At 38.1% G+C, this 144,179-nt stretch overlaps 4 protein-coding genes across 7 annotated transcripts; 3 read left to right on the top strand and 1 right to left on the bottom strand.

Moving 5' to 3' along the window:
- The first annotated feature begins 50,764 nt into the window (after positions 1-50,764).
- On the top strand, positions 50,765-57,735 carry CCNG1 (cyclin G1). Of its 2 annotated transcripts, XM_028106643.2 has the most exons (7): positions 50,765-50,985; positions 52,123-52,386; positions 53,964-54,217; positions 54,833-54,911; positions 54,991-55,089; positions 55,496-55,690; positions 56,486-57,735. In XM_028106643.2, exons 2-6 carry the CDS (start codon positions 52,123-52,125, stop codon positions 55,685-55,687), a joined length of 888 nt encoding a protein of 295 aa, XP_027962444.1. In that variant the 5' UTR covers positions 50,765-50,985; the 3' UTR covers positions 55,688-55,690; positions 56,486-57,735. The 2 variants fall into 2 exon arrangements, with proteins under 2 accessions (XP_027962444.1, XP_027962445.1); XM_028106644.2 differs by lacking the exon at positions 52,123-52,386.
- Positions 57,736-63,513: 5,778 nt separating this feature from the next.
- Positions 63,514-71,618, bottom strand: NUDCD2 (NudC domain containing 2). The gene is made up of 4 exons (XM_028106718.2): positions 71,128-71,618; positions 69,005-69,053; positions 68,628-68,779; positions 63,514-66,320 (listed from the first exon to the last, which is right to left on the bottom strand). The coding sequence occupies exons 1-4, from the start codon at positions 71,314-71,316 to the stop codon at positions 66,237-66,239; spliced, it is 474 nt and encodes a 157-aa protein (XP_027962519.1). The 5' UTR covers positions 71,317-71,618; the 3' UTR covers positions 63,514-66,236.
- Positions 71,619-71,933: 315 nt separating this feature from the next.
- HMMR (hyaluronan mediated motility receptor) lies at positions 71,934-109,997 on the top strand. Its single transcript, XM_028106719.2, has 18 exons — positions 71,934-72,031; positions 77,236-77,334; positions 77,800-77,879; positions 81,400-81,447; positions 83,745-83,933; positions 85,318-85,404; positions 85,512-85,612; positions 87,239-87,313; positions 87,446-87,621; positions 88,053-88,201; positions 92,128-92,342; positions 94,856-94,972; positions 101,760-101,906; positions 102,203-102,355; positions 102,443-102,542; positions 103,216-103,392; positions 108,797-108,959; positions 109,650-109,997. Exons 1-18 carry the CDS (start codon positions 71,986-71,988, stop codon positions 109,667-109,669), a joined length of 2,142 nt encoding a protein of 713 aa, XP_027962520.1. The 5' UTR covers positions 71,934-71,985; the 3' UTR covers positions 109,670-109,997.
- Positions 109,998-124,209: 14,212 nt separating this feature from the next.
- Positions 124,210-142,313, top strand: MAT2B (methionine adenosyltransferase 2 non-catalytic beta subunit). 3 transcript variants are annotated; one of them, XM_028106665.2, is made up of 7 exons: positions 124,210-124,269; positions 133,692-133,886; positions 135,917-136,031; positions 136,222-136,374; positions 139,753-139,946; positions 140,911-141,024; positions 141,391-142,313. In XM_028106665.2, the coding sequence occupies exons 1-7, from the start codon at positions 124,240-124,242 to the stop codon at positions 141,559-141,561; spliced, it is 972 nt and encodes a 323-aa protein (XP_027962466.1). In that variant the 5' UTR covers positions 124,210-124,239; the 3' UTR covers positions 141,562-142,313. The 3 variants fall into 3 exon arrangements, with proteins under 3 accessions (XP_027962466.1, XP_027962465.1, XP_027962464.1); XM_028106664.2 differs by lacking the exon at positions 124,210-124,269 and adding an exon at positions 126,536-126,704; XM_028106663.2 differs by lacking the exon at positions 124,210-124,269 and adding an exon at positions 126,711-126,943.
- Positions 142,314-144,179: the final 1,866 nt, after the last annotated feature.

Below are 144,179 nucleotides of genomic sequence, written 5' to 3'. Positions count from 1 at the left end.
CCTCTTGGGCCTCAACGCCCAGGCTGCACTTTCCCTCAGCCACTGTCTTCCCTAAGGAGGGGCTGTAGAAGACAGGTTACAGATCAGTGAGCCTGAAGGAGGCAAGGCTGTGGCCTGGTGTTCCAGTGCAATGGCATTTAGGAGAAGTAGCTGAGGGAAAGTATAGCATGATTTAACATGGAGCAGGCAATAGCCCTTTTTCTCCAAGATTCCTCTTTCCTAAGTTCCTACTGGCAACCCTTTAATTTAGAACTGTCTTTTGTCTTAGATCTCCCTGATTCTCTAGATTCCATCCCCTCAATCTCTGGGCCCAAACTTCTTTTTCCTAAGAACTTTCAGAAAACCCAGTTCTGTCTTCCCTCACCTGTTCTAGCAAACTCTTTCCTTCTATTTTCTCCTACATACTTCTCTCTTTATAGTTTTTAATATTTTAATATTATTTTCATCCCTCATATTTTAACCTGTTAAAAAGGAGTCTTTTTTAAAATGTTAGCTCAATAATAGCAAAGGTGTGATGGGATATGAAAAAAAATGAAGAAGGATATGCAGAAACTGAAGTTTGAGGAAAAATAAACTAACCCAAATCTTTCCCTTTGGAAATGAGAAACTGAAATCCAATGATGTTACATGAATTGCTCAAAGTCACACAGCTGACTAGTGCCAGAACCTGAGCAATCCTCAGCCCTTCCAGCAGCATGTCCCCCAAAGCAGATGTATGCAGATTAGCTATGGTTATTCAACACAAAGAGACATAGCATGCCTATTATAAAGAGGCCCAATGCCCCATTCATTTGGATGTAGTTAAATGTCCTTTTGTTTAGAGACTTTCCAGCCTCTTCTATTCCTCCATTTTCAATTACAAATTCAAATTGTAGAATAAATGTTTGTTAAGAGTTGAGGAGGGATGTCTGGCTGGCTCAGTCAGTAGGGCATGCAACTCTTGATCTCAGCGTCATGAGTTCAAGCCCCACACTGGGTGTAGAGAATAATTATAAATTAATTAATTAATTAATTAATTAAAATAAAACATACCAAAAAAATTTTTTAAAGAATTGGGGAAAGAGATTGTGGCTAGTGAAATATTATCACACAGTTAGCCTATTAGTGTCTTCTGAGGGAAGACGTACACACAAACACACATACACACACTCTCTAGACTCAGAGGACATTGGTGATTGATTTAAGTAAAAAATGAAAGCTGCATCTCTTTTCTTTTAGTAATGAAGAACTAAAATGAGAAAAAAGTTATACCAGGGATCTTTAAAAATGATGGGGCACCTGGGTGGCTCAGTCGGTTAAGCACCTGCCTTTGGGTCAGGTCATAATCCCAGGGTCCTGGGATCGAGCCCCGCATCGGGCTCCCTGCTCAGCAGAGAGCCTGCTTCTCCCTTTCCCTCAGCCTGCCGCTCTGCCTACTTGTGCTCTCTATCTCTCTGTCAAATAAATAAATAAATAATATCTTTAAAAAAATAAAAATGCTGAGTGACATTTTTATGAAGTTTTTATAGGGACCTCCAAATGCTGCAATCATTCCACTTCTAGAACTTAGTTGATTCTTTTTCTAAGAAAGAAAGTAAAGTTAATAAACATCTATTACCTAATTCTGGGCTGAGGCTGAGTCACTGTGTAAACAAACTTCAGTTACCAGCCTGCTTTCTCAAGAGTGAATCAATTGCCTTGAACAATGAGTATAGTGAGTCTTCCAGGCTTCGTCCTACAAAATAGAACCACCCTGCATTGTTCTGTGGAAGAATGAAGTACAAGTCAATGTCTTCTGGGTTTGCTTCCTCTCTTCTATTTTGAAATTTGAATTTGTTCAACAAGCCTGCAAAGATGAGCCACTGAGAGGAGAGTTGGTACAGTGCCATGAAGGCATGAGAGACAATGAACTTAGTGCCCTGGATTCTTTTCGTGGCCAAAATAAAATAAAATTCCCAAGTCCCTGAAGAAAGAAAACTTACCAATACATTTACAATAAGAATCAAAGGACTAATTAACAGACCTTCCTTCCTTCTTTTTTTCAGTACTCTGCTCTCAGGAAAAAGCTGGGGCACTACTATTCCACTGCCCCTTCTATCACTTACCAACTAGTGAGGCAAAACATTTAAGCTTTATGACCCTCAGCCCCCACCCCCACACCTCTAAAATAAGATGATACTAATATTACCTATTATATTAGTATGAGAATTAAGCGAGATAATACATCTAAAACATTTAGCAATATGCCTGACACACAGTAACTACCCAATAAAGAACAGCTATCATTTTTATTATGATGTATGGCAATGACAGTGAATGAACTCTGAACACCTCACCTCCAGAAATCAGATGAATCTAGATGGTGTACCTAGAGCAACCTTCCAAACTACCATGTAGGCCTGGAGGCTGATGAGGATATTTAAAGGAAATGAAAATGTGATATTTACCTTCACTGGCATGAGTGAGTTTCTTTTCCTTGCAACCAAAAAAGTTTCAATACCAAAACACTTATCTTGTCTGTTTTAGTGTTCTCACATTAAAAGGTGGAGGAATATACTCAAAAGCTTCATGTAAAGAGAAAATAGAGCTGAATCTGAAAGTACTTTGTAAAAATACTCTCCCTCTAGAAACTCTTATAAAGTAAGAGGAAGGGGATTTTTAAAGGCATGAAACCAAAAGAAAAAGGTGAACAGAACCCAAAAAGGCAGAGAAGAGACAACAGCAACCCTTCCAAGGTGCCAGATGAGTGAGTGACATTGTCTTGGACCTTCCAAACCAGACTAGCTAACAATATCAAGTGACCTCAGTCAACAACAGATGGAGAACAATCCCACAGCTAAGTCCCATTCAAATTCTTGACCAACAAAATGATGAGATATAATAAGACAGTAGGTGTTTGAAGCCATTAATTTGGGGTGATTTATTGCACAACACTGGAATACAGAAGGCAGAATGGGGCTGCTGTCACTGAGACATCGGGTAGAGATCCATTTCTAAATAAGCAAATCGGAGGAGTTCACAAGGATGGTAGCATTTCAGCTGGTCTTAAAGGATAAGTGGAAGACAAAGCACTTCACATTGTCTATAATATAAGCTTGAAGATGTTCTCTCTTTCAGAGGGCTTTTGAGAGCCCTGGATACCAGTCTAATATTCCCTCAAATTATGAGGAAACACAAGAGTAAACTACGAAGTAAAGTTCCAGGTGGTAATAAGAAGGAAAAGTAACTCCATTAAAAATATTAGCTTCTGGGATGCCTGGGTGGCTCAGCCAGTTAAGCATTGGCCTTTGGCCATGAGGGTCATGACCATGGTCCTGGGATCATGACCTGAGGGTCATGATCTCAAGGTCCGGGGATTAAGTCCCACATCAGGCTCCCTGCTCAATGGAGAGTTTGCTTCTCCCTCTCTCTCTCCCTCTGCTGCTCCCCCTGCTTCTGCTATCAAATAAATTAATTAAATATTTAAAAAAATATTAGTTTCAATTCTAAAAAATAAAATTATGAGAAATACATTATTTCCCAATACCTTTTGCTTTAAATTTTTTATTGTTATGTTAATCACATACATCATTAGTTTTTGATGTAGTGTTCCATGATTCATTGTTTGTGCATAACACCCAGTGCTCCACGCAGAACGTGCCCTCTTTAATACCCATTACCAGGCTAACCCATCCCCCCACCCCACTCCCCTCTAGAACCCTCAGTTTGTTTTTCAGAGTCCATCTTCTCTCATGGTTCATCTCCCCCTCCGATTTACTCCCCTTCATTCTTCCCCTCCTGCTATCTTCTTCTTCTTTTTTTTTCTTAACATATATTGCATTATTTGTTTCAGAAGTACAGATCTGTGATTCAACAGTCTTACACAATTCACAGTGCTCACCATAGCACATACCCTCCCCAATGTCTATCACCCAGCAACCCCGTCCCTCCCACACCCTCACCACTCCAGCAACCCTCAGTTTGTTTCCTGAGATTAAGAATGAGGTCATATGTCTTTCTCTGATTGACTTATTTCACTCAGCATAACACCCTCCAGTTCCATCCACGTTGTTGCAAATGGCAAGATCTCATTCCTTTTGATGGCTACATAATATTCCATTGTGTATATATAGCACTTCTTCTTTATCCATTCATCTGTCGATGGACATCTTGGCTCTTTCCACAGTTTGGCTATTGTGGACATTACTGCTGCTATAAACATTGGGGTGCAAGTACCCCTTCGGATCCCTACATTTGTATCTTTGTGGTAAATACCCAGTAGTGCAATTGCTGGATCGGATGGTAGCTCTATTTTCAACTGTTTGAGGAACCTCCATACTGTTTTCCAGACTGGCTGCACCAGCTTATATTCCCACCAACAGTGAAGGAGGGTTCCCCTTTCTCCACGTCCTGGCCAACATCTTTTTCCTGACTTGTTAATTTTAGCCATTCTGACTGGTGGGAGGTGGTATCTCATTGAGGTTTTGATTTGGATTTCCCTGATGCCAAGCGATGTTGAGCACTTTTTCATGTGTCTCTTGGCCATTTGGATGTCTTCTTTGGAAAAATGTCTCTTCATATCGTCTGCCCATTTCTTGATTGGATTATTTGTTCTTTGGGTGTTGAGTTTGATAAGTTCTTTATAGATTTTGGATACTAGTCCTTTATCTGATATGTCACTTGCAAATATTTTCTCCCATTCTGTCGGTTGTCTTTTGGTTTTGTGGACTGTTTCTTTTGCTGTGCAAAAGCTTTTTATCTTGATGAAATCCCAATAGTTTATTTTTGTCCTTGTTTCCCTTGCCTTTGGCGATGTTTCTAGGAAGAAATTGCTGTGGCTGAGGTTGAAGAGGTTGCTGCCTGTGTTCTCCTTTAGGATTTTGATGGACTCCCGTCTCACGTTTAGATCTTTCAACCATTTGGAGTCTATTTTTGTGTGTGGTGTAAGGAAATGGTCCAGTTTCATTCTTCCGCATGTGGCTGTCCAATTTTCCCAACACCATTTGTTGAAGAGACTGTCTTTTTTCCATTGGACATTCCTTCCTGCTTTGTCGAAGATGAGTTGACCATAGAGTTGAGGGTCTCTATTCTGTTCCATTGATCTATGTGTCTGTTTTTGTGCCAGTACCATACTGTCTTGCTGATGACAGCTTCGTAATAGAGCTGGAAGTCCAGAATGCTGATGCCACCAGCTTTGCTATTCTTTTTCAACATTCCTCTGGCTATTCGGGGTCTTTTCTGGTTCCATACAAATTTTAGGATTATTTGTTCCATTTCTTTGAAAAAAGTTAATGGTATTTTGATAGGGATTGCATTAAATGTGTAGATTGCTCTAGGTAGCATAGACATTTTCACGATATTTGTTCTTCCAATCCATGAGCATGGAACGTTTTTCCATTTCTTTGTGTCTTCCTCAATTTCTTTCATGAGTATTTTTTTTTTATTTATTTGTCGGAGAGAGAGAGCACAAGCAGAGGGAGCAGTAGAGGGAGAGGGAGAAGCAGGCTCCTCACTGAGCAAGGAGCCCAAAGTGGGACTCAATCCCAGGACCCTGCGATCATGACCTGAGCTAAAGACAGACGCTTAACGACTGAGCCACCCAGGTGCCCTTTTCATGAGTATTCTATATTTTTCTGAATACAGATTCTTTGCCTCTTTGGTTAGATTTATTCCTAGGGATCTTAAGGTTTTGGGTGCAATTGTAAATGGGATCGACTCCTTAATTTCTCTTTCTTCAGTCTTGTTGGTATATAGAAATGCAACTGATTTCTGTGCATTGATTTTATATCCTGCCACTTTACTGAATTCCTGTATGAGTTCCAGCAGTTTTGGGGTGGAGTCTATTGGGTTTTCCACATAAAGTATCATATCATCTGCAAAGAGTGAGAGTTTGACTTCTTCTTTGCCGATTCGGATGCCTTTGATTTCTTTTTGTTGTCTGACTGCTGTGCCTAGGGCTTCGAATACTATGTTGAGTAGCAGTGGTGATAGTGGACATCCCTGCCATGTTCCTGACTTTAGGGGAAAAGCTCTCAGTTTTTCCCCATTGAGTATGATATTCGCTGTGGGTTTTTCATAGATGTCATTTATGATACTGAGGTATGTACCCTCTATCCCTACACTCTGAAGAGTTTTAATCAAGAAAGGATACTGTACTTTGCCAAATGCTTTTTCTGCATCTTTTGAGAAGATCATAAGGTTCTTGTTCTTTCTTTTATTAATGTATTGTATCACATTGATTGATTTGCAGATGTTGAAGCAAACTTGCAGCCCAGGGATAAATCCCACTTGGTCGTGGTGAATAAACTTTTTAATGGACTGTTGGATCCTATTTCCTAGAATTTGGTGAGAATTTTTGCATCCATGTTGGTCAGGGATAGTGGTCTGTAATTCTCCTTTTTGATGGGGTCTTTGTCTGGTTTGGGGATCAAGGTAATGCTGGCCTCATAAAATGAGTTTGGAAGTTTTCCTTCCATTTCTATTTTTTTGAAACAGTTTCAGAAGAATAGGTATTAATTCTTTAAATGTTTGGTACAGTTCCCCCGGGGAAGCCATCTGGCCCTGGGCTCTTTTTTGTTGGGAGATTTTTGATGACTGCTTCAATTTCCTTAGTGGTTATGGGTCTGTTCAGGTTTTCTATTTCTTCCTGGTTCAGTTTTCATAGTTTATGCATCTGTAGGAATGCATCCATTTCTTCCAGATTATCTAATTTGCTGGCATACAGTTGCTCATAATATGTTATTATAATTTTTTTGTATTTCTTTGGTGTTGGTTGTGATCTCTACTCTTTCATTCATGATTTTATTTATTTGGGTAATTCCTCTTTTCTTTTTGAGAAGTCTGGCCAGGGGTTTATCAATCTTAATTCTTTCAAAGAACAAGCTCCTAATTTCATTGATATGTTCTACTATTCTTTTGGTTTCTATTTCATTGATTTCTGCTCTGATCTTTTTTATTTCTCTTCTCCTGCAGGTGTAGGCTTTATTTGCTGTTCTTCCTCCAGCTCCTTTAGGTGCAGGGTTAGGTTGTGTATTTGAGACCTTTCTTGTTTCTTGAGAAAGGCTTGTATTGCTATACACTTTCCTCTTAGGACCACCTTTGCTATATCCCAAAGATTCTGAACATTTGTGTTTTCATTTTCATTGGTTTCCATGAATTTTTTTAATTCTTCTTTAATTTCCTGGTTGACCCATTCATTCTTTAGTAGGGTATACTTTAGCCTGCATGTATTTGAGTTCTTTCTGACTTTCCTCTTGTGATTGAGTTCTAGTTTCAAAGCATTATGGTCTGAAAATATGCAGGGAATGATCCCAATCTTTTGGTACTGATTGAGACCTAATTTGTGACCCAGGATATGATCTATTCTGGAGAATGTTCCATGGGCACTAGAGAAGAATGTGTATTCTGTTGCTTTGGGATGGAATGTTCTGAATATATCTGTTAAGTTCATCTGGTCCAGTGTGACATTTAAAGTCTTTATTTCCTTGTTGATCTTTTGCTTAGATGATCTGTCCATTTCAGTGAGGGTGATGTTAAAGTCCCGTACTATTGTATTATTGTCAATGTGTTTCTTTGCTTTTGTTATTAATTGGCTTATATAATTGGCTGCTCCCATGTTAGGTGCATAGATATTTACAATTGTTAGATCTTCTTTTTTGATAGGATATAGTGTCCTTCCTCACCTCTTATTCTAGTCTTTGGTTTAAAATCTAATTTGTCTGATATAAGGATTGCCACCCCAGCTTTCTTTTAATGTCCATTAACATCGTAAATTGTTTTCCACTCCCTCACATCCAATCTGGACGTGTCTTTGGGTCTAAAATGAGTCTCTTGCAGACAGCATATTCATGAGTCGTCTTGTTTTTTTTTTTAATCCAATCTGATACCCTGTGTTTTTTGATAGGGGTATTTAGCCCATTTACATTCAGGGTAAGTATTGAAAGATATGAATTTATTGCCATTGTATTGCGTGTAAGGTGACTATTACTGTATATTGTGTCTGTTCCTTTCTGGTCTCTCTTACTTTTAGGTTCTCTCTTTGCTTAGAGGACCCCTTTCAAAATTTCTTGTAGGGCTGGTTTGGTGTTCACAAATTGTTTTAGTTTTTGTTTTCCTAGAACCTTTTTATCTCTCCTGCTATTTTCAGTGACAACCTAGCTGGTTGTAATATTCTTGGCTGCATATTTTTCTCATTTAGTCCTCTGAATATATATCATGCCAGTCCTTTCTGGCCTGCCAGGTCTCTGTGAATAGGTCTACTGCCAATCTAATGTTTCTACCATTGTAGGTTACAGACCTCTTGTCCCAAGCTGCTTTCAGGATTTTCTCTTTGTCTCTGAGACTTGTAAGTTTTACTATTAGATGTTGGGGTGTTGACCTATTTTTATGATTTTGAGGGGGGTTCTCTGTGGCTCCTGGATTTTGATGCCTGTTTCCTTCCCCAAATTAGGGAAGTTCTCTGCTACAATTTGCTCCAATATACCTTCTGCCGCTCTCTCTCTTTTTTTCTTCTTCTGGGATCCCAATTAGTGTAATGTTGTTTCGTCTTATGGTATCACTTATCTCTTGAATTCTCCCCTTGTGATCCAGTAGTTGTTTATCTCTCTTTTTCTCAGCTTCTTTATTCTCCATCATTTGGTCTTCTATATCACTAATTCTCTCTTCTGCTTCATTTATCCTAGTAGTTAGAGCCTCCATTTTTTATTGCACCTCATTAATAGACTTTTTGATTTCGACTTGGTTAGATTTTATTTCTTTTATTTCTCCAGAAAAGGATTCTCTAGTATCTTCTATGCTTTTTTCAAGCCCAGCTAGTATCTTTATAATCGTCATCTGAACTCTAGTTTCGACATCTTACTAATGTCTGTATTGGTTAGGTCCCTGGCAGTTGGTACTGACTCTTGTTCTTTTTCTTGAGGTGAGGTTTTCCATCTTGTCATTTTGTCCAGAGGAGAATAGATGAATGAGAAAACAAAATGCTCAAAGGGTAACAATGACCCCAGAAAAATATACACTAAACAAATCAGAAGAGTCCCAAAACTGGAGGAAAAAGGATGGGAAAAAAAAGAATATGATCAGGCTGGTGAATAGAACAGAGCCACACACTAGATTTTGGGTGTATTTTGGTCTGTTAGAAGAAACTGCCTCCCAAAATTTTAAAGAAAGAAAAACTTATACATATATATACAAAAATAAGGGTAAAAACGATGAAGGGATGGAATATGACTGTAAAGATGAAATTTAAAAAGATTTTTAAAAAGGAATTAATAAGAAGTTGGTTGAAAATAGAAAGAAAAAATTAAATTAAAAAAAAAGAGAGAGAGAATGTGATCAGGCAGGAGACTAGAACAAAGCCATACAGTAGATTTAGGGTATATTTTGGTCTGTTAGAAGAAACTGTATCCCACAATTTTAAAGAAAGAAAAACTTATATATATACAAAAAATAAGGTTAAATACAATGAAGGGATGGGCTATGACTGTAAAAATGAAAATTAAAAAATATTTTAAAAAAGGAATTGTTAAGATAAGATGTTGGTTGAAAAGGAAAGAAGAAAAATTTTTTAAAAATGGAAGAAAAAATAAAGAAAATTTTAAAAATTAACTTTGAAAGACTAAAGAATCATGGGAAAAAAGCCATGAATTCTGTGTGCTGTATTCCCCTACCGCTGGAGTTTTGCAGTTCTCATTGATCGGTAAACTTGGTCTTGGCTGGCTGTTCTTGCTGTAATCTTCTGGGGGAGGGGTCTGTTGCCATGATTCTCAAATGTCTTTGTCCAAGGCAGAATTGCACCGCCCTTGTCAGGGTCCAGGCTAGGTAATCTGTTCGGGTTTGCTGTATGTAGATTTTGTTCCCTGCAAGCTTTCCATACAGCTTTGGAGGATGAGAGTGAAAAAGGCAACCTCCCATTCTCTGGCCCCAAAGGAGCCAAGAGCTTGGGCCCCACTCCTCAGTAAGCCCTCAGAGAAAAGCAGTCAATCACTCCTGTCTCCCCAGTCTCTGGCCACACTCCATGCTCACCCAGCCTGTGAGTGAGCGTTTCTATCTCTGGTACACGACCCTGTTTGGAGTCTTCAAACCCAGAAGATTCCTGCAGTGGGTTCCCACGCCACTCCTCCTGGGGGAGGAAGGGGAGTCTCCCCGGATCTGTCACTTGTTCAGTCCCTGCTGGAAGATCAGTGGCCCAACTATGCGCGGGTCACGGTTTATGGCAACCCCAAGCTGAGAGCCCACTCCTTGGCTCCGTCTTTGGAGCCAGCTTCCCCGCTCCAATATCTGGGAGCTTTGCCACACTCAGGCACTCCTGGTCTTTCTGTGACCCCGAGAGTCCTGAGACCACAGTGTACTAGCGAGTGTTCCACCCCCCACCCCCTGCTTTGCCACTGGAGCTACATCCCTCAGCAGAGCAGACTTCTAAAAGTTTCAATTTTGTGCTCTGCTGCTCTATCACTTGCCAGTAGCCAGCTGAGGGAGGCTCCCTCCCCACCACAGTCTAGCTTCCCAAATATCCCTCGGATTCACTTCTCCTAACATCCTACCTTCCAAAAAGTGGTTGCTTTTCTGTTCATAGAATTGCTGCTATTCTTTTCTTTGATCTCCTGTTGAGTTTGTAGGTGTTCTGAATGGTTTGATAACTATCTAGCTGAATTCTTGGGACCAGACAAAATTTAGGTCTCCTAGTCCTCCACCATCTTGCTCCTCCCCCCTTGTTTTTTTTGTTTTTTGTTTTTGTTTTTGTTTTGGGTAGAATTGCAATTTGACCAATGAACCCTCACACTTTTAAGGGCAGCATTGCTCTCCATTCCTAATGCACTCTTTCCTCATCCCACCTCAATCTAGCCTGACTGACTCAAGACTTAAGAAATCATCACCCTTGAGGAGTTAAACAACTTGCACATCACAAAGAAGGTCAATGAATAGACCTAGGGCCATATCTCACCTTTTCTGAATCCCTGACATGTGCAGCAAAGGCAAAACACTCAAGCAAGGATACATACCTCTTGAGAATGCAAAATAAAAATACAGAGAACAAAAATAATGTGAAGAATGGATAAATTTTCCACTCCTGCACAGCAGATTTTATTTTCAAACATCTCATTCCCTCTCAAAAACTGCAGTGCAGATTTTGCAAACATGATGGGTTACATAAGTAGGATTATGTACTCTTCATGCAAACTCTAAAGCCAGCTGTCCATCCAGTTCTATTTCTCAGATAGGAAAAAGGATTACTACACAGTTCCAACACAATGCTGGAAAGACATTGACAAATTCTGACTCTCTCATTTCAAATTAAGAGGAGGAAAATATATTTGGAAAGCTTCTCTTAATGAAAGCAATGACATTTTGATTGTGATTATGGTTTAACAGTTACATATGCATGGGTATATCAGCAATCCACACAACATATTTGAGCATTATGGCTTTCACTGTGTCCTCCAAAAATTTGTATATTTAATTCCTAACCTCCCTTACCTCAGAATGTGACTTTATTTGTTGATGGGGTGTTTACAGAGATAATTAATTTATAACGAAGTAATTAGCATGGGCTCTAATCTGACTGGTATCCTTTTAAAAGGGGAAATTTGGAGACAAACACACACACAAATACACACACACACACACACACACACACACAGAATGCTATATGACAATAAAGGCAGTGAGCAGGGTGATGCTTCTATAAGCCCAGGAACACCAAAGATTGCTGGAAAACCACCAGAAGCTGGACAAGAGGCATGGAACAGATTCTCCCTCATGGCTTCAGAAGGAACCAACCAAGCTGACACATGATCTTGCCCTCCTAACCTCCAGAACTGTGAGACAATAAATTTCTATTGTTTAAGCCACCCAGTTGGAAGTACTTTGTTACGGCAGTTGCAAGAAACTAATACTTTAAGCAAGAAACTTCCCACCATCGAAGTGGAAATAAAAGAGGGAATGTATTACCTCTGAGAACTTTAATCTTTTATTATTGCATTCACCTTAATAAAGGAAGGGTTTAGTCTATTCTCCCCAGACCAAATAAAAGTCAGAAATTGAAGTTTAACTTCACAGCATAGGCCAAAGATTCTACTATGTTTTATTCAGTAAAATCAGATTAACTGAAGCAAAATTCAGTTCCTTCCTGGTATCTAAATTATCCAGATAATGGTCTCAACCCCTGACTTTGGTTGGTCATTGTGAAGTAAACCTGATTTCAAATAAAGGAGTTTAGATCCACTTTGACCAAAAAAAGCTTAATACCTCCATCAGTCTCTGTTCATTGTCCCATAGAAAAGAGACCACACAAAGGCAGCATTTTCCTCCCCTAACCTGGGACTACCCGCTAAACAATTTGGACCCAGTTTCAGTGTGTGATCTACTTTTCCCTTTTAGTTCCAGGTGGGTTCATGTTTCTTCTTATACAACTGGTGGGGGGGGGGGTAGAGATGATGTTTGAAAGACAAACGTGGCATGCCCAACCATCTGTGTCTATGTGCCTATGTGTCAGGTGAATGTCGAGACCAATAGCTGTCTAGGAGAGTACCCAGATTTCTCAACTTTTCTATTCCAGATGCATTGGAATTCCACTCAGACAAGAAAAGGAATCGGACCTTTACTAAAGAGATTATAAAACTGATATCCCTAACCCTGTAATTCCCAACAAGTTTCTTTTACTGGCCAATGTATAGTTTTGGCAGAACTATCTGGTCCCTAACTACCTATTCACTGGTCATTCTGAACATGAAAGTCAATGGTTTCCCCAATAGGCAATGAGAAGCAGAATGCAGTGAAAGTAGTTTCTCAGTTGGCCCTAAGGTAGGCCAGGGAGTTTGAGACTTATTGTCATTTTGACCTCATTTGGGGTTACTGTCAGGCACAGTAAGTTAAATGGGACTAAGATTACTGCATCATTCAGGAAACAAGGGTTCTAGGAGATGCATGTGGTCCTGTTCTTGTCTCTGTTGTCTTTTGATTAGAAAACATGGCTATTTACCCAACTGCAGAAACCCAGTTAGGAATGTAAAGAGCATGGTGGATGATGCTAACCTATGCATTCAAACTGGCAAATGCCAAGGTGCCTTATATAAGTAGATGGTGAACATTTTGAAAAGGCTTTGAGGTACATATGAACAGAAATAAAACTGCAAAGCTTTAAGGAATCTCTTCAATTTCAGCCCCATCCACCTTCCCAAACCTACCCAGTCCCCCCAGATGAGACTCCTGTCACTTCAGGCTTAGTATTGCCTCTCTGCATGCCCCTGCCCCCTGGGATTCCACCCTTCATGCTGCCTCTAAGTTTTGAAACTTGCTTCACTTAAATTGCTCTATTCATACTACATTGCCATCCGACCTTGACTTCACCCCTATACTTAAAAGATCATCTCTATCTCCTTACTACATCCCAGCAGCAGCTTACCATCCTGATGGCTCAAAGCCTTGGTTTATTACTGTTATTTTGAACTTGCTCTATATTAAGAAAGATATGTGATTTTATCCCAAATGCTAGTTCCTATTAATTGATATAGACTGCTTCAGGTGCTATGTTAGGAAGGATTCTGAGATCTCATCCTAACTTAGCTGGAAAGGATGCCTTGGAAGTTAGCGATATTTGCCATAGGCAATGGAGAGGAAAATGGAAAAACATTTGCTATATATTTGCCAACCATCCCTTATAGCACCAAATCCTATACTTCGTTTTAGTTATCCTCAAACACACACACACACACACACACACACACACACACACACACACACACATTTTGAAAGAGTGATTTTAGTTATATATTCTTGCATCTAGTAGTTCAAACAATGTAATCAAAACAGTTTTAACCACATGGTAGCAGCCTGGTGTTGCAAATCAAGAAATTTGAAAATGGGATTTGCAAATTTAACTTGTAAGAAGACAATGATAACTTAACAAATTATAAAACATTTGCATGGGAACCAGAAGAGACCCCGAATAGCCAGAGGGATGTTGAAAAAGAAAAGCAAAGCTGGCGGCATCACCATTCCGGACTTCCAGCTCTCTTACAAAGCTGTCATCATCAAGACAGTATGGTACCGGCACAAAAACAGACACTTAGATCAATGGAACAGAATACAGAGCCCAGAAATGGACCCTTAACTCTATGGTCAACTAATCTTTGACAAAGCAGGAAAGAATGTTCAATGGAAAAAAGACAGTCTCTTCAACAAATGGTGTTGGGAAAATTGGACAGCCACATGCGGAAGAATGAAACTGGACCATTTCCTTACACCACACACAAAAATAGACTCCAGATGGTTGAAAGACCTAAATGTGAGACAGGAGTCCTTTAAAATCCTAAAGGAGAACACAGGCAGCAACCTCTTTGACCTCAGCCGCAGCAATTTCTTCCTAGAAACATCGCCAAAGGCAAGGGAAGCAAGGGCAACAATGAACTATTAGGATTTCATCAAGATCAAAAGCTTTTGCACAGCAAAAGAAACAGTCCACAAAACCAAAAGACAACCGACAGAATGGGAGAAAATATTTGCAAATGACATATCAGATAAAGGGCTAGTATCCAAAATCTATAAAGAACTTATCAAACTCAACACCCAAAGAACAAATAATCCAATCAAGAAATGGGCAGACAACATGAACAGACATTTTTCCAAAGAAGACATCCAAATGGCCAAGCGACACATGAAAAAGTGCTCAACATCGCTCGGCATCAGGGAAATCCAAATCAAAACCTCAATGAGATACCACCTCACACCAGTCAGAATGGCTAAAATTAACAATTAACAATTGGCAGGGATGCAGAGAAAGGGGAACCCTCCTACACTGCTGGCGGGAATGCAAGCTGGTGCAACCACTCTGGAAAACAGTATGGAGGTTCCTCAAACAGTTGAAAATAGAGCTACCATCCGATCCAGCAATTGCTCTACTGGGTATTTACCACAAAGATACAAATGTAGGGATCTTAAGGGGTATGTGCACCCCAATGTTTATAGCAGCAATGTCCACAATAGCCAAACTGTGGAAAGAGCCAAGATGTCCATCGACAGATGAATGGATAAAGAAGAAGTGCTATATATACACAATGGAATATTATGTAGCCATCAAAAGGAATGAGATCTTGCCATTTGCAACAATGTGGATGGAACTGGAGGGTGTTATGCTGAGTGAAATAAGTCAATCAGAGAAAGACATGTATCATATGACCTCACTGATATGAGGAATTCTTAATCTCAGGAAAGAAACTGAGGGTTGCTGGAGTGGTGGGGGGTGGGAGGGATGGGGTGGCTGGGTGATAGACATTGGGGAGGGTATGTGCTATGATGAGCGCTGTGAATTGTGCAAGGCTGTTGAACCACAGATCTGTACCTCTGAAAAAATAATGCAATATATGTTAAGGAAAAAAAAGAAGAAGAAGAAGAAGATAGCTGGGGGGGAAGAATGAAGGGGAGGAAATCAGAGGGGGAGACGAACCATGAGAGACGATGGACTCTGAAAAACAAACTGAGGGTTCTAGAGGGGAGGGGGGTGGGGGGATGGGTTGGCCTGGTGATGGGTATTAAAGAGGGCACGTTCTGCATGGAGCACTGGGTTTTATGCACAAACAATGAATCATGGAACACTACATCCAAAACTAATGATGTAATGTATGGTGATTAACATAACAATAAAAAATTTTTTAAAAAACATTTGCATGTCCATTTATGTTTATTAACCATATTTCCTCAAAAGATCCTGAATAAAAATAGTATGAAACAAGTCATTTTGATGGACTAGCAGGGGAAAGACATGGTCTAAGAATGGGGTAGGGCCTGGGAGGTCAAGCCTAGGGAATGGAGGGTCTTTGGCACATCAGGTTTAGGGACATCCAAGGGGATCCTGTAAAAAAGGAAGGGACCTCTGAAAGAAACAGGCACCAAAATCAAGTCGCGTTGCTTCAGGACTTTCGAGGGTAGATACTAAGTATAGGAAACATCTTGTGAATGAGATGGTATTAGACTCTGTCCCAAAATGAATAACCTTGAAATTGAAATCCACAAAAAGAAAAAATCACATGAGTTAAAGCTTCCGTAGTCTATCTTTAAACAGAATTTGGGGGAAAAATCTATTTAAAACAAGCATTTAGAAAAGCATCATTTCCCTGGCATGATTATAATGTGCTTCATGTTGGCAGGAAGACTTCATTTCCAGTGATATTTTCCAATTGTTAAAATAAAAAAAAAAAAAATCCCTGCCACTTTCTTTGCAATCCATAATTTTGTATTTTTAATTTCAATAACTCAAGTGTCTCTAAGCAGAAATAAGCTGCATATTCATGAGCCCTGATTTGCTGTAATCATTATTTCTGAGGCTCTCTATCTGTGAAGACTCCAAGTACTTGAGTCCTTTTTCTCAGGCAATTATATCAGATTGGCTTGGAGCTGAGGGCGTTGGGAGACCCCACTTCTTCATTTTCTCTTTGAAGGGCTCTGTGGGTCTGTCTGAGGTCAATTTTCCTTGCTCCTACACAGGGCTGATAATTAGTTGCCTCAACATTGCCAGGAGGGATAAAAGTCTATTTAATATGTTAACTAGAGAATTGTTAACTTTTCATCAATCAGCCTTTGGTCATAGACAGCAAAGGAAAAACCAAAGGGAAAATAGGATATTTTAAATTGAGCTGAGCAAAAAGTAAAGGAAGGAAAATATATATCAACTGTGTTTTGTATATGTGAAAAATATGGATACAGAAATAAAAAATTAAAATAAAACATAGATGACCAAATGGCAAAAAAAAAAAAAAACATAAAATAACAAATTACTAGGAACTAAAGAAACATCTAGAAATCATCAATCTTCCTGTCTGAAACATGTTTTCTCTTAGTGGTAGCAGCCCAGAATGAAATGGGGGTTCAAAGAAATGGGGGCCACTGAATGTCAGTTCTGCTACTTACCAGCTAGCTGTCCAAGCACAAGTTCCTTAACCTCCAGGCTCTGTTTCTTTGTCAGAACTGATAGCCCCATCTACAAGGGAATGATCACAGTTCCTTCTAAAGGTTTGTTGGCAGACTTAAATGAGATGTATCGAAGGATATAACATGGAGCCTAACACAGAGTATACGTTCAATAAATGCTGTGCCTTGCTCTGCCTGATTTCTTTTTTCTCCCTTCTGGCTAAATAGCTATTCTGTTTTGAAAGGCCTCACAGCTCCCCTTAGCAACCATTCCAAATTATAACAAACATCCCATTTAGGTAGTTCTTCCTTAAAATACCAGAAGAGATCTCTAGAGGTCATTTATCCCTTTGCCTGCAATTGGATTCCTTGGATATAGGGAAAGAGCACAAACCTCAGGTTCGATATCTGGCTCTGCTATTGACTTGAATATGACCTTGGGTTCTCTAACCTCCCGTTTCCTCACCTATAAAATGGGGGTAAAATACCTACATCAAAGGGTACTTTTTAGAATTTTTTAACCATTGTATAAAAGGACTTAACCACAGTAGCTGGACAAAGCAGTAACTTAACAATTAACATTGCATGTTGGGATGTCTATTGTAGTCTTCCTGGTTCCCCAAGAAAATGCCAGCAAGAAGAAACAGCACATATGGGCACTGTGTCCTTCCTTCCTGCAATTATTTGGCAATAGTTATGTGGTCATGTCATTCAGATCCGGAATCAGTTTGAATCTGCAGCTACACTCCACACTCAAAACCTCTATTTTTCAGATGTTGCGGTTGAAGTTCAGAAAGTCTAAGTACCCTTGTGGGGTCACATAGCAGAGGAAATCTGAGATTTTTAAAGCTGTGAGATCAAAATAACTGTGTGTCTTACGGCAACTGCTCAGTTTCCTAGAGCAGCACAAATCTATGCCTTTAACAATCTGACCCCAGACGACTGTTTTCCAGCCTGTCAAATGTTTCTTTTTTTTTTTTAAGGATAAGTTTAATTTGACATATATATTAGCAGCATACAAATTTGTTCCTGATTTATAGAATGAATCTCTACCATGGAAATAATAACATTTTCTACATAAACTCCTTGAGGGCAAAAGGACTATATCTTATTCTTTGGGCCCCTAAAAGTACTTAGTAAAATGCCTCCTACTCAGTATTCATTAAATGAATCATGGAGAATTATCTAATTTGAGGGGCTCCCTTACTTTTCTCTGGTTCCTTCATTACTGTGCCATTCATGAAAGACAGAGTAGCTCTTTCCACCTTTGAACCTTTGCCCTCGCTGTTCTCCTTGCAGAACTCTTCCTCATCTATTCAATTAGGGGACTCATTCTCTTCCTTCAGTTCTTGGCTTAAGCACCACTTCTCCCCAGAGGACATTCCCGACTTTCCTTTGTAAATTCCAGTTACTTACTATCCTAACACCCCTGGTAGCTTCTTTAATTGTGCCCATCACAATCAGGATGACCAGATGGTGTTGTTTACATAAGCTATATGAGAACACATTATCTGACTTGTTCTCTGCTCCATGCCTAGGGCCTAGCATTGTTCCTAGCAGCCAGGAACAGCTCAAAAAATAGTCATTGCAAAAGTGAGCAAAAGAATGTAAAGCAAGGGCCCAGAGTGAATTTCTGATCTAGTACCAGGAATTCGTGAACCAACTCCCATTTGTCTTCTGTTATAGAGTTAGAAAATGTAAAATCAGTGCACTTGGATTTCTCTCTTCATTGTTTAAAAAATTGATCAACTAATTAAATCATTCTAGGGTACAAGTTTAGCTCACTGGTGGATTTTGAAGGCTTCACATCCCAGCCTGAGGCTTCAGCTTGATCTCAGGTGACCATGAAGGCTCCTAAAATCAAGACTGGTAAATGCACTGAAGAGTTTTGTATTTCTTTTGAAAATTGAGCCTCATCTGCTATTCAGGAGATCAGCGCTCACACTTTGTTCTTCTTTGGTTACAGAGAAAGAGCAGGTCAATTCCCAGTACAATGATTAAAAGGCATATCCCCCTCTTGTAATCTTTCTATATGAGTGAATCAGAGCTGACAGGCCATTACAGCAGTAGAGTACCCAGCTGACAATATTGACTGAAAAGCAACTACCTTGCTGATTTTCTGTTGACTTAATGATGGGACGGGCACAAATAGAGCTTGCTGTTTTTGCTTTTAGTCCTTAATCCTGCCATACTGCTTAACCACTACCATACTGGCTATGTAGAAAGAGAAAACAAGCTAAAAATAAAAGGCTTTTCAGGATATGTTGAGACTACCACAAGGCCATATCACTCTCACATTTAGAGTTTTCTCCCTCACATCACATTAATAAATCATATGAAAATAAACCCTACATGCCTCATTAAAAGTAATTTTTGCTACCTAAACATTCTTAAACATTTTATAAATGTTGTTAAACTATCTGACTTTATGCAGCACATTTAATTTATATCAGCAATCATCACAAATTCCTTTGAGGTGAGAAAATTAATCTAAAAAAGGTTTTTGGGGCGCCTGGGTGGCTCAGTCGTTCAGCGTCTGCCTTCGGCTCAGGTCATGATCCCAGGGTACTGGGATTGAGCCCCACATCGGGCTCCCTGCTCACTGGAGGCCTGCTTCTCCCTCTCCCACTCCCCCTGCTTGTGTTCCCTCTCCCACTATCTCTCTCTGTCAAATAAATAAAATCTTTAAAAAAATAAAATAAATAAAAAAGCTTTTCAAAATAAAGACTTGAAACGAAAAAATAAACATTAAAAAATAAAAAAAGGTTTTCAAATTGAATGAAATTTTATGGCATACATTTCAGAATTTTTTTAAGATTTTATTTGACAGAGAGAGAGCACAAGCAGGGGGAGTGGCAGGCAGAGGGAGAGAGAGAGCAGACTCCCCTCTGAGCAGAAAGCCTGATGTGGGGCTCGATCCCAGGACCCTGGGATCATGACCTGAGCTGAAGGCAGATGTTTAACCAACTGAGCTACCCAGATGCCCTCATTTTAGAATTATTTTAAAATGCATGAAGATGAAAAAATGTTTTGTGAATGTCTGATTCAACATTTACTCCATTATGAGTTTTTAGCTTTTTATTGCATTTTTGAGCCAATTAAAAGGATCTTTTCTTCAGGTCTCAAACATAGCCCTTTAAAAAGCCCATTTACCCTAATCTCTTAGTAGATAAATCAGCCCTACATCTGCCTGATACATGCAAAAGTTACATTTAGAACTGATAATTTTCCATAGATAATCATTCCTCTATAGTAAAACCAGTGGCGGATTATCCTGCAATTGTGCACAAAAGTAAAATAAATAACATTTGATCTATGGGGTAGAGAAATGAATAGGGTATTGACCCCATTCAGTGAAAGACTTAATGGAAATGAGATAATTTTGACAGACCTAAATATTGAACCTATCAAATAGTAAGTACTCACAATTATTTGTACTCAGGTTAGTTTATATTATATAGAGTGGCCATAAATATCTCTATTTCTTCCACCTAAACCAAGTACCCATGCATCTTCATTTGGTGGTGAAAAGTGACTATATTAAAATATTTTACCTTAAATTTATGTTTCTTTTGTGTTCAGCAATTTGGAAACTTCTAATAGCCCAGAAACTTTTGCGAAAGTTGACATAACCAGTGTCAAAGAAATAGTTTGCATGCTATACACTCTCTTTCATATACATACACTGAAAGGGCGTCTGGTCATCAATATTTTCTGAGAATGTGTATGTGGAGTATAAATGAGAATACAAAATAATCCAGGGCATGGGATATCCATATTCTCATTTCTAAACAGTTTTGTATTAGCCTTCAGTGTAATTCGAAGCAACCTTTTTAAATCACATTGGTGATTAGGTAATTCTCTTCAGCTCTCAAATTTTTCTGAAGCTCATCCCTTGAACTGAATGCATTAATATTAAAACTTGCAAAATAGTGACCTTGGAAGAAAAAAAGTGTGCTCTGACTTTTCCCCTTTCAGAAGTGACTTCATCAGTAGCTGCCGCCCTCTGATGCTCAACCAGCTGAATCACGATGACGAGAATTAATATTCACAGAGCACATGTAATATGCCAAGGCTGTGCTTTACATACATTACTTCGTTTAATTTCTACAGCAGCACTATGAGACAGATACTATCTCCATTCTACAGATGACAGAACTGAGACTCGAAGTTTAAGCAAGCTGGAAAATCTCACCACTGACAAACAGCGCCATCCGCATTGAAAGCCAAGCAGTCTGACCCGAGAGCTATCACTCTTACCCTCCAGACTACAGGTGCTCCTCTCTTAAGGGGATAATTTAATTCAACTGATTATTTAACAGGCCCAGGCTAAATTCTAAAAAAGAATGGAATTTTTCTTTTTTTACTAGACCAATATTCCTGACATGGTGATATAAAAACACTACAGCCTGAACTCCTGAAAACTAAACTGATTCTTTCTTGTCAATTATTCAGTAAGATTTAATTGATAGTGAATGCAGACAAAACCTTTCTGGATATGGGGGGGGGCGATGCAGTAAGGAGGGTCCAGGCATCCTCATATCGACAGCATCAGCTTAAAGGATGTACTCTAAAAAAGCTACAGCTTTTAATCTTCAAAGTAAATATTGATTGACCTCTTTTTTTTCCTCCAACTTTTGAAAAAGATGTGGAAAGAAAATAAAAGGGTGAGCTAAGCTGAGAACATGATCAAGAAGGAGAGGAAAAAAAAATACCCCCATTATTCGGTGCTCCCTGGCTTCACATTCTTCCAAAGAACTAATCTACCCTGATAGCTATTTGAGTAACTCCACTTGACTTGGGTGATTTGGCAACAAAACTGATAGCCATAGAACTGGGAATATCCTTTTCAACTTGCAAAGGTCTGCACTATCTTCTTGAGGCTTTCTTTTGTGGTCTTTATTAAACACAAGCAAGGGAAGCACAAAAAGGTTCACTGGGATTCAGTGGAGCTTCTCATTTGCCTGGGTGTTAGTCTGTGCAAACTGCTATCACAAATACCACAGACTGGTGCCTCAGCAACAACAGGTTTTAATTTCTAATGGTTCTTGAGGCTGGAGGTCCGAGATAGTGTGCCCACGTGGTCAGGTCCGGTGAAGGTCTTCTTCTGGTTAGGGACTGCCAACTTCTCACTGGGTCCATACAAGGTAGAAGAGGCGAGCCAGCTCTCCAGAGCCTCCTTTCTAGGGACATGAATCTCACTCCCGAGGGCAGAGCCCTTGTGACCTAATCCCAAAGCCCCCCCCATACCATCACATGGGGCACTAGGATTTCAACATGTGAATTTGGGGGGACACAAACATCAGACCATAGTTCTTTCCTAGATAGCTATAATCTCTTTCCCTCTTTCTCTCTGTCACACACACACAAACACACCCACACAAAATAACCTTTATTTACTTCACAATTTCAGGCAAGCCTCAGCTACTTAAGGGCTTTTATGATCCTAATACATATACATTTCTACATGCTTTCATCATTTACTGTGCACCTATTATGTCCTAGACACTATGAACAACACCAAGTATACAAGATGAATCATCTGTAGCTCCTACTGGATTTTGAAGAGTCTTCAGTTAAGGAGACAGACATTTGGTGGGGGGAGTTAAATTTCTTGAGCACTTACATGTCCAGTGGAGCGATTTCCATTTATTCTCTCACTTAGTCATCACAAGAGCCTCATGATGTAGATACTATTTTTTTCCATTTGCCAGTCGAGGTAACTAAAGCTTGCATAGGGAAAGTAATTCCAGAATCAAAGTGACAGAATTACTGCCACTATTGTTAGTAGAAGCTCATATATATATTAAGTACTTACTGTGTACCAAGAATTGTTCCAAACACCTTACATAGATTCGCTTATTTACTTTTTTTCTTTTAAAGATTATATTGATTTATTTGAGAGCATGAGAGAGAGAGAGAGAGAACAAGCAGGGGGAGCAGCGGGGAGGGGGGGAAGCAGGCTCCCCGCTGAGCAGGAAGCCCACCATGAGGCTCCATCCCAGGACCCTGGGATCATGACCCAAGCCGAAGGCAGACGCTTAACAACGGAGCCACCCAGGTGCCCCACTTATTTACTCTTATGACCTCCCTTCTACCAATAAGGAATCAGTAGCACAGAGATGTTCAATAAGCTCTCCAGAGTTACCCAACTAGCAGATGGTCTAGCTGGGAGGCAAACCCTCACCTTATGATACCAGTTGCTCTTAATAACTCCCAGACTCAAGTCTGATCATCCCCAAATCCATACTCAACACAGTACGAAACTGAAAAGCAATGTAGGATGTCCCCAGTTACAATAATGTGTCCATCTTCCTGGTTGGAATACTAATGAAAGAGGAGGACTGAAAGACAATGCTTTTTTGTAACAGATCATACGTCTTTTGGAATGTTTTCTGATCTCAATCTACAAATGGTACTTGGAAGTTATAAAATTCAGCAAAAACAAAACAAAACAAAAAAACCCAGGGCTCCATTAAAGTGCCATTACATGGTTCAGTTTGCCACCTAGTTTTCCTGTTTATAACAAAGGAGTGAGTGACTGATAGTCATTTACTATATAATAATGCTTTCCAACTATGAGTGGTGTATTCCATAAGCTCCATGAGAGCAAAAATTAGGTCCATTTTTACTCACCATTTGTTAGCAAACTGGGCATCATGATTAGCACATAGTAGTCACTCAGTAGTTTTTTTGGGGGGGATATATGTTGAGAAAACCTGTCTGAACAAGCACTTAAGAGTATTTCAAGGTCTGGAACTAGCATAGGGCAAGTAAGTCACCCATTTTGACTGCAAAATCTAAGAAGACACCAAAAAAAAACCCTTTTGCCTCAGGCTCCAAGATGACTTGGCACGGTATTTAACAGATCCGGTCTTTACAAAAAAGTTTGGTATTTTGTTCATGTGGATTATTTTACATTTATTTTTTCTCTGCCCTTACTACACACATTCTGTACACACACTCAATAAAGGCAATATAAGGCAAGAATACAAAGAAATGACTGAGACATGGATCCTATCTTCCTGGACTCACACGGAAGTAGATTATTTTATTTGTAAACACAAATAAAATAGAGAGTAGAAAGCGATGCATGCCATAAGAATTCTAACATCCAGTTGGGATCAAAACTTTTTATTTCGCAACCCTAATTAAACTGATTTCTCCTCTATAATAAATCTAGAAAAGACTCAAATGCCATCCTGCAAATAAAACCAGTGAAACTTTTTTCTTTCTTCTTTTCAATGAAACTTCTAATGTTGGAATATGGAGAACAGTTATTTTAAACTTTATGTGTGATTCTTATCTTAGAAAACTCAGGGCTGAATCTAGCTGTAATTTACTGAGATTGTAAAAACCCTACTAATTCTCAAGGGTTTAAGTGAGCATGATTTACCATCCAGTTAAACTAACCTGGGCTCTAAAAATCAGTTCTCCCTTTCAGCTGGGGGGTCTTGGGCTAATTGCTAAACCTCTCTGACCCTCAGTTTTCTCCAAAGTAAAATGAGAAGTAATAATATTTAGTTCATAGGCACATTATGAGAATAAAATGAAACAATTTATGTAGAGTGCCTGGCGCGTGGTCGTTACTGAGGCAGTGCCCCCACGGGTTTAATTAAAGCTTTGGCTCTCTGCCCCTCAGTGAACAAAAAACTTTGAGTGTCATAATTAATGGAAGAAGTCCAAAAGAATAGATAGAATGTCAAAACCACGCGCCAGATAGAAACGAATGAACTGGCATCCTTTCCAAAGTCTTGGCTTTTTTTTTTTTTCCCCCTCCCAAATTTAGACTTTTCTGATTGCTTGAAAGGTGGCACGAGGCTGCCATCTAGTGGTTGGACGAATGAAAACCAAACGCTTGAATTTAAGAATCAGAGCTATGAATCTTTCCAAAGGAGACTTTAATTTAAAAAAAAAAAAAAAAAACACTTCCTCAACACAAGATTTGATTGGCAGCAAAGTACCAACTGCCTTAAGCACAGCAGCAAAGCTACTGACACAAACACTTCCCTTGATATCTCTTCAAGTCTGCGCCCCATATTTCCAACCATCTTGGCCCCACCATCTTGTCAAAACCTGGGTCAGCCACCTATCACCACGAAAACACTGGTGTTTTCACCAGTGTTTTACACTGTTATTTCATTTCTAAAAATTCCTAACACAAGGTCATTCCATGAGAGATTTGCATTTTAATTTTGATTTAATTTGGATTTTTTTTTCTATTTTGTGTTTCATTTTATTTTACATTTAGTTAAGGACACAATTGCTTTAAGGCAGTGACTCTCAAACTGGCGGGCATCACAATCATCCTGAGGGCTTTTTAAAACACAGAATTTTGGACTCCATTGCTACACTTTTGGAAATGTGGATTTTTTTTTAAGATTTTATTTATTTATTTGAGAAAAAGAGAGCATGAGCTGAGGGGAGAGGCAGAGGGAGAGGGAGAAGCAGACTCCCCGCTGAGCAAGGAGCCCGATACGGGGCTCAATTCCAGGACCCTGTGATCACACCCTGAGCTGAAGGCAGACGGTCAACGACTGAACCACCCAGGCACCCCAGAAGTGTGGATTTCTAACGAATTCCTAGATGATACAATGTCATTGGTCTGGGGGGCCACAGTTTGGTCCCCAATTTCTTTTTTTTTTTTAAGATTTTATTTATTCATTTTACAGAGAGAGAGCACAAGCAGGGGGAGTGGGAGAGAGAGAAGCAGGCTCCCCGTGGAGCAGGGAGCCTGCAGTGGGGCTTGATCTCATGACCCTGGGATCATGACCCCAGCTGAAGGCAGACGCTTAACTGACTGAACCACCCAGGTGCATCTGGTCCCCAATTTCTAATGACAGAATTTCATAATGGATACATGGTGAGGGAGACAATTTGTAAAGGAGCACCTTTACAGACTTTTCTTATGCCATGTCCTGTATTTCTGAAATCCATCCCTTCTCTCCATCCCCCACCCCTGCCACCTTTGCACTTGTGACCATTGTCTCTCTCCTCCATTCCTGCAATAGTCTCCCTCAGTTTTGCCCCCTCCAGTAGATTCTTCATATGTAGACTGAAGTGACCAAAAGTATATCATCATCCAGCCCCATCAAAGGCTTCCAATAGACCTCAGGACCCAATTCAAACATATGTTTTAAGACCTTTTATAATCTAGCCCCTGCTACAGCAACTAATAATTATATTATTATATTATTTTATTAATCTAGCCCTTGCTAGATTAATTGCAATTAATTATAATCCAGCCCCCTCTAGCCAATCCTGCACCTTACTCATTGTGCTCCTTTTGGCACAGTGGTTCTCAAAGTGTGGTCCCCAAGACCAGCAGCATCAGCATCACCTGAGAACTTGTTAGAGATACAAATTCTTCAGCCCTCCCAGACCTGCTGATTCAGAAACTCTTGGGGTAAGTCCCAGCTATCTGTGTTTAACAAGCCTCCAGGAGATCACTGCCTCTGCAGCCCTCAACCATTTGTCAAGCATGTCATACCTTCTCTCTCACTGCCACAGTTTTGCACCTGCCTCTCTGGGAAGACTCCAGCCCTATCCCCCTCACCATGAGAATTCCTCACTGCTCCTCAGGTTTTTATGTCAGTCACTTCTTCCTAGATAATTTCCCCATCCAGCAGTCTAGATTATCCAGGCTCATGTTAGGAATTTCACAGCACACTGCACTTCCCTCAGCACCCAAGTCATTACCATAATAGAATGTAAGTTGTGTGTTCACAGGCCCCCATCCTTGTCCAGGTGCTGACTGCTTTTTATCATATGCACATTGTATCTCAATGCCTAGGGCAGGGCCTGGCTCAAGACAAGTGTTCAGTATTTGTCGAATGAGTAAGTATCACATGAACGGTTGCCCTCTCCACTCAGCACCATACATAAGACATAAAAAGGATGAGTAGCCATGGCCTGCATGGGAGCCCATTGATTTCATAGTGAACCATGAGCAGCTCTGGTCTGAATAACATTTTGCTGTTTTAAGTCAGCCTTAGAATAACAATGTGGCGTAAGCAATGCTTTGTTTAAGTTCAACAAACACGCTGAGGTCTTTGAGGTCTTATGATATGTCAGGCACTGAGCTAGGAACCAAGTCTAAGAAGCACCTAATCTCTTATGTGAGAAAGGCACACAAACAGTTAGAAAAGTGCCACAGAGGAGGTAGAGGAGGTAGAAACCATGTGGGCCAATCAGGAAAGCCTTCAGCAAGAAAAGTGAGTTAAGCCACTGTAGTGAGTTGAATAATAGCCCCCAAAAAGATATATTTAAGTCCTAAATTCCAGTATCGATGAATGTGATACTATTTGGAAGAGGGGTCTTTGCAGATATTAATTAAGGATCTTGAGATGAGATCATCCTGGACTTAGGGGGGGCCTAAATTCAGTGAGTAGTGGTGTCCTTAAAAGAGAAATTTGAGAAGAGGAAAAATCAGGAGAAGGCCATGTGAGGATGGAGGCAGAGATTAGAGCAACAGGGAAAGGAATGCCAAGCATTGTCAGCCACCATCAGAAGCTGGGAGAGGGACTCAGAGTCTCCAAAAAAAACCAATTCTGCCAACATCTTGGTTTTGGACTTCTGGCCTCCAGAAAGGTGAGAGCATAAATTTATGTTGTCTTAAGCCACCAAGTTTGTGGTAATTTGTTACAGCGGCCCTAGGAAACTATTACAGCCTTGAAGGATGCATTGAAAGTAAGCTGCTAGCCAATGAAAATGGAAAGCACAAAAGTAAATCTCATGAAATCATGTACTCCGGAGACAGCAAGAGATCTAATGACAGAACAACTCAAAAGGTAGGCTACCACCGAGTTGTGCAGGGCTGGGAATCTTGTACTGTGTTAGAAACTGGAATCATATTAAGAGGTATTTGGATATTATTATGGCCTGCAAACTCAGGAAGAAGGGAATTACCTTACCTATTATCATTGCTCTTACCCAGACATAGAAGAGGAAAGGAGCACTTTAATACCAGCCAGGCCCTGAATCCAATCTCAAGAGCAAAAATCTAATAATAAGTTGAACCAGGTAGAAGCTTGCTTTCTTCTAAGCCTCAAACCAAAACAGATCTGAGGCCCATTCTCCCTATGCATGCCCCCAACTTCCAATGTTCTTTACCACTATGTTGCAGTAAAAGCAAACTGTTAAAATCAAAACTGAGGCACATTAACATTTTCAAATTTTAGCTGAGTACACGTCAACTGGAATCAGGCAGCACCAAAGAGTTCGTGGCTGGGAGGGCTCCACTGATGGGCACAAGGGGAGAGGTTGTTAGAGAGAAAGCTTGGGAGGAAAGCAAGGAAATTATCTGAATGGTTATAGCTTAAGTGGTTGCCTTATTTGGGAAAGCCTGATAGGCTGTTTGTGATTGTTTTTCCAGTTGATTTTCTCGGATTCCAGGGCATTGGCCCTGGCTGAGGTTTTGGTTTGCTCAGTAGGCTACCAAGCATGAGAGCCTTCCCAGTCTAATGGCCTCCTTGCTTAATTACTTTAACAAAAGCAAGCCCACACCCTATGGCATCACCCAAAATGGAGCAGGAGAGTTCCAGGAGGATTGTATTTACTTGCCCACACTCAGTGCCTGGCACTGGGGCACCTGGGCCACTGTTCTGGGACGAGCTTCAATGTGGAAAAGAGATGGATAAGAACAGTTACACCCACTCCAGGACAGGTCACTCCCTCTCAAACTCACCACAGGCTGCCTATTGTAAATTATATATATATAAACACATATATATACTTAACGCCCACACTACGTACATACTCATAGATATATACATACACACATATACACATATATATAAAGCAAATACAATTTTCATTAAAGAATTTCTTGGGGTGTCTGGGTGGCTTAGTCGGTTATGTGTCTGCCTTCGGCTCAGGTCATGATCTAAGGGTCCTGGGATCAAGCCCCACATCAGGATGCTCAGTGGGGAGTCTGTCCCTACCCCACCCCCACTTGTGTGCTCTCTCGCTCTCTCTCTCACTCTTGCTCTCTCTCATAAATAAATAAAATCGTTTTTAAAAAAGAATTATTTTCTATTCACCAAAGGGTTTTCTTTTTTTCTTTTTACCTAAAATCACAGTTACTTCATCGTTAGCATGTAGTATGGTATCTAAGTGTTTGAATTCCAGGCTTTTGAACACATTCAGTTGTTAGTAAGATACTCTCTGTCTTCTTTGACAGATCCTGTAAAGTACTTAATTGTGAAATGTTGTTTGCTCATAGCATCTCTTCATAAATAACTCTGCAAAATAAGCTATTTCAAATGAAAAGAAGATAAACAGCTGTATTTTTAACCCAAAGAAAGAACTCTTCAGTCTACTTACTTTGAAACACATGATCTGCCTTAGCCAAGATTTAATTTTATTTTGAGGGTGGTCCTTCTCAGCCTCCAAGCCAAATGCCCCCCATCACCCTACCCTCAGAAACTTCACACATACTACACTCAAGGCCCCAGAACTCACCAGTCGGGATTTGATCCATTTTCCAGGCCAAGTCATGTGGAGTTCACACACCGCTGATCCTCCTTCCTCTGTGACACCTGCCAGCACAGCACGGAAGCACTTGAAAAACACAAGACCTCAGAGGCAAGGGAAGCGGGGCCCTCTCTGAGCCAGTTCCTATAATTACAATGTAGAGCCAAACTAAAATGGAGTCACTTGATAGGAGGAGCAAGATGGCGGAGGAGTAGGAGACCTAAATTTCGTCTGGTCCCAGGAATTCAGCTGGATAGGGATCAAACCATTCTGAACACCTACGAACTCAACAGGAGATCGAAGAAAAGAACAGCAGCAACTCTCTGAACAGAAAAGCGACCACTTTCTGGAAGGTAGGACGTGCAGAGAAGTGAATCCGAGGCAATATTTGGGAAGATAGACAGTGGGGGAGGGGGCCTCCGTCAGCCGCTTCTGGAAAGTGATAGAGCAGCGGAGCACAAAATCAGAACTTTTAGAAATCTGCTCCGCTGAGGGACGTCACTCCAGTGGCTAAGCGGGGGGTGGAACCCTTGCCGGGACACTGTGGTCTCAGGACCCTTGGGGGTCACAGAAAGACCGGGGGTGCCTGAGTGCGGCAGAGCTCCCAGGTATCGGAGTGAGGAAGCCGGCTGCAGAGACAGAGCCCAGGCGCGGGCTCTCAGCTCGGGGTTGCCATAAACCGTGATCCGCGGCACAGTCGGGCCACTGCTCCTCCAGCAGGAACCCAACAAGCGGCAGATCTGGGGAGACTCCCCTTCCTCCCCCGGGAGGAGTGGCGCGGGAGCGCACCGCAGGGATCTGCTGGGCTTGGAGACTCCAAACAGGGTCGTGTGCAAGAGATAGAAACGCTCGGTCACAGGCCGGGTGAGCATGGAGTGCAGCCGGAGACCGGGGAGACGGGAGTGACTGACTGCTTTTCTCTGGGGGCTCACTGAGGAGTGGGGCCCTGAGTTCTCAGTTCCTCCGGGGACGGGGATTGGGAGGCCGCCATTTTCACTCTCGTCCTCCAAAGCTGTACGGAAAGCTTGCAGGGAACAAAAGCTCCTGAGAGCAAACCTGAGCAGATTACTTAGCCCGGAAGGGCAAGGGCGGGGCAATTCCGCCTCCGACAAAGACATTTGGGAACCACGGCAACAGGCCCCTCCCCCAGAAGATCAGCACGAACAGCCAGCCAAGACCAAGTTTACCGATCAATGAGAATGGCAGAACTCCAGCTCTAGGGGAATACAGCACATATAATTCATGGCTTTTTTCCCATGATTCTTTAGATTTCAAAGTTAATTTTTTTTTAACTTTCTTTTTCTTTCTTTTTTTTAATTTTTCTTTTTCCTTTTATCAACCAGCATCTTACCAACCCCTTTTTTAAAAAATCTTTACTATTTTTCATTTTTACAATCCCTTCATAATACTTAACCATATTTTTGGTATATATATATGTGTATATATATATATATGTATACACATATATATATACATATATATATAAGTTGTTCTCTCTTTAAAATTTTGGGATACAGTTTCTTCTAACCGATCAAAATATACCCTAAATCTCTAGTGTATGGCTTTGTTCTAGTCTCCTGCCTTTATTTTTTTTAATAAATTCTCTTCTTTCTCTTTTCAACCAACTTCTTATCTTATCAATTCCTTTTTAAAATCTTTTATCATTTTCATCTTTACACTCATATTCCATCCCTTCATCGTATTAAACCTTATTTTTGTACATATATAAGTTTTTCTTTCTTTAAAATTTTGGGAGGCACTTTCTTCTAAGAGACCAAAATACACCCAAAATCTAGTGTGTGGCACTGATCTATGCACCAGCCTGATCATATGTGATCATATTCTGTTTTTTGTATTTTTTTGTTTGCTTTTATCTTTATCTTTTTCTTTTTTCTTTTTTTCTTTTTTCTTTCTTTCCCTTTCTTTTCCCCTGGTTTCAGGTCTCTTCTGATTTGTTTAGTGACTATTTTTCTGGGGACATTGTTCCCTGTTAACATTTTGTTCTCTCATTCATCTATTCTCCTCTGGACAAAAATGACAAGACAGAAAAAAATCAGCTCAAAAAAAAGAACAAGAGTCATTACCGACTGTCAGGGACCTAATTAATACGGATATTAGTAAGATGTTGGAACAAGAGTTCAGAATGATGAATTTAAAGATACTAGCTGGGCTTGAAAAAAACATGTAATATATGAGAGAAACCCTCTCTGGAGAAATAAAAGAACTAAAATCTAACCAAGTCGAAATCAAAAAGGCTATTAATGAGGTGCAATAAAAAATGGAGGCTCTAACTACTAGGATAAATGAAGCAGAAGAGAGAATTAGTGATATAGAAGACCAAATGATGGAAAATAAAGAAGCTGAGAAAAAGAGAGATAAACAACTACTGGATCACAAGGGGAGAATTCAAGAGATAAGTGATACCATAAGACGAAACAACATTACACTAATTGGGATCCCAGAAGAAGAAGAAAGAGAGCGGCAGAAGGTATATTGCAGCAAATTATAGCAGAGAACTTCCCTAATTTGGGGAAGGAAACAGGCATCAAAATCCAGTAGCCACAGAGAACCCCCTCAAAATCAATACAAATAAGTCAACACCCCGACATCTAATACTAAAACTTATGAGTCTCAGAGACAAAGAGAAAATACTGAAAGCACTCAGGACAAGAGATCTGTAACCTACAATGGAAGAAACATTAGATTGGCAACAGAGCTATCCACAGAAACCTGGCAGACCAGAAAGGACTGGCATGATATATTCAGAGCACTAAATGAGAAAAATATGCAGCCAAGAATACTATATCCAGCTAGGTTGTCATTGAAAATAGAAGGAGAGATAAAAAGCTTCCTGGACAAACAAAAAATAAGGAATTTGCAAACATGAAACGGGCCCTACAAGAAATATTGAAAGGGGTCCTCTAAGCAAAGAGAGAGCCTAAAAGTAACATAGACCAGAAAGGAACACAAAATATACAGTAACAGTCACCTTACAGGCAATACAGTGGCACTAAATTCATATCTTTCAATAGTTGTAAATGGGCTGAATGTAAATGGGCTAAATGCTCCAATCAAAAGACACAGAGTATCAGATTGGATAAAAAAACAAGACCCATCAATATGCTGTCTGCAAGAGACTCATTTTAGAAACAAAGACACCTCCAGATTAAAAGTGAGGGGGTGCAAAACCACTTACCATGATAATGGACACAAAAAGAAGGCTGGGGTGGCAATCCTTGTATCAGAAAAATTAGATATTAAACCAAAGACTAGAATAAGGACACTATATTGTACTTAAAGGGTCTATCCAACAAGATCTGACATTTGTAAATATCTATGCCCCTAACGTGGGAGCAGCCAATTATATAAGCCAATTAATAATAAAAGCAAAGAAACACATCGACAACAATATAATAATAGTGGGGGACTTTAACACCCCCTCACTGAAATGGACAGATCATCTAAGCAAAAGATCAACAAGGAAATAAAGACTTTAAGTGACACACTGGACCAAATGGACTTCAGAGATATATTCAAAACATTACATCCCAAAGCAACAGAATATACATTCTTCTCTAGTGCCCATTGAACATTCTCCAGAATAGATCACATCCTAGGTCACAAATCAGGTCTTAACCAGTACCAGAAGATTGGGAACATTCCCTGCATATTTTCAGACCATAATGCTTTGAAACTAGAACTCAATCACAAGAGGAAAGTCGGAAAGAACTCAAAGACATGGAGGCTAAAGTGCACCCTACTAAAGAAAGAAAGGGTCAACCAGGAAATTAAAGAAGAATTAAAAAAGTTCATGGAAACAAATGAAAATGAAAACATAACTGTTCAAAATCTTTGGGATGCAGCAAAAGCAGTCCTAAGAGGAAAGTATATAGCAATACAAGCCTTTCTCAAGAAACAAGAAAGGTCTCAAATACACAACCTAACCCTACACCTAAAGGAGCTGGAGAAAGAACAGAAAATAAAGCCTAAAGCCAGCAGGAGAAGAGAAATAATCAAGATCAGAGCAGAAATCAATGAAATAGAAACCAAAAGAACAGTAGAACAGATCAACGAAACTAGGAGCTGGTTCTTTGAAAGAATTAACAGAATTGATAAACCCCTGGCCAGACTTATCCAAAAGAAAAGAGAAAGGACCCAAATAAATAAAATCATGAATGAAAGAGGAGTGATCACAACCAACACCAAAGAAATACAATTATAAGAACATATTATGAGCAACTATATGCCAGCAAATTAGATAATCTGGAAGAAATGGATGCATTCCTAGAGATGTATAAACTACCAAAACTGACCCAGGTGAAATAGAAATCCTAACAGACCTATAACCACTAAGGAAATTGAAGCAGTAATCAAAAATCTCCCAACAAAAAAGAGCCCAGAGCCAGATGGCTCCCCGGGGGATTTCTACCAAACATTTAAAGAAGAATTAATACCTATTCTTCTGAAACTGTTTCAAAAAATAGAAATGAAAGGAAAACTTCCAAACTCGTTCTATGAGGCCACCATTATCTTGATCCCAAAACAAGACAAAGACCCCATCAAAAAGGAGAATTACAGACCAATATCCTTGATGAACATGGATGCAAAAATTCTCACCAAAATACTAGCCAATAGGATCCAACAGTCCATTAAAAGGGTTATTCACCACGACCAAGTGGGATTTATCCCTGGGCTGCAAGCTTGCTTCAACATCTGCAAAACAATCAATGTGATACAATACATTAATAAAAGAAATAACATGAACCATATGATCCTCTCAATAGATGCAGAAAGAGCATTTGACAAAGTACAGTACCCTTTCTTGACTAAAACTCTTCAGAGTGTAGGGGTAGAGGGTACATACCTCAATATCATAAAAGCCATCTATGAAAAACCCACAGTGAATATCATTCTCAATGGGGAAAAGCTGAGAGCTTTCCCCCTTAGGTCAGGAACACGGCAGGGATGTCCACTATCACCACTGCTATTCAACATAGTACTAGAAGTCCTAGCCACAGCAATCAGACAACAAAAAGAAATCAAAGGCATCCAAATCGGCAAAGAGGAAGTCAAACTCTCACTGTTTGCAGATGATATGATACTTTATGTGGAAAACCCAAAAGACTCCACCCCAAAACTGCTAGAACTCATACAGGAATTCAGTAAAGTGGCAGGATATGAAATCGATGCACAGAAATCGGTGGCATTCCTATACACCAACAACAAGACAGAAGAAAGAGAAATCAAGGAGTTGATCCCATTTACAATTGCACCCAAAACCATAAGATACCTAGGAATAAATCTAACCAAAGAGGCAAAGAATCTGTATTCGGAAAACTATAAAATACTCACGAAAGAAATTGAGGAAGTCACAAAGAAATGGAAAAACATTCCATGCTCATGGATTGGAAGAACAAACATTGTGAAGATGTCAGTGCTACCTAGAGCAATCTACACATTCAATGCAATCCCTATCAAAATACCATTAACTTTTTTCAAAGAAATGGAACAAATAATCCTTAAATTTGTATGGAACCAGAAAAGACCGCGAATAGCCAGAGGAATGTTGAAAAAGAAAAGCAAAGCTGGCGGCATCACAATTCTGGACTTCAAGCTCTATTACAAAGCTGTCATCATCAAAACAGTGTGGTACTGGCACAAAAACAGACACATAGATCAATGGAACAGAATAGAGAGCCCAGAAATGGACCCTCAACTCTATGGTCAACTCATCTTTGACAAAGCAGGAAAGAATGTCCAATGGAAAAAAGACAGTCTCTTCAACAAATGGTGTTGGGAAAATTGGACAGCCACATGCAGAAGAATGAAACTGGACCATTTCCTTACACCACACACAAAAATAGACTCAAAATGGATGAAAGACCTAAATGTGAGACAGGAGTCCATCAAAATCGTAAAGGAGAACACAGGCAGCAACCTCTTTAACCTCAGCTGCAGCAACTTCTTCCTAGAAACATTGCCAAAGGCAAGGGAAGCAAGGGCAAAAATGAACTATCGGGACTTCATCAAGATAAAAAGCTTTTCCACAGCAAAGGAAATAGTCAACAAAACCAAAAGACAACCGACAGAATGGGAGAAGATATTTGCAAATGACATATCAGATAAAAGGCTAGTATCCAAAATCTATAAAGAACTTATTAAACTCAACACCCAAAGAACAAATGATCCAATCAAGGAATGGGCAGAAGACACGAACAGACATTTTTCCAAAGAAGATATCCAAATGGCCAACAGACACATAAAAAGTGCTCAACATCGCTGGACATCAGGGAAATCCAAATCAAAACCTCAATGAGATACCACCTCACACCAGTCAGAATGGCTAAAATTAACAATTAACAGATGTTGGCCGGATGCGGAGAAAGGGGAACCCTCCTACACTGTTGGCGGGAATGCAAGCTGGTGCAACCACTCTGGAAAACAGTATGGAGGTTCCTCAAAAAGTTGAAAATAGAGCTACTGTATGACCCAGCAGTTGCACTACTGGGTATTTACCCCAAATATAGAAATGTAGAGATCCAAAAGGGTACGTGCACCCCAATGTTTATAGCAGCAATGTCCACAATAACCAAACTATGGAAAGAGCCAAGATGTCCATTGACAGATGAATGGATAAAGAAGAAGTGGTATATATACACAATGGAATATTATGCAGCCATCAAAAGGAATGAGATCTTGCCATTTGCAATGACGTGGATGGAACTGGAGGGTATTATGCTGAGCAAAATAAGTCAATCAGAGAAAGACATGTATCATATGACCTCACTGATATAAGGAATTCTTAATCTCAGGAAACAAAATGAGGGTTGCTGGAGTGGTGGGGGGTGGGAGGGATGGGGTGCCTGGGTGATAGACATTGGGGAGGTTATGTGCTATGGTGAGCACTGTGAATTGTGTAAGACTGTTGAATCACAGACCTGTACCTCTGAAACAATACATTATATGTTAAAAAGAGAAAAGAAAAAAGATGGCAGGAAGGGAAGAATGAAGGTGGGGGTAGTCAGAGGGGGAGACGAACCGTGAGAGACTATGGACTCTGAGAAACAAACTGAGGGTTCTAGAGAGGAGAGGGGTGGGGGGATGGGTTAGCCTGGTGATGGGTATTAAAGAGGGCACATACTGCATGGAGCACTGGGTGTTATACGCAAACAATGAATCATGGAACACTACATCAAAAACTAATGATGTATGGTGATTAACATAACATAATAAAAAAATAATGAATAAATAAATAAATAAATAAATAAAATGAAGTCACTTATGTCAGGAAAAAAGGAGATCATCAAGATAGGTGCATAAAGAACAAAATTTAACCTCGCCTAACAGGAATTTACAACTCTCCTCAGAGATTAGCAGAGGATGTCAACCAGTCCTCAAACACCAAGTCTGTTCACACCATCTCTGGACATCCTTGTTGCTCTGACTCAGGTACCCTGATCCAAATAAGAAGGCCACTAGGCAACCAATCAGATAAAAAAGCCAAATAGCTTTTGTGTTTACCCTATAAAAATCCCTTTCTTCGTGAGCAACTTGGAACTCCCTGCTCTGTAGCCTTGAGCTTCCTGGCTTGCGGGTCAAAACTATTGCAATAAACTCATCTTTCTGCTTTGTTTTACTCAGTATGCAGAGTTTGGTTTTGCACAATAACCTGGTCCCTGGAGAGAGCAGAGACCATCGGGAGAGAGCATGTACTCCATTAGTCTTTGCCTGCCCCATACTAGTCTACACCATCTAGATTCAACTTGCTCTTACCCCTTTTCCAATTATGCTGTTTAAACTTATTTCTACTTCTTTATCACTATAATGTCCCCCCCAAGTTCTAAATATCAAGGGGCCAACACACTAAAGTTTCATAGCAATAGTCTGCATCATCTTTGCAGTGAAAAAGATCAAGTTTATTTTAGTCCAACAAGCCTTGAAAACATCCTAGTTTCATGTTAATTTATGTCAGGCCATGGTGAGAGACAGAGACAACATTTCAAACATACATAGTACATGTGACACCTAATTCACCAATTCAAGTGTGTAAGAAATTGCACATTTACTTCCCTTTAACCCAATTCTGTCATTATTTCCCTCTCCAGAGTTACGTGGGAATCTGGGGATCTTACCAGCCCCTGAAAAATCAACAAAAGTCCATCTAATCTCCATTGTGATTGCTGCCAGTATCTTCACTGTCTGCTTTTCAGGGCCCCTTGAAGTGGGCAGTTCCACCATTGCCTTGTCAATGGGGCACAAGGGACTTTGCCTAGCTAAGTAGCCCCAGAATTCAGCTTCCTGGGCACACAGATAACAGTTCCTTCTGAGATTTTGCCATTCTCTACGTGGGCACTAGGGTTGCAACCAAGATTCAAGATTATATCACATCATATTGTTCTTGTACCTTGGCCTCTTACCACTCTAGGAGAGGGGCAAGTGCTTTCCTAATCATTTAGCTGGAAGTCTCTCTCATGCAGTCTGATGTCTGACTTTGCTAGATCTCTGTACTGCACTAGAATAAATGGACAAAACGTACCCACCTGCCTGCTGCTTCTGTCTCTATGAATTTTCTCCAATGAACACTGCTATCTCAGATCTGATGTGTGTGCTCTCTGGTTATCTGCCTTTACTTGCACATCACACACCCTATGCCAGAAAAAGAAAAAAAATGAATCTCTAGATTCATTCTTTTTTTTAATTTTTTTTTAGAAAGAGAAAAAACGAGCAGGGGTGCGGTGGGGGATGGAGGGAGAGGGAGAGAGAGACTCTGACCTGAGAGAGAGAAATGACCCTGAGATCATGACCTGAGCTGAAATTAAGAGTCGGACATTTAATGGACTGAACCACCCAGGCACCCCTAAACTTTTTTTTTTAATTCTGCAAACAGAATATTAGAGAATCCCTTGGTCAAGAAAATGAATGCCCACTAAAAAGCTCTATAAATAATACTTTTTGAAAAAGATTTGTGGATATCTCCCTATTTGTCTTATCACTAACAGCAGAGGTCATTATGCCGAATTACCTTGGTATAATTGACATTTTGGACCATATGATTCTTTGTTGTGGGGTCTGTCCTGTGCATTATAGGATGTTTGCCAACATCCCTGGACTCTACCACTCAAAGACTTAGCTCTTCCCTAGTGGTGACAATCAAACATGTCTCCAGACATTTGTCCCCTGGGGGGTAAAATCACCTTCGTATGCATGAGTCCATTTAGAAATAAGAAGGTAAATACAAGAAGCAGCAGCTACAATGTTAAGTGCTTCATCTCTAATGAACATAAGTAAGGGATGAGAAGTGGAGAATAGGGGATTTGAGTCATAGCGGTAGATATGGAATTAGCTGTTCCTATTAGTGCTAAGACAAAAGGGGTTAACTGCCAAATGTATAAGACAAATAATGTAAAAACTTAGTAAAAAAGTTTTTCTTTGGGAACTGGGGAGTTCTTCATTGAAGAAGCTGTGTTTGAAAACTATCTTCAAGGGCTGTAATGATTGAGAAGAGTGGATAAAAGAGGGGGAAGACATTTCAGACAGAGGAAACTATGTTTAGGTGAGATTAAACATGCAAGTCAGGGAAAACCCCAGAGCACAGAGGACTGCAGAGTGCAGTATCACCCAACAGTGACCTGCTAGTCATGGTAGACCCTAGCGTTCTAGGAATCTGCTGTAACTCTAAAATATTTGAGAGGAGGATGTCAACCCAGTATTTGGGAATTGGAAGTGCCTACAGGGTTCTAGTCTTAGAGAGAGAGAATTAATGTGTTAATGTCCAGGTTTCAGAAAACTACCAAGATGAAGAGTATTGATTTAGGATGTCCTCATTAACTGAGGATAATTAATAACAGGAAAATTAAATCTATTGAAAAAGGGGCTATCAGTTCATATTAAATAATGAGAAAAAATTTTATAGGGACATTTATAATGAGAAGAGAAACCAAAGGTTATAAAATAACTTTTTGTTATATTTAAAAGTTAGTTTATAATTACAAATATGTCCTATTACAACAAACAAAAAATGGATTAAGGGTTGATTTTGTTTTTGTTTTGGTATGATTCTTTTGATAAAGTTGATTAGAGTCATAAGTCAGTATTTCCTTCATATTCAATTTTCAGATTTTTGCAAAATATTCTAGAGCTTCATCAGTTTTCCCAAGGGACTCTCCTCATCCTTTGATGTTCAAGTCATTCCCTTCTGAATTATCTATCCTGCCATCATCCTTTTTACAAGGTTTGCAACTTTATTTTGTAATCCATTTGTGTCCTAGTTACATTATAGATTCTGCCTGACAAAGACATTGACCTGATGGGTGGGCTAGACACAAGTGCTAATGTAGGAAAGAATCTCTGAGATCAGACTAATTTTGTAAGTGTTTGGTTCATTAGTGAGTATGTTCATCTTATGTCTACTATTGTAACTATGGGGCAACTTGTGTCAGCATTTATGTAACAAGAACTCCCAGTACCTACCACAATAGTCTTGAGCTTACATGTAAAATAAAGGCTCTGTTGTCCGGGAAAATGACAAAGGAGACTTAGTCAAACATTCTGGTTAACTGATAGTACTAGGGTTTACTTAACCTTTAACCTAAAACTCATGGGAGTAAACAGGGAGACAACATCTTACTGCAACAGCCCGCTACTAAAAGAACAAAGCAACAGACTCCTTCTCCAATCAGAATAACAAACTGTCACAACCCAATATTCACTTAATGCCCTATTCCAGTGACTGTCAGCATTTGGTACCAATAATTAGACTAGAGTTTGCAAAAATATCAAATGTATCCATTCGTAAAACTTTGTGATTGGCAAAGTGACAAACAATACAATTTGGGGGTAGCTCTTTTTCTCCCAGTTATGAGTAACTTTCTCAACAGGCACATACTAACCGTGGAAATCACAAGACCTAGTTACCAAATGCAAATCACTTAGACTTTTAGTTCAAAAACAGCATGAATAAGGCACTGCTGATATTCTCAGCACTAACTGCATCAAAATCACTCTTTCTCCATAGAATGTTAGATGACCTTCAAATCCATGTCCTTTTCTGACTTTCCTTGACATAATACTCTTTTCAGCATTCATCTTTCAAACGGTCTAATCTTTACAATTTTATAATTAGGTGGTTTCAGAGTTTAAAAAAAGAATCCAAACTGATAACATCCTGACCATTCTGGATGACAATATTTCAATACAAGTTTAAGCAGCAACGATAAGGAAACGTATTAGGACATTCCCTTAAATCCTGGGATTAGTGAGTTTTCAAAAATAAATTCTACTTTGCAAGACTTTGCATGGACAGCTTGACTCACTTAATCCTTGGAAAATTTGCTCATTGTTCCCTTTTAGAACTGGCCCGTGCATTGTAGAATGTGTGGTTGCCTGGTGTTACTGAAAGGGATGGCTGACTGTCTCTGCCAGCATTGTGTTTTATTGCCCAAAATGCCCACTTTGGCAATCATTTCTTTAGACTTTGATATTGCCTTTTCAAAATTTGTATATTGCTGTTGGTAGGTATGAAGATTATACTTCCAAAAATAGCCACAGCAATATTTTTTGGTCTTCAGTGATCTTCCAGAACCTTGGAGCTGTCTATCAGGAAGTGGAGCCTATTTTCCCTGCCCCTGAACTGGACTAGGCTACCTGGCCAATAGAGAACAACAGAAGGAATGTGGCATGACTTCTGAAACGAGTTCATATGGACCAAATGGTTTCTGCCTGCTCACTTTCTCTATCTCTCTTTCTCTGTCTGCCTACGTGCTTGCCCTTGGAACCCAGCCACCATGCTATAAGAAAGCCCAGCAGCCACAGGGAAAGGTCACATGCAAGTATTCTGGCCAGAGCCAAAGCTGAAGTCCCAGACAGCATTAAGGCCACACAGGTGAGTGAGTGAGTGAGTGAGTGAGTGAGTGAGTGAGTGACCCTTGGGAGAATTCCAGCTACCAGTCTTCAAGCTACTCTAATCTACTCTGAGTATGGATTTGTAGTAAGTAAATGACATCACAGTTTTAAGTCACTTGGCTTTGAGGTAGTTGTTGTTGTTGTTTTTGTTTAATGTAGCCATACATAACCAACAGGAATAACACATTAATATTGGTACAAGTTAATTTTTCAGATTAGCTAGCCACTATAAGGACCATGATATATTACAACATGAAAAGAAAAAGGAAGAAGAGAGATAATGTATCTAAAGCAAAACTTTTTCTGCTTATGTTGGGAAGCTAAACTTTAAAACTCTGAAAAGAAAACACAGGGGGAAAAACTTCGTAACATTGGATTTGGCAATGATTTCTTGGATATGACACCAAAAGCTAGGCAACAAAAGAAAAGAAAATAGAAAATTGGATTGCATCAAAATGAAAAAATTTTATGCATCAAAGGACACTATGAACAGAGTGAAAATGCAACCTATGGAATGGGAGAAAATGTGTCAGCCATATATATGATAAGGAGTTAATATCCAAAATATATAAAGAATACCTACAACTCAACAACAACCTGCTTAAAAAATGGGCATAGGATTTGAATAGATATTTTTTCCAAAGAACATACACAAATGGACAATAAGAATGTGAAAATACACATCTCCACTCAGAACACAACATTCTGAAAAGAATGGATGGTGGCAATGGTTGCACAACAATGTGAATATACTTGATGCCACTGAACTATACACTTAAAAATGGTTGCAATGGTAAATTTTACCTAATAAATATTTTCCGCAATAAAAAAAATGGGCAAAAGATTTTCCAAATAAGATATTAAAATGACCAATAAGGACATGAAAAGATGCTTGACATTATTAGTCATTACTCAAATGCAAAACAAAACCATGAGATAACACATCATAGGCACTAGGATGGTAATCATCAAAACAACAGATAATTACAAGTGTTGACAAGATGAGGAGCAATTGGAACCCTCATAACATTGTTGGTGGGAAGGTACATGGAGCAGCTACTTTGGAAAACAGCTTGGCAATTACTCAAAATGTTAAATATAGAGCTGCCATATGACTTATCAATTCCACTGCTAAGTAAATACCCCACAGAAATAAAAATATATATCCACACAAGAACATGTGCATGAACATAGCATTATTCATAACAACCAAAAAGTAGAAACAGCCCCATTATGGAGTGAACATGCCCCCCAAATTCAAATGTTGAAGCCCTAAACCCCAATGTGATGGGATTTGGAGGTTGGGGGGGTGGTATGTGGGAGATAATTAGATTTGGATGAGGGTGGAACCCACTTGATGGGATTAGAGAGCTCTCCTTTCCATCCCCCCAACCCGTGGGACCCCCTTCCCCCCTGCTATGTGAAGATAGAGCCAAAAGGTGGCTATAGGCACACAGAAAGAGGGCTCTCACCAGGAACCAAATCTGCCCAGCACCTTAATCTTGGATTCCCCAGTCTCTGGAACTGTGCAGAGGACAGACTTTTTTCCACAGTGGATGTGTCATTTGTTTTGATACTCATAAGATGTCCCTATTAATTCCACTGTTTAAAAAAAAGTGAAATTCTGAAACAGCAATAATTAATTCATAGCCCAAAAGGGGTTCTTAACATCATATCCATTGCTAGCAATTTCCTAATAGGTTCTTACCCTTTTTTAAGCACTTTTTGTTAAAGGGTTTGTGAGTTAGAGAGTATTACAATAAGCTAGCCCTTAATTTCTCAAGCTAACCCAAAAGCTATTGTGAAATGACCATCTAAAAATTAAAAATAGTGATGTCTAAGACAGTGAGTTCAGTTGAACAGACCAAAGTATAATTGAACAATGAAATTCTGAACTTGGATTTCAGGTGTGGATAAAACACCATTCTTTTGTCCATGAACTTCAAATAATTTCATAAGTACCTGCCATCAAGAAAGCATTTCTGGAGGGTCACCTGGGTGGCTCAGTCAGTTAAGCATCTGACTCTTGATCTCAGCTCAGGTCTTGATCTCAGGGTCATGAGTTCAAGCCCCATGTGGGGCTCATGCCCACCATGGAGCCTACTTAAAAAAAAAAAAAAAAGGAAAGGAAAGAAAGCATTTCTGGAGACATAATTCAGCAGGGAATGTAAGATGTGCGATGGGGGAAATAGAAGAATGAAAAGTTAACCACAAGCCAGGTGACCCTGAAAAATCTCTGACCTCACTGCCCCCTCCAAGAAAATATGGATCACAACCCATTCTGAACCAAACTGTGTCCCCCTTAAAATTCATATGTTGAAGCCCTAATCCCACTGTCACTATATTTAGAAATAGGGCCCTTAAAGAGAGAAAGTTAAATGAGGTCCTAAGGATATGGGCCCTAAACTAATATGATTGTTGTCATTGTAAGAAAAGGACGAGGGGTGCCTATCTGGCTCAGACGGTAGAGCATGTGACTCTTGATCTCAGTGTTGTGAGTTCAAGCCACACACTGGGTGTGGGGCCTATTTAATTAAAAGAAGAAGAAGAAGAGGAGGAAGAGAAACCAGCAGGATGGGAGCACACAGAAAAGTCCATGTGAGGACACAGCAAGGTGGCCATCCGTAGACCAAGGAGAGGGCTTAGGAGAGTCCAAACCTGCTAACACCTTCATCTTGAATTTTAGTCTCCAGAATATGAGAAAATAAGTTTCTGCCATTCAAGCTATTCAGTCTGTGATATTTTATTATGGCAACCTAGAAAACCAAAACAATTTTTTGTCCTGAAAATCTGGCAAGGATTCTAGGAAGTTTGGATTAGAAAATACATGCGAAATTCCTTTGTCAACGATGAAGTGTACTAAAAACAGAGGATGCCATTACCCCCTTTTTTTTTTTAAGATTTTTTGTTTATTTACTTGAAAGACAGAGAAATAACAAGAGAGAGAGAACGAGAAGGGAGGAGAGGGAGAAGCAAGGTTCCCTGCTGAGCAGGGAGCCCGATGCAGGGCTTGATCCCAGGACCCTGGGATCATGACCTGATCTGAAGGCAAACGCTTAACTGACTGAGCCACCCAGGTGCCCCTGCCATTACCTCTTGATTGGAATCATCACACACTTTCATATTAAGGGAATGTTCACTTAAGGAAAATGTTTAACAGAAGGAAGTCTAAAGAAAAACCTAACATATTGGTTTATGTTTATTCGATTTATATGAAGCCAAATCCTCCCAGTTTTTGAGCTCTTTTATCTGGCATATTAGGAGATAAATTCCTAGTTCAAGGTTAAAAAAATTGGAAGACTAACTTATTATTGTAAGTAATGAAGGGCAAAGTCTTGATAACATTGCTCAGTTTAAATATACTTAGTCACTGATGTCAGCAGTGCTTTGGGTAATAATTTCTCTCTCAGATTACTTATATTGACAGATAATAATATCTAACACTTATGGAATTCTTACATGTTCTCTTTCCATGTATTAGTTCAATTAATCCTCACAATTTTTGACATGCTATTAAAAAAGTACTGAGGCTGTGAACTAGTAAGGAGGGAAACTGAGACCCAGACTGTAGTCTGACCCTTGGTGTCTTAAACCACAGTTTTTAATTATTGGAAGTTCTTCTACAAGGCAAGGATTGGCAGGAAATGTCTTTTTTTTTTTTTCAGAGTTACTCATTTATTTTAGAGATGAGGGGAGGGGCAGAGGGAAAGAGATCTCAAGCAGACTCTGCATGGAGCGCAGAGCCTGACACAGGGCTCAATCTCATGACCCTGAGATCATGACCTGAGCCGAAATCAAGAATCGGATGCTCAACTGACTGAGCCACCCAGGTGCCCTGGCAGGAAATGTGTTATAGAAAGATTTGTATCAATGTTATTTGGCAGTATTATTTACCACATCCAAGTATTTTCATGCTCAGATACACTGTATTTATGGTTACATGATGTAAATATATGCATATTTCCATTAAAAATAGAAACACCCATAATATGTCTGAAGTTGTTATTCTATTTGAGCTAGATCTATGCATGGGTGGCTTCCAACAAAAAGCTAGATATTTTAGAAGGCATAAGCAAATTGAAGCCTTGTTCTATCATATTTTAACTACACATGGGCACATGAAATGCATGTTTTTATTTATTACTCTTACTTCAACACTGGTATAAAGCTCCTAAACTTGACAAGCCAAAATATTTTAAATCAAGAAGAGAGTCCTGTAAATAATTTCAAAGTGGAAATTATGAACATAAAATAGCTATAGAAAACAAACATGCATAAAGCATTTAGTGATGTTTCTTCACATCTAGTTAGAGAATTTCAAGCATGCTAAGTACATAGAATCTCTGCTCCTTTGTGTTGTTTGCTTCCATTGTAATCTGTGAGTATTTGACTAGAAGCTTCTATAACAATACAGCTGACCAAATGTAAATTGACTAGTGTCATAGGAGGTTTCAGATTGTTCCAGTAGTCAGATGCTTCTTTTTCACTACTGGCTCTTTCCTGTCATTATTTAAACATGTGCAGATCTAGCTCATCTTTGAAAAGCAAAATATCTCTCTCAATATCATATGCACCCTGTGACCACTGCCTCCACCCCTCACAATCAAGCTCCCTGCAAGAGTGTTTTATATATCCATTGATTTCATTTTCTCTCTTTCTTGTTCATACATCATTTTATCCTCTTTACAGCATCAAGTAGTGGTGCTCCCTCTGTCCTTGAAAAACTTTCTCTTGATTCCTATAACACATCCTCCTGTATCTCTTGTCTCTAACTGATTTACTTCCACAACTCAAATCATCCCCCTATATTCTGATGAGTCCCAAAGCGATCTGCAGCACCAAAAGTTTCTCTGGGTGCTTTTTGGACATCACCACCTGGAAGTCCCTCAGGCATCACTAGCTCAAAGACTTCCCCCACAAACCTGGTCTTTTTCCTGTATTCCATGATCTGAGCATATAAACAGAACCTCCATTCAACCTACTGCTTAAACCAGAAATCTGAACATCATTACTGACTCTTCCTTCTTCCTGATCCCCTAACCAGTCAAATCTCATCAGTCTCTACAATCCATCAGCTGTACCCCAAAAGGTCCCTTGAATCCATCTCCTTCTTTCCATTCCCACTCTTACTCCCTCGGTTCAATCTCATCACTTCTGTCCTAGGTTAAGGCAATGGTCTCTCAACTACTCTTCCCAACTCCACTGTTGACCCCTCTTCACAGTCTTCATGCCGATGCTCAGTAGTCATTCTAAATTACAATCCAATTGTGGCAATCCTTTAAATTCCATGGTTAGTTTTATAAAAACTGTAGAATAAAGTCCAAAATTCCAAGAATAGTATACATGGTCTACATGGCCCTTTAGGATGAACAACTGCCTCTCTCCCCATCTCATTGTTAGACACCACCCCCCACAACACCCTCCACGTTTTAGCCAGAGTAATCTATATTCCATTTATAGAAATCAGTTCACTCTCTCTTTCCTCTGTGCCTTTCCACATACTATTACTTTTGTCTGGAATGTCCTTTGCACCAGCCTCTTCAGTTGGCTAAATCTTTCAAAACTCAGATCAGGAGTTAGAGTGAAGAGGATAAAGAAACAAGGAACATGGTGACATAAAGCAAGGAAGACCCTGACCAATTTAAGGCTAACGTAGAGAACAAAAGTTCTGACCTATGACATAACCTTATTCTAGTACAGTGCAACAGAAAAAAAAGCAAGGTTAGAAATTGCAATAATTCTTCATTTTCCAAATCTCAACTCTGACAAAACCTTTTGTGTAGAGGTGTACATGTGTACGCATGCGCTTTTGGGAAGAAAGTGTAGCAGCCTAGGGAGAAACCTGAATAAGGGTGGGAACTGTTGTCCATCCCCATTCCCACCCTCTCCTACCAAAGCAGCAGACCACACAGAAACCCCCCACCCCGCCCAGTGTGGCCTTTAGACTAAAGACATACACCTGGATGATAATGACCCAGCCTATCCTTCCAACCCCTATCATCACAGAAAATAATAACCAACACATCCTGTGGCCCAAAGTTATAATATTTTTAATCTGGGACTACAAAATACAAAATATTTTTAGTCTGGCACTTCCGATGTCCTCAATAAATATTTGTTGAATGGTCAAACAAAGTAAATAGGCAACATTGTCAAAATGTTGATAGCTATTGAAGCTGGGTAAGGAGTTTGAAATGTTCCAAAATAAAAACTTTTTTTAAATGCAGTATAATCCAAATTCAAATTATGTTTAAAGTATATTTAGTTAACAGTAAATAGTAGCTACCAAGCAGGAAATATACAGAATATCCCTCAGTTCTGAATAATATATAACAATAACATCAGAGTTCTTAGAAAACTAAGTAAGATCATTCTGGGTTTAAGTTCAGCACACACTCTGCCATGTGGGAAGTATGTAACAAATCAAACTCTTTTTATTATTGGCTGATCTTGGCTTTGAGCTCCGCACTCAACAGAGTCTATGTCGATTGGACTAAATGCTAGCAGATCTTCCCCTGATGTCTCCCAGTGCCTTTATGTGGCAGTGGTTACGTGACAAAGTATAGTTTTGCATTGAATGTAGTGAAACCTCAGTTAGTTGGAAAGGGTTACCTTATCTAAGGTAGTAGTTAGAATCTCTGAATGGCAAGATATACCTGACATTACTCATCTATTTTCTACATATCCTTCTCCCTGCCTCCCCCCCACCCAGACTATACACAATTTCTCTGATACCCCAGAGGCTAATAAAGAGTCAAAAAAGCCACTGCCAAGCAAGCTCTCTTCATATGAACAAGACTGAGCAGAGGTTCTAGCGAACCGTTGGAGAGGTGGAAGGGGTTGTAATAACTAGTTCCAGGAAGGATCAGAAAGCAGAGTGGAAGGTACCCAGCTGAAATCCTTTTGATCCTTGATTCTTAGTCCCTCATCACAATTGGAAAAATCAACATACAAAAGTTATGGACATTTATCAGGGAGCATAAACAGAGGGTGAGGTGCAAAACCTCCTCCAATCTCCAGGATAGAGACAGAACCAATTAGGAATTTCCCTGTGAGTCAGGGCAGCATTTGACATAGGACCACCATTATACCTGCTTCTTATAATTTTTGTTGCTCAAAGGCACTTTTACAGTCTACAATGTAGAGAATATGAGTAAGTCTTCCTCTGACTGACTGGGATTCTTGCCCAGCTTCAAGGCCATTATTCTGAGCTTTGGTTCTTGCTGCACTTAACTGTTGACAGAGAAGAAAGTATGAAGATGGCAGCTGCATATATCATTAAGCCTCAAAAATACCTGAGAAGCCAGTCATTTGAAATATTACTGAAACTCATTACTAAATCTATACATCTTTACAAATAATTTCATAGCCAATGAATGGCTCATTTTCTTTCTTTTACCAGAGTACATCGTTGAGTTTTACATTCGCACATTTTTCTAATTAGGTCTTTTCAGTTATTTAAATGATAGTCTCTATTCTAATTTTACGAAATAAAAATGACAGTGGGGGTGAGGGGAAGGAGAAGAGGTAAGGAATGTCCATTTGACTTGATTTATATTTAATCAATGTTTCTTTAGAGCTATTGAAACAATTACTTTCATGTAGGGAATTTCAGATTTTAAAAAATAATAACAAGATCCTAATGTGAGAGAAACATTTTTATCATGTAAACACTAATATACTACCTAAAGCCTCGTGTGAAAATTTCAAGTATAAAAGATGTAGAAATTAATACAGGCAATTTAGATAATTTTATTAGTTTTAACTAAACAATTCTAATACTCTAATTCTAGGCTGAGAAGACTAAATCTGACAATTGAGAAAACCCAATCAAATGTATGTTTAAGCAAGACATTTCAAAAGAAATGTTAGTAATTTAATGATAAAGGCTACCATTTAGCAAGTATTTACTGTGTTCTGGGCATAGTGCCTACCTCTTTATGTACTTTGCTTTATTTCTCTCAATAACCCTATGAATAGGGTACTTTGACTTGCCAATTTTGAGAAAAGAATGGAAACCAATGTGATTTAATAACTTGCTAAAAGTCACATAGCTAGTTATTAACCTATGATTTGAAAATAAGTTTTATTCCAAAGTCTATGTGTTTATAGTGTTCATAAGACTACACGTTTTATGAGGACAGGGACTAATACATTTTGTTCTCCATGGCACATATTATGTGTTCAATAGATATTAGTAAATGAGTGTATATATATACATACATATGTAGGAATATATATATATATATTCCTAATTCTATAACTAAAAGTCAAAAGAGAAACATGTACATTTATAAACTCACACATTATTGTAGTGAGTACTTTTTAAATGTTTTAAACTGTCCACTTATACTCATTATGTTAGTTTGTTTTCAAGGACCAAGGCCCCTTCCCCATTTGAAAAGCTGAATTTTGTCAGCTAACCTGATTTTGTAGCTGAGGTATTATTTTGAGGTATTAACTTTTCTCCAGTTTTCCCTCCCCTTTCCTCTCCACAACTCTGCCCCCATTTCGGGGCTTGGTTCCGTGACATTGCCTAAAGAAAATACACCTCAGAGAAAAGAGTAGAGATACCAGCAAATCTTTCAGATTTTCACTGTTCATAGCTCAGACAGCCACTAACCAGGAAGAGGTCATGATAACAGAGACATCCAAGTACAGTTCATGAGAACTGATAACTGACTCTGCTCACCAGTCCTCAGAGGGAGGGAGTCCAAGAAGGCTTCAGGCTAATTATTTTCCCACCAACATGGCATGGGCTCACTTCACACATGAGTCTGTGGACTTAGATTCATAGTTACTACAAATATTTTCCCATGTACTTTCCTCTTAAGAGTCAACCACACACCTTCCATTTTAAGCCATTAAAAAACTACCAACGTTCTCTTTCAATTTGCTCAAAAATAAAATTCAGAAAGTTGGTAAAGACCAAGAATTTACCTAGCCCAACTCCATTCTTGGTATATTATACCAAAAGTAAAATAACGCAAGAATCAATAGATTTCCAAAGCTCACAAGGAGAAACCTATGGAATTTAATACACCGCCGCATAGAAAAATTCATCACCTCTCCATGTGTAATGAAAAATGAAGGCTTTACTTTGTGTTTTGTAACTAGCCACTGTATTTTTATAAAGAGAGGCCGAACAACTCTACTAAACCGCAGGGAAGAAAAACTCCCAGTACATTCTGGAATGACATTCTGGACAATCCGGCTGCCAGAAGAGACCTCAGCCAGGACAGGGTGCGTGCAGCATCTAGTTCGACCTTCTCTTCATTGAAGACACTTTAGGAAATTCTCCAATGAGAGACGCTTAGAGGTAAAGGGGCATGGTTTCAAGGGGCGGAGAATTTGTCTCCGGCATAATGGGAAGTGTGTGCTAATTGGCTGAACTTCCTCCCTCCCAGACCAGCCCTCTTTGGACCGCTGGAGCCATCCATCAAAAGAACTACACCAATCAGAGGCTACAATTCTCCCCTTCCCTTCCCACCAGGCGAAAGCCCCGCCCTCCAATATATTACTCAGCCGCTCAGGCGCGGCCCCTTCGGCTCCAAGCTGATCCTGTGGTGGGCAGTGTCGTCAGGGCGGCGCTGCAGAGACCTCCACCCAGGACGGCTCTCCCTCCCCGGGCCTCTCCCCTCTTACCCGCGAGTCCCCTCGCCTCGTGGGCCTGTCGGATCTGATATCGTGGGGTGAGGTGAGAGCAGGCCCGGGGAGGGTGATTACCGCTGAAGAGCCGCAGTCGCGGTCAAGGTGAGCTGGGACTTCGGGGTTGACTTCGTGGTGCGGCTAGGGAGCAGGGTGGGGGGCGTGAGGTGAGGGATAGGTCCGGCCCGCGCTCTTTTCCTCGATTAACTCTCCCGTTGCTGGAAGCAACAAGTCCAGGCTAGTCCGAGGTTGGAGGGGCGGGGCCAGATCCGACCTCCTGAGAGTCTTACTGTCAGGTCGGCCAGCTCCCAGGGACCAGCCCAGGGCAAGAAGAGTTGGACCCACAAAGTTAGAGGTTCCTCATTTGCCCACCCCTTCCGTCGCGAAACTTTAAAGATCCCCTGCTTACCTGTCTTTCACTTGGTGTGAGAGGTATCCTTGTATCTGGGGCTTAGCTTGTGGCCGGGACATAGTAGCTGTGGAATACTGACTCTTAAAATTAATGAAACTCCCAGGTTCATTTTACAACTTAGTCTCCCGCCCGCCCTCACTACGTGTTCCTGTAGCACCCTTTAAGTTTCCTTTCCTGACACCAATAAAAGTTAACAATTATTGAGCGCCGTGTGTCAAGCACTGTGCAAAACTCTACGTGAATCATGTTACTTAATTTTAACAGCCATTCAGAGAGAGAAATATTGTTACCTCGTTTTATAGAGGTAGAAATAAATTCATTATTATTGTCCAACGTTTCTTAGGTACCTATGTGCTAAGCAGTATACCTAGGTGATCTCATTTTTCCACACAAGCCTCTGAGGTAGATAGTAACCTCATACCCACTCTACAGATGAGGAAATAGGGATGAAGTAAAATTAACTAACATTAACAGTTCATACTGTTAATATATGGCAGAATTACATACTACCATCTAATTTCAAAGTTTTGGCACCCATCTTACAGCATCTATATTGTTATCTCTTGACAATGAATGACTTGAACCAAGTATTTCTTGAAGATTTGCCATTTTTTTTAAGGTATGGCTCCTGCCCTCTAGGAACTCACAATTTAGGATGTGACCAACTGGTGGGATGGGGGTGGGGGGGAGTGTAACAGATGGCACTTTGCAACGACTTAGATTCACTAGTGGCATTGGGGAAGGGAGACTTGTGTTATAAAGCACTTGGCATGATACAAGGTAGGAAGGGCTTTTCTTACACTCCTTTCTGGGCCTTGTTCTATATATAGATGATAGAGGTACTGACAACAACTGACTGTCAGAAACTGCTACACCAGCTGAATGCCCTGTTGGAACAGGAGTCGAGATGTCAGCCAAAGGTCTGTGGCTTGAGACTAATTGAATCTGCGCACGATAATGGCCTCAGAATGACTGCAAGGCTAAGGGACTTTGAAGTAAAAGATCTTCTTAGTCTAACTCAGTTCTTTGGCTTCAACACGGAGACATTTTCTCTTGCTGTGAATTTACTGGACAGATTCCTGTCCAAAATGAAGGTATGTTTAAAGCTACATTACACTGAGTATTTCTTAGTTTTGCTCAGTGTGTTTTGGAAATGGAATTGCTCTAGCTTTGGGATGGCATTCATGAACTTGACCTTTTTCATTTTCTTGAAGTAGCCAAAACATTGTGATAGTTCTGTGTACGAATGCTATCGTACACAGAACGATATGATGAATGCTTCCTTATAATCAAGAATAATGCATCATTAAATTTAACTTCTGACATTGAAAGATAGTCTAATAGCAAATAATTGCAGACTCTCCCAGTATGAGAGTTGGCTGTTGTTTTTAAATTGAAGGAAATGTGTTAGAGGTAGAATGCTAGATTGTAGTTAAGAATTAGAGGTTTGTTTTTTGGTGGTTTTTTTTTTTTTTCTTTTTTTGGATGCTGTGAACCACTTGGTCAGTAGAGTATATTTCTTAATCTCCAGTCATATATAAGGTTCTAATTGTTTTAGCCTTAGACCTATTCAGATCTTGCTTATGCTTGCCATTTTTAACATCAGTTGGCATACAGTTGAGAAGAGAATATCTTCTGAAGGAGAAGCGTTTATATAATTATTTCCCTATGCTGGATAAGCAGGACATCCATGTAGCTTTCAGAGCTTGCTTAACTGTTAAAAATACATCTGCCTTCTCTGTGCCAGTGGTCATTCATGGATGAGATGATGTGACAACTAGAATGGAACTCATCTTTTAGTCCTCAGTACCTAACACAACACGTCATATACAGAAGAAACTCCATATTTGTTGAACTGGATGGTTCAAGAAACTTGCTCGACAGATTAAACTATTCTTCAGACACCTTGTGCAAGCACTACCTTTGAATCTATAAATGTTGCACAGATTAATAATATACATCTGTCCCTTAAGGATATTAGTCTTATATGAAAATAATATTTGTACCAGTAACAAACAATGCAAGGCATAATAAGAAAGATAATTAAACCAAGTATGTTGCTGAAGGGGTTCCAAGAAAAGGAGGGTACAAACACTGGTAAAAGCTTAAAGTTTCATTTAACTTGGAACTTAGGATGGATAGAAGTTTGACCCTGTCACATTGTAGACATTCAGGAAACGATAAATAAGAGAATGGTAGTGGATAGAGCTTTACTGGCAGAGTAAAACAGCGTGTGCTAAAGTATTTAAAAATGATTTTATGTGTTAACTACAAAGAAAACAGCCTGGAAAAAAACAACATCCTAGAAAGAAATTTTATGTACCTTCCGTAAGGAGTTTTAGTCCTTCTATAAGCCTTTGACCAGTTAATTTATTTGGTCCAACTAGAACTTAGTGCTTACAGTTCTATAATGATTTAAGAAGAAAAAAAAAGAATTTCTTATGGGCTGAAGTCAAACATTATACTGAAACTCAGTCCAGTTTCTCCAAAATTGGTTGCAAGTGGTTATATGGCCTCGACAGGCTACAGTTGAGGTATGATTAGATCTTGTTAAGTCCTCCACAGTTGAGAAATATACCTCAAAGATACATTTTCATAATGATGGATCTGATTATCCTTTATGTTTTTTTAATTGAAATAAGCTAAAAACATGGCTTATTGTCTTATTTAGGTACAGCCCAAGCACCTGGGGTGTGTTGGGCTGAGCTGCTTCTATTTGGCTGTTAAATCAGTAGAAGAGGAAAGGAATGTCCCATTGGCAACTGACTTGATCCGAATAAGCCAGTATAGATTCACGGTTTCAGACTTGATGAGAATGGAAAAGATTGTATTGGAGAAGGTGTGTTGGAAAGTCAAAGCTACTACTGCCTTTCAGTTTCTGCAACTCTACTATTCACTCATTCAAGAAAACTTACCAATTGAAAGGTATGTAATCTTTGTTTTGACCAAAGGAGATTTGGAAATCAGAATGGTATTCTGGATGTTGCATAAAATCAGTATCTTGGGGTAATTCCAATCAAAATAAGTAAAATGAGAAAAAAAAAGTAGAATGACAGCTGCAGCTTCTTGGATTTCACTTCAGTGTCCAGCAGAAGTGAGACTTTCAGTTGTCAACAGCTTTTTGAAGTCTGTGAAGGCTAATTCTTGGGATTAAAGGACATTCCAACATTTTTTTATTACATTTTCCACTTATAGACTACTTAACTCATAGGACCTAGTAAGCAAGCATCTAACAGATTTATGGAAAAAGAACTTCAGTAGCTGCGGAAATAGATTAAAATGAAAAGAAAAATAACTTGATGGTTGTGATATGATACTTTTTTGGCGGGGGGGAGCAAATTATTTAAAATTCATGTATGATATCTTTAAGAAGTTAATGCCCCTGAAAGAAGGGGAATTCTTCAAGTAATTTATTTTCTGTGATAAGTGTGCATAAACTTCATTTTAAAATGACTTTTATGTCATTCTAAACATCTGTCTTTTGACTACATGTAAAATTATCTACATAAAATTAATCTCATTTTCATTTTCTTTTTAAAGGAGGAATAGCCTTAATTTTGAAAGACTAGAAGCTCAACTTAAGGCATGCCACTGCAGGATCATATTTTCTAAAGCAAAGGTAAATATTTTATAAAGATTAAACCTATTTATAGACCTATTTTCTATTCAACACTTACTTTAAAATTTATCTCTTTTAGCCTTCTGTGTTGGCATTATCTATCATTGCACTGGAGATCCAAGCACAGAAGTGTGTAGAGTTAACAGAAAGAATAGAATGTCTTCAGACACATTCCAAGGTACGTCAAGGTCATAGCCTAAATGTTAACAGCTGTGAAAGAAAGTAAACCACTTGTACTATCTCCTGAAGTAAAATGAGTTGTCATGTGTCTATTTGAAACTTGAGTAGCTAACTTATCCTCAAATTTATTTAACAAGGAAAGACACATGCTAGTAATAGGACTTTTGATTTTAGAGAGAGCGAGCAGGGATGGGGGGGTGGAGAGGAGTGAGAGGAGAGAGAGAGAATCTCAAGCCGACTCCCCACTGAGTGTGGAACCTGGCACGGGGCTCAATTCCATGACCGTGAGATCATGACCTGAGCTGAAATAAAGAGTCAGATCTTTAACCACCTGAGCCACCCAGGCCCCCCATGTAGGACTTTTATTTTTATTGACTAATAATTTTCTTTTACTTTATGTACAGATAAATGGCAGAGATTTGACCTTCTGGCAAGAACTTGTATCCAAGTGTTTAACTGAATACTCATCAAACAAGTGTTCCAAACCAAATGTTCAGAAGTTGAAATGGATTGTTTCTGGACGTACTGCACGGCAATTGAAGCATAGTTACTACAGAATAACCCACCTTCCAACAATTCCTGAAATGGTCCCTTAATTGGTAAATGTGGTTCATAGTTACTCTCCATACAAAGAAAATCTTCTAATGCTATAGTTTTATTCTATAATTCAAGAATTAAAATCTGAATTATTTTCAAAATAAATAAGATGGAGTAAGAATAGTAATGGGGAAAATGACTTCACTGATCTAGTCAGTTAATATTTTGAGGGCATTTACTACCTTCAAGATACAATACTCTAAGAGTAAGGAATTATCCAACCTTTGATATATACATTAGCCATTTCATTAAATTATCAGCTTAGAAAATCATATCGTCCTTAATAACCTAAATTTTAAAAGAAACACTAAGACACTATTTTTCACACCATTTTGCTATATGTAGACTTTAAAGTTAACACAAGCCTGAGCAGGACAACAGAACCAAAATTTTGAACTGTAAATTAACTAATTTGAGACTGTTAGCTTATAAGCAAAATCAGTATGAACTTGGATGTTACACTTAAAGTAAGTTATGGCAGACTGTCTCCATACTGGGTATCTGCAAACTGCCAGGGTATCTCAACACTATTCTTGTATACCATTGCTATAGCAGTTGGAACACTGGAAAGTAGTTATATGCATAAAAAAATGAAGATCTCATCACTAATATAGGATATACATTCTTGCCATCTGAATTTGAGTGGTGATTTAACTTTTTCCTACTCAAAACTAAATGTTAACACATCTACATGTGACAGGATTATAAATCTTCGATTAAAAGTTCATTTTTAACATTTAATAATATCTATGTTTGGCAGAATTCTAATAACTTGACTTTTTTGTTTGTTTAAATAGGATTGTTACAGCAACAAAAAGCTCTTCTCTGAAGCCATTCTCCACAATCCTGAGCTATGGATTCCATAATGTTATAATGGATTTAAGCTGTGAAGCCTCAGAACATCACAACTAGATTAGCATTGATGTTCTCAGATTTGGGAAAACTACCTAATTAACAAGCTGTAGTGGAATTCAGTTAAATTTGAATTCATCTGTGAGGCATACAAATTAAAGCTAAGAGCATAAATGTGAAATGTTAATAACAAGCCTGGGAAGGTAAACTGTGAATCTTCATTTCTAACACTGACCCAACCTTCTATATTGGGTCAGTATATTGTATTTAGGTGTTATTAAAAGTGGTTACCTAATTAAATTCTAAATTATGAGGTATACATCAAAACCAACATTTCACAAATGCACTTTTAAGGCATAACAAGGGTCACTATTCTAGGCAGTGAAAATGGTTTCTTGGTATCTATAGTGAAAGTAATAGATAATCCAGAGATTGGACTTTATTGATACTTGGGGATTACACTTAAATTTGAAGGCATTTTATAAAAGCAAAACTACACTCCTAGTCATTTTGGCATATTAAGTTATCTTTAATATTTTTTCTAAAAAACAGGTGATGTTTATATCCATGATAAAATCTACACAATTATCTACTGTCTCCATCTAATCCCATCAAGAAAATTTGTTTTTATTGTGGTAGTAATTCAAAATAACTTCGCTCCAAAAACTTGCTGATTTAACACTCCAGAAGTTTTTACTAAGGGCTGTTTTTATAAAAACTGCTATTGCTTCTAATTTAGAATTCTTGAAGAGAATATACTTTCACTAATTGCCCCTCCTGTGCCAAAAGAAAGTCTAAAAAAGTAAGTAGGCATCTTCATAATTATAAAGTTGTTAAGGTAATATTCGAGATTTTCTATTAAGTCAGGGACTATAAGGAGATCTACGGCATTAAAAATGTTGTGAACTATTACTCAGTGCAGGAAGTAGCCTGAGTCCATCCATAATGGCTGTACCCAATTTTGACATCATGTTATAGGTAAATGTGCACTGGAAAATAAACCAAAGAACCACAATATATCTTATACTTTTGTGAACTGTGTTCTGTGGATAACTTCAGTTTTCCCAAAAGGCTGATATATTTCAATAATTTGACTACATCAGTGTTAATTCTGAGTTGGCAGAGGTAGCCTAACCAACTACCATTATGTTTTGGTACTAAGGGATATATCTTTCAATAAAGTTATTGAAATGCATTCCTTTGCTGGGTAGTTTCTCTTTGTTTCTGTTCTGATTTAACTGTGATACCAGAACCACAATAAAAAGCTATCTCCACTCAGTATATTTAAATTTAGCTGGAAGATGCACAATAGCAGAAACAAAATCTCTGTTAATAGTATAGCTATTACCTAATTGATGCTTTACTTTCTAATGGCTTTTCAGAAGACACAAGATTAGGACAAATATGTTTAATGTGCATTAAAAAGTTGTGTTGATGTAGTATTGGTAATTTGTCATTTAGATTCATCACTACTATGGATATTCTCAGTACAAATTCACCCTTATATTCTGCCCAACTGAAGTTCTGTGCAAACTGCCTTACCTTAAAAGGCATCCCAGCAAGGTGGTTGTTAATGACAAGTAATTATGTTAGTCTGCTTAGATCGGTAATTGGAACTGAAACAGGATTTTGAAGTGTTCACGTTTAATTAAACTAAGAAGGCAAAGTGAACACTGCAGAGTTATTGAAACAAAAACTTACAAAGGAAAATTCCTTTTGCACTTGACTAAGATTAGATATATTTAATAATCCCTCTTTTCAGTGTAATTTTTAAAAAGGGCACCTGAACCTTATTTATTTCTAATTGTAAGGCATACTATCTAAAACAGACGGGTGCCTGGGTGGGCAGTCAGTTGAGCATCCGACTCGGTTTTGGCCCAGCTCGTGACCTCCGGGTTGTGGGATCAAGCCCCGCATCTGGCTCTGGGCTCAGCATGGAGTTGGCTCTCTCCCCCCTCCCTCTGCCCCTCCTGCTCATGCCCTCTCTCTCTTTCTCAAATAAGTAAATCTTAAAAAACAACAACAAAACACATTTCTGGGGTGCCTACCTGGCTCAGTCCAAAGAACATGCAACTCTTGATCTTGGGGGTCTTAAGTTCAAGCCCCATGTTGGGCATAGAGCTTACTTAAAAAAATAACACATTTCTCATCTAACATTTGTGATTAGCAATAATGATTTTTTACTGTCAGGTACTACTGTCATGTTCTATATGAATCCTCTCATCTAATCCTCCAAACGGAATCAGGATACCCAAATTTACAAATGAACTGGAGTCACACAGAAGGTGACTGATTAGCCCAAGGTCACATACCTGGTAATTGGAGTTAGAACTCAAATTCAAGCAAAGGTTTTGTTCTTAGCCACTCTGCACATTACCTCGCAAAAGAGAAAATTAAATGGACCTATGAAATTGAATAATTTTCAAACAAAACTGTTCTGGCCACGTTCATTTCAGTGCTGCCATCATGATCATCAGAGAAGAATAACACCTTGGAATTTATTTTCCCTATCTTGTAATAGTAGATTTTTATAAAATGTATTATTGCTTACTAAGTATAACCTGTAAATTTTCATAAACCAAAACCAGTAAACATAAGTCAAATAAGATGGATTAAGATAAGCCAATTTTGGGGGGGCACCTGGCTGGCTCAGCCAGTAGAACATGCAATTCATGATCTCAGCGTCGCTTGAGTCCCACAATGGGGGTAGAGAATCTGTAAAAAAAAATAAAATCCTAAAGAAAAAGAAGCCAATGTTTTACATTAATCTGACAAAGTAGATTTTGGAGCAAGTAAAATGATAAGGATTAAAAAGGGATCATTAAATAATGATAAAAGAATCAATTTACCAAGACCTGACAATCCTAAATTTGTAGGCACCTAACATCAGAACTTCAAATACAAAAAGCAGAAATTAACAGCATTGGAAAGAAAAATGGACAAAGCTTCAACTACAGTTGGAGATTTAAACACTCTTCTCAGTAATCTATAGAACTACTAGGAAATCAGCAAGAACACAGAAAAATTGAGTAATACCCATAACCAAGTGGATCTACTTGACATAAAAAATTTCATCCTAAAACAACAGAATAAGCATTCTTTTAAAATACACATGGAATATTCACCAAGACAGACTATATCCTGGGTCACAAACAACCCTGAAGAAATTTAAAAAAACTTTTAAAATTATAAAGTATGTTCTCTGATCATAAACAAGAAATTAATACCAGGTAACAGGAAAATCTACAAACACTTGGAAATAAAACAACAGACTTCTGAATAATTCAGGGCTCTAAGGGAAATTCTAAAGAGTAAAATAATTTGAACTGAATGAAAATACCAAAATGTATGAAATGTAGCTAAACCAGTGCTTAGAGTAATTCACATTATTAATTGGCTTTTATTAAGGAAAAAAACTCAAAGCTTCCACATAAACTAGAAAAAGAGCAGAATAAACCCACAATGCAAGCAGATGGGAAAAGGTCATTAAAAAAAGGGGGTTTAACATATATTGTATTATTTGTTTCAGAGGTACAGATCTGTGATTCAACAGTCTTGCACAATTCACACACAAAAAAAGATAGCAGGAGGGAAAGAATGAAGGGGGGGAAATCGGACGATGGACTCTGAAAAACAAACAGGGTTCGGGGGGGTGGGAGGATGGGTTAGCCTGGTGATGAGTATTAAATAGGGCACAAGAGGGCACGTTCTGCATGGAGCACTGGGTGTTGTACGCAGACTATGAATCATGGAACACTACATCAAAAACTAATGATGTAATGTATAGTGATTAACATAACAATAAAACATTTTTTAAAGGGGGTTTAAAAATCAGTGAAACAAAATAAGGAAAATCAACAAAATCAAAAATTAATTCTTTGAAAAAAGCAATAAAATTGATGAATCTCTAGCAAGAATGAAAAAAAAAGAAATTACCAGTATCAGGACTGAAAGAGGTAACACTATGTTAAAAGGACACTAAAGAAACAACACATATAACTATGCACATCAAGTTAAATGATTCAATCCCTTGAAAGAAAAGAACTACCAAAACTTAAAATAAACCAAACTAAAATAAAATAAACTAGAAAACCTAAGTTCTATTTTTAAAAACTGGATTTGTTGTTTAAAATCTTACTGGCAAATCCCATAAAATGCTGAAAGAAAACAAATTCTACACATCTCTTCTAGAAAGTAGAAGAATCACTTTCCAATTCATTTTAAAAGGCTAGCATTACCCTGGTACCAAACCAAAATAAAGATAACACAAAATCTCAATGATAAGACCAATATCTCAAATGAACAGACACAAAAATCTTCAACAAATCCAGATACGTAAACGGCAGTAACACGCCATGACCAAGTCTGGCATGTGTGAAAATATAAGCAGGTTCAAAATTTGAGAATCAATCAAATCAAAATTTGAAAACCAGACAAGACAGGGACAGCCACTCCCACCACTTCTAGTTTTCTAGCAAATGCAATGAAGCAAGAAAAAAATAAAGATCTATGGAGTAGTACAGACTAAATAAAACCCCGTTTGTGGTTTCTGAAGAAAATCCCAGGAATTCATAACAAAAAACTCCTAGAATAAGTGAGTTTAGGAAGGTCACAGGATACAAGGTCAACAAACAAAAATCAAAGATTTCTATGTACTAGCTATGTACAACTGGAAAGAAATTTCAAAAAATATATCATTTACAACAGCTCCAGAAAATGAACACTTAGGACTAAATCTAAGGAAAGATGTAAATATTCTATAAGCTGAAAATCACAAAATGCTCATGACTGAAATCAGAGAGATACTAAATGGAGAGATGCCCCATGTTCAAGGACTGGAAGATTTACACTATTCCAGTGAAAATCCTAGCAGGACTTTTTGTAGATACAGACTGAATATAGCTGATTCTAAGCTTTACACAGAAAGGCAAAGGAAGTTAAACAGCTAAGACAATTTTGAAGAAGAATTAAGTTGAAGAAATCATGCTGCCCAATTTTAAGACTTACCATAAAGCTACAATTATCAAGGCATTGTGGTATTTGTGAAGGGGTCAATGAAATAGAACAGAAAGATCAGAAACAGACCCATATAAACAGCAATTGATTTTTGACAAAAGTGCAAAAGCGATTTAATGAAGAACGGACAGTCTTTTCAACAAAATATTTTGAAACAAATAGACATCCACATGCAAAAAAATGAAGTTCCACCTATATTACACAGCTTACACAAAAAATTACTTAAAATGGGTCATAGGTCTAAAACATACAATAGTAAAACTTTTGGAAGAAAACATTGGAAAAAATTCTCATAACCTGGGGTTACACAGAGTTCTTAGATATGATACCGAAAGCATGGTCCACCAAAAGCATGATGAACTAGAATACATCAAAATTTAAAACATTCATGTTTTAAAAGACACCATCAAGAAAATGAAAAAAACCTACACAATAGAAGAAAATATATGCAACTAATATATATGAGATTTGTGTACAGAATAAAGAACTCTTACAACTCAATAGACAGATAACCCAATAAAAAATGGGCAAAGGATTTGAATAAACATTTCTCCAAGGAAGATACATAAATGGTCAATAAGCACAAGAAAAGATGCTCAACATAATTAGTCATCAGGGAAACACACAATGTGATACCACTTCATATCCACTAGAATGGCTAAAATTTTAAAAATCATGTAACAAGTGTTGGCAAAGATGTGGAGATATTAGAAATTTCATACACTACTGGTGGAAATGTAAAATGGTGTAGCCACTTTGGAAAACAATCTAGAAATTTCTCAAATGATCAGACATAGTTCCCATATAACTCGAAATTCAATCCCAAGTAAGAAATAAAAATATACATACACCTAAAAACTTGCACTTGAATGTTTAAGATTTTATTTATTTGAGAGACAGAGCACGCACACAGGTGCATGGGGGGGAGGGGAGAGAGATGGAGAAGCAGGCTCCCTGCTGAGCAGAGAGATCAACTTGAGGCTCCATCCAGGGACTTAAAGATCATGACCTGAGCCGAAGGCAGACGCTTAACCAAATAAGCCACCCAGGTGTCCCTACTTGAATGTTTATAGCAGCATTATTCATAATAGCCAAAAGGTAGAAACCTCCCAAACATCAACTGACAAATAGATAAATGTGCGGCAAATATACAATGGAATATTATCCAGTCATACAGAAAGAATGAAATACTAACATACTAGAACATGGATGAACCACTAAAACATGTGCTAAGTGAAAGCCAGTAACAAAAGACTGCATTCAATGTATATGAAATGTCCAGAAGAGAGAAATTTATGAGATAGAAAACAAATTAGTGGTCACTTGGTTGAGGGTAGAGGGAGAGGGGAGTTGATAGCTAAAAGGTACAGGGTTTTTTGAGGTGATGAAAATGAAAACTGACTGTGGTGATGGTTTAATAGATGACTATATTAAAAATCACTGAATTATGTATTTTAAATTGGTAAAATATATGGTACATGAATTATATCTCAATAAATCTGTTTTTTAAAAAACATTATAGGGTGCCTGGGTGGCTCAGTCAGTTGGGCAGCTGACTCTTGGTTTCCGTTCAGGTAGCGTCTCATGGGTCAAGGGATCGAGCCCCACATCGGGCTCCGTGCTTGACGGGGAGTCCGCTTGGGGATTCTCTCCCTCTGGCCCTCCGCCCCAGCTCCCCACCCTCTCTCTCTCCAGAGTAGATAAACCTTTAAGAAAAAAAGATGACATATGATTCCACTGATGAACATTCTTGAAAAGACAAAACTATAAAGACAGTCTTAATCAGTGGTTTCCAGGGTTTGAGGCTATGACTACAAAGAGAGAGTATTTTAAGTTTTTGTAGTGATTAAACTATTAAATCTCTTGGGGCGCCTGGCTGGCTCAGCTGGTAAGAGCATGCAACGCTTGATCTCAGGGTCATGAGTTTGAGCCCAATGTGGGGTACAGAGTTCACTTTAAAAAAAAAAAAAACTTAACTGTTCAATCTCCTGATTTTGAAGGTGCTTACAGATACCTCTACATGTTAAAAGTCACAAAACTATGAACAGAATCTACATGCTAAAAATTCACAAAACTATGAACAGAAGAGTTAATTTTACTGTGCTTATTTCAAAATATTAATTTCTTTGAAAGTTGAGAGGCCAATTGAAAGAAAAAAGCCTCTTCCCCAACAATTTATTCCTAAAGTTATTGGTTAAAGTGAACAAGATAGTCTCTTTGCCAAAGAGTATGGCAGGGATTCAGTGGCCCACAATGGGGTGTGTTCAGGTCCAAGCAGGTGAGGATATCCCTGTATGCTGCAGGGTGCTGGAGCCTGAGCAGAGTAAGGAAGCCATTCATGTGAGATGACCTAGAATAGGGAATCAAATACACTGATAATATAAATCAGACTTTTCACTGTTGTTATAAATATAGAAAGGGAGAAAAGAAAAATGAACCCCATGGGATTAGACATGAAAGTTTAAGTGTGAACTCATGGTTTTCAATATATAGAAATAAACATAGCTGTACATATAAGCACTATACACACCCAACAGCAATTGCTCACTAGCACACAAATCTTGGTTTCTAAATACCATTCTCCATTTAAGAGAAGCCAGGAGACCTTAAAAACATGGCTTATTTTTGAGCTAGGGCAGGGAAAGCATAAGCCTGGTATAACTTGTGCCAGAAAATAAGAAATTACTCAAATAATGATGGGACAGGTCAACAGGACATGGAAGCCACCTAAAATGGTACTCCCCTAGCCAAATCAAGAAAAATTGTTAAGCATCACAGTAATGCAAGTAATAGATTTTAACCCACTGAATAAAGTAGAAAATCATGAATCAATAAAGATATAAATAAGTTGGAAATTTGGTGAGAAACAGAGTAGTACTCTGAAGCTACCGTCCCACAAAAGAATTATAAACCTACAAAGAATAGCTTTACTGTGGAGAAGACTGACAGACGCCACTTATTCAGTGATCTAAGTAAACACCAACAGAAAAAGGACAAATCAAAATTACTAACTCACGATTGGATGCAATAAGAACACAGCATCATGGGGCACCTGGGTGGCTCAGTCGTTAAGCATCTGCCTTCTGCTAACATCATGATCCCAGGGTCCTGGGACCGAGCCCTGCATCGGGCTCCCTGCTCAGCAGGGAGCCTGCTTCTCCTCTCCCACTCCCCCTGCTTGTGTTCCCTCTCTAGCTGTCTGTCAAATAAATAAATAAAATCTTTAAAAAAAAAAAGAAAAAGAACACAGCATCACTTCTGTAACATCCCTGCCAAAGATGTATAACCTGAATCTAATCATGAAGAAGTATCAGACAAAACTCAAAATGAGGGATGTTGTACAAAACTAGCCTGTAATATTCAAAAGTGCCAAGGTTGTAAAAGTCAAGAAAAAATGAAGACTTGCTCCAGACTGCAGCAGACCAGACACCTGACATTTCATCTAAAGGGAAGGCATGATTGTGACTGGATCCTTTTGCTCTACAGAACATTACTGGGACAACCAGTTAAACTTCAATGCAATGAAGATCTGAGGATTAGATGGTCATAACGTATCAATGCTAATTTCCTGTTTATAATGGTTGTATTGTAGTTATCACTACATAAGAGCAAGTCCTTTGAAGGAAATACACACTAAGGTACTTAGAGATGATGCAGCGTCATATCATAAACTTACAAACAGTTCAGGAAGTAAACAGTTCTTTGTACTTTACACGTAACTTTGCTATACATTTGGGATTGTTAAAAATAATTTTTAGGGGCACCTGGCTGGCTCAGTGTGGTAGTGTGTGCAACTCCTGATCTCAGAGTTGCAGGTTCAAGTCCCAGATTGGGTGTAAAGATTACTTAAAAACTAAATTTTTAAAAAATGTAGAGAGATATTTGAAAATTCCAAAGGACATAAAAAGAATGAAATAAAATTTTAAGACAATCCTTCCTTATATGTCTAGATCACTGAAGAGCAAAATTATGTCCCTGCCTTATAAACATTAACCATTATTTGCTTTTTGTCACTGACAAAGGACTCACCCAATGATCACATTCATGTCACTGCTTGTTTTGTATTAATACATTCCTACTGTTAAGTCTCTATTTTTCAATTTCTTGACAAAGTCATCTCCCAAGGAATAATATACTACTTCAGAAATTTTCATTAACTCTTAAAATGAACTTACTCAGATTATATTTGTGGACTTTTTCCTTTCTTAGAACTTTTTTCAGTAATATAATTCCTTGTGTGTACTGGCATACTTACAGAAAGGGGTACACGACTCCTATTTAGAAATGTTTATTGAACATTATTCCTGCATTACACTTATTGAAAGAAAAATTTAATTATCCCTGAAGGCACCGGTCATTTCACATGATCTATACCCCAATGTTTTTGTATTAAAAATACAGGTTAAATCTGAAATTAGTAAAATGCAGCATATAAAACTTCATGCTGAGCAAAAAAAGTGTCCAAAAAAAAGTTACTCTATATCAGTAGAATAGTTTCCACAGTATTTAAGATGTTTCCTATGTAAATATTTGAATGCAATTTTTAGAACCATAGTTAAATATATTTTGCAATTTGTTAACTGCAGGTATCCACATTTTTCTTCCACCACATAATCTGTTCCTCTAAGTTGGCAACATCTGCTGGGATCCACAGAATGTAGCAAAAAAAAAAAGTAGTAGTTATTTCTCAAGATTTGAGAAGTCTGGTCCACCTTTAGTGTAGTTTCCTGAGATTTCTGCTCCACTGAAGTCAAAACCAGGATTCTAAAAGACATGAAAAAAATTATGATAAAATAAATCTTATAAGGAAAAATATTAAGATATAACTCAAAGGGAAATGGTAAAGATATAAACTAGCAAGTGACAAAACAGGAAATCCAAATGGCCAATAAACATGTCAAAAGATGTAATCACCAAAACAGAACTTAAAACTAGGAGGTATATTTCAATTTTCAGATCTACAAATATTTAGAAGATCGATATGTATATTACAAGTTGACCAGTGTATGGGCAAACATATACTTCAGTATGAGTGTGAAAACAGATTTTAATAACTATCTTCATTTGAGAGTTTACTACATGCCAGGCAGGGTTCTAAGAGCATATTCAACTTTATCAACATATTCAATCTTTGTAACAATCCTAGGAAGTACTATCTCATGCTCTAGTCTTTTTGGAGAGCATTTCATTTATTCAACAAACATTTATTGAGTTCCTACTGTTTGGAAGACACTACTAGATGCATGTGGAATTCAAGAGTGAACAAAACAAAGATCCCTGCACTGGTGGACCTGACATTCTTAGAGGAGGACACAAATAATAAACCGTAAGTTATCTAATGTAGAGGTTGGCAAAGTTTTCTGTAAAGAGCCAAGTAGTTAGATATTTTAGGCTTTGAAGGCCATACAGTCTCATAACTCCTTAAGTATGGAGTTGGTATAAGAAAGACAATATACAAATGAACGAGCATAGGTGTATTCCAGTATAACTTTACTTCAAAAACAGGCAGCGGGCCAGATTTCATCTGTGGGCCATAGTTTGTGAGCCCCTGATCCAGAGTGTTAAAAGTTGGTGCAAGTGCTACAGAAAAAGAAGAAAAGCAGGGCAGAGTAAGGGAAATGAGAAGATTATAGTATTTAAATAGGATGACCAAAGATAAAGTATACTTTATTGAGCAATGACTTGAAAACAGTGAAGAAGTTAGCCAAGCTTTGGGAGAAGAACCCTGTAGTCAAAAGGACAGAAAAGGAATGGCGTGGAATGTTCAAAAATAACAAAAAGTATGGCTAGAGCAGAATGACTGAAGGGGAGATTAGTAGAAGCAGTCAGGGAGATCACTGAGGACAAGATCGGAGAGAATGAAAGAGTTCTGAGAAGAGAAGCGATGTGTTCTGACCTGCATTTTAAAAGGACTACTATGCTATTTTGAGAACACTGTAGCTTGGCAAGGGTAAAAGAGAACAATTAGAAGGTTATTGGGGTAATCTAGGCAAGACACTACAGATGGTCCAGATCAAAGTGGTGGTAGAGTTGGTGGTGAGAAGTGGACAAATTCTGAATATATTTGGAAGGTAGTACCAGTAAGGTTTCCTAACAAATTGGACAGGGTATGTGAGAGAGTGACAGGAGTGGAGGATGATAACCCATTTTTGTTCTTTGGTCTGATCAAATAGTTTCCATCAACCAAGATGAGAAGACTAGAGGTAGAACACATGTGGGAGGAAGTTAGGGAGTTCATGTTGAATATGTTGAGGCTGATATGTCTGTCAGACTGTCAAGTGGAGATACTGAATTGAAATTGTGACTCCAAAATTTGGGAAAAGTCTAAACTAGAGATACATATTTGGAAACCATCAACATATAGAAAGAAATTATCCATCAAAACTTTAACAGTGCTTTAATCCAGTAATTCTTCTCCTAGATAAATTAACAACATTGGAATAGTTTTAGAGATGAAAGCACAAATTTTATTTGAAATAGACACAAATCAAAAAATCCAAATCTTATCAAAAGGGAATAGCTAAAGAAATAATGTTGATATATTCAAACTAGAAAACCCTCTGGAGCAGTTAAAAGGAACAAGTTTTATCTATACGTACTGGTAGGAAGAGACCCAAGATGTATTATTAAATGAAAAAAACATGAACAATACACATAGTATGATCCTGAATTTATGTTAAAAACAAAGTAGCAAACCAATACATCAATGAGATAAGAATGAGACAGATGCACAGAATGGAGAGATGTTGATGAAAGGAACTTTTCACCTTTTTACACTATGCAAGTCTATATTGATTGAATTTTTATGAGTTCATTTATGCATTACTGGTGTACACTAAACAAATTTAAACTTAGAAATCATGACAGTACAAATAAATTCCTCTATTTGAAAATTTGAAAAAATAAAATCCATACAAAGAAAGACCATTTTTCTAACGATTTAACTTAAAAAAAAATCCTCTAAAGAACTTTTGTAATTTTTGGTAACCACATTTGAGTTTTAATTTCAAATAATAATCATTCTATGATTTTAAGATGTTTAATACATATTCATACATTCATCTGACTTACTTCTTTCTGGAATCTCTCTAATGTAAGTTTTCTCTGCATTTGGTCTTGCACCCAAGGATCAGCTGCATATTCAGATTCTAGAAGAGAAGTCCAACAATTTGCTGCATCTCTCTTTGTCTTTGTAAGAACAATACGGACCATTTTTCTGTCCTCTAAATAAACAAAAATAACAAATAAGTTAGAGTTCATCATTAAATTTTATATTTTCAAAAATCATTAGGTAATCTTGACATACAATTATTTTCAATGCATTTCTATCACTATTCTCTTCCAAAGCTGCAAAGACAAAGGACCTAATATAACACAGGGAAACATACTAAGTTCCAAGACAAAATTAATTTTTAAAAAAAATTCCAAGAATTATAGATTACCCTTACCCAAAGTCCATGTTCCCTCATCAGCTATTGTAGAATCAAAGAGCTTGCCCTGAAAAATAAACATAAGTTACTAAAAACATATTTCATTAATTTTTATAAGGCTTTCATGATTTAAGACTTTCCTAACTTCCTATCTAATCCACATGTAATTGTCTAGTTTGGTTATAGTAAGTAGATAAAATTTTATACCATTTCAACATATTGTTAGGTGCTCAACCCTATCTTTCCTCCTAGAAAGTGAAATGGAACCTAGTTTACATTGCTTGAAATATTTACTATGACAAAGAACACAGGGCTCTCTAAAAAAATATCAGTGCTCCTTAATTTTCAGATGAATAAATATTACTGATCACTGAGCCAAATGTGAAATTATCTGAAATGCTTTAACTTTACCAATTGAAATGAACTACAAGAAGACCTTTCCTGCTGAAATTAAGAAATGATATCTCTTAAACTTTAAAAAACTGGTTCAGGGGCACCTGGGTGGCTCAGTCGTTAAGCGTCTGCCTTTGGATCATGTCATGATCTCAGGGTCCTAGGATCGAGTCCCGCATCGGGCTCCCTGCTCCGCGGGAAGCCTGCTTCTCTCTCTCCCACCCCCCTTGCTTGTGTTCCCTCTCTCGCTTTCTGTCAAGTAAATAAATAAAATCTTTAAATAAATAAAAAAAAAAACTGGTTCAATCTCTTTGTTGGGCAATGTAGCATCCAAAAAACACGTACTATAGTTCTGATACAGATTAGCTGTGACTGATTTTTCAGAAACTGTTCTTTTAAGAAAGATATCAGCAGACATAAGTTTAAACGAGAATGCATCTGCTCAAATTCATTTTGATTTGTTGCTACTTGCCAAATTTAAGTTTTAGGAAATGAAATTAAAAGGTCACATAAAAAGAGAAAACACATTTTTTCAATATGTCAATACTAGGGAGAAAAAAACCGTACGGGTCTAAATGTATACTTAAAATCCTAAAGTTAAAGTTACTGTTAAATTCCCAAAGTTACTGGAATTACTCAAAGAAATATGAATTGTAATCTTTAACCACTGTTCAGGAAACTGTGAATTATACAATTATACAATTACACAATTATCCAGAAAACTCAGTAAGATCCAAGATGACATAAATCAATGTCTTTCACGTGAATCTTTCTTTTCTCTGAGGCACTTAGAACATTTCCATATAAATAACAGCTAACATATAGTGTATACTCGTTACATACTAGACAAGTCCAAGCTCTTAATTCCCTTGGATACCACGTTATGCTCAAAACAATCCTATCAGAAAGTTACTATAATTACCATACTTTGTGGGTGAAGGTATAGACACTGAATAATCTCTTGCCCAAGGTTACAAAATGATAAAAATGGCATAGCCAGGTATTCCACAACAAGGAATCTCCCTGCACCACTTCATTACACTGACATCAAACATCTTGAGCATCTAATCTGAGAAAGAAATCTAACTTCAAAGTAACTGAATTTAATTATAAAGCTTATCAAGGAAAAAGCAGCTCCCAAATCCAACGGCCATGATGAGAATAAAGGGGTATTATTTTCTTCAAACAACTCTCGACTACCTGCTTAACCACGCCACAAACATGCAGAATTTTTGTTTGATGAAAAAATAAATCACCTGACATCATCTCTGAATCCTCATCCCGATATCCTTATCCTTTATTTTCTTTACTGTTCTGTAACTGCCTGAGTATTTATTAGTCTAGCTTTATTATGCCTCCCTGCAAGAACGTAACCTATCTGAGTGCAGGAAACTTCTGTCTTGTTCACCACTGAGCTCTCAACACCTCATCAGTGCCTGGAAGAAATATATGTACAATAAATATTTTTTCCTTTAAAGATCTAAGTGAAGGCCGGCAGAGGAACAAAAGCATTAGCTTCATTTGGTTTAGAAATAAAGCCAGAAAACCGGGCTCCTCAAATCTCTACGTCAACTCAGGACCAGCCTTGAGAGTGGGGGGCTCCGACCAAACCAGGACAATGATAGCGCTCTTTCGGCCAAAGGAGCCATTCGGCCTTCCAACAGTCTTTTCACGGAAACCATGAACCTTAGGACTCTGGGACTTAGAGGCCGGGAAGAAACTGAGCCCAAGACCAGACCTGCCGCTACCTTGAGGATCTCGCGGCCACCCACGGCCAGCGCCACATGCCGGCTCTGCAGGCCGCACTGGATATCCTGGGCGCGAGTGCCAGGCGGCACCTGAACTTCAATGAACACCTCCTCCAAGGTCTGGTACCACTGGCCCCACGGCGTCCCGCACGGAACCACCCCACTGCGCTCCTCAAACGGGGCCGACATACTCCAGTAGCCTCCCTGCTGCAGCCGCACGGAGCGAGACGAGCGCACCCGCGAAATCTTCACGCTCAGGCCACGCCCGGGACTCTCCGCTCAGGTCACTGCACATGCGCAGGGACGTAGGCTGATGTCTCAGCATGTTCCTTTTTCCTTTTCAATGGCCATTTAGGACCCTGGCAGTACCCAGTTTGAAAGAACTGAAATCCAGGGACGTTTACACCCAAGGAACGGTCGGAGGTTGGAACTAGGGAAACTAGAACTCACTGCACGGCCACCTATATGACGCCAAAAGCCGACTTTCCCAAAACTTCTCAGTTATGAAATGCGCTTGCGCAAACGTTGCTCGTATGTAAGTTACAACTGAGTAACGCCAGGAATGATTGGACACGGGGTGGGAGGGGAGGAGGAAGGAGGCAATAATAGTTTCCTATTGGCTGGTAACCTAAACGCACAGAAGCCCTAATTGGACGGGTCGAGGTTAGGTGCGCATGCTCTTTAGATGTTCCCGTCCTGGATTGGTGTGCCCAGGATTTTGATTTCAAATCTGCTGACGTTAGAGGTGGGCGGGGAATAAGCCGGGAGGTTTGAATTTGCAGTGAGTAGGCTGTAATAAGCGGCAGGAAGTTGCGGAGGAGACTTAGTGACCTTCAGTTCGTGGAGCTGGTCGTCAACATGTCTTTTCCTAAGGCGCCCCTGAAACGATTCAATGACCCTTCCGGTGCGTACGGGGAAAGGAGCTGGGGGTCGGGATATGTTGTCACGCACCTTGCCCCTTTTGGTTCCCTTCATCGGAGGCTAATAGGCAATTTTAGGGCTGCGATGGGTCTCATTCAATTGATTAGTTTTTCTAAAACCTATACTAAACATTTGCTACATTCCTAGTACTATTCAGAGTGATAAGGTTACAGCAGTGAATGAAGCAAAGCCCCTGCCTTATGGAGTTTACATTCAACTGGAGAATGCAGCCAATAAACAGTACTGTGGAGAAACTAAAGCAGAGGGAAGGGGATCAGGATAAAGAAACTCTTGGTAGCTATTTGATGGTCGAGTGCCGAAGGCCTCACTGATAAAAAAAACATTTGACCTGTGGCTTTTCGTATGAACTTGTGGTTTTCTTTTGGATATTCCATTCAGGAATAAAAGAAGGATGATTGGTAAAGGCAGTTTATGGATAAAAATATGGTGGCAGCACTTACTGCAAACATTATTAATGAAGTAATAACACGACAGTACCCCAGTCACCATACTGTAAACCAACCATTTACATTGATTATTAGTTCTTCTTTAACTGCCCAACATCCCTGAGAGGTAATCCTATTATTCATTATTTTATTGATAAAAAGATTGAGATGTAGATTTGCTCAGTGTTACACAACCAAACTAGCAGAACTGGGACTTGAAATCAGGCCTCCATCAATCCATCCCGTGCTTTAAACCACTGTGGTGCATAAGCACACTAACCAGGAAGACTCGGATGTGGTTACTGAGGCACTCATTGAATACGTGCAAACTCTATGATACAGTGTTCCCTCTTCTAACTGGTTCCCTATTCTATCTGTTCCAACAGCCAGGTGAGGAAGGTATTGATACTGTCCTCATTTTACATATGAAGAAACAGGGCTTTTGTCACTGTTCTGAGCAGCCAGTAAGTGGTAGGGCTGAACATCAAAGCCCATGATTTACACATTATAATACACTCTTTTTAGCAGTCATTTGTTGTATCTTTAGCTTGTTAGCCAACATGCAAATGAAAATAAGAGTCACACTGCTCACAAAGGTAGGCCAAGTGAGCAAATGGATCAGCACGAGCTTACTTTATTTTTTTTTTACAAGCTTATTTTCTTAATTGAAAGATCAAGGAATATATTGTTTCCTGGATATTCAAAGAACATTCTCTAAGTTTTCTCAGCACTGTGTCTTTTAAGGAGAATTTTATTTTCTTTATAATAGATTAAACTGTCTTTACCAATGCCACAATATTTCAGGTTCACTGTTTCAGGAGTAATAATTATCATGTATTTGATGTTTGTGCGTATGTAAGGCACTGTAGTGATTTCTCCAGTTACTCCAGTAATCCCAACAACTATGAGGTGGATGCTCTTTTATTCCTCTTTCATAAGTGGAGAATCATAACCTCAAATAAAAATAACTTTCCAGGGGTCTTAAAGTTAGATTAGAAAAGGAGACAGTATAATGTTCTTATTCACCATCTTCTCCCTCTTACTAAAAAGTACTTGGCACATGGTAATGTTTATTAATTGGCATATAAAGCTGGGTTTGAATCCTGATTGGGGTAATTACAAAACTCTATTTCCATTCCCACATCCCCAGTGACTTATGTTTTCTTCACCACACTGCCAAACTCAACCATGAGCTAAATACTGGGGGTACAGGCATGTTCGAGAGAGTCCCTAACTTCAGTTTTGTCTAACATGGAAGATGGAGAAGTACATTATCTGAGGTGGATAAGTGTATTAAAAGCCATTACAAAACTGACAAGTTCTTTCTTTTTTTTTAAGATTTTATTTATTTATTTGAGAGAGAGAATGAGATAGAGAGAGCATGAGAGGGGGGAGGGTCCGAGGGAGAAGCAGACTCCCTGCTGAGCAGGGAGCCCGATGCGGGACTCGATCCTGGGGCTCCAGGATCATGACCTGAGCCGAAGGCAGTCGCTTAACCAACTGAGCCACCCAGGCGCCCTGACAAGTTCTTTGATAAGAACACAACTCACAGGCTGCTATGGAGGGAGGTTTCCAACCTAATTTGGGGATTTAGAGAAAACTGGAAAAGGCTGAGATCTGAAGGATAAGTGAGAGTTAGCCAGGCAATATGGAAGATGGGCAGTCCATTGTAGGTAGAAGAAATAGAACATAAAGAGATCTGAAAGTTTGAAGCATTTATTGAATGTAATGCATAAAATGTTTTGTTTACAAGTATCTACGGCCTGTGTTAGCTTCCAGTCGTTGTTGATCAAGAAAGAAGTTGTTGCAGAAATCTTGTGGTATCTCCCAGGACATCCCATTCCATTTGTCTGATGTTCTCTCTCCCCAGATTTCTAACAAGTCATATGTATCTGTGATGTAGTACATTTAAGTGTTAGTAAGGAAAAGACCTGGAGCATGAAAATAACATACACTACAGTCTCACAAAGGTCTAGTAGGTATACAGGCTGGATTTCAGCCTAGTTCTTCAATCAAAATCCTAAATCTAACAACCAAATTTGATTCTTTAGTCTTTAAGGAAGTTTTTGTTAAGTATGGTTTTAATTGTTCTCAACTTTCATGATGCTGCTTTGTCACTGTCCACCATCCCATCGTTTGCTGGCCCATATCCCCTTTTGGGAGAGCGTAAACCTAATGATGAACTAGAATATAAGATTTCAACATCATTTTATTTTCTGGCTGCTCTGACAAGTCTAGACTGGCACTTCTCATGCTTTCCCACAGAAGCATCCCTAAAAGAAGAGAGCTGGGCGCCTGGCTGGCTCAGTAGGTAGAACATGTGAGTCTTGATCTCAGGATTGTGAGTTCAAGCCCCATGTTGGGCCTAGAGCTTAACTTTATAAATAAATAAATAAATAAATAAATAAATAATAATAATAATAATAAATAGATAATAAATAATAAATAAATAAATAATAAAATAAAATAAAAGGAGAGAGCACACAATAACCATAGGCTCTGCATACCGTCATCTCCTCTTCCCCCAAAAGACATAGCTAACAGTAATGGTGAAAATCTCTTGTTTGCTTTGAAACATAGTATGTTCCCCACTGCCTGCCTCAGCCCCTATCCTAAATGAGTAAAATAGGTGCTCTAAGATGTGCCACTGTTAAACTGATTTTAGGGAAACCTCGCCAGCCTTCTATTCACCCCAGGTTATAAACAGTTTGTAAAGTGAGAGATTTGAGCTAGCCAAGATTAATGTTTTTTGCTAAGTCTGCCTTTACCTTAGATACCCCACTGAATTCTGTACTTCAATTTGAAACTCTCTTCTGATTAGAAATCTACTGTCTCAATTCCTTATTGACCACATTTAGGTCAAAAAGCTCCAGGATTGGAATTTTTGTGTCATTATTTTTGTTATCATTATTCCAGGTAGAGGAATGGAAACTTCATTCCCTCCTTGATGTTTTCATCAAATTGATGAATTTCATCAATTCTAAGAGGCTAAGATTTGATGAAAGGAGTGACTTTAATACTTTTAAATTGTGTCCCAGAATGAGAAATAAATTGTGTATCTCTATCCAGAATATTTTTTTTTATATTTCTACAGCTGTCACTGAAACAAAAAGTCCCACAAAACAGTGCTTAACTTTACTGCATTTGAGTCACACTGATATTTTCTATTGTGTTTCACTTTTTTTTTTAAAGATTTTATTTGACAAAGACACAGCGAGAGAGGGAACACCAGCAGGGGGAGTGGGAGAGGGAGGCTGAGAAGCAGGGCTCCCGCCGAGCTGGGAGCCAGACGTGGGGCTCAATCCCAGGACCCTGGGATCATGACCCGAGCCAAAGGCATAAGCCCAACGACTGAGCCACCCAGGCGCCCCTATTGTGTTTCACTTTTTTTAATGTTAGTCAAGATGGACCAACAAGTTCTTATCTATCATCCCATTTAAAAAACACTTGGGCGCCTGGGTGGCTCAGTTGGTTAAGCGACTGTCTTCGGCTCAGGTCATGATCCTGGAGTCCCGAGATCGAGTCCTGCATCAGGCTCCTCGTTCAGCAGGGAGTCTGCTTCTCCCTCCAACCCTTTTCCCTCTCGTGCTCTCTATCTCTCATTCTCAAATAAATAAATAAAATCTTTAAAAAAAAAAAAAACACTTAAGGGACAGCCGGAGTTGCCTTGAAATGGTCAAACTCCTTGTAGTTCCTCTTTATTTGCATGAAACTCTTGTGCTGAAGTAAATAGCTTTTCAGAGAATAGTATGAATCTATTGATTCTCAGTTGGTTAAAGCTTTATGCTAATGATATTTTTACCCTTTTGTTTAAGTAGGCTTTATGCCCAGTGTGGGGCTTGAACTCATACCCTGAGATCGAGAGTCACAGGCTGTACCAACTGAGCCAGCCAGGCTCCCCTTATGCAAATGATTGTCCTGAGAATGAGATCTCAAGTCGACTATGCATAAACACTCTGAAGTGCCTTCAGTTTGAGACTCTAGTTAAGTGAGGTTATACTGTATAAATTTCTGGGTCATAGAAATATTGTCTAGTACAGGGGTGCCTGGATGGCTCAGTCAGTTAAGTGGCTGCCTTCTGCTCAGGTCATGATCCCAGGGTCCTGGGGTCAAGCCCCTTGTCAGGGTCCCTGCTCAGCCTGGAGCCTGCTTCTTCTCCCTCTGCCTGCTGCTTCCCCTGCTTTTGTGTTCTCTCTCTCTCTGTCAAATAACTAAAATTAAAAAAATATATATTGTCTAGTACAGTTTGTACTATGTATAATATGACTTTATAAATTTCCTGATATGTCATTATTAGCCAGAGATGAATTATCACTATAAATTTTTGTTCCAGACTAAACCTTGAGGGCTAGACTTTTAGTTGCTTCATTTCTAGAATCTGATGGTAGTTACCTCAGTGACTCTCTTTGAGTAGAGTTGATTCCAAATATTTTTTTCTTATATTCAATCCTTAATACAAAACCATATTGCTTTTTTAATGATGTTTATCCTAAGACAATCTTTGCTGTTTTGATCAGTTGCCTGTTTCTTTGACTCATTGAAATAAAGAGCATTTGGGGAAGATAATGATGTTTTTCATAGAGAGGCCTGTTTTGTACTATCAAATGGATGCTATTTTTTACATTTGAAAAAATAATTTATTAATGGTATTATGCATTTGTATTACTTTATTATGACATGTTTTTAACTTAAGATCATAAATTACATTAGATGAGACATTAATGTGCTATGTTTCCCTTAGGTTGTGCACCGTCTCCAGGTGCTTATGATGTTAAAACGTCAGAAGTATTGAAAGGACCAGTATCCTTTCAGAAATCACAAAGATTTAAAAAACAAAAAGGTAATGGATTCCAAAATAAAATATTGGTTATATGATTTCATAAGTTTTAAAGTTATGACCAACAGTATTTAAATTAGAAGATTCTATACTATTTCTAAAAAGGCGAAGCTACAGTTATATTTAAATTTTCTTATTTGATGAATTTACAAATGAGTCAACTACAGAATAATGCTTTAATCATTTCACTATTGTGTAACCAGAAAAATTAAGCAAGATACTCATGTAAATATATAGTTTCCCTTTTGGTAATCACCTTAACCTTCTGTCAGGGAATATTAGGAAAATCAGATAAGTGTTGGATATGAAAATACTGTTGTGCAACTAATTATTTGGACATGTACAGTCAAGAAATGAACTTTATATTACTTCACTGATAATTATAATAAGAAATTTGGAAATTGGATTTTGTCTCTGTTTCAAACATGTAAGCACCAACCAAGATCTCTACAATTTATTTTATTGTAGAATCTCAACAAAATCTTAATGTTGACAAAGATACTACCCTGCCTGCTTCAGCAAGAAAAGTTAAGACTTTGGGATTAAAGGTGAGGAACTCTGATATTCTAGCTGGTTTATCGCCGGAATTCATGAAAACATTTCTGAAAAGTATTTTATTTGATTAGAATGGATTAAGTGTATAAAGTAAGGTTATAAGTAAACCTATAAATTAATAAAAAATATTATCATTAGGACTCTACCAAGATTTATATTTCTGCCTGTGTCATTACTAAAAATATTGTTTAAACGTGCCCATAGTTCAGAATTACAAAATAGTCTCCACTTCTCAGTCATTTCTCAATCTAAATTGTCCAATACAATCTAAATTGTCTAAGCCTTTAAAAAGTATGCAATGCTTTGATTTGGTAGTTAATATCATTTGAGTTGTTTTGGTTTTGTTTGTGCAGAAAGGTAAGTATTGGTGAAGAAAAAGGAAAAAAAAAACATTCTAAGGCTTAAAAGAGATGTGCTGCTCAAAAACTATCAAGGAGTGGTGGGAGATTAAATTCTTAACTTCATGTTATGGCTTGTGCAACAGCCTAAGTGTTACTAGTGTTTCCATTAGTTCATAAAGCAAGTTGTAGTTTCTTAAGAAATTGCAAAAAGAGATTTGTTAATATGGAAAAGATTCAGAGTTAGGAAACCAAGGCTGTAGGTTAAGCTTAGACTTGTTCATTTGTTCAGCAATTACCTAAGTCTCTTGTTTTATAATGTAGGGCTTCATTATCCAATATGGAAGTGATTAGCCACATGTGGCTATTGAGCACTGGAAGGTGAAGAGCTAAATTTTTATTATTATTTAATTTTAATTAATATGTATTTAAAAACTGATACTTGATTCTGTTGTTGGAAAACGCAAATGTTTTTTTGGAACATATTGGGTATGTGAATCTACTTCTTGATCTGTACATTTTATGACATCTAAATATAGCTCTCTCTCTTTTTTTTTGTAAGTAGGCTCTACATCCAGCATTACAGTGTGGAGCCCACTGGGGGCTTGAACTCACAACCCTGAGATCAAGACCTAGCTGAGATCATGAATCGGATGCTTAAAGAACTGAGCCACCGAGGTGCCCCATAGATAGCTATTTCTGGTAAAAATCTAGCATCTGAATGAGATGTGCCGTAACTGTAAAATACACAGCAAAGTTTGAAGACCTAGTACGAAACACATAAAATATCTCACTGATAATTTTATACATTATAATATAATGACATATTAAAATAATACTTTTTACATTAGGGTAAAATAAAATATATTATTAAAATTTTACTTTTTAAATATGACTACCAGAGGGGTGCCTTGCTGGCTCAGTCAGAAGAGCATGCGACTCTTGATCTTGGGGTCATGAGTTTAAGCCCCACATCAGGCGTAGAGATTGCTTAAACAAATAAATAAACTTTAGGGACACCTGGCTGGCTCAGTTGGTTAAGTGTCTGCCTTTGGCTCAGGTCATGATCTCAGGGTCCTGGGATCAAGCCCCGCATTGGGCTCCCTGCTCAGCAGGAAGCCTGCTTCTCCCTCTCCCTCTCCCTCTCCCACTCCCCCTGCTAGTGTTCCCTCTCTCGCTGTCTCTCTCTCTCTCTGTCAAATAAATAAATAAAATATTTAAAAAAATAATAAATAAATAAATAAACTTTAAAACATATATATGACTACTAAAAAATTTGAAAATACATATGTGGGGGGCGCCTGGGTGGCTCAGTCTGTTTAGCGTCTGCCTTCGGCTCCCTACTCAGCGGGGAATCTGCTTTTCTCTCTCCCTCTCCTTCCACCCCTCCCCTTCTCGTGCTCTCTCTCAACTTGCTCTCTCTGTCTCTCTCAAATAAATAAAGCCTTTTAAAAAAAAGAAGTATGTATGTGGTTTTTGATGAATTATTATTGGGCAGCACTGATATAGACAGTCTTTTCTTACACATTGATTTAAACAAATATACAATGGGATATTCTTCAGCCATAAAAAGGAATGAAATCCTGCTGTTTGCAATAACATGTATGGACCTAGAGAGGATAATGCTAAGCGAAATAAGACAGTTAGAGAAGGACAAATATCATATGATTTCACTCATACATGGAGTTTAAGAAACAAACGAGTAAAGGTGGAAAAAGAGACAAACCAAGAAACAGTCTCTCTTTTTTTTTTTCTTCAAGAAACAGCCTCTTAACTCTAAAGAACAAACACGGTTACCAGAGGGGAGGAGGAGAGGAGGATGGGTGAAATAGGTGATGGGGATTAAGGAGTGCTCTTGTCTCGATGAGCACCTGGTGATATATGGAAGTGTTGAATCGCTATATTGTACACCTGAAACTAATATTACACGTATATTAACTATACTGGAATTAAAATTTAAAAAAATAAAATAATTTTTAAAAAGAAGTTGCTTTAAATTTCTTGATTTGAATTTCTTGAAGAAACAGTTCTGAGATTTTGAATTAATTACAGAAAACTTACATACAGACTTGTTTAAAACCCTAATTAATAGACCTTCCTTGATAGAAAATGCCATCATATGGAAAATTAATAAATATGAAACTGATATAGCCCCCCCAACTTAGAAGCACATAAAGCAGGTTGTGTTCAATATGTTTATCCATTTTCTTCCATTTTAGATGGAAAAGATAGATATTCTGTTTAGGACCATTGTGTCAGAAAAGCTGTTGGATATAAAAATACATCAAACAAAAATTATATGTCTTATTTAGAGTAAAGGCAAAAGTAGGTTAGAACCAGCTTACATGGGACACCTGGGTGGCTGGCTCAGTTGGTTAAACATCCACCTTCAGCTCAGATCTAGGTTCCGGATCCACCCCCACATCTGGCTCAGTGGGTCCTGCTTCTCCCTCTGACCTCCCCCCTCTTGTGCATTCTCTCTCTCTGAAATAAATAAAATCTTAAAAAAAAAAAGAAGAATCAGCTTACCCCGTTTTAATTTTTATGTCTTTGCATGTGTAGTTTTTTTTTTTCCTCTTTGGATATCAAGGTCTAAGTTTATTACTCTTTGTACGATTCTTTTCTTTCTGGGATAGCATAATTAAGTATTCAAAATGTATTGATGTTTAAAATTAGAAAGAAGGCATTCAGTAGCTTTATTCATGAAGCTCCACCTGTTCTTTTCCCTGGACTTATTAGGAAAATCCTAATAATCTATTAGGGTGAAAACTTAAACCTGAAATATTTTAAGATTTAAAGAACCTTTTCCTTCTTTTACCAGACAAGTCTACAAAATGTTTAATAGGCTCAGTGAAATGTTTAAAATAGAAATTAACTGATGAGGAGCTCCCCTCTACTTTCTAGATAGGATGCTGCCTGATTCATGAATTGCTTAATGAAGCCAATTAGATCTTTAAGAAAAAAAAAAGAAAGGGGTGCCTGGCTGACCCAGTCAGTAGAGCCTGTGAATCTTGAGCTTGGGGTTGTGAGTTCAAGCTGCACATTGGGGGATAGAGTTTACTTAAAAAAAAAAAAGAAAAAGAAAGTGTTTAATCTTTTTTTATAACTGAAAATCAAATCTGTGATATTTGTGGCACTTAAATTTGCTTATCTCTGTTCTTTGACTTTTAAATAGAAGGAATCTCAAAAGAATGATAAAGATTTGAAGATATTAGAAAAAGAGGTAAGCAATGCTTTCAACTTAATTGAAAAACAAATGTGCTATAAAATGGAAAGAGTTGGGACGCCTGGTGGTTCAGTCGGATAAGCATCTGCATTCCACTCAGGTCATGATCCCAGAGTCGTTGGATCGAGTCCCGCATTGGGCTCCTTGCTCGGCGGGGCACCTGCTTCTCCCCCTGCCTGCTGCTCCCCCTGCTTGTGCACTCTCTCTCTCTCTCTCTCTCTGACAAATAAATAAATAAAAATCTTTAAAAATAATAATAAAATAAAATGGAAAGAGTTACTTAGAGTCAAGAGATAGGGATTCTGTTGTGCAGTTTGGCGAGGTTTTTTTTTTTTTTAAGATTCTATTTATTTATTTGACAGAGAGAGACACAGTGAGAGAGGGAACACAGCAGGGGGAGTGGGAGAGGGAGAAGCAGGCTTCCCGCGGAGTGGGGAGCCCGATGCGGGGCTCGATCCCAGGACCCTGGGATCAGGACCTGAGCCGAAGGCCGACTGAGCCACCCAGGTGCCCGAGTTTGGCGAGTTCTGTTGCAGATGGGCAAGGCCTACCATCAGGACCAGTGCCTGCCAGGTAACTGTTGTTCCTTAGCTTCCTTAGATACCATGTTTCAGAGCCTGGTTGTCCGTGTGGTATGCTGGCAACGTCAAGTTTGTTGGGGCGTCTGGGTGGCTCAGTCGTTAAGCGTCTGCCTTCCGCTCAGGTTATGATCCCAGAGTCCTGGGATCGAGCCCCGCATCAGGTTCCCCGCTCAGCGGGAAGCCTGCTTCTCCCTCTCCCACTCCCTCTGCTTGTGTTCCCTCTCTCACTGTGTCTCTCTCTGTCAAATAAATAAAATCTTTAAAAAAAAAAATCAAGTTTGTTAGCATACTAAAGGACAGATTTAAGATAACCCACTTAAATGAAAAATTGATAACTAAAAATTACTGCACTGATTGATCACAGTTATGCATGGGTCAGATATTTATATTTATTCAGCACACACTCTTCCTGTATGCTAATCTACATGTTAAGACATTGACTAGCTAGAGAATTTCTTAATGAGCATGAAATCCTAGCAGGTTAGTTGAACTATGAAAAAGTTGTACTAACCTGACACATCCTCAGCACTATAGGTATATATATGTCTTATTCAAGGATAAAATGGAGCTGGAGGGTGAACCTGGAACTGTCCTGTCCAATATGGTAGCCACTCACCACTTGAGACTTCTTAAATTAAGTAAAGTAAGAACTCAATTTTTTGATTGCACTAGTCACATTTTTAAAGGCGCAGTAGGCACTGCAGTGATTGGTTCCCATACTAGACAGTACATTTCCACCATGGCAGAAGTCTCTACCGAGCAGAGGTGACCTGAAGAATCCACTTATTGGGGAGCCTGGGTGGCTCAGTTAGTTGAGCATCTGACTCTTGATTTTGGCTCAGGTCATGATCTAGGGGTCATGGGATTGAGCCCCGCGTTGGGTTCTGTGCTCGGTGTGGAGTCTGCTTGGGATTCTCTCCTTCTGCCCTTCCCCCCGCTCTCTCACTCTCTCTATATAAAATAAAATCAATAAAATCTTAAAAAAAAAAACAACACACTTCCCTAAGCAGGGGTAAGATAGTCACTGCCAGCTTTGCTTTTCTGGCAGTCTGTTTTTTTTATGTTTCCATTGCTCACCAACTCTTTTTAGTGCATATATTCTTTTGACATATTACAACTTTCCATTGATTATAGTTAAATGTTGGCTTAGGACCAAGAATATGTCAGGTTAACTTTGCAAATCTCTGCCCTGGTTGCTCTGATTCTTTTAGTATTTAATTATATTGGCCATCATTTTATTGAGGACACATGCCTACAATATAGGGGTTGATACTTAGATGTGATAGCTGAGTCTCAGAGAGATAGCTGGTGAGTGAGTGGCAGTGCCAAGATTAGAACTGGTAATTTGTGTCAGTTTCTTAATCTTTTAGAATAGAGATTTTAGACAAATATAGCTCTATTTTATTTAAACCGCACAGTATTTGTAGTTTGTTTAATTTGAATTAAATATCAACATGTAAAAGTAGAATTTCATGCAAAACAAATTCAGATTTCTCGCCTATGTAGTGAAATCAGAAGATCTGACAACACCCTTACAGATTTTTAAGACCTATCATAAATATGACTGTTGAAACAGCTAGTAAAATCGGAATATCTAAGAGCATCATGTCACAGAGGTTTTTCTAGAACTTTAATGTTTTCATTATCAATAGCATATAGTTACATTGGCACTGTATTGGTGATTCATTCATTTATCACCTTGTTTCTGTCCAGATTCGTGTTCTTCTGCAGGAACGTGGTGCTCAGGACAAGCGGATCCAGGATCTGGAAGCCGAACTGGAGAAAATGGAGGCCAAGCTAAATGCTACAGTCAGAGAGAAAACATCTCTCTCTGCAAGTAACGCTTCACTAGAAAAACAGCTTATTGAGTTAACCAGGACTAATGAGCTACTAAAATCAAAGGTATTTGAACCTGATAATAATACTTACAATTGAATAAATTAAAAACATGTTTTTTTTCCTATATAGTTGTTTGGCTCTAGTTTAGTCTTTTTCCTTCACCAAATGTACCTTAAATGTTAAGCTGCTTCCAAGAAGAATTATTATCTTTTTTATTATGGTACCTGACATATAAGAGGGGATAAACAAACAAGTTACTTTTGTTTTTGTTTTTGTTTTTATTGTTATGTTAATCACCATACATTACATCATTAGTTTTTGATGTAGCATTCCATGATTCATTGTTTGTGCATAACACCCAGTGCTCCACGCAGAATGTGCCCTCTTTAATACCCATCACCAGGCTAACCTATCCCCCTACCCCCCTCCCCTCTAGAACCCTCAGTTTGTTTTTCAGAGTCCATAGTCTCTCATGGTTCATCTCCCCCTCCGACTTTTGTTTTAATGTCTGATATTTTCTCACCCTTCTTCAGAATTATCCCCAATAAATAAGGCCATTAATAAAACTTGCAAAATTTATACCTAGAGGTCACTTTAAAGATTTTTCTCTGAAATAAATAATAGCATAACAGCAGGCTTCCATCTCAAATCCTTTTGGAAATGAAGTGGGAAATGAATAAATTTGTGGACTAAATATGTTTAATAGATAAATCTTGTTTATTAATATTAATATACTAAGATCTTAAAGGACATAACATGCACATCTGCTTTTGTCTGAAGTAGGAGGAGGCTGTAAATCACTGTTCAGTTTAATAACAGTCACTTATTCAGGGCCTATAATGTGCTGAGCTCTTTGATTACAAAGGGAGCGAGGGTGCATAAGAATTAAGCTTGGGGCAGGGAGCTCCTGGGTCCCACTGAGAGAGATTCTGATTTGGTAGGCCTGGGTTGGACCCTGTAGCCTACATATTTCCAAAGAGATCAGGCAATTCAGATGCATTTTGCTAAGCAAGCACACTTGATAGAATACTCTCCAAGAAGCTTGTTATAGAGGCTTGCAGTGGACTCTTCAGCATGCAGAAGTAGGTGACCACCCAAGCTGCTCTCAAAAATAGACCAGAAAAGGACGCCTGGCTGGCTGAATCTGTAGAGCATGCAACTCCAGATCTCGGGGTTGTGAGTTCAAGACCCACGTTGGGTGGAGATTACTTAAAAATAAAACCTTCCCCCAAAATTAAATAAACCAGAAAGTCACATTAATCAAGAAGAGGGACAAGAACAGTAATAGCATAAAATCAGTAATTCTGGTGTGGTCAAAGCCTATTTTCTCTACCAGAGTATAATGTAAGTAAATAATAGTTCCAGTAAAAGAATAATCAATATTTCTGTGATTTTTATATAGGACCTAGTAGAAAATATTTCTGAATTTTTTGTTTCATGTACTTAGTTTTCTGAAGATAGTAACCAGAAGACTATGAGAATTCTAAGCCTCGAGTTAATGAAACTTAGAAACAAAAGAGAAACAAAGATGAGGGTGAGTGAGTTTTTCACCAAAAACTCATTTTTGGTGCGTTTGCTGTGCCTGGATCTGGGGGTCTGAACAATCTCTCATTTCCTAAAACAGATATTTCTGTTGTGTAGAGTATGATGGCTAAACAGGAAGGCATGGAGGTGAAGCTGCAGGTCACTCAGAAGAATCTTGAGGAGTCTCAGGGGAAAATAGCACAACTTGAGGGGAAACTGTGAGTGACTAAAAAAGAAATTATTAAGTGTAACTAATTCTTGATTTACCTCTCACCTTGCTCTTGTTTACTGAGACTGAACCTTCCTTCACTTATCTTATTGCTCCCTGCTTGCCCTATTTCTCTTCTTCAATGGAGCCCTGATGATTCCCAAACATTTTACGCTGAAAAGATGTATGAATGTTTTAATTTTGTCCATCTTCTGTATAAATGATGAGGAAAGGCCTCATAATCTTTGTAGTAGCACCATCTTATGGAGATGGTAGACCAAAATAGAGGAATATTGGTATAGGAAGCTGTGATTAATGCAAATCCTAGCCTTCTTTTTATTACTGAGCTGTAACTTACCTACAAAAAAATATACTGAGCGTTAAGTATTCAGTTTGATGACTTTTGACAATTGTAATCACCTCTGTAATCACCACCCAAACAAGATAGAGAACATTGCCATCCTTCCAGAAAATTCCTTCCTGCTCCCCTGCCCTTCCCCATTGTGATGTCCCCCAACCCCTGAAGCTACTTTCTGACTTCCATCATCATAATTAGTTTGGCCTTTTGGGGAAATGGTTATCACAGTATGTGCATGTATGTCTTCTTCTGTTTAACATAATGTTTTGAGATTCATCTAAGCTGTTGTACTATAATTTGTTCCTCTATTTCTGAGTAGCATTCCACTACCTGAATTTAGCTCCATTTGTTTACTATTTCTCTGTTGATCATCATTTGGGCTGTCAGTTTCTGACTTGTGAATAAGACTGCTATGCATGTCTTTTTGTGGACATAAGTTTTTATTTCTCTTGAATTAACATCTAGGATTAGAATTCCTGGATCATAGGGTAATATAGTATATGTATAATGTGTTAAAAAACTCAAAAGTGGTTGTCGCATTTTACAGTCGCACTTAGCAGCGTATGATAGTTCCAGTTATTCCACTTCCTCTCCAAGGTTTGATATTGTCCGTCTATTTGATTTTGGCCCTTCTAGTAGGTAGAAAGTAGTGTCTGATGTGTCATTTTGTTAGTGTAAGGGTCGAGCTTCTCTTTCTGTGCTCGCTGACCATTCATATAAGTCCTTTTATAAGGTGTCTATTTAAGTTTTTGCTCATTGTTTGAATTGTTTGGAGGAGGTAAACATGTGAGTAATTAGAAGAAAGGCAACCTAAAACAAAGGCTTTATAGCAACAAAATGCTATTTTGTATGTGAGGTGGGTAGGGAAGCCAGGAAAACAACAAGAAAGATCATTTCTAACACTCAGGATTGTATAGGTGATAATTCTCATCATCATAACCCTTTTATCAGAATTTATTTGGAAAGCTTAAAAACAAAACAAAACTTCAGTTTCCTATTTGTATATTTTAAATTGTCAATTTGAGAGGTCACATAAAATGATGGTTAAGAATTTGGATGCTACAGTAGAGCATGCGACTCTTGATCTCAAGGTTGTAAGTTCGAGCCCCACATTGGGTGTAGAGATTATTTAAAAATAAAATCTTTAAAACACACACACACACTAAAAAAAAGAAGAATTTGGACTCTAGAGACAGCCTATCTGATACGGCATTATTTGGTACAGATTAAGCATTATGTGTGACTATTTTACGTATTCATATATGCCATTTTTTTCAGTGTTTCGATAGAGAAGGAAAAGATTGATGAAAAATCCGAAACAGAAAAACTTTTAGAATACATCGAAGAAATTAGGTAATATGAATAGTAGTTTTTAATTGGACCTTATTTTGTTGAATAGTGATGAATACATCATTTCATCCTTTTTCATTTAATTTTCTCTGCGCCTAAATTATGTGCTCCTCAAAATAATTTGTTTTAATGCAGTTGTGCATCAGATCAAATGGAAAAATACAAGCTAGATATTGCCCAGTTAGAAGAAAATTTGAAAGAAAAGAACCATGAAGTTGTAAGCCTTAAGCAGTCTCTGGAGGAAAATGTTTTACGTTCTAAACAAGTAGAAGACCTGAATGCTAAGTGTCAGCTGCTCGAAAAAGAAAAAGGTATTTAGATAAGTAATATGTACAATATTTAAGGAAAGTACTGCCATATGAAAACACATTTTTTAATAATTATGTAAACAACATAAAAATCCTGTTCTCTATATGGGAATTTTTATCTTTTATAATGTTTGTTCTCTGTTTATTTCAATATATTGCTTGTCTTCATTGAAATATACACAGTGGTACAGTTCTTGACTTCCCCATTGGGTGGCCATTTAAAATGAGAAGATATAGAACCAGGGTTCGAGGTTTTATTATATACAATAGAACATATACTATATTATATATATTAAATGATACGAACCTCAGAGTTATGTTTTGGCTTTATTTCTTTCAAAATACTTGATCTGTGTAACATGCTAATAACAAAAAATATGGAAATCCAGTTTCTCAAAGTTAGTATCTAATTTCAGCATTTTTCACTTTTATAGAAGACCTTGTCAACAGGGGTAGAGTACGGGATGAAACTCTAAATTCTGAAATGCAAAACTTAAAGGAGAAACTTACTCTTGAAAAACAGGAACATGAAAAACTACAACAAAAAGAATTACAGACTGATTCACTTCTGCAACAAGAGAAGGTAGTTTACTACAATATAAAAAAAGAAAACTTGTGCTTATTGTATGTCATAACATTTCCATGTATATCAGAAAACCTTTCAATTGTATATATCCTTCACTCGGACAGTTCAATTTTTAGAATCTTATCCTGCGTAAATAGTCCTGTCTATGCTACAGATTTATCTGCAGAGATGTTCATGACAGGGTTATTGATAATGTGAAAAAATTATAAGCAACTGATGAACCAAAATAAGAAAACTGTTTAAAAATATTTTCTTGTGGGATGCCTGGTTGGCTTAGTTGGTATAGCATATGACTCTTGATCTCAGGGTTGTGAGTTCCAGCCACACGTTGAGTGTAGAGATTACTTAAAAATAAAATCTTAAAAAAATATATATTTTTCTTGTACATCCTTGTGTTAGATTACTATTTGGGCATTTACAGTTATGTTATAAAATAGTGTCTAAATGCGTGTGAAACAAAAGTGACAGTTTTTAAAAATCTGGATTACATAAAGAATAATGTACATATTGGTGAGAAAAACAGTTCACTAAAAAAAAAAAATGGGCATAGGATGGAAATTCATCATTCTCAGAAGTAGAAATTCAGATAATCTATAAAGTGAAAAGATGCTCTACCTTAGTAATAAAGAAATTGAAATAATTGTTTTTCCCTTACAAGATTAGTACAAATTGAAACATTTGATAATATATAACATGTTAATGAGAGTGGAGCAAATAGGTACTCAAATGCCCAGATATGAAATATTATATTGTTGGGCAACCTGAAACACTGAAGGAATTAAGTAGATCTATATATACTGACTTAAAGATCTCAACAATTATTTTTAGGATTTTTTTAAATGACCTTTACATATGTAGCTTATATTATTTATGTGTGTGTGTGTGTGTATTTTTTTTTTAAGTACATAAGTGTATAGAAAAAGACCAGAAGGCATATATACCAAACTAGTGGTTATCTCTATGGTGAGAAAACTAAGATTGGGGTGGGGTATAATCAGAGGCAATTTTCACTTTACTTGGGTTCTTTTTGTTTTTTGTTAATTTTTTTGCCATCCAGTCCCACAACTACAGTTATTGTTGGCAGACCTCCAAATGTTTTTTTGTATCTTAATATCTAACAGATGGGTCACCTAAATGCATTGTTAGGAGTGTGAAGATAAAAAGAATGCTTATTTACAGTGAACATTCTTTTTAAAGGCAAAGGGCCCTGTTTTCTTTCATTAAGTGCTCTGGGCATATCTATACCAGGTTTTTCTTTTTGTTTTCGGTTGAAGTATAAATTGACATGCAACAGTATATAAGTTTCCGGTATTCAACACAACAATTCAATATCTGTGTGTATTGCAAAATTATCACCACAATAAGTCGAGTTAGCATCTATCACCATAGATAAGCTAAAGAATTTTTTTTCCTTCTGAGGAGAACTTTTAAGATCTACTCTCTTAGCAACTTTCAAATATGCAATACAGTCTTGTTAACCAGTCACCCCACTGTACATTACATCCCCACAACTGAAGTATTTTATAACTGGAAGTTTATACTTTTTGCCTTCACCCATTTTGTCCACCCCCACCTCTGCAACCACCAATCTGTTCTCTGTAGCTGGGTTTTTTATTTGTTTTTAGTTTCCACATATAAATAAGATCATATAGTATTTTTCTTTGACTTATTTATTACAGTACCCTCAAAGTCCATCCATAGCATCACATATAGCAAGATTTCCTTCTTTTTTATAGCTAAATAATATTCAATTGTGTATATACCACATTTTCTTTATCCATTCATCCATCAATACATACTTTTTTCCGTATCTTAGCTATTGTAAATAATGCTGATGTGTACATTGGGTGCATATATCTTTTCAAGTTTGTATTTTCATTTTCTTCAGATACTTAGAAGTGGAATTGCTAGATTGTATGGCAGTTCTATATTTAATTTTTTGAGAAACATTCATACTGTTTTCCATAGTGGCTACACCAATTGATATTCCCACCAACAGTGCACAATGGTTCCCTTTTCTCCACGTCCTTGCCAACACTTGCTATTTCTTGTTCTTTTTTTTTTTTTTTTTTGGAATCTCTCTGCCCAACGTGGGGTTTGAGCTCATGACCCCAAGATCAAGAGCCACATTCTCTACCAACTGAGCCAGCCAGGCACCCCTGTTTCTTTTCCTTTTGATAATAACCATTCTGACAGATGTGAGGTGAATCTCATTGTGGTTTTGATTTGCATTTCCCTGATGATGAGTGATGTTGAGCATCTTTTCATGTACCTGTTGGCTATCTGTATGTCTTTGGAGAAATGTCTATTCACATCTGCTGCCCAGTTTTTAATCAGATTGTTTGGGGCTTTTTTGCTTTTGAACTGTAAGAGTTCTTTATATGTTTTGGATATTGACCCCTTATCAAGACAATTATTTGCAAATATTTTCTCCCATTTAGTAGGTTACATTTTCAATTTCTGGTGGTTTCCTTTCCTGAACAGAAGCTTTTTAGTTTGATACAGTCCCACTTGTTTATTTTTGCTTTTGTTGCCTTTGCTTTTGGTGTCCTATCCAAAAGATCATCACCAAGATCAATGTCAGGTTGCTTACTCTGTTTTCGTCTAGGAGTTTTATGGTTTCAGGTCTTACATTAAAGTCTTTAATCTATTTTGAGTTAATTTTTGTTTATGGTATAAGATAGTAGGTCCACCTTCCTTCTTTTGCTTGTGGCTTTCCAGTTTCCCAATACCATTCACTGAAGAAACTGTTCTTTTCCCATTGTATATTTTTAGCTCTTTTATCATAAATTAATTGACTATATGTGTGGGTTTGTTTCTGGGCTCTATTCTATTCTATTGATCGATTGTTCATTTTTTTTTAAGATTTTATTTATTTGAGAGAGAGGGAGGGAGAGGAAGAAGCAGGCTCCCTGCTGAGCAGAGAGCCCTATGTGGGGCTTCATCCCAGGACCCTGGGATCATGACCTGAGCTGAAGGCAGATGCTTAACCAACTGACCTACCCAGGCACCCCTCGATGTGTTCTTTTTTATGCCAGTACTGTTTTGAGTGCTATAGATTTGTAAGATAGTTTGAAATCAGGAAGCATGATGCCTCCAACTTTGTTCTTCTTTGTCAAGATCCCTTTGGTTATTCAGGGTCTTTTGTGTTTCCATACGAATTTTAGCATTTTTCTATTTCTATGAAAATTCCCATTTTGATAGAGATTGCATAGAATCTATAGATTGCTATGGTTGTATGGATATTTTAACAATATTAACTTTTCCAATCCATGAGGACAGACTATCTCTCCATTTGTGTCTTCTTCACTTTATTTTAATGTTAGAATTTTTTCACAGTGGTGATTTATTTGTATATTATATAACTTTAAAATACATTTATATACTATCAAAATCATAGTATACTTTTTTTTAAAGAGTTTATTTATTTATTTGACAGATAGAGACATAGCGAGAGAGGGAACACAAGCAGGGGGAGTGGGAGATGGAGAAGCAGGCTTCCCGCCAAGCAGGGAGCCCAATGTGGGGCTCGATTCCAGGACCCCGGGACTATGACCTGAGCCAAGGGCAGATGCTTAACGACTGAGCCACCCAGGCACCCCATAGTATACTTTTTATATAGTATCATCTGAGAAAAATATATGCTGAAAGTCAGTTGTAAATTATAATTTTAGTTTTACAAGGAATGTGTTGTGGGTGTGCAATGCATAGAAAAAAGACTGAAATAATATTTACCACAGTGTTAACACGGTGCCAGGATATAATCCATGACAACATGCAGGTGATATCTATATTTTTCAAGTTTCTTTGAAGCTCATGAATTTTGTATTCATACTTTATTATCTGTACTTCTTTTTTGCGCTTAAGTAGAAGCCTCATGATGCCATTTCATACTATTTCAGTGGTTTTCTGTTTGGATGTAGGATTTGTCCTCCAGTCTTCAACAGAAGCTATGTTCTTTTCAAGAGGAAATGATGAAAGAGAGGACTCTCTTTAAGGAAGAATTAAAGCAAATACTGGATGAGCTAGATAAATTACAGCAAAAGGAGGAACAAGCTGAAAGGCTAGTTAGGCAGTTGGAAGAGGAAACAAAATCTCGAGCTGAAGAACTAAAACTCCTAGAAGAGAAGCTGAGAGGGTTTGTATTAATAATATTAGACCTCGTGTTTAATATGGCTTCAGATGTTAAAAGGTATTTTCCAGTATATTCTCTCGGGATTCTCAGGTCAATCATGCGAGTAAGTGAGGTTGGAATTATTTTACAAGTGAGGAATAGAGAGGTAAAGTATACGCATAGAATGTGTGTGCAAACAAGTATGACAGCCAGAGTTAGAAGCATAGCTTCTTTCTTTTTCTTAAGGCCAGAAGTTTAAAAGGATGTTAATAAACAAATGACCAAAATTTGGGATTCCCTTACTGCTCATATGTTATCTAAAAATATTGGATGTCAGCATTATAGCAATAACAGATTTAGAAGAAGAAAAAAAAAGGTGAGAATCCCACCCTTTATTAAGAAACATTTCCATTTTTTGCCTACGTGTACATTAGATTACATAGCATAAGTCATACCTTTAATTACCTTTTCTGAGGGAGCACAAGTAATCAGAAGTAGCAATCAAAAAAGCAAAATGAGAAAAAAATAACCAAACCTGGGAAATATTCAAAAATAAGAAATTTAAGAGATATCAAACTTTTCTTTTTTTTTTTCTTTTAAAGTAGGCTCCATGCCCACTGTGGGGCTTGAACTCACAACCTCAAGTTCTAGAGTCACATACTCCACTGACTGAGCCAGCCAGGCCACTTGGACCTTTTTTTAATTCTAATTCCGTATTATTTGTATTATATTATGCATCCTTCTCCACTACATTTATTTAAAATATCCAGGTTGATTCTTGAGTTCAAGTTGTAACTAAAAATAATTATGTTATTTGAATCCTTGGGATTTCCTCACTAAAAATATTTCTAACAAAGAACCAAGAACTATACATGAGTCTACAGAATTATAATGTATCTCACAGCTATGTATCCATCTCCTGTTGGATATTTTTACTAAAATCCTTTTTCTGGGCACCTGGGTGGCTCAGTCGGTTAAGCGACTGCCTTCGGCTCAGGTCATGATCCTGGAGTCCCGGGATCGAGTCCCGCATCGGGCTCCCTGCTCAGCAGGGAGTTTGCTTCTCCCTCTGACCCAACCCCCTCTCATGCTCTCTCTCTCTCTCATTCTCTCTTTCAAAATAAATAAAATCTTTAAAAAAATAAATAAAAAATAAAAAATAAAATCCTTTTTCTATTTTCTTGTGGTGATCAGTGATAAAAAGGACACAAAGGTTTTATGCCTGCTTTGGAGGATAGCATTACCAAAGTGTTATTAGGGGGAATTGTTTTTGTTTGTTTGTTTTTATTTTTTTTTAAGATTTTATTTATGTGCAAGAGAGAGAATGAGAGAGAGAGAGAGAGCATGAGAGGGGGGAGGGTCAGAGGGAGAAGCAGACTCCCCGCTGAGCAGGGAGCCTGACCTGGGACTCGATCCCGGGACTCCAGGATCATGACCTGAGCCAAAGGCATTTGCTTAACCAACTGAGCCACCCAGGGACCCGGGGGGAATTGTTCTATACTGGAGCCAGTCTCAGGGAAGAGGCACTTTAAGAAACTGAATAGATGATGTCAGTTTCAGGGAGGAAAGAAGGTTGAGACAATCATTTATTCTAACTCAAGGAATTGGGTGCAGAGTTCAGGAGATAAGGATTTTATTGATGGATCTTCTAAATAGCTCTGTGATTCTAAGCAAGACAATTCTAATTTCTTTAATTTTCTATTTTATTAGATACAAAATAAAGGGGTTTTAATGACATGATCTCTAAGGTTCCATCCAGCCTGGAAATTTTAGGCATTAAGAGAAAAACTAAGAAAATTGAAAGTGATTTCTCTATGGGGCAGGGAAGAGAATATTTTTGTCATAAATCTTTTACTATATGTGATTGTGACTGCTTCCAGCTGTTGGCATGTATATTTTTTAAATCCCATACTCATTATAGAAGGAATTTGATTGGTTGTTTATTTTCTTTGTCTGACTTAGCCTATAAGTGAATAATAATGTACCAAATAAGTTATTGAATCTTTGAATAGTAACAATTTATTATGTGGATTACTGAAATAAAATAAATCTACATAGTCCTATAAACTCTTTTTTCAAAGAAATACCAAGTGTAGTTAAAGATAAAAATGTTTAAATGCAGAGACTTTATTCAATCCGAGTGCTTTTTAACTGCTAATTTTTCACATTCTTTAGTTTTTGTTTGCTGCAGTTGAGATTGTTTTTAGAGTCTTTTTACCCTACCTTCTTCCAAAAAAAAAGTTTTAACTACCTACATAAGTACATATAATATTGAAAGAAAAATTTTAAAATGAGTAAATTAGGATAAAAAAAAGTAAAATAAGGGCAGGAAAGATAAGATGAAGCCAGAAAAGAAGTTAGTGCATGAATAAACATGCTATTAGAAGCAGATCATAAAGTTAAATCTAAGCTATCTAGTAGCATACACAAAGATGCAGACATTGGACTCATGATTCACAGTGTCAAAAGGTAAATACTAATCCCTTTCTTAGAATAATGATTTGTAATTAGTGTTTTATCTTTTAATTGTTCCTTAGGAAAGAAGCTGAACTGGAAAAAACTAATGCTGCTCACTGTCAGGCCACCCTGCTCTTACAGGAGAAGTATGATAGTACAGTACAAAACCTTGGAGATGTTACTGCTCAATTTGAAAGGTATTTTTATTGGGAGCCTGCACTCTGAAATGTAATATGAGTGGGGAGGAGTGTTTAGTGAAATCTGGAAAAATAATCACACAAATAGAATGGTTGGTATTACTCTAACTTCCATAATGACCAACCATAAATAGGCATTTAGGGTTCCCTGGTAATCTTACTATGTATACAAATTTCCTTTCCTGCCATCCCCTTCAAATTTCACGTGCTCGCAAACCTTTGGCACTTCTGTCTTACTCTCCTGACACCATCTTTTTCCTCCTGAAGAATTCTAAAGCTTTTATCTCCTCATTCCCAAACCTGTAAACACACCTGCATTTATGCTCATCCTGTCTTCCCACCTATTACAGGAGAAGTGGTCCAGTCTTTTAGCCTTCAGTGACATTATTCCACTTGTCCTTTTCAACCTTTCAGGCGGATTCGTTTCAATCAATATTAAAACATGTTAATGCATTTATCTTTAAAATACATAAATTTTAGGGGCCCTTGGGTGGCTCAGTCATTTAAGTGTCTAACTCTTGATTTCGGCTCAGGTCATGATCTGAGTCATGAGATCAAGCCCTGCACTCAGCAGGAAGTCTGCTTCTCTTGCTCTCTCTCTCTCTCTCCCTCTGCCCCTCCCCCTGCTGGCATACTCTCTCAAATAAATAAATCAATCTTAAAAATATATATATAAAATACTTAAATTTTAGTGGTGTCTGGGTGGCTCAGTCAGTTAAACATCTGACTCTTGGTTTCAGCTCATGTCATGATCTCAGGGTCATGAGATCAAACCCCGCTTCGGGCTCCATGCTCAAGGTGGAGTCTGCTTGGGATTCTTTCTCTCTTCCTCTCCTTCCTTTTCTGTCCCTTCCTCCCCTCCCCCACCCCGCCCACTCATGCATGCTCTCTCTGTCTCAAACAAATAAATAAAATCTTCAAAATATATACATTTTATTAACTCCTTTGACCACCCCCCACTTCCTTCTGCAGCTATCCAGCAACACCTCTCAATCCCAACACCCTTCATCCAAAATTCTACTCATCTTTGTAGCTTGTCTTTATAGAAGCTTCTCTGTAATTACTGTATCCGTTTCCTCACTTCCTATTCCATCTACTTATTATTTTCCCTTTAAAAAAAGAAGTTTATTTTGGGGGAACTACAAATTGCAGGGGATAATTAAAGAAATTTGTGTGCATCTCACACCAAGAGCATATTGATATAAACATTTTTATTATATTTAGAGCATTTGGGGATGAGGTCTCTGTCTTATATCTATTTTAGTATATTTAATAAATATAAAAGGTATACAACACATAAATTATAAAACATAAAGATAAAATCAACGTGCATGAGCCAGTAAGACAACCAAAGCAGTAAGCCAAAAGATTTCAACAACTTGGTATTATATAGGAGTTCCTCTACTGTCCCATCTGCCTGCTTTCCACCAATAGATAACACCATTTAAAGCCTACATTAATAATTTCCTCACTCTTTTCCTGTGTATAATTTTATAGCATGTGTAGCCATACAAATATATTATGTAATTTTGCCTTTTTCCTGAACCTTGCCAAAAAATGTCATTATGCTGTATGCCATTTCCTGAGACTTGTCTTTGTATTCTGCATTATGTATGTTTCAAGAATTGAATCACATTGTTGACTGAGGTTATAGTTTGTTCATACTAATTGCTGTAGAATATTTGATTTTATTAAAATTACCACAATTTACCCATTCTCATTTTGGGCTTTTGGGTGGCTTTTCATTTCTTTTGTTATTTATTTTATTTATTTTTTTTCATCATGATAAGTGTACTCTTTAATCCCCATCCCCCATCTGCTACCCCCCCACCACCCCACCTCCCCTCTGATAACGATCAGTTTATTCTCTGTGGTTAAGAGTCTATTTCTTGGTTTATCTCTCTCTGTGTCTCTCTTTTTTATTTATGTATTTTTGCTTGCTTGTTTCTTAAATTCCACATGAGTGAAATCATATGGTATTTTTCTTTTTCTGACTTTGTGTACTTAGCATTGTATTCTCTGGCTCTATCCACGCTTTTGCAAATAGCAAGATTTCATTTCTTTTTTATGGCTGAATAATATTCCATTGTGTATATCTACCACATCTTCTGTATCCATTCATCTATCAGTGGACACTTGGACCGCTTTCATAGTTTGGCTATTGTTGATAATACTGCTATAAACATAGGGGTGCATGTATCCCTTTGAATTAGTGCTTTTATATTTAGGGGGAAAATACCCAGTAGTGTGATTACTGGGTCATAGGGTAGTTCTATTTTTAATTTTTTGAGGAAACTCCATACTGTTTTCCACGGTGGCTGCACCAGTTTGCATTCCCACCAATAGTGCAAGAGGGTGCCTTTTTCTCCACATCCTCATAAACACTTGTTGTTTCTTGTGTTTTTGATTTTAGCCATTCTGATTAAGTGTGAGGTGACATCTCATTGTAGTTTTGATTTGTGTTTCCCTGATGATGAGTGATATTGAGCATCTTTTCATGTGTCTGTTGGCCATCTGGATCTCTTCTTTGGAGAAATGTCTGTTCATGTCTTCTGCTCATTTTTTAATTGCACTATATGTTTTTTAGATATTGAGTTGTATCAGTTCTTTATATATTTTAGATACTAACCCATCATCGGATATGTCATTTGCAAATACCTTCTCCCACCTTTTAGTTTTGTTGATTGTTTCCTTCGCTGTGCCAAAACCTTGTATTCTGATGTAGTCCACATAGTTTGTTTTTGGTTTTATTTCCCTTGCCTCAGGAGACATATCTAGAAAAATATTACTACAACCAATGTGAGATTAATGCCTATGCTCTCTTCAAGGATTTTTATGATTTCAGGGCGCCTGGGTGACTCAGATGGTTAAGCGTCAGCCTTCGGCTCGGGTCATGATCCCAGGGTCCTGGGATCGGGTCCCACGTCGGGCTCCCTGCTCCTTGGGAGCCTGCTTCTCCCTCTGCCTCTCTCTCTCTCTCTCTCTGTCTCTCATGAATAAATAAATAAAATCTTAAAAAAAATAAAGAATGAGGCTTAAAAAAAAAAGGATTTTTATGGTTTCAGGTCTCACATCAAGGTTTTTAATGCATTTTGAGTTTATTTTTGTGTATAGTGAAAGAAAGTGGTCCAGTTTCATTCTTTTGCAATGTAGCTCTCCAGTTTTCCCAACACCATTTGTTGAAGAAATTGTCTTCCTCCTGTTGTATATTCCTTCCTCCTATGTCCAAGATTAATTGACCCTATAATTGTGGGTTTATTTCCCGACTTTCTGTTCTGTTTTATTGATCTATGTGTCTGTTTTTATGCCTGTACCATACTGTTTTAATTACTACCACTTGGTAATATAACTTGAAATCTGAAATTGTGGTACCTCAAGTTTTGTTTTTCTTTTTCAAGATTGTTTTGGCTATTCGAGGTCTTTGTGGTTCCATACACATTTTGGGATTGTTTGTTCTACTTCTGTGAAAAGTGCTATTGGTATTTTGATAAGGATGGCATTACATCTGTAGATTGCTTTGGGCAGTATAGACGTTTTAACAATATTTGTTCTTTCAACTTATGAGCATAGAATGTCTTTACATTTCTTTGTGTTGTCTTGAATTTTTTCCATCAATGTTTTATAGTTTTCAGAGTATAGGCCTTTGACTTCTTTGGTTAAGTTTATTCCCAGATATTGTTTTTGGCAGTTATAAATGGTATTTTATTAATTTTTCTTTCTGCTGCTTCATTATTAGTGTATAGGAATACAACACATTTCTGTACATTGGTTTTGAATCCTGTGAATTTACTGAATTCATTTATCGGTTCTAGCAGTTTTTTGGTGGAGTCTTTAGGGTTTTCTACACATAATGTCAAGTCATTTCTAAATAGGGAGAGTTTCACTTCCTTTCCAGTTTGGATGCCTTTTATTTCTTTTTTGTTGTCTAACTGCTGTGGCTAGGATTTCCCGTCCTATGTTGAGTAAAGGTGGTGGAGTGGACATCCTTGTCTTGTTCCTGACCTTAGGGGAAAAGCTCTCAATTTTTCACTATTGAGTATGATGTTGGCTGTAGGTTTTTCATATCAGGCCTTTATTATGTTGAGGTATGTTTCCTCTAGACCTACTTTGCAGAAGGTTTTTATCATGAATGGATGTTGTACTTTGTCAAATGATTTCTCTGCTCCAATTGAAATGATCATATGGTTTTCATCCTTTCTCTTACTGATGTGATGTTGATTGTTTTGTGACTGTTGAACCACTCTTGCATCCCAGGAATAAATCCCACCTGATCGTGGTGTTTGATTTTTTTTAATGTGTTGTTGGATTCAGTTTGCTAAAATTTTGTTGAGGATTTTTGCACCTATATTTATGAGAAGTAATGGCCTGTAGTTCTCTTTTTTGTGTGGTGTCTTTATCTGGTTTTGGTACTCGGGTGATACTGGCCTCACAGAATGAATTTGTAAGTTTTCCTTCCTCTTATGTTTTTTGGAATAGTTTGAGAAGAATAGATATTAACTCTTTAAAAGTTTCATAGAATCTTTTGCTACTATTAATAGTATTCTCAGGAATATTCTTGTAGTCTTCTAGTATACATGTATAAGAATTACCCTGAAGTCCTACAAATGTAAATGTTCAACTTTAAAATTAATGCCAGATTGCTTTACAAAGTGGCAGGGAGAATCTACACTTTCACTAGGGTTGTATGGGCAACCATTGATCTACTTCGTCTCCAAAGCTTGTTAGATTTCTTAGATTTTACCAGTGTACTTAGTGTAAAATGACTTTTTCCTAGGGATAATCCACCTCCGCTTTTCCATAAAAGGCTTATATATGACTTTTATTCATTTCTCTATAGAATTAGTATCTTTTCCTGATTGTAAAGTTTTTATCAGCAATATGGGTTGTAAATATCTTCCACCAAAGTGTGGCTTATCCTTTCATTTTCTTTATGGTTTCTTCTGATGAATGGAAATTCTTGATTTTAATATTTTTTTTAAGATTTATTTATTTGAGAAAGAGAGTACACACAAGTGAGACGGGGAGAGGCAGAAGAAGAGGTAGAGAAGCAGACTCCCCACTGAGCCCACGCAGGGCTCGATCCCACAACCCTGAGATCATGACCCAAGACATAATCGAGAGTTGGACACTTAACCAACTGAGCCACCCTGGCGCCCTGATTTTAATGTTTGAATTTATGATTTTTATATGAACATGTTTGCTTGTAGTTTAAGAACTTCTTTCTATCATCCCAAGAACATAAAGGTATTTACCTTTTATTTTTAAGTTTCTTTTTTCCATCCAGATTTGTGTATGCAGTGATATAGGGAACAAATTTATTTTTGTTTTTCCATATGGATAATCTACTGCGTATAATGTATATGTGTACTATAATGTATATGTGTACATATACTTCTATTTATATATGTCCAAGCATAAATAAAAATTATATTTTAGTACTGTTTTCAACCCTGTGAAGGGATTTCCTTTCCTGCTACTTTGAAAAATTGTGCCTTGGGAAGTTTTTAGCCATTCTATGACTTCACTCACCATCAGTATGCTAATAGCATTAAAATTTATTTCTTCAAACCTGATCTTTTCTTTCAGCTTTATACCCATATATCCAGCTGCCCACTTGACATCTCCAAGTAGGTATCTCCCTACCATGTAACATTAACCTGTCCGAAACAACTCTTGATTTTCTTTGTCTTTTTCTACCTTTCCCTCATTCCTTTTTATTCCAGTCAGTGACATCTCCCTCTTCCCAGCTTCTCATTCCATAATTCTGAGAGTCATCTTTAATCATTTTCTCTCCCTTTCTCCCAACATCCAACCTATTCCATGAAATTTGCAATTCTGCCTTCAAAAGAGATTTCACATCTTTCCATTGCCAACTCCTTGTCTAACCGTCCTTTACCACTCACCTAGGCTGATGTACTCCACACTGGCCTCATGCCTCTAGCATCTGCTCCTGCATCCCTGCTTCATTACATTCCAGTTTCATCTCTCAGCACTGTGTTCTACCTGCCTCAGAGCACATATGCATCTTTTCCCTCTGAACCACTTTCACCTGAACCCTAGCTAACTTTTCTTTACCTATCACATATCAGCCTAACTATAAATTCCTCAGAAAGGCCTTTTCTGAATCGCCAAAAACAGTATGTTCCCGTTTGTCAGCTTTCTGCTCTTTAGTTTTCTTTTTCTTTGCTTTTCATTTTTTTTAAGATTTATTATTTATGAGCGAGAGAGTGCGTGGACACGCACAAGTGTAGGGGAGGTGTGAAGGAGAGAGTGAAGCAGACTCCTTGCTGGGCAGGGAGCCCTTTGCAGGGTTCCATCCCAGGACTCGGATCCTGACCTGAGTCGAAGGCAGATGTTTAACCAACTAAGCCACACAGGCGCCCCTCTAGTTTTCTTCATAACACAAATCTTATTATACATATATTTTCACATTTTTTTGTGAAGACCTGGAGAGGCATTTCCCTATCTTCCCACAAGACCATAAACTTTGTGACAATAGGTGCAGGGATCATATATTTATTTGTTTTGGAGTAATTTTCATGTTTGGTATACTTCATACACATAGTAGGCACTCGATTTGTTTTTTCTTTAAATGAACAGCATATGCCATATAAGCTCATTAGTACTGACCTCAGAATACTGAATTCTTACCTGTGTAAATGCATGGTTTCTAAGGTTTTGTTTGTGTTACCTTAAACTGTATAAAATATAAACTAATGAGCTATATATTTATCATGCATACAGTAGTTAGAAAAATCCTTCAACTTTTTATTTTCCTTTTAATAAGTTATAAAGCATTAACAGCTAGTGAGATAGAAGATCTTAAGCTGGAGAACTCATCACTTCAGGAAAAAGTGGCCAAGGCCGAGAAAAATGCAGAGGACATTCATTATCAGATATTGGCAGTTGAGACCTCAAATCAAGAATACGCAAGGTATGTGGGAGAACTAAAACCTGCCCACACTTGTAGCGTTAGAACCATTAAGATAATTTAATGTTGTTGAAAACCAGCTATTAAATGATGCAAGGAATTGTAATTTCATGACTCGCTTTGGGTGATCTTCAATTGCAAATTAAGAGTTTACACAGTTAAAGAAGTACAATTTTTGGAGAGTTCCTTGAGTCGTTTTGTTTCTTTTGTTTTTGTTTTTGTTTTTTTAAGTAAAAAAGGGGAAAAGTTACTAAAATGGCTATAAAATGTTTAGTGGACTCTTCTCTCTCAAACTCAAGGATGCTTCTAGATCTGCAGACCAAGTCAGCACTTAAAGAAGCAGAAATTAAAGAAATCACAGTCTCTTCTCTTAAAACAATAACTGACTTGCAGAACCAACTCAAGCAACAAGGTGAAGAGTTCAAGAAACAACTGGAAGAGGAAGAAGCAAGGTAATCTAGGTTTAGAACCTGACTGCCATATAACCTCAGTAATTTTTTCTAATACACTATGTTTTTAAATTTCATTTCCCCTTACAGAAAAGCTGGAAAACAAAACACAGTGGCAGAGTTAACTGAGGAAATGAATAAGTGGCGTCTCCTTTATGAAGAACTATATAATAAAACGAAACCTTTTCAGGTTTGTCAGTAGGGTCTATACTCACTTGTGTTTGTTTTAGGCATTCACTTTGTTCCCTGTCATAGTCACCCCAGTGACTTGATTTTTCTGAAAGATCATTTTGCTGTATATTTACAGTGCCAATTTAACTCATTATTAGAGGAGACTTATAAATTTTTTAAATTATTCATACTTTTTTTGTGTAGTCTTTATAGGCTAAAAATTACCTTCTAATAAGAGACTTGATAGCTTAGAAGGCTCTCCTGATAGAAATTTTCAATAATTTATGTAAATTTGTGATCCTTAATTTTGTTATGATCTTTCTGTGTTTCTCAAATTAATATACTGATCTTAAAATAAAAAAGGATAAATGCTAAGCTCAGCACGTAAAAATGTGGGAGGACAGTATTGGTTATGATATGATGATCCAGCTGATACACAGATTAGGCTGGCTAGCTGGCCTTCTTTCCCTGATTCTTTCCCTCTGTTTTAGTGATCTTAAAAATGAAATACACCAAAGTTTTTTTAAAGAGTCTCACAGAATTTATGGAGAGCCCTGAGGATATGTCAGCATGATCTGTTTTTGTCCATCATTTTTTTTTTTTTTTTTTTTTTGGTACTTGAGTTTCCCTTGTCGTTTATATGAGACAAGTAAATTTAACATTTCTAAGTCTATTAAAAAAATCTTTTTCAGCTACAACTGGATGCATTTGAAGCAGAGAAACAGGCTTTGTTGAATGAACATGGTGCAGCTCAGGAACAACTAAATAAACTAAGAGATTCGTATGCTAAATTACTGGGTCATCAAAATCTAAAGCAAAAAATCAAGCATGTTGTGAAACTGAAAGATGAAAATAGCCAACTCAAATCGGTTTGTAAAATAACACTTAGTTCTATTGAAGGTATTAGGGTGGGGCATTTGTTATTCTAACTATAAAATTTGAGTTTAAGGAAGGACTTCGGTATCAGAAAAAACTAAGTTTATAGAGGAACATCCATCTGAGAATTATGGATTTATTTTAGAGTGTTGACCAGATGGCTATTAATGTTCCCAGGTTTTCCAACTACCTCATTAGTATATTGAAAATCACTAGTGTAATTGGAAGAGTTCATAAAGCTTTACACATCCATTTCTATTTGCAAAATAGCAAAGTCCTTGGTATAAATAAATATCATAAAGATAAGCCGTATTCAAAAATAGTTTAAGCATTTGCGGCACCTGGCTGGCTCAGTTGGTAGAACATGTGACTCTTGATCTCAGAGTCATGAGTTCAAGCCCATATTGGGTGTAGAGATTACTTAAGAAGAAGATAGCTAAGCATTTAAGCTTTTTTTTAACACCTCTATTAAGATATAATTCACATACCATACAATTCACCCATTTAGAGTATTCAACTCTGGTGTTTAGTACATTCACAGATATGCAACCATCTCCATAGTCAATTTTAGAACATTTGTATCACCTCAAAATGAAACCCCTTGCCTTTTAACTGTCATCTCCCTGACTCCTCATTCACCCCTCCCACCACTAATCTACTTTCTGTCTCTATAAATTTCCCTATTCTGGATATTTCCTATTTGTGCACTCAAATAATATGTGGTCTTTTGTGACTAGCTTCTTTTGCTTAACAGTGTTTTCAAAGTTCATCCATGTCATAGCACATATAAGTACTTCATTCCTCTTTATGACCTAATAATATTTCATTATATGGATATGTCACATTTTATTTATCCATTTGTCAGTTGATAGACATTTGACTTGTTTCCACCTTTGGGCTATTATGAATAATGCTCCTATAAGCATTCATGTACAGGTTTTTGTGTGGACGTATGTTTTGGTTTCTCTTGGGTTATACTTAAGAGTGAAATTGCTTGGTAACTTGGTAACTTTATGTTTAATCATTTGAAGAACTCTTTTCCAAAGCAGCTGTATCTTTCTATATTCTACCTGCAATATATGAGGGTTCCAGTTTTTCCACATCCTCACCAACATTTCTTATTACCTGATTTCTTCGTTCTGACCATACTAGTGGATGTGAAGAGATACCTAATTGTGGTTTTGACTTGCATTTCCCTGATGATTAATGATGTTGACCATCTTTTCTTGTGCTTATCGGCCATTTGTATGTCTTTCCTGGAAGAACTATTTATATCCTTTGCCCATTTTTAATTGGATTACTGTTTGTTTGTTTGTTTTTAAATAAATTATGAGAGTTCTTTATATGTTTATGTTCTTTATCAGATGTATTACTTGAAAATATTTTCTCCCATTCTGTACATTGTCATTTTACTTTCTTAATGATGTTCACTGAAGCACAAAATTTTGACTAAGTCCAGTATATCTATTTTTTCCTTTGTTTCTTGTTCTTTGACATTTAACAATCCTTTGCCAAATCCTAGGGCATGAAGATTTATCCCTGTTTTCTTCTAAGAGTTTTACAGACAGTTTTAACTTTTATATTTAGGTCATTGATCCATTTGAGGGTTTTATATACAGTGTGAAGTAAGGGCTCAGCTGTATTCTTTAGCATGTGGATATCTAGTTGTTCTCATGCCATTTGTTAAAGAGACTATTCTTTCCCCAGTGAGTGGTCTTGACACCCTTGTTGAAAATCAGTTGATCGTTTACTTATGGTTTATTTCTAGACTCTCAAATGTATTCCACTGATATATCCTTGTACTTCTACACTGTCTTGATTACTGTTGGTTTGTAGTAAGTTTTAAAACCATGAAACATGAATCATCCTACTTTCTCCTTTTTCAAGATTGTTTTGACTATTCTGGGTTCCTTGCAATTCCATATGAATTCCCAAACCAGCTATTCAACTTTTACAAAGAACTCATTTAAAATTCATATGGGAATTATGTTGAGTGTGTAGATAGGCTTGGGGTATTGCCATCTTAACTGTGTTACATCTTTTTTTTTTAACGTTTTATTTATTTATTTATTTGACAGAGAGAGACACAGGGAGAGAGGGAACACAAGCAGGGAGAGTGGGAGAGGGAGAACAGGCTTCCTGCTGAGCAGGGAGCCCGATGCGGGGCTCAATCCCAGGACCCTGGGATCATGACCTGAGCCGAAGGCAGACGTTTAACGCCTGACCCACCCAGGCACCCCTTAACTGTGTTACATCTTCTGATCCAAGAACATGAGATGTTTTTCCAATTACTTAGATCTTTCATTTCTTTCAATAATGTTTTGGCCATTTCAAAATGTAAGTTTTGCACTTCTTTTGTTAAATTTATTCCTAAGTATTGTATCCTTTGTAATGTTGTATGTGAAGTTGTTTTCTTAATTTCATTTTTGGGTAGTTCATTGCAAGTGTATAGAAATAAAATTGATTTTTGTATACTGGTCTAGTATTCTCCAATCTTGCTGAACTCATTTATTTGTTGTAATAGTTTTTTAGTGGCTTCCTTAGGATTTTCTGTATAGAAGATCATTTGTAAATAGAGATAGTTCTACTTCTCTTCAATGCATTTGATTACTTTTTCTTGCCTAAATTCCCTGGGTAGAACCTCCAGACAATGTTGAATAGAAGTGATATGAGTGAACATCCTTGTTTTGATCCTGATTTGGGGGAAAGCATTCACACTTTCACCATTAAGTATGCTATTAGCTGTGGGTCTGTCATAGATATTCTTTATCAAATTGAGAAAGTGTCCTTCCATTACTAGTTTTTTTAGGGTTTTTATCATGAAAGTGTGTTAAATTTTGTCAAATGCCTTCTCTGTGTCTATAACATAATCACATGACTTTCTATTGCTATGATTTCTTAAATTGATTTTTGGATATTAAATTAACCTTGCATTTCTGATAAATTTCACTTGGTCATGGTGTATAATTCCCTTTTTATAAAGTTGCTGGATTCACTTTGCTAATTTTTGCTAAGGATTTTTTTCATCCATATTCCCAACAGATACTGGTCTATAGGGTTTATGTACTATCTTTGTCTGGTTTTGGTATCCAGATAATGCTGACCTCATAAAATTAGTTGGGAAAGATTTTGTCTTTTTTGCTTTTTGAAATAGTTTGTGAATACTTGGTTTAATTCTTCACTGAATGTGCAATAGAATTCAGTAGTGAAGCTATCCAGACCTCAGCTTTTCTTTGTGGGTAGATTTTGATGACTATTCAATCTTTTCATGTCTTATGAGTCTATTCATATTGACTTTCTTTTTGAGACAGTTTCAGTAGTTTGTGTCTTTCTAGGAATTTGTCCATTTCATTTATGTTATCTGATTTATGGATATATAACTGTTCATAGTACTTTTTTTATAATCCTTATAATTTCGGTAAGGTCAGTCATCGTATCCCTTCTTTCATTTCTGATTCTAGTAATTTGAGTATTCTCGCTTTTTTGGGGGGGTTCCTTTGGTTCAATGAATATATATATATATATTTTAAAGATTTTATTTATTTATTTGACAGAGAGAGAGACAGGGAGAGAGGGAACACAGGCAGGGGGAGCAGCAGAGGGAGAAGCAGGCTTCCCGCGAACCAGGGAGCCCAGTGCGGGACTCGATCCCAGGACCCTGTGATCATGACCTGAGCCAAAGGCAGACGTTAACGACTGAGCCACTCAGGCGCCACCCTATGAATATATTTATAATGGCTACTTTAAAATATTTTTTGGATAAGTCCAATATCTGGTTACTCTTGCAGGCAGTTTTTGTTCCCTGCTTTTTTCCAATGTATAGGTTATGCTTTCCTGTGTCTTTGTACATTTTTGTCAGATAGTGGATATTTTAGATTACATATTATAGCACTTCTACAGCCCTCTCCTTCCAGGTCCATTGTTATTTTCTTGTCCATTTGTTTAGTAATTGGCTGGATTGTGCTAGTGAATTCTATTCCTTCTCTCCACTCCCAGTAGTGTTGTGCCTCTGATGTTGCTACTCAGGGAGGTTCAGTTTAGAATATGCCCACAGTCACCCTGGCATGACGCTGATTTTGGTAAGGCTGTCTTCCTCTATTTCCCTGATGACTTGTTAAACTGCTAGTTGCTAGATAACTAGTTGCTTATTGCTCTTTTATTTTCAACAGTGCCCTGGAGTATAATTGCTCTACAAACTAACCCAAGTAAATTCTGGCTCTTCCACTGGAATTGTGTCTGAGTTCAATAATTATGTTCTGACTCCAGAAGGGCTCCTCCCAGCCGTCTTATTCACCAGTTTTAAACCTACCATTTAGCCTATATTTTGAATCACCTCCCAGTTCCCTTACACCACCAGCTCTACTGTTCTTCCAGCTTGAACTTCTCTCAGTTCTGTTCCAAGTGAAATCAGCATTCTGTTCCAAGTGAAATCAGCCCCTCTGGCAAGAAATTAGGAGCTATGTGTTTTAAAGCCCACTTCTCCCCTCCAGATAAAATCTCTGAGACAGGGCTCTGGAGCTGAAGTTGGAGAAGATGACCAGCTTTTCTCTGAGCGACACATCTGGCCTAGGAACTGAGTGCTTGGTGGACTTGGGGGAGAGGGAAAAGGGGAACAGCCTGAGGTTCTCTCCCTGGCATGGAATCATCACTTTATGAGCCCAGGCAAAGGTGATCAGGGTCTCAGCATTTTCAGCACACAGCTCCTAAGGTAGAGCCCTTTGTTCTACGGAAGAAAGGATCCTTCACCTCTCAGCCACATTTACTTGGGACATGGCCTCGGCAACAGGTAGCTGGGGGTGAGAAGAGAAATGCTGATGTCCAGCTTCTGGCAGGAAAAGCCTCTGAGTGGGTGCTGGAGGAAGAGAGGGCCCCATATTCTTCACTGCAGCTGTCTGGTGTAGGGTTTTTACCTCGCTAAGGAGCAGGGTTGGTTCAAATACCACAGACCCTTAACTTTTTTTACCGTATTTTTCTAGATTTGCTTGAATAGAGATTTCTTCATTGGCCATTTTGCCTTAGGACCATTTTTACAGGCTTTAAATGGTTGCCTTTTTTATAATTTTTAATTTCCCTGAGAAGCAGGTTAGTGGAGCTTCTGAGGCTGTCATGCCAGAGGTTGGCCTCTGCATTTCATTTGGAGATGAACTTTTATCAGAAACATAGCTTTGTATGTTTGCCACTGTAGAGTGGCAAGAAGATTTAAATGTCTCATTATCTCCTCTGTCACAGCCCTTCAGAGTCATTTTTAATTTGTAGTCTTAAATCCTGTATCTAGTAGAGATTTTTGCCTTTTGGTTTGGTAGATGAGCAACTTTGGAATTTGTTGGTAACATGGATAACACAGTTCACCAACATGAACTTTAATTCTTGTTTATTGTCTATATTTTTCTTACATAGGAGGTGTCAAAACTCCGCTCTCAGCTTGCTAAAAGAAAACAAAGTGAGACAAAACTACAGGAGGAATTGAATAAAGTTCTTGGTATCAAACACTTTGATCCTTCGAAGGCTTTTCTTCATGAAAGCAAAGAAAATTTTGCTCTCAAAACGCCGTTGAAAGAAGGTAAGAAAGGAATAAATGCATAAGTGACATCTTCCTTTAGATTTGGTTTCACAGCATGTCACAAGTTTTCCATTTTTACAAACTGTGAGAATTTGTTGACAGTTTCTGATGTACAAAATCCATACTAAGATTTTTGTGTAAAATGCCTTTTCCTCCTTCTGTACTCTCTATTTTCCACATGTCTAGATCCCACCTTCAAGCCCAGTTCAGGTCCCATCTTCCTTGAAGCCTTGTCTGACATTTTTGCTCCTACCTGCCCACCCAAACCCCACCCTACCCCCAGAATTGTTCCCTTTCTCATACCCTTAAATTTTTAACCTAAATGTCGAATTTGTAGTTGTGGACAAGTAAAGTTTTCTTTTTTGACTATGAATCTTTTTATCTTTGACAATAAATCAAAATTGGTTAAAATAGTGAATGAAGAAATATAATTATGTGGGGCACCTGGCTGGCTCAGTTGGAGGAGCATGCTACTCTTGATCTCGGGGTCATGAGTTTGAGCCCCACATTGGGTATAGAGATTACTTAAATAAATAAAACTAAAAAAATTTATATATATATATAATTATGCTACAGAATGCAGACATTGCTTCACCTGCCTTATAGAAGATAGGAAATGCCTGTTTTTAGTTTATAATGACTGATGGATTAGTTTAGAAGACTAATACCTCTTTTTAATATTTCTTCCAGGCAATACAAACTGCTGTTGAGCTCCTATGGAGTTTCAAGAATGATGCAAGTAAACATCTGAAAGACCTGTTAAAGATTATTTCATTCTTACTATTTTTATTATTATTGTTGCTATTATTATTATGTTTGTAATGAATATTTTTAATGTATTTAATATTAACTTTCTATTCTTAGGAATGTGAAGGGAAGGAAGTTCAATATTTTTTACCAGTATGACTTCTGACATTTTATTTTCTATTGTCTGTACCTCCTCCTTGATGCTTACCTTTATCACCTCATTATACACCTTCTCACTGGCTTTCCAACTTACAACTCATCCCATCCAATAAACATTCCTTTAAAAATTTTTCAGATTTTTATTCCCCTACTCTGAATCCTTAGACAGTTTCAAGATTCTAATCTATAGGTTTTTTAGTTTGATACCAGAGGCCTTTTCTAATCTGAACCTCTTAAGCTAGGCTAAAACACCTTGGCTTGTTCTTGCCTCTACTTGGATTGTCTAATAATGTTCATCCTGTTGTACCCATCATCCATTTATCCAGTTCAAATAAGAAATAAGGGTATGCCTGGGCGCCTGGGTGGCTCAGTTGGTTGAGCGACTGCCTTCGGCTCAGGTCATGATCCTGGAGTCCCGGGATTGAGTCCCGCATCGGGCTCCCTGCTTGGTGGGGGTTCTGCTTCTCCCTCTGACCCTCTTCCCTCTCGTGCTCTCTATCTCTCATTCTCTCTCTCTCAAATAAATAAATAAATAAATAATTTAAAAAAGAAGATAAATGTTTAAAAAAAAAAAGAAATAAGGGTATGCCTAACTCCATAGTGATCTCTTTGTCTCCTGTCAGGGTCACTGAGTTGGTCAGTAATTTGCAGATTCCTTGACTCCATCTAAATCCTACTAAATTAAAATCTGAAGTTTAGCCTGAAAATCTGCATTTTTTTTTTTTACAAACTGTGCAGTCAAATCTTAGATACACTAAAAATCTGAGAAACTGTCTTCAAGAGAATTTGTCTTAGAGTGTTTGTCATCTGACTACTGGCTGCTTGATTAATATTTGTGTAATATGAAATAAAACCACACATTAAGTCATTTACCCCATTATTCAACTTGTATTACATGAAATTACATTAATGGTTCTATTTAAGGTGTATTTCTTGTCTCTCCTCTCCCCTCCCTACCTGTCCCCAGAATCACACATGGTAGTATATTATTTAGAAAGTGGTGATTCTTCATCTAAAATAACTGATTTATAAGGTTGGTATGCTATTATAAGCCACAGGTTCAGAAGAAATGTAGAAATTAGAAAAAAATGCACTTCAAATATAAAGACAAAAATAGGTGAAAAGTAATACAGTGTTTTGTTTTGCTTTTCAGATTTTATTTATTTATTTGCGAAAGTAAGCAAGAGAGAGCAGAGGGAGAGGGAGAAGCAGACACCCTGCTGAGCAGGGAGCCCAACATGGGGCTCAATCCCAGGACCCTGGGATCATGACCTGAGCTGAAGGCAGACGCTTAACCGATGAGCCACCCAGGTGCCCCATAAAACAGTGCTAAAAGATATACCATGCTGAGACATGACATCAGCAAGATGGCAGAATAGAAGCCTTGGACCCTCCTCCCCCACCCCATAAACATACCAACCAAGTCAGAGGTAATACAGAGACAAATTCCCTTTGTGAGCAATCCAGAAACTAGTTGAGAGTGCCAAGAATATAAGTAAGCACCAGAGAGTGTCTTCAACAAATAGTGTTTGGAAAACTGGATATCTAAATGCACAACAGTGAACCATACACAAAAAATCATCTCAAAGACCTTAAACTATAAAACAACTAGAAGAAAATATAATAGGAAAGCTTCATGACATTGGTCTTGGTAATGATTTCTTGGTTATGATCCCAAAAGTCAACAAAAGCAAAACTGGATGAGTGAGACTTTGTGGTTTTTTTTTTTTCTGCATAACAAACTAACAACAGAGTGAAAAGAATTCAAGAAAATAATTGCAAACTGTATATCAAAGGAGTTAATTTCCAAGAAGTATAAGGAACTACAGCTCAGTAGCAAAAAGATAAAAAATAATAATAACCTGGGCGCCTGGGTGGCTCAGTTGTTAAGCGTCTGCCTTCGGCTCAGGTCATGATCCCAGGGTCCTGGGATCGAGTCCCACATCAGGCTCCCTGCTCAGCAGGAAGCCTGCTTCTCCCTCTCCCACTCCCCCTGCTTGTGTTCCTGCTCTCGCTGTCTCTCTCTGTCCAATAAATAAATAAAATCTTTAAAAATAATAATAATAATAATAATAATAACCTGATATAAAAATGGGCAAAGAATTTGAATAGATACTTCCCCAAAGAAGACATACAAATGTCAAACAGGTATAGGAAATGATGCTCAGAGGGACTAGTCATCAGGGAATTGCACATCAAAATCACATAGATATATCACTTCACACCTGTTAGGATGGCATTATCCAAAAAAAAAGAGAAAAGTGTTAGCAAGGGTATGGAAGCATTGGAACCCTTGTACATTGTTGGTGAGAATGTAAAATAGTGCAGCCACTATGGAAAATAGTACAGAGGTTCCTCAAAAAATTTAAAATAGAATTACCATATGATTCAGGAATCCCATTCCTGAGTATCTATCCAAAAGAACTGAAATGAGAATCACAAAGAGATACTTGCATTTCCATATTTATTGCAGCATTAATCACAATAGCCAAGATGTGGAAACAGCTTAAGTGTCCAATGACAGATGAATGGATAAAGAAAATACAGTGGAATATTATTTGGCCTTAAAAAAAGAAGGAAATCCTGCCATATGCAACAACATGGGTGAACCCTGAGGATATTACGCTAAGTAAAATAACTCAATCACAGAAAGATAAATACGACATGTGGTTCTACTTATATGAGTTATCTAAAATTGTTAAAATCATAGAAGCAGAGAGTAGAATGGCGGCTGCCAGAGGTTGAATGGAAGGGAAAATGGAGACCATTTAATCCAGTCATGCAAAATGAGTAAGTTCTCAAGATCTGCTCTACAATATCATGCCTATAGTTAAAAACACTGTATCTTGCACTCAAAATTTATTAAGAGTAAATCTGTTCAATGGCCTTACCACAAATTTAAAAAAAAAAAAAAAGGCAGGGTAATGTAAACCAATTGAAAACAAAAAACTAGAGTGGCTATATTAAGAACAAATAAAACAGATTTCAGAGCAAAGAATATAACCAGGAATATAAAGAAGTTCATGTCATAATGATAAATGGGTCAGATCATTAGGAGGACAAAATCTAAACAAAGCACCCACTAATAGTTTCAAAATACATAAATCAAAAATTGATAGATTTTCAGGGAGAAATAGAAAAATCTGTCATTATAGTTAGAGATATCAATAACCTCCCTCTGGGGCACCTGGGTGGCTCAGTTTGTTAAGTGTCTGACTCTTGATCTCAGCTCAGGTCTTGATCTCAGGGTCATGAGTTCAAGCCCTGTATTGGAAAGAAAATAGCCATCTTCTGTTTTTACCTGGATTATTATCTTTTTTTTTTTCTTCTAGCAACTAGACAGTGTCTAACGCAGATTAGGTACTAGTAAATATTATTGGATAAATGATCTGACTTCTGGTTTATTTCCATAGAATTAATTTTCCACTCGGCAGTCAATGTGACATTCAGAAACATCTGATGCTGATCCATTACCCTTTAATGGCTCACTATTGTCACAGGTTAAAGATCACATTTTTGTATTAATGCAATTTGCTCATTATTATTCACAATCAGATCTACTTATTCTTGCAGTTCAACTTCTTGCCACTTTTCTCCCGGGGATACTAAATATTGCTTATTAAATGGGGCAAACTCTCTTACCTTCCCATTTGATAATACATTTCCACTGAATCCTCATCCTTGATCCTCATCTGACTCACTCCTACCCATTTCTTCCAGTCCTAGCTTAGTACTCACCTCCTCACCTGACCTGAAAGGGGTTGGAAACGTCTGCTAGATCACAAAGTACTTTGCAAACCAAGATCTTAGTAACTACTTAGCTAATCAAGGACCTACATCGCCTTTTGCTTTCAAACAATTTTGTAGGAGAACTTCTTACCTGGGGGCTCAGTCAGTTAAGCGTCCAACTCTTGATTTCGGCTCATGTCATGATCTCGGGGTTGTGAGATTGAGCCCTGAGTCGGGGTCCGTGCTCGGTGGGGAGAGTCTGCTTGAGATTTTCTCCCTCTGCCCCTCCCCCTGCACTCTCTCTCTCTCAAATAAATAAAATCTTAAAAAAAAAAAAAAGAAAGTATTATCTGCAATAGGAGGAAAATTGAGATCACCTCAATTACTTAAGGCCTAGATCAGAAGCCTAGTTTAGGAGCTGAGTATCTGTAAATCTTCGTTAGGCCTTAATATAAACACTTTCTAATATGTGGCCTTTCAAGACTAGAAGCTTCTCAGACGCTACTCTGAGGTAGTGTTAGCAAAACGCAGGGAATATATTTTAAAACTGTTCCAGGGTGCTTGGGGGGCTCAGTTGGTTAAGCGACTGCCTTCAGCTCAGGTAATGATCCCGGGACTCCAGGATCATTACCTGGATGGACTACATTTTTTTTTAAGATTTTATTTATTTATTTGACAGAGAGAGACACAGAGAGAGAGGGAACACAAGCAGGGGGAGTGGGAGAGGGAGAAGCAGGTTTCCTGCTGAGCAGGGAGCCCGATGTGGGGCTCGATCCCGGGACCCTGGGATCATGACCTGAGCTGAAGGCAGACACTTAACGACTGAGCCAGCGAGGCACCCCAATGGACTACATTTCTGAGGGAATGCCAGCCTAGTGTGTACTGAAGGTGTGGATGAGGTCTCTTTAGAAAGAAAGAGCTGAACTTTGGACTTTGTATTAACACTTCAAGCTTTTGCTTCAAGGTCTTCGGCATGCTGCCTCCTAGGGAACATGCAGGAGGACCTGGCCTGTATGTGCTGAGGCTGACAGGTAAAAACCCAAGTGATAGGAAGCCAGGGCCATGTCTAGTTCAACTCAGGCCCTGTATATCCATGTTAGCCCTTAACCTTGACTACTTGTCCATGTTCACACTATTGACAAGAGAGCATTGTCCAGTTTGAGATGCCCTGCCTCCTTCCTCACCATCCCTGGAAACCCTCACTCCAGATCCTCTATTCTTATTGCTATTCATGACTTCTGTGGGAATATCTCCTGGAAATAGGGTGGGGGCCCCCAAAGTAGTGGCAAAGTAAAAGAGAAGGACCCAGAGCCCAAAGATATGGAGACATTCACTCTCCTTACAAAAGTTTTCATTGAGACCCCAAGTCTAACATTCCTTCAAATTAGGAGTCACCTGAGCCTTAATCACAAGTCAAATTTTGTCAACTGATTTTCTGGAGACTATTATGATAGGGTGTCTCCAATACCCTCTCTTCCGATCTCAGTCACAAAAATGTTTATATCTTCTCCCTGAAGCAGGGAGAAAGGACTGATTCTCTGTCACCCCCATCCACTTCATAATCCTCATTAGCTTTAGATTCAAAAGAATAACAACAGCAGGACAAATACTTGCTGGTTTTGTGTGTTTTCACTTGAACTATCTTAATTCTCCTCCTGGCTCTGTAGATGCTGCAAAGTGAGTAGGAGAAAATTAAGAGGGTGCTATAAGAAATTAAAAAATACAAAGATTAATATTTCAAAATCTTATCTCACTACACTGTATTTTAAAACTCACATTGAGAGAAATGACCAAAGGAAGAGAAATAAGTGTAAAATTTGGGAAAAACAGTATTTATGGACAAGCCCAAGCTAGAGATATTTAAAGCCACCTCTGAGGGGTGCCTGGCTCAGTCAGTTAAGTGTCTGACTTCGGCTCAGGTCATGATCTCAGGGTCCTGGGATGGAGCCCCAAATGGGACTCCCTGCTCAGTGGGGAATCTTATCCCTTAGCCCCTCCCCACTCCAGTGGGCTCATTCTCTCTCTCTCTCAAATAAACAAAATCTTAAAAAGTAAATAAAGCCATCTCTGAAAAAGGTACATAGTATAGCTCTTTCTCCCTTGTCTTTCTCATTCTTAACCCACTATAGTCTGATTTCTGTCCCCAGTCCTCTGCAAAGCTCCTGCCAATTTCTCCAGTGAATTCTATCTTACCAAATCCAAAGGGCACTTATCTAGTTTCATCTTATTCAAATAGAACTTGCTCTTTCTTGGAATGCTCTCTTTTCCAGAGAGCTGAAGCCATGTACTTGGTTTTCCTTTCACCTAACTGTTGCTTTTCTCCTTTGCTGCACCATCCTATACCTGGCTTGTTATTATTGGAGTAAGGAGTTGAACCTGGACTCTCTTCTTTTTTTTTTTTTAAGATTTTATTTATTTATTTGAGAGAGAGAATGAGAGAGAGCACGAGAGGGAAGAGGGTCAGAGGGAGAAGCAGACTCCCTGCTGAGCAGGGAGCCCGATGTGGGACTCGATTCTGGGACTCCAGGATCATGACCTGAGCCGAAGGCAGTCGCTTAACCAACTGAGCCACCCAGGCACCCTGGACTTTCTTCTTTAACTACACTCACTCTCTCCCTAGACGACCTCACTAAGTCTTATGGACTTTGCCCCCTCCCAATATAATCACTGATTTAGATGAGGAACATCAGTGGAGGCAATTAGGTGAAAGTTATTAGGTTACAGGATACTCACAGGTTCCAAAGTAGGATCCTGAAAATTACTTATTAATTGCAAGGGGTAAAACAATGTGCCACCAGGGGCACTTGGCTGGCTCAGTTGGTGGAGCATGCGACCCTTGATCATGGGGTCATGATTCGAGCCCCACATTGGGTGTAGAGATTACTAAAAAGGAAGGAAAGAAGGAAGGGAGGGAGAAGAAAGAAAGAAGGGAGGGAGAGGAAGGAAGGAAAGAAGGAAGGCAGGGGGAGGGAGGAAGGAAGGAAGGGGGAGGGAAGGAAGGACCATGGTGAAACACCACGAATATTAGGATGACCTTTTGTCAGGTGCCTCCTAATATGATACAACATGCATACACAGCCCTATCAATCTAATCAAGTCAAAAAAAAATCACTACAGAAAATACAAGGCTTAGTATAATATATGAATCCCTGAAGAAAATCATCAGGTAACTGGTATTGTCTCTTCAAAAAGCTAATGTGATAGGGGAAAAAATATGAATGTTAACATAAAAACCTGCACACAAATGTTTATAGTGGCTTTATTCATAATTGCCAAAACTTAGAAACAGCCAATATGTCCTTGAGTAGGTGAATGTATAAGTAAATTGTGGTACATCCAGACAATGGAATATTAATCAGTGCCAAAAATAATGAGCTATTAAGCCATGAAAATGCATGAGGGAAATAAATGCATATTACTAAGTGAAAAGAGTCGATCTGAAAAAGCTGTATACTGTGTGATTCTAACTGTATGACGTTCTGGAAAAGGCAAAATCTCGGAGACAAAAAGATCAATGGTTGCCAGGAGCTGGCAGGGGACGGAGAGGGATGAATAGACGGAGCACAGAGGATTTTTAGGACAGTGAAAATGCTCTGTATGACACTACAAAGATAGATATATGCCATTATACATTTGTCCAAGCCCACAGAATGTACACACCAGGAGTTTACTAATGTAAACTGTGGACTTTTGTTGATTACAATGTGTCAATGTAAGTTCATCACTGTAGCAAACGTATCACTCTTGTGGGGTTGTTGCTAAGGTGGTTGTGCAAGCGTGAGGGGTGGGGGATGACCGGGGGGCAATATGAGGATCCATATTGCTGTGAATTTATTTTATTTTATTATTATTTTTTTAAAGATTTTATTTATTTGACAGAGAGAGACACAGCAAGAGAGGGAACATAAGCAGAGGGAGTGGGAGAGGGAGAAGCAGGCTTCCCTCTGAGCAGGGAGCCCAAGATGTGGGGCTTGATCCCAGGACCCTAGGACCATGACCTGAGCCGAAGGCAGACACTTAATGACTGAGCCACCCAGGCTCTCCTCCTGTGAATTTAAAACTGCTCTTTAAAAAAGGAGATGAAAAGAGTAAACAAAATGTGGGAACCTTGGTGATATATTGATTTTTTTTAAAAAAAGCTGTAAAATATATTCTTGGTACAATTAGAAAAATTTAAATGTAGATGATATTATGGAATCGTGAATCTTCTTAAGTGTGACAATGGTATTGTTGTCATATGAGAGAATGACCTTATTCTTAGAAAATGAATGCTGATATTTTTAAAAGTAAAATGTCATGACATTAAAAAAAGTAAAATGTCATAATGTCTACAACTCATTTTGAAATGTTTCAGAAAAACAAATTTAATTTAAAATATATGTAGAGGGGTGCCTGGGTGGCTCAGTCAGTTAAGCTGCCAACTCTGGATGGCAGCTCAGGTCATGGTCTTTGGGTGGTGAGATCTAGCCTCAAGCCCTGTGTCAGGCTCCACGTGCTCAGCGGGAGTCTGCTTGAGGTTCTCTTCCTCTCCCTCTGCCCCTCTCCCTGTTAGTGTGCTCCTTCTTTCTAAAATGAATAAATAAATCTTAAAAAAAATAAAATATAGAGAAAGCAATTACAGTAAAATACCAACAATTGTTGAATTTGGGTAGAAAGTATAAGGATGTTCATTAAGCTCTTTAATCTTTCTGTAAGTTTGAAAATTTTTATAATAAAAGTTTTTGAAATTCTCCTACATTAGCTAAAAAGTTACATATGTACAATTTTAGTTCAGTCCTCTCCTCAAAGTTCTGACTCATGTATCCCTCCTTCCTCATCACCCTCAGCTGATGGCATTACCACATACTTAACTGAGAATGGAAGCAGTCAGACAGGACTTCCTCATCTTCCCTCCATGAAATTTACTAACCTGAATATACAGGTCCTCATAATCTCTTGCTTTTACTCCTCATAACAATTGTATTATTGTTTGAAAGACAGTGATTCCAGGGGGAGGGTTATCCTTCTGCATTCCACTGATGGCAGGCTGGGCCACAAGACTTGCAGTGTCCCTCCTTTCAGGAGAATTCTACATTTCTGTGTCTGTAAATGTGAATTGGACAACAGCCCTATTTCTAAACAAGGTCACGTTCTGAGGTGCTGGGGATTAGGACTTCAATGTGTCATTTTGGGGGGCACAGTTCAACCCATAATACCTCCTATTAGTTTAATGGATCATCCCCACTGTCATACAAATGTGCTCTAGTAGTAGACCTTCCAAAACTGAAAAAAAAAAACAAGGCAAAACAAAACTCACAGTACTCCTTGGATCTTATATAGCACCCTCCACCCTCCCACACCTTTACCTCTTCACAATAACAGTGTTTGGAAGAGTTTTCTACAATACTGAGTTCTACGTTCTTATTTTCCAGTCCTTTCTCTCAGCCTTCAGTTTAACATCTGTACCCCTCCTCCACTAACCTGCCAATTCCAGTGGCCACCTCAAAGAATTTGGCAGTATCCCTTGGATAGTGGTGATGGTTGCACAACTCTGAATATACTGAAAACCATTGAATTCTACACTTTAAAAGGCTGAATTTTAAGGGTTTTTTTTTCCCTGATTGATTTTCAAATCTCCTTATATAGCATGGCGATTAGCTCTGGATTTCTCATGCATCATATATATTTTCTCGCAGTTTGTCTTTTGACTTGGTTAATTATTATTGCTATTCTTGGTGTGCAGATATTTACAAAAATCTATATAGTCTATGTTGTTATTTTCACTTTTGGTTTCTGAATTTCATGATATGCTCATAAAAGGCTACCTCACCCCAAGATTATTGTACACATTTTCGTCTAGTACTTTTCCCCCACATCTTAACATTTTAAATCTGTCGAGAACTTATTTTAGTATAAGTGAAGTAGGAATCCAGTGTATTATTTTTAATGATTCTTTTTTTTTAAGATTTTATTTATTTTATTTGAGAGAGAGAATGAGAGAGAGAGAGAGAGCACATGAGAGGGGGGAGGGTCAGAGGGAGAAGCAGACTCCCTGCTGAGCAGGGAGCCCAATGCGGGACTCTATCCCAGAACTCCAGGATCATGACCTGAGCTGAAGGCAGTTGCTTAACCAACTGAGCCACCCAGGCGCCTTAATGATTCATTTTTAATTTATCTTTATTCCCTAATAAATTCCCATATGTATATTTGAGTCTATGAGTTAATTAGTATAAAAGTATCTCACAAACCCGGGGGCTTCAGAGGAAGATCAGGTTTTGGGGGACAAGATGATGAATGAATAGTAAATTTACTTTTAGTTTCTTGGATCTGTGAATTTGATATACCAGAGGAACATACAGGTAAAGATGCCTTTTAGGCATCTGGAAACGGGAAATCATAGCTTGAGAGAGAGTTTGGGACAGCCATTCATGTGAGTATAGAAGTCACAGAGATAGGAATCAAAGGCCATTTTAAAAATGGATAAGAGTGTGGAGTGGAGAGGAGGTTGTAAAAAAGAAAAAACAAAAACCTTTGTTCTTGCCTTGGGGTATCATTATAACTTAGAGATATATTCCTTAAACTTGAAAAATGTGTGCATACCCTATCAAGGAAAATGATTTTGATTTCTTAGGTCTTAATTACTTTTAAAATTTTAAATACTGTCCATTTAGTTCATCATTTATACTTTAACTGAACTCAAGGGGTTCACCTCTTGGGGTCCACTAAATTGAACAAAACCCAAGGAAGTGTTGAAAGCAAAGAACTTTTCATTACTTTTAGGAGACAGGGATAGCTCTCAAAGTACTACCTCTCCATGCGGTTAGTAAAGGAAGCTTTTATTCAGTGTATTGGGGGCAGGGAGTTTGTATGTATATTAAGGAACATATATATATTTTATTACTTAGGCATTTTGGTTCGATTACACATGCCTAGCACATCACCATGCTACAGCATACATTGTTATGTTAAAAAATGGCAGAAAACCCCACCCATTGGAGGATATCTTACTATTATAATGAGCTAAAGGTAACTTCCGGACAGCTCAAGGGGCTTCTGTGCAAGCCCTCAGCTCCAAATTAGTTCATAATGGCTAATGCAAGGGGCTTTCAGGAAAATACCTAGCCAGGTGTCTCCTTGGCAGGAAGTACTGGTCTGGCAAAACAAAAGACATTCCCTGCTTTGGGCCCTACTCCCCCTCCTCCCTTCTGCTAATAGTTCTCAGCCCTCTGATCTGAGTAACTTCCCATTGCATCCTAGCGAACAGTACCAATGCAATGGTTAACCCTACCTCAAACTTACATCCTGGGAATTATTGACTGAGTTTAAGGTTGTGACCCAAATGATCCAAAATATCAGTGTTATTGTTTTATTTTTTTAAAGATTTTTATTTATTTCCTTGACAGAGAGAGAGTGAGAGAGCACAAGCAGGGGGAGGAGCAGGAGAAGCAGAAGCAGGCTCCCCGCTGAGCAGGGATCCAGGACCCTGGGGTCATGACCTGAGCCAAAGGCAGACACTTAACGACTGAGCCACCCAGGCGCCCCGAATTATTTAGGGTTAGGATGAATATTTAGAAGGGAGCCTGGTCATCGCATGTAGAGGCAGGCATAAGGTCACACATGCACCTAAAGGAAACATGCCTGTACAAACATTATATGTTAAGTAAATGAGGCTTGTGTTCCCCCCTCCTTGGGCAGAGATTTTATATAATATCATATAATAATGAGGGAAAGGTAACTGTCGGTCACTCCACAGGTCACTCCGTGGTCCATCTGTGCAGGTGTGAGCCAGAGTTTGAGCTCAAACTGCTCTGGGTGGTACTCAGGGGAGCTCTGCCCAATCAATTGTTATTGCTTAAAGGGTAGTTTCAGTTTCCATCACCGGGTGGATGCTTTGCTGCTCCTCAGGTCTTTTGCCTGAGTTAAGCTGGAAAGAAGAGTTTAAGGAAAAATGTGGGATAAAGGTCAGTGGGGGGTGCCTGGGTGGCTCAGTTGCTTAAGCGACTGCCTTCGGCTCAGGTCATGATCCTGGAGTCCCAGGATCGAGTCCCGCATCGGGCTCCCTGCTCGGTGGAGAGCCTGCTTCTCCCTCTCCCTCTGCCTGCCTCTCTGCCTACTTGTGCTCTCTCTCTATCTCTGTCAAATAAATAAATAAAATCTTAAAAAAAAAAAAAAGGTCAGTGGGTATGAGTAGGTGAGCAGTAAAGGTCAAGTCTTGGGGTCTGGCAGATGACAGTGTTTCAATATGATTTCAGTTGGCATTTCCCAGATGTTGAGCATCTTTTTATATGATTATTGGCCACTCTTATGTCTTTGTGAAGTTATCTGCTGAAAATGTATCCACTTTTAAAATGATTTTTAAAAATTATTGAGTTGTAGTATTGTGGATAACCGACCTCTATGCTTTGTAGCCAAAATATAACACGAAGACAGAGTTTGGAATAGAGGAACAATAGCTTTATTGCTTGGTTGGGCAAAGGAAGCTGCAGCAGGCTATGGCCTTCAAAACTGCAAGCCCCCCTAGAAAAAGGGGCTGGAGGCTTTATAGGGAAAAAGAGGATCTAGCCAGTTTCGACAAGAATTGCGTATGTGCTGCCAGCCTATGTAGTAGTTTTCAGGGTGGTACTGGGTTCCTGAAACAAAAGGCTAAGAACAGAAGAGGGGAGATTTGCAGAAGGGAGGAGGGAGGTTTGTGGAAGAGAGGAAAAATGATATTCAACTCAGTTTAAAATCAAGCTCCGGGAAAGCATTAGCGCAGCCATTTGATTTTTGCTCAACTTAATGCTTTAAATTTTTTTATTTTAATTTTTTTAAAGATTTCATTTATTTATTTGAGAGAGAGACAGAAAGAGAGCATGAGAGAAGGTGGCGGGGCAGAGGGAGAGGGAGAGAATCTCAAACATATGCCCTGCTGAGCACTGAGACCATGAGATCATACTCTGACCAGAAACCAAGAGTGGGTCACTTAACCAACTGAGCCACCCAGGCACCCATTATGCACTTTTTTAAAAAAGTTATTTATTTATTTTTTTTTAATTTTTTTATAGATTTTATTTATTTATTTTAGAGAGAGAATGAGATAGAGAGAGAGCACGAGAGGGAAGAGGGTCAGAGGGAGAAGCAGACTCCCTGCTGAGCAGGGAGCCCGATGCGGGACTCGATCCCGGGACTCCAGGATCATGACCTGAGCCGAAGGCCGTCGCTTAACCAACTGAGCCACCCAGGCGCCCAAAAAAGTTATTTATTTAAATAATCTCTATACCTAACATGGGGCTTGAACTCACCACCCGGAAATCAAGTCACATGCTCCACCAACTGAGCCAGCCAGGTGCCCCTCAACTTTATGATTTTAAGCAGTTTCAGCAGGGGTTCTTTAAATATTCTGACCAGAAGTCCTTTTCAGATATATGTATAAAGATCCCCCCATTTGTGATTTGCTTATTTATTTTAATATTGTCTCTTGATAAGTTTTTTATTTATTTTTTTAAAAGATTTTATTTATTTATTTGAGAGAGAGGGAATGAGAGAGAGAGCACGAGAGGGAAGAGGGTCAGAGGGAGAAGCAGACTCCCTGCTAAGCAGGGAGCCCGATGTGGGACTCGATCCCGGACTCCAGGGTCATGACCTGAGCCGAAGGCAGTCGCTTAACCAACTGAGCCACCCAGGAGCCCCAAGTTTTTTAATTTTGATAACACGTATCAATTTTTTAAAATTGCATAGTTCTCCATGACTTATAGACCTTCTGCATGTCTCTAGAGTTTACTGTGCGCTGTGTGCTTGAACTGTCTAGAATACAAAAAGTTAAGTGTTTTTTTTCTTAGCTCTATCTAAATGTAATGTTGTTGTTCTTAAATTGTTACAAAGCCATAGTCCAGAAGAGTGGTTTAAAATGTAACTGAGTACATTCATTGTCCTTGAAATTGTTAAAAATAAGATTACTGGACTTCACCCCTACAGAATGATTTTGTTTCATAGGTTCTGTGGTACAGGCAAGTTTGAGAATCATTCATCTAGAAATCCTTAATGCTTGGCCAAACTTAGAGCTACTCCACCTACCATTTTCTCAGTCGGAAGGTAGCATAGTGTTAATAGAAATGACCTGTTGCATTTTAATTGTTGGGTGCGGTTACCACCAGTGCCTTTTACTGCCCTTTGAAATAGTTAATTAGAAGGCACTGGGCAGAAAAGCACTGGAAAAACTTTACTTAGATTCTGTTGTAATAAGGCATAACTGAATAAAATATTTCAGAACGCGAATCAATTGCATGATCTGCATGCTTTCCAACTGTAAGCTCTTGCTTTTCCTCTGCAAGAGAAAATTGCAACAAGTCTTCACAGGAAGTTTTTGTTTCTTTGTTTCTTCTTTTTTAAATAAATTGGTTCTCCTAATGATTTTGCTAATGGACCCTAACTTGACATGCAATTAAACATGAAACTTCTCATTGGGTATTTTCAACACTGCCAGGGGGAATCAGCTGCCAGTTTACTGCAATGTGGAAAACTGCATGAGATTCTGGGATTGGAATCAAAATGCTAATTTAAAAGGTCGAGTGAAGCTGAGGCTCACGTTTTTGCGTGCCTGCGCTCTCTTCAGGCAGAACAAAGACCCAGGCAGAAGAGGCAGAGGCTGAGACTCATCCCAATCTTTTCCTGAGATAATTTTGGAATCATGCCTGAAATGCCGGAGGACATGGAACAGGTAAGAGCTAGCTATTCAAGAAATGAAGCATTCTGGAGTTAGTTTCTTTAAAAAGCATCCCAGTGAATGTCTCGTAAAAACCACAAGGGTGTGTTAAAAAAAGAAAAAGAAAAAAGAAGCGGTGTCATTCATTTCTTTAAAACATGTAACTTTTGGGACATGGAAGAATATACCAACTTTAATTACTGACCCCAGAAACCAGGTTCTGAAGCTCAGCTAAGTCTCATTAATTGACAAAAATAAAAGGCAAAACAGAACAGCAGTTTCATTTATCAGATTAAATGCAATGATGTGTAGGTGAAGGTTCTATATAAGTAAGGATTTTATCTATAGTTATGTGCTCCAGCCTTTCTTTGTCTTAGCATGAACTGAATCCGCTAACATAACTTTAGCTCCAGGCTGCTCTCAGAATTTATAGACTTAGCAACCACAGGAACTTGGACATCGTCTGTACAACGACGGCATGTTTGTTAGCAGAGAAACTTTCATCTTTAAAGAGAATGAATAAAAACTATACATGAACATATACCTGTAGAACTATACTCAGGTTTTACCTGGGAGGTATCAAACCAAATTTTCAAATGTAGGCAAGAAAACTCTTGTTCCTAACTCTGGAAAAGGCTGCTCGGAGATTGAAAAAATAGCAATTGCATATGCATGTCCTTAAATCTTCGCAGTGTACACTTAATTTTTTTTTCTTACCAGAACGATCAGATTGCATCACACGTTGCTTCTAGAAATTAACAACAACAAAAATCCCAGTTTTTCAAGAGGAGGATTAGGAGGATCTTGAATTTGGCTCTCCTACCCACCCACCCACACTCACCTTTTCTTTGTCTGCAGATTACGAATGTTTAATGCTGGGGCAGTCCTCTCAAGGACTCTCTGAATAATGCTAAACTGATTAACAGTAACAGTTTGGGTACAAATGAAAATCGGACAGTGAGGGACTTCAGGCTCTCTTCCCCCACCATTCCAAAGAAAGATTGTTTACTCGAATAAAGAAATGAGTTCTTGTTGGGGGGTTGGGTAGAAAGGAAATTCACAAGGCTCAGACAAAGAACTTTTTCAAAAGGCTGCTTAGTGTTTAGCTCTGAAATAAACCAAAAGGGATTATAAAAATAAGGCCTTTTAAGAAAAATCCAAGCAGCGGTCATGTCTGTGGGCGACTTTTAAGCCTTGTATCCGGCGTGTCTAGGTAAGAACACTCGGGACTGTTGGGTGCAATGCTGGCGAACCCTACATGGTCCATGGCGGGCGGGTTTCTTCCTGAGTAAATTTCACAGGCGTCCCGACTGACAGGGATTTTGCAGTTTTGAGCTGGGAGGGAAACCAGTTGCTTGCGAGGTCTTTCTCAGCTCTCAGGGCTGTTTCTGATTCATTACTTTTAAGAAGCCATGCAAGTGGTGGAGTGTCGCATTACTCTCTCTGCTTAGTTTATTTAATTTGCTGTGGTTGAGGAGGCCAGGCTCGCGGAGCCCGACGGGGCAGCTCCTGATGGGATTGCTTCTCAAAGGGGGTCGGATGGGGTCTGGACTCCTGTTCATTCCGCTAAAATGTAGAGTCCCTGGCTCTACTACCCATAGATTCTCGTGTATTTATGGGTACAGTCCGAGAATCAGTGTTTTGAAGAAGCACCAGAATAATTCCCCCCCCAGCACCCCCCTTTTTATTTTTAATTAGTTAAAAATAGTTTGACTTATTTGGAGAATTTCACACGTACCACTTTTTAGCATCCCAGAAAGACAAATGGGTTGTTGAGGTGTTAATGACTCAGATGCCAACACTTGTATTTTTATTCTTTTGTCTTTCTAAATCTCTGGGAAAAAAAAAACAAAAAACAAAAAACACTCCTAATGCTGCGGAGATAGATGTTCACTCTCCTCCCTCCTCCTCGTCTTCCCCAAACCCACTCCCTGGCTTTAAAATGTTTTCTCCTAACTTTATGTATTACATGCCCAGTTGATTCTTACGCACTGCACAGTCTGGTGACTTGAAACTCTAGGCGATCCAATTCAATCCTTCCCTAGTCTAGAACAAAGACAAAGAGAGAAAAGAGTACATAAAATAAACAACAAATCCCCAAACAAAACTTGTATTCTTTGCGTAAGGCCGAGGCCTTTGTTTTGTGTATCCCTTTAAGAGTTGGCGAGTGGGCTGGGAGCGTACTGAACGCGCCCGCCCCCTTTCTGGGGCTACGGCTGAGCGTGGCCAATCAACGGGCGAGGCCTTGGCGGCGGAAGCCGGAAGCGGAGAGCGGGGGCCGGCCCGGACCTAGGGAGGCGGGCCGAGGGCGACGGAGCTGCGGCCCGTGGCGATCCTGGGCTGGAGGAAGTGGCGGTCGCTGCGGCGGCGGCGCGGAGACGGCGGGCATGGTGGGGCGGGAGAATGAGCTCTCCATCCACTTTGTTCCCGGGAGCTGCCGGCTGGTGGAGGTGAGGGAGTCGGCCCGGGGGTCTCGTAGGGGGAACCGGGAATGCAGAGCGGGACGAGCCAGGTCGCGGGGGCTCGAGTGATATACCCTGCGCATCCTGGAGGAATCCGAGCCCCCGGCCCTGAGTCGCCCCAGCACCTCCTTTCCAGCTCTGGGAGGAAGAGGGCGGCGCCACCGAGTTTGTTTACTTTTGTGCACGCCCGTCAGTGTTTACTCTTCCAGTCCTGCGGCAGGAAACGAGTAGGTCTGGTTTTACTCTGGTGTCTTCTGTCTCCCCTCCCGGGAACGAAGAGGGGCTTTTCAGAGCTCTTTCGGTTTTGTTTTATCTCTCTGAATTTCTTTTTCATTCTTTGTTCGGATCTTTCGATATTACCAGTTCTCATCTGAGAAAGAAGGGGAAAGTGTTTTTTGCTTTTTTTTAATAGGAGATTTGGAGATGACAACTTATTGAACTCTTAGTGCAAGGCACTATGTTATCCACTTTACATGCATTATTTAATCGTCATAACTATAAGATACTGTTTTTGCTCCATTTTACAGATGAGAAAATTGAGGTTTACGGGATGAGTCCTTCGCCCAAGTTCATTCAGTAAACTTGGAACCGAGATTCAGATACCAATCTCTTTCACTTTCTTAGGCTTTGAACCGCTCTTGAGGTTACATAAAGGAAGATTGTTACTGTGGGAGAGCTATCCCAGGCATCCCTCTCCTCCATTCTTTCTTGTATTTCATTGCAGGCTTCCCAGCAATCCACAGAATATATCTAGCAATGGGCAAAAGAAAAATGTTAATGCCTAGACGGATATGTCTTATGGAAATAAGAGAAGATACGGGAGATGGCTGTTTCTGATATTGGAGAATTTTTATGCTTCCAAGAGATAGTGTATTTAGTATTTCTAATCACTTTGGGGTTGGGGGGGTAAAGTTAGGCTAGATGGACTATTTAAACTTCTGTATTGTTCCTATGTGCCCCCAAAAGTACTGAATGCATAATGTTACATGTTTACATTTATATGCATACGTGTGTGTAAAGCTTAATCTTTTTTCACGGTAGGATTTCAGTAAACTAATGAAAAGTTTTCCTTCACTAAAAACAATAACCTTGTATCTTTATTTTTTTAAGATTTTTTTTTTTTTTTTTAAAATAATCTCTACACCCAACATGGGGCTCAAACTCATAGCCCTGAGATCAAGGGTTGCATACTGTACAGACTGAGCCGGCCAGGGGTCCCCACCCTAAATCTTGACACATATTTGCTGCTCTCTCAAAATGTGGAGAATTAAAATTCACTTGTGAGAATGAGGAATGCCTAACAGCTTACATTGGAGAAGGAGACTGTGGTGGTACCTGTTAAGACTGTCTTGTAGGGTAGAAATAGAGTGAGAGTAGCAATTAGACCAGTGTCACGTAGGTAGTCACGGGATCTTGAGTTTCTTAGAGTCCAGTAATGTCTACTGAGAGATCTGCCTCCAAGGGAATGTATGAGGATCAACTAAAGAAATGAATAGGAAACGCCAAATTTAAGAGGTTTTAAAAATAGCAAAGTATTATATTTACCGCTGAAATTTAAGAAGATCTCTGTTTAGATGTTAGTGATGTCTCATTCTTTTTCTAGGACATTCTGAGTAGAAGTTAATGCAAGTGTGCGAAAGTAGAAATCACTGTCCCAGAGTAGTGTTTGACCATTTTGAAAGAGCCATTTATCCCATTACCTATAGTTTGGTGTCATTTGATTAGGTAGCATAATAAAAGTGGTACCTCTACATTTATTTATATGTATTTAATTTTTCAGGAATTCTTTTGGTGTATATAAATCTGGTCACTTGTAGGTCTGTGCTTCTAAGAGTTTATATAGTTAGAGGCAAATACGTTCAGAGTAACTTAAAGTGATACTTGATACTATACATATAATAAAAATTAAGAAAGTAGACTTTTCAGGGGGGCCTGGGTGGCTCACATGGTTAAACATCTGCCTTCGGCTCAGGTCGTGATCCCAGGGTGCTGGCTCCCTGCTCAGTGGGGCTTCTTCCTCTCCCTCTACTGTTCCCCCTGCTTGTGCTCTCTCACTCTCTCTGTCAAATAAATAAGTAAATCTTAAAAAAAAAAAAGACAAAGACTTTTCAGGCAGACAGTATTTTCAACTCTTTATTGTGGTTTGGGTTAACTACAGCTCATTCTGAGTTCCTTGAAGTGCATGGATATTCCTGAGTTTTGCAGGACTGAAATATATTTTATTTTAAAGTAATTTTTTAGAGGAATATTTTTCCATTTAAAAATAAAAAAATCAAAACTGTGCTTTTTAAAAGCTTCAGGTGGATTTCTGTGTATATATATATAAAGTCAAAAATAGATATTTTTGTTTGGCATCTTTTAATTTCAGAGTGAGGCATATTTTATTTGCCAACCACCAATAAACTTGCAGTCCAAATGACAAAAATCTTGTCTTGGCTCTTATAGTGGTGACAGAAGGTGCTCATTCAGTCTCTAGAGAGAACTCAGTGAAAAGAGGAAAAATTACTTTTAAGTAAATGAAGTTCCTTTCACTTTTTTTCAGTCCCCTCTGTGTTAAGGATAATATGAAAACCAATGTTAGAATTGTAGAACTGTAAAGCTGGAAGAGCCTTAGTCATCTTGTCCACATACCTCATTTTACTAATGAGGAATTCGATCAATAGAGATTTCAGTAACTTCTCAATACCACATTTTGTGGCAGAATAGTTAAAATTTAATCATTATGAAATCAAATAGAAGGTCAAAGGATTAAGACAAAACTCAGTTATGTATTTGGCTGGACCACAGATGCTAGAAACAAGTTCTGGGCCCAACCTTTTCCATTTCCTGTGGGTAAAGCCTTTAACATCTCTGGGCTTCAGATTCCTCAGTTTGGAAACAGTATTTGCCCTGCATGTCTAACAAGGCTATTCTTAATGACCAGAAGGTATGATGGAGTCTTACATAACACTCGATAGTTTTCTAATATAAGATTGTGCAGTATCATTTCCGTTTTAGGAAATGCTTGCACTTCAGATCTCTGCTCATTTAATAAAGAAAATTCTTGAGCATTGACATCTGACCACTGGGTACCATGGACTGTTTCCTCTTCTAGGGACCTTACAAATTACTCCAGGCTATGAGGACATAAGATTGTATTTTTTCCATGCAACCTCATCCTTTTTTTAAAGTTAAGTGGATTAAATTCCCTAAGAGCCTTGCTGTCCTTGTAATTTAATACTGTATTTCATCAAGTCTAAGATGTACTTGATTATAAGATCGTCTGAGCTCTGATTTTAAGATGCACTAAAAAGCAAAAGACAGTGCCAGACTATGAGACAGTAATAAGATGCATCTCTATTTCATTCATTTAACAAGGATGTTAAAATGAGGAAAAAGTGTGCTTCACAGAATCAGTGAAGTACTCAGATCTGAATCCACTGTTCAGTAACCTTTGTGGAATACATATGCTTGTTCTTTGACTTTTCTTTTTTCCTTTTCTTTTAAAAGATTTTATTTATTTGACAGAGAGAGAGAGAGAGAGAGAGCGAGAGCAGGAACACAAGCAGGGGGAGTGGGAGAGGAAGAAGCAGGCTTCTCGTGGAGCAGGGAGCCCGATGTGGGGCTCGATCCCAGGACCCTGGGATCATGACCTGAGCCGAAGGCAGACGCTTAACGACTGAGCCACCCAGGCACCCCTCTTTTTTCTTTTTTTAATGGGAAAAGAGGGAAGGAAAGATGTTGCTTCTAGAACGGTAGATGACAATTTTTTGGCTTCTTTGAATAAGGTAAATTTTCTTTAGGAAAACCTTGGATTTTTCCTGGAGTTCAAGATTGTGCTTCTCAAAGGGCATTTCCCAAATCACCATCTTCAGCACATTCCTGGGAACTTGTTAGAAATGCAAATTATCAGTACTTATCCCAGATGTACTGAATCTGAAAGTCTTTTGCATGATTCTTATAAAAGTGAAGCCTAAGAACCACCAACTAAGAACTGTTATATATTTCTTTGCTTCTTTAATGTGAAGTAATAAAAAGTGAGAAACTCAGAAGAAACCAAATCATAGCTCTTTTATAATAATTTTCCTAGGGATCTTAATGGTATTTATCCTGTGTAAATTGTTTTCTGATTGCGTCTACTAGGCTTGGCATATTTTCTCTTCTTTACAAATCAGTCTTTGTAGAACGGTTTTCTTGCCAAAATTCAAAGAAAATATTTTGCTGGCTGAAATCCTTGTTTTCATAGATCAGTTGGCTTAGAGCCAAGTTTTACAACAGAGAGCCTAGACAATTTTTACTTCAACTTTTAAAATGTTTGGAATTGGTTGAACTAAGGAAAAAATATCTTTTAAGAGTTAACCATTATATGGTTTTGTTTTTTTTTTTAAGATTTTATTTGAGAGAGAGAAAGCCTGAGAGAGCACGTGCGCAATCGGGGAGGGAGAAGGACAATCCAACCCCATGGGGAACCCAACCTGGGGCTTGATTGCACCCCCCCTGAGATCATGACCTGATCAGAAACCAAGAGTTGGATGCCTAACCGACTGAGCCACCCAGATGCCCCCCTTTATACTGTTTCTATCAGCCCTTTCATTTCAGATTTTTACTATGGTAGGAGTACCTAATTTGGGTGGCTTTTTTTTTTTTTTAAGATTTATTAATTTCAGAGAAAGAGTATGAGCATGCACGTGCATGCAAGCTGGAAGGGCAGAGGGAGCAGGAGAGAATATATCAAGCAGACTCTCTGCGGAGTGTGGAGCCCAACCCTGGGCTCAGTCTCATGACTCTGAGATCAGGACCTGAGCTGAAACCAAGAGTTGGAGGCCTAACTGTGGTGGCCTTCTCTAAAAAAAAAAAAAAAAAAAAAAATTGCATAGTGTTAAATTTTTCTGTTGAACTAATGACTAACAAAGAAAGATCTTTAGTTATTGTATGCTTGTTTAAAGTTTTTTTTTTTTTTAAGATTTTATTTATTTGAGAGAGAGGGAGCAAGAGAGAGCATGAGCTGGAGAAGAGGCAGAGGGAGAGGGAGAAGCAGACTCCCCTCTGAGCTGGGAGCCTGATGTGGGACTCAGTCCCAGGACCCTGGGATCATGACCTGAGCTGAAGGCAGATGCTTAATGAACTGAGCCACCCAGACGTCCTGCTTGTTTAAAGTTTTTGACAGCTCAGAATAGGTGATTATAACAGCACTTGAAATAAAAAGACCCCAAATTGAAAAAATGTATAAAAACTTTTTTTAAAGATTTTATGTATTTTTTTGACAGAAACACAGCGAGAGAGAGAACACAAGCAGGGGGAGTGGGAGAGGGAGAAGCAGGTTTCCTGCTGAGCAGGGAGCCCGATGTGGGGCTCGATCCCAGGACCCTGGGATCATGACCTGAGCCGAAGGCAGACGCTTAACGACTGAGCCACCCAGGCGCCCCTAAAAAAACTTTTTTTTAAGTAGGCTTCACACCCAACTTGGGCTTGAACTCATGACTCTGAGATTAAGAGTCGCATGCTGTACCGACTCAGCCAGCAAAATGCCCCTAATAAAACTTTTTATTGGTGGTTTTTAAAATAGTAAATGTTGATTTTATTCAAGAGTTTGGGAAATTTGGTATTACCCATCTTGGGAAGAAGGGAAGTTTTTAAACAACTTTTTTTTTCTAAATAGTAGTTCCTTTTAATTTCATTGTGTAAGGAATTTTTTCTTTTTCATATAAGAACACAGATTAGTTTAAAATATTTTAGTTTCTTTTTTCTTTTTTTTTCCTTCTGTGTTAGGGTCCCCCCCACCGTGTTAGTTTTAACTGGTCTGTTAAGGTAAATTTAGAGTTAACTCAGGAACATTTACCAGTCAACTTGGAATATTATTACTATAAGGACCACATTTATTTTTCCTCCGCATAAATTCCTGTGAAATGAGAATTCTGTAACTCAGACCTATCAGAATATGATAAATCAATGAGATTTGAAAGAAAACTTGGGATTACAAACTGAAAACCAAAATTGTCAGTTTGTGAAATTATTGGTGGAATAAATACAGCCAGATAATTAATCAGGGCACAAAAAATTAGTAAGCTTCGGGGCGCCTGGGTGGCTCAGTTGTTAAGCGTCTGCCTTCAGCTCAGGTCATGATCCCAGGGTTCTGGGATCGAGCCCCGCATCTTGGGCTCCCTGCTCAGCGGGAAGCCTGCTTCTCCCTCTCCCACTCCCCCTGCTTGTGTTCCCTCTCTCATTGTCTCTCTCTCTCTCTCTCTGTCAAATAAATAAAACCTTTTAAAAAAAAAATTAGTAAGCTTCAAACTAATTGTGTGTGTTTATAAACTGGAGAACGTAATTAAAATTGCTCTTTATTCATTTGGACATCATTGATCATTAAAATAAGATTTTCCCTTATTAACAGGAAATCAAGGCACCTTGGCTAGCTCAGTCAGTGGAGCATGTGACTCTTGATCTCGGGGTTGTAAATTCGAGCTCCATGTTAGGTGTAGAGTTTACTTAAAATTAAATATTTATTTAAAAAAATAGGAAAATTCAAATCTATTTGACTAGGTAGATATATCCTTAAAGTATCATCTTAGGTTCTTAGGTTCTTCTTAATGGATAGGGTTAATAAAACCTTTTTTTTTTAAGGTTTTATTTTTATTTATTTGAAAGAGAGCACAAGCAGGGGGAGCAGCAGGCAGAGGGAGAGGGAGAAGCAGACTCCCTGCTGAGCAAGGAGCCCGATGTGGGGCTCGATCCCAGGACCCTGGGATCATGACCTGAGCCGAAGGCAGTTGCTTAACCATCTGAGCCACCCAGGCGCCCCAATAAAACCTTTTCTTAACTGATATAATTACTGATGCAGCTTGATCTTTGTTCTAACTTAAGAATTGTCTAATAGATATGGGACATGAAGCAAACTACTTAGACTCGAAGTAGTTAGTAAACAATGATGGTGACTAATTTTATAGAGAGAATGTTTTCAAAATAAGTAATCCTTTTTTCTCCCACTTTACCTTTTAGGAGGAAGTTAATGTCCCCAATAGGCGGGTTCTGATTACTGGTGCCACTGGGCTTCTTGGCAGAGCTGTGTATAAAGAATTTAAGCAGAATAATTGGCATGCCTTTGGCTGTGGTTTTAGAAGAGCAAGACCAAAATTTGAACAGGTTAATCTTTTGGATTCTGAAGCGGTTCATCACATCATTCATGATTTTCAGGTATGGTTGTCTGTTTATTTTAACACATATATAAACTATATTAAGAATTGTCTATAAACTGTATTAAGAATTGTCTGGATGATTTAGAAAATGTTCTTGCTCTCAAGGGAGTTACTGTACTTAAGCTCTAACCTGTTAAAAGCAGCAAGAGTACACAGTTGACCCTTGAACAGTGCAGGGTTTAGGAGTGCCGACCCCTGCACAGTTGAACATCTATGTATAACTTTTTACTTCCCCAGAACTTAACTGCTAATAGCCTACCATTGACTGGAAGCCTTAGCAATAACATACATAGTCAGTTAACACATATTTTGTGTACGTGTTATATACTGTATTCTTTTTTTTTTTTAATTTTGTTTATTTATTTGACAGAGAGAGAGACAGTGAGAGAGGGAACACAAGCAGGGGGAGTGGGAGAGGGAGAAGCAGGCTTCCCGCTGAGTAGGGAGCCTGATGCGAGGCTCGATTCCAGGACCCTGGGATCATGACCTGAGCCGAAGGCAGATGCTTAACAACTGAGCCACCCAGGTGCTCCTATATACTGTATTCTTACAATAAAGTAAACTAGGGAGAAGAAAATGTTACTGGGAAAATACATTTATAGTACTGTATTTATTTATTTTTTTTAAATCAGCATATAAGTAGACTCATGTAATTCAAACCCATGTTCTACAGTCAACTGTATAGTGCACTTTTTCTTTTCCTGTAAGCATGGAAAAGTATATGCAGTCCTTAAAAAGACTGGGTTGAAATATAGGTTGACAAAACTTGGAAATTTTATAAAAAGCTTATGTTTGTGAGGTTCTCTTGTTAAGTACAACTTTATATGCAAATGCCTTTTTAATATTATCTGTAAACCTTACAACACTGCAAAGTAGATATTATCATTTCCATTTCAGAGATGACAAAGGCTCAGGTTAAGTAACTTGTTGACCATTGGTGCAGAAAAGTTACTGAAAAATTTAGGTTCTGTTCTACCTCTGATCAAATTGAGAGTTAAAGTTCTTTTCAGTAATGTCCAAGGGACACCTGCATCAGAATCACTTGGGGAACTTGTTCTTTAGGTCTCACTCCCAGAGATTTTAATTCAGTAAGCCTATGTGGGGCCCAGGACATTTTAAGATGCACTCCAGATGAGGCACATTCAAGTTTTTAAGATTATGCTTCTTCAGTAGTTGTTAAGGAAGGAGATAGTTTGGTATGTTTGTACATTAGCCCTGCCTGTCAGTGGTTTTACCAAATCTCCGCCTTGGTTCATCTTCTCTGGGAAGTAGATGCTCCTTCTTTACAAAGGATCCTGAGCATTCCTCTATCTTTAATTTAAATTTTTTTTTTTTTTAAAGTAAGCTTTAGGCCCAACATGAGGCTTGAACTCACTACCCCAAGATCAAGAATCTCATGCTCTACTGACTGAGCCAGCCAGGTGCCCCCTTTCCTCTGTCTTGATGTCTGTCACATAATACTGAAATAGTCTCTTTACACATATTCTTCTTTTCCAGTAGATGATGAAATCCTTGCTCCTTGCACAGTGCTTAGTATACAGGCGACATACTAAATGCTCAACTGGGAGTGTAGTTTTTATGGATAGTTGACATTCTCTAAATGATTGGTGTAAGAGATTTGAATTTATGAGTTTAATTTGAAATTGGTATTCTTTTAACATACATTAATTAATTATTTAGGTCATATTAATTACATAAATGTTAGCTCTTTTCTCCCATCCAAATTAGAGAATAAAGCTTATTTTGATTGAGAAATAATATTTGTTGACACTGAGTTTGTCTGGTTTTGCCTAGGGATTACTAAATTGCTCTTTGCTTTTCAGGGCCTACATTTATTTTAAGGAAGTTTGAAACTTAAAAAAGGGAAGCATGACAAAACTATTACAGCGATTCTAAAAAAAATGATTCTTTAGTTGAAGGAATGTTGATTTAACAAAGCTTTTTTATGAATTGAGTTACTGTTGGAAGGCTGTAGCTCCCCTCTTTTACTCCTTTTGGGTTAAAAATACATCAATGTTTAACTTCCAGCCCCATGTCATAGTACATTGTGCAGCAGAGAGAAGACCAGATGTTGTTGAAAATCAGCCAGATGCTGCTTCTCAACTTAATGTGGATGCTTCTGGGAATTTAGCAAAGGAAGCAGGTAATGATGACTTTATAAAATCTTTGTAAAACATTAAATAATTGCTGAGTTTATAAAGATTAAAGTTTTCTAGATCACTTATAAGAGATTTGTTTATATATGATGAATAAGCTATTATAAATGCCAGTAGAGTGATGTTCTGTAATAATTTAATAGATTCTTTTCTTTCTTTTATGTCTGTCTTTTTTAGCTTTAATTGGAGCATTTCTAATCTACATTAGCTCAGATTATGTATTTGATGGAACAAATCCACCTTATAGAGAGGAAGACGTACCAAGTCCCCTCAATCTGTATGGCAAAACAAAATTAGAAGGAGAAAAGGCTGTCCTAGAGAACAATTTAGGTAAGACACAATTTCTTTAGCACCTGATAGTTTTGATTGTGTTTATATATATATATATATATATATATATATATATATATATATGGAGATGATATATGATATATATATGGAGATGTATAGATCTAGATATATATATATCGTATGCTACATATGAAAACTATAAAATTTTGAAAAAATTAGTCAAGGAGCATAAATCATTGGAGAAAAATTAGAGAGTGTAGTTAATAAAAAAGAAAAATAAGAATTTTAGAAATCAAGGGCACCTGGGTGGCTCAGTCGTTAAGCGTCTGCCTTTGGCTCAGGTCATGATGCCAGAGTCCTGGGATCGAGCCCCGTGTCGGGCTCCCTGCTCAGTGGGAAGCCTACTTCTCCCTTTCCCACTCCCCCTGCTTGTGTTCCCTCTCTCGCTGTCTTTTTCTCTCTCAAATAAATAAAATCTTTAAAAAAAAAAGAATTTTAGAAATCATTAAGAATTTATGAATCCTTCCAGACTTTTTCCAGTATCAGTATATATGTGTTTGTCATTATATAAGGGTACCTGGCTGGCTCAGTCAGTAGAGCATGTAACTCTTGATGATCTTGGGGTTGTGAGTTGAATCCTCATATTGGGTGTAGAACTTACATTAAAAAAAAAAAGTTACTTCATAAAGAAAAGAAATCTTATAGTATAAATATTTGTAATATACTTTGGAAAAACAGGTCCATATCATTTCTTCTAGATTGAGGTATTTGTTATTTTTTGTACAGTTTTTTTTTTTTAACAATTTTTTTTTTTTTAAGATTTATTTGAGAGAGTGCACACACACGAGCAAGTGTGGGGTGGGGGGCGAGGGAGAGGGAAGGAGAGTCTTTTTTGTTTTTTTTAAAGATTTTATTTATTCATTTGAGACACGGAGATACAGAGAGAGAAAGCATGAGCAGGGAGAGAGGCAGAGGGAGAAGCAGGCTCCTTGCTGAGCCAGGAGCCCGATGTGGGGCTTGATCCCACGACCCTGGGATCATGACCTGACCCGAAGGCAGACACTTAACCATCTGAGCCACCCAGGCGCACGCTTTTGTACGGTTTTTAAATTTTTTTTTTTTTTAAAGATAGGGAAAGAGGGAGAGGTTGGGGGGGAGGGATAGCTGGAGAATGAGAGAGAGAATCTCAAGCAGACCTCATAACCATTGTGGAGCCCAACGCGGGGCTTGATCTCACAACCCTGAGATCATGACCTGAGCCGAAATCCAGAGTCAGACACTTAACCGGCTGAGCCACTCAGGTGCCCGGTTTTTAAATTTCTATTTGTATGGCTCTTCTTTTCCCTATGTGTTTGTGTATACATACACATAAATATATGTGCTAATATAAAATGTATACCCTTATTGAAAAAAATTAAAAAATGAAAATTGTAAAGGGTGGAAGTTCTTTTATAATGCTGCCTCCGAGAAGCACCAGATATGGTGAGGTATGAAAGCATTTTTTGTGAATTGGTAAAAATGGTAGATTTCGTTTTATAACCTGGTCCCCCCCATATTTATTTCAATGCATATTGAGTCATCTCTGGGTTATCTTTTTCCTATCAGTGGCTGCATAGTACTTGATTTAATGATTCCTTGCACTGCCTTACACTGTACAGTCTTTGAGAAGCATCCTCTACTATAGACACCATACTTACAGGCATTTAGATTCCAGGTGTTTTTTTTTTGGTATTATATATTATCCTGCAGGAATCATCCTTGAATACCTATCTATACATATTTTTCCAATGTGTTAATTTAATTAAAAAGTTGTTAATTTTCAGTTAAAGTGTTAATTATCCAAAGTCTGTTGTAACTGCTCAGTAGGGACCAACATAAAATCTGAAAACTCATAATTCCTTAATCAGTGGTTTCATGAATTATGTGGTGAAACACTCACCTAACTTTATTCACCACTTTTTAATGTGTCATGTGTCGTGTGTATTTTTTTTTCGCTGAACTTGTTGAGAATTAGTTGAAATTCACCCCAACATACTTCACCATGCTTTAAAAAAAAAAAAGATAAAGATTTTATTTATTTATTTATTTATTTATTTATTTATTTATTTATTTATTTAGGGTGGGGGGAGTAACAAAGGGAGAGAATCTTAAGCCCACTTGCACTGAGCAGAGCCCTATGCGGGGCTTGATCTCACAGTCTGAGATCATGACTGAACTGAAACCAAGGGTCAGAGACTCAACAGACTGAGCCACCCAGGTGCCCCTATGCTATTTATCTTCTAACAAGAATGTTCTCTACATAATTACAGTGTAGTTATCACGCTCAGGAAATTTTTTTTATGTTATGTTAACCACCATACATTACATCATTAGTTTTTGATGTAGTGTTCCATGGTTCATTGTTTGTGTATAACACCCAGTGTTCCATGCAGTATGTGCCCTCTTTAATACCCATCACCAGGCTAACCCATCCCCCCACCCCCTCCCCTCTAGAACCCTCAGTTTGTTTCTCAGAGTCCGTAGTCTCTCATGGTTTATTTCCCCCTTCAATTTCTCCCCCTTCATTTTTCCCTTCCTGCTATCTTTTTTTTTTTTTTAACATATAATGTATTGTTTGTTTCAGAGGTACAGGTAGGTCTGTGATTCAACAGTCTTACACAATTCACAGCGCTCACCTTAGCACATACTCTCCCCAATGTCTATCACTCAGCCACCCATCCCTCCCACCCCCCACCACTCCAGCAACCCTCAGTTTGTTTCCTGAGATTAAGAATTCCTCATATCAGTACACACTCAGGAAATTTAACATTAATGTGATGTTATACTATATCATCTATGTAGGAATTTTCCCACTTGTCTCAATAATGTCCTTCACTGCATCTTATTTTTTAATCTGGGATTCAATCAAGGATCACTCATTGCATTTAGTTGTCATGATCAGTTTAATTTCTTCATTATTATGATTGTTAAAAATAATATATAAAAATACCCCAAATGACAAGAGACCTTTAAAAATATTCAGTATGATAGTTGTTAAATGGGCATTATTATAGGTGAACTATGTCATCTAAAAACCCTTTAGATGTCATTTTTGGTATACTGCAAGTTTTCTACAACAGTATTTTTTTTTAAAGATTTTATTTATTTGAGAGAGAGAGAGAGTGCGCACATGAGCACAAGCATGGCGAACAGCAGAAGGAGAGGGAGAAGCAGGTTCCCTGCTAAGCAGGGACCCTGTGTTGTGGTTCGATCCCAGCGTGCTGGGATCATGACCTGAGCCTAAGGCAGACGCTTAACCAAGTGAGCCACCCAGGCGCCCCCTATAACAGTATTATTTAAATCCACATACTTTCATTTTATATCAAGACTTCAGAACCAGTCAGCTTTAAAAAATTACCTGTTTTTATTAATTCCTAGGAGCTGCTGTTTTGAGAATTCCTGTTCTGTATGGAGAAGTTGAAAAGCTTGAAGAAAGTGCTGTGACTGTTATGTTTGATAAAGTGCAGTTCAGTAACAAGTCAGCTAACATGGACCACTGGCAGCAGAGGTTCCCCACACATGTCAAAGATGTAGCCACTGTGTGTCGCCAGTTAGCAGAGAAGAGAATGCTGGTGAGATCTTTGGAAGGAAGACTTCCTAACTTCCCTCCACAAGTGAAAGTCAAAGTGTTTTTGTTTCTTCATTATTATATGTAATAATATATATCTTTATAATATAAATAAATAAATACAGATTTTTGTTTAAAGTTTTTTTAAAACTACAAGGTGACCAAACAAAAGTAGTGTGCAGATAGTAGGCTATATTTATGAATAGTAAAAATATTATGTTCTTGTGTTTGAATTTTTTTCTCATATACTCTGGACCCCGTCTGTCATTCTTTTATTGCAAGATGACTAAAATCTTGTATTTTTTCTTTGGATGACAAAATAATGTCTTTAAGAAATTATTCTGTTTAAGATTTATGTAGTGCCAACGAAGACTCTCCATAGGAATTTTTAATTTCAGCCGTTTTAAGAATGATTTGTAATTTTTTTTAGATATTGAAATAGTTAATATCAGACATTTGAAAAGGTTGTGACTAACTAGAATATTAATAGAAAGATGAGAGACTGATTTATTTTAGAATGTTAATAATAGGTTGTCCATAGTTTTTAACACATAAAAATTTATGTTTTAAATATGTACTATGGAACTATTTAAGGATGTCATGCCTAATTAGCTCATACTGCAAAATGGTTCTATTATGTTTTGGTTTTATTAGTATAATTAAAAATATTCATTAAATTGGCCTGTGTTTCCATAAAAGTCTGTACTCATTCTTAGGATTCCCACTAAAAATTTGGAGCCACTTATATTTTTATTAAAAAAAAAATTCTTAAGCCTAAATTCTAGAAATTGCTTCTTAGGTTTAGCTGGATATATTTATAGGAATTTGATTTTAGATATCCCATGGGGAGCATTCCAGAAAGGAGGGATGCATTTTGATTCCTGGACTTTTACATTAGCTTTTTTTGGTTGTTTATTCCACTCAATTCAAAAAGTTGAAACTATTTTGAATTTTTATGTCTTTATTAGGATCCATCAATTAAGGGAACCTTTCACTGGTCTGGCAACGAACAGATGACTAAGTATGAAATGGCATGTGCAATTGCAGATGCCTTCAACCTTCCCAGCAGTCACTTAAGACCTGTAAGTACATGGTGTTTAAAACCTCACTTGTTGAAAGCCCAGATCTGTCACTATAGTATGTATTACTGATAAAACTTCCTTGTTGCTTTGAAAATATTGGATAACTTCATTTTTTGGTACTAATTAAAGTGAACTTTGTATGTTGGCGGTTTATATTGTTACTTATCTCTAAATTATCGTTTATAAGGAAGCCCATGAGTATTGGTGAAGTTTATAGGAAAAGTACTGTCTTGATAATTTATTTGTGTATTTTTCCAGTGATCAAATCAGATTTTCAGTGAATGGCAAAGTGAAATAGAGATTATAAAACTGCAACATAGGCTTTTCATTTATTTTTAAATTTTTTGTTTTTATTTTTCTTTAAAGATAACTGACCGTCCTGTCGTAGGAGCACAACGTCCAAGAAATGCTCAGCTTGACTGCACCAAATTAGAGACCTTGGGCATTGGCCAGAGAACACCATTTCGAATTGGAATCAAAGAATCACTCTGGCCTTTCCTCATTGACAAGAGATGGAGACAAACAGTCTTTCATTAGTGTATGTGCAGTTTGTTTTTTTTTTTTAATTGAGAAGTATAGTATGTGGCACTTTTTAAAGAAAAAAGGAAATAGTTTTGTATGAGTGCTCTTTAATTGTGACTCATGATCTTTCAGGTAAACTATGCTCTTGCACTAGTGAAATTGTCTAAAGAAACTAAGGGCAATGATGCCTCATTTGAAGTAATGATTTTTCTTTTTATCCTTTTGTTCTGGCTTAATTTTGTTTTGAGTATAGTGAATTATGATTCTTAAATATTTACGAGCCAGGATGAGACAGATCTACTGTAGACTTTTTCTTGGATGAAATGCATTATTCATTCCTATAACCTCTACATTTTCAGGACTTTTGCAACTGTTGACCTTTTTATGTTTTAAAGTGAGTTAAGTAGTATGAAAATCATTGGTGTTCATTATTTGCATTGCTTGAGCTCTGATCAAAATGTTTGAAGAAAGAAACTTTATTTTTGCAACTTATGTGCAGTTTTTAAGCTTGAGATATTTCAACGTGTTACATATATTGGAACTCCTGTAGCTTGATGCCTCCTGCTTTTGTAGCAGTGTATGGTGAGCACTTGACAGAGAGAGTATATGTGTATGTGTATGTGTTTTTTTAATATGTGTAAAACTGTCCTTTTCACTCCATGTCACTAAGTGATATTTCATATCTGTGGTTATACTAATAATGATGGGCCTTATAAGTCTTTTGGCCATTCAAAAATAATAATAAATATGTACTGCTGGCATGGTAATGCTTAGTTTTCTTTTATTTACTTTTTAAATGTAAGGACCAAACATCTAAACTGACTGGTATTTTGTTGCTTTTCTTTTTAAAAATTATATTCTTATGTTACATCTGATGCCTATAAGAAAATATAGTTAATATCTCTCGAGATATAAATAATAAAATGAACCCTGATGAACTCTACTTGAGACCTAGAATGTTACAGATACTGTATCTACCTGTGCCAACTGTGTGTTTTTTAACTAAAAATAACTATGTAATCTTGCTACATATTTACATTGAATGTTCCTTCTGAAGAATGCAGAGTATTTGAATGTATTATATCTATACAGAGTAACATTCAGGTGACCTTAGCCTCAAGGATATTTTTGGTCCTTAATAAGGAATCAGCATGGTGGAATGAAGTGTATGACTTGGCTTCTATTCAGGGGTCAGTGTGAACCCTGGTTTTAGGTTTTCTGATTTCACTTCTGGGGTATCCTTTCCCTAGCTTATGATTTTATCCTCCATTGGACAAAAAGTATTTGTTTCTAAGTTCCTAATTTACTTAGAGTTTTAGGTTTAGAGAGAATCAGGTTTGGGTGATTTGTTTAAAGCACCAATTCCCAAACCATGTTATATTTTATAATTAAGGAAATTTTAGTGGTACCTTGACCCCTAACCTGGACTCACTGAAATAGGATTTCTGGAATTGAGACCTGCTAATCTAGTTTTAAATTTTCCCTGGATGCTTCCAAAGTAGACAGCCTGGCACTTGGATTTGGCAACCACTGGATTAAAGCTTTTTCTTTTTTTTTTTTTAAGTTACTTCCTTGCACATAGTACAAAATTGAAGTTTCAGAGTAAAAAACCTTTCTCATTCTTTTCTAGCTACTGATTTTCCATCTGTGGAAGAAAACAATGTAGATCAGATCCTAGTTTGTTTCTGCAGGCACTCTGTATAGTAAGAATACACTCATTATATATGTGTGTGGGCATACATGTATGTCACCATCCCTTCTTTATACAAATAGTATAATATACATTTTTCTGTACTTTTAAAAAATTTAATATACCTTAGAGTTTATTCTATATTAGTTATAATGAATGTCTATATTCTTTTTTTTTTTTTTTTTGCTATTCACTTTGAAATTTCAATCTCTTTTTTTTTTAAGATTTTATTTTTAAGTAATCTCTACATCCAACATGGGGCTCAAACTCACAACCCCGAGATCAAGAGTCGCATGCTCCACCAACTGAGCCAGCTGGGGCCTCTGAAATTTCAATCTGAACAGAAAAGTTGTCGTAATAGCAGAAGAATGTCTGTATTCCCCCTTCCCATATTTACCAGTTATCAACATTTAGCCACATTTATCCTATCATTTTCTCTTTCTCTTTACATACACACACAAAGTATGGTTTTTTTTTGTGAGCTATTTAAGTATATAGTAGGTGAGTGATTAGGAATTAGGTCTATATAAGCCTCGGTGTATAATTTCTAAAAATCAGGATGCTCTTCCACATGACCCCATAATAACCATCAGAATCAAGAAATTAACATTGATACAATATCCAGTCCATAGACCCTCTTCACATAAGTTGTGCCAGTAACGTCCTTTATTAAGTCTTCCCAGTCCAGGATTACTCATGGCATTTCTTACCATTTTGCTTCAGCTTCAACCTGCAACAGTTATTCAGTGTTGTTTTCTTGTTCGTGATCTTGACTTTTCTGACCTCTCTCTATAAAAGAAACATTCACATTGACACTTACAATGCCAGTATTGCTCCATTCTATTCTGTGTCGCTCCATTCTCTGTCGGTGAGAAATCTAGCTCCCATTATTCTTAATATGCTTACTAATTGGCTCAAGTCATCTCTAAGAACCATTCTGATC

The sequence above is a fragment of the Eumetopias jubatus genome, unplaced genomic scaffold (genome assembly GCF_037043125.1).
Source record: "Eumetopias jubatus isolate StellerSeaLion01/CBP00866 unplaced genomic scaffold, mEumJub1_p1.0 scaffold_5, whole genome shotgun sequence".
NCBI lineage: Eukaryota > Metazoa > Chordata > Mammalia > Carnivora > Otariidae > Eumetopias > Eumetopias jubatus.
This window is presented reverse-complemented; position numbering and strand designations above follow the sequence as displayed.

Excerpts from the sequence above, each read along its gene's own strand:
- NUDCD2 (XM_028106718.2), bottom strand. The coding sequence starts at position 71,316 with ATGTCGGCCCCGTTTGAGGAGCGCAGTGGGGTGGTTCCGTGCGGGACG. Across the intron at positions 68,780-69,004 it reads TGAGGGAACATGGACTTTGG|AGGACAGAAAAATGGTCCGT; the intron begins GTAAGGGTAATC and ends TTGTTTATTTAG. Across the intron at positions 66,321-68,627 it reads TAGAGAGATTCCAGAAAGAA|AATCCTGGTTTTGACTTCAG; the intron begins GTAAGTCAGATG and ends CATGTCTTTTAG.
- HMMR (XM_028106719.2), top strand. The coding sequence starts at position 71,986 with ATGTCTTTTCCTAAGGCGCCCCTGAAACGATTCAATGACCCTTCCG. Across the intron at positions 103,393-108,796 it reads AAAATAGCCAACTCAAATCG|GAGGTGTCAAAACTCCGCTC; the intron begins GTTTGTAAAATA and ends TTTCTTACATAG. Across the intron at positions 108,960-109,649 it reads CAAAACGCCGTTGAAAGAAG|GCAATACAAACTGCTGTTGA; the intron begins GTAAGAAAGGAA and ends TATTTCTTCCAG.
- MAT2B (XM_028106663.2), top strand. The coding sequence starts at position 126,746 with ATGCAGAGCGGGACGAGCCAGGTCGCGGGGGCTCGAGTGATATACCCT. Across the intron at positions 139,947-140,910 it reads TAGCAGAGAAGAGAATGCTG|GATCCATCAATTAAGGGAAC; the intron begins GTGAGATCTTTG and ends TGTCTTTATTAG. Across the intron at positions 141,025-141,390 it reads CCAGCAGTCACTTAAGACCT|ATAACTGACCGTCCTGTCGT; the intron begins GTAAGTACATGG and ends TTTTCTTTAAAG.
- CCNG1 (XM_028106643.2), top strand. The coding sequence starts at position 52,123 with ATGATAGAGGTACTGACAACAACTGACTGTCAGAAACTGCTACACCAG. Across the intron at positions 54,218-54,832 it reads GAAAACTTACCAATTGAAAG|GAGGAATAGCCTTAATTTTG; the intron begins GTATGTAATCTT and ends TTCTTTTTAAAG. Across the intron at positions 54,912-54,990 it reads TCATATTTTCTAAAGCAAAG|CCTTCTGTGTTGGCATTATC; the intron begins GTAAATATTTTA and ends TATCTCTTTTAG.